This window comes from Stegostoma tigrinum, chromosome 11 (genome assembly GCF_030684315.1).
Source record: "Stegostoma tigrinum isolate sSteTig4 chromosome 11, sSteTig4.hap1, whole genome shotgun sequence".
In the NCBI taxonomy this organism is placed as follows: domain Eukaryota; kingdom Metazoa; phylum Chordata; class Chondrichthyes; order Orectolobiformes; family Stegostomatidae; genus Stegostoma; species Stegostoma tigrinum.
In genome coordinates, this window is record NC_081364.1 from 75,291,042 (window position 1) to 75,435,220 (window position 144,179).

The following is a 144,179-nucleotide window of genomic DNA, read 5'->3' on the forward strand; positions in this document are numbered from 1 at the left end:
TTAACTAACATCCCCTGAAGTGATCCTTTTTGAATAACCAATACCTTTCCCATTCAGTACGCTCACACTGTAAATGATTAATCACTGATTTTCGTGATTAGTTGGTAATACACTGGATTTTCTATGTTCGATGAAGTGCCACACAAGTGTGCAAGCAAAATTGAAGCCTGTGGAATGAAACGGGCAGTGGTGGTATAGACACAAAATTGGGTCAGGATGAGAATACAGAATCATGAAGAACAGTCATTTGCTCAGGCTAACTAAAGTAAATGGGGGAAACTGTTTACTGGTCCTTCTGACACTATGTACCAAGGACAAAATCTAAGGTCATTGGTGGGGATCAAAAGCAAAAAAAAAAGAATTCTGCTTTTTCCAAACCACAATATCCGAATAGGTGGTTAAAGCAGATTAAACTACTTTCATAAGACAACTGAATAATTACATGGAGCAAAATTTGCAGGGCAGGGGTAAAAAGGGCAATGGTGTTTACAGTGGTGGGGGAGGTGGGTGGCGAATTTAGCTACTTATTATTGAGATTTAGCACAGACACAATCAGCCAAAGTTTTTTTTTAAGCTTTGTAATAACATTCCACGATTCTCCAGCTGGCCTCTCATGACTGTGTTTGGTGGCAAAAAATTGTTGCACTTTCATCAGGAGACATTTTCGTCATTTTGGTTGAGAATTTAGTTTTCTGTGTTTCATAGATGTTCAATTTAAATAGCCTGTTTGCCATTTGCTTATCCAAATTCTACCTCAGATCTTAGGCTGGTTCTGCCCCATCTCCAACTCATTTACAAGCTAACAAATATTCTCTTTACCAGAGTAAAGAGGCGCTGTTTGTTTAATAATATTTAAATACCAGAAGCAATTTCCCACACATTACCCTGACATCTGTGGAGCCACAGTGAAACAGTATGACTGATCCTTTGAAGGAAAATAAATGATCAAACAAAACAATCGATGTGCCTTCCAATTTGGCCAACATTCCTTCGGCTTTCCTGAACTAGCCAGTAGGCAATTATTCTATTTTGGATTGCACTCTTCTCTAACCCATTTTTGATGTGCTTTCTTCCATGCACCAGGCTTTTAAATTTCACAAATTTCCAAAGTCAGGAAAGAAATATTCAATGGCTCTGCTAATATTACTCGATTAGTTGACAGATGGACCAAAGTGCCCGTGGTCAGCTAACTGAAGATCTGGTACCTCCTTGCTGATTTATTGTACAGTTAATGGTGCACATTAATTTGTGATATTTCCTCTTCAATAGTTATCAGCCAGTCCCCAAAATGGGGCAACAGAGTGCTGCACCTTGCCATGTACACTTAAAGGAGAAATGCAAGGAAAATGTGTTCAGGCCTAAAACCTAAACATTGCTACTGCATTACAAAACAGGATCAAAATGATGGTCAAAGCACTCCTATTGACCAAAAAAGACTTCAGCAATGTGGAAAATGCACACTGAATATGACTGCATGGCAACAAATAATTGGGATTAAAAAATCCTCTTGCGATACTGGCAGAAAGCAATGGCAATTATTTGGACCGAGCATGACGAGAGCAACCAGTCCAGGGACTTACCAAAATCGTTTTGAATTCTTGTGCTCTGTCCTCCTTTAATCTGACTCGGATGAGGCAGCTTTTCTCATTCTGGCGGTTGTCCCTCTGACGTGTTGCACACCAGCAGCTGCCCAAACCCGCACGCCTACGAGACTGGGCTATGTCGTAATTTGTTTTTGCTGGTGCACCACTGTTGGATAAACCTCCAGAGGAGGCAGTATCCACGGATTTTAATGACTGTGGAATAATTATTTTGTTTAAGAAGACGTTTGTCAATTGTTGCATATTAGAAACTTCCCCCTTTCCAGTTATATTTATTATTACACAAAATATGCTGTCCTGCTGCCCACAAAGGTGAAGGCATTCTGCGCAGGACAGCTTAATTGCAAGAACATGATGTTGTACATGAATTCTGGGTCGTTGCTGTCTTGTGAAATATTTTACTTGCAGTTCTTTCCTCTACCACTCTCGAACACTTCTGAGGAATTATACTCCCGTTTGTGTTTACTAGCTGTTCAGTCAACGTCAACAATTCAGTACTTAGCATGCCCATAAATTACTAATTAGTTTCCTTCAGCACAATAACATTGTGGTCATTTCACTTGACCATGTAAACTGGTGCTTCAATTCGAGGTTTGTCAGATAAACCCTTTGGGGTTTCAGTTTGCACTCAGTATGTGAACATGCCTACATAAATATTTATTTGCCCACTTCACCCTGCTATGCACAGAAATCTTGAATCCAACTACACTGTTTGAAGTTAAAACACATTTATGAAGTGTGGGTGACTGCGAATGGGCCAACCAGTGCATTGTGCAGATCAGAATGTGTGCGGCACAGCACCACTGGCAGAAAGAAAGACAGACAGCAACAGCAAACCACATACAGCAGAGAACTAAAGAAACCAGAAGTGAAATCATCCAAGTCACTGCAGCTCTCAGTTTATGATTAATAGACAGGAAGTCACAACACTAAACAGGAGAATCCATAAAAAGGAAGAGGGTATTTTGAAACAAAAAAATACCACTCCAAAACACCCAAATGTGACCTAATAATACTTAGCCCAATTCTTAGAGAAATACATTATGAAAATATCCCTGGGACAAGTCCTAGACATATTCTATAAACAATAACCATAACACAACTTTGATAATCTCCCAAGATACAATGGTCTTCAGCAGAGAACGCACTAATCAACAGCTCAAAGCCCGAATATTGATGAAAAACAAAACGTGCAGTCACGAGGACTCCATGCAGAGACTTGCATTACTTTGTTGCAATTGCTGGATCAAGACCTGTCCAACATACTCTAAATACTGTTTTTGTGGACTGGGCGCTTCAAGCTGCAACAGATGTACCCCATGCACTAAAATTTACTGTGTAGAAATTAAAGATGCTGTGAACAATTAAAGATGAAATATTTTGGCTATTAGTATAAAATCATATAAAATATCTAAGCAAAACAAAGCCAACAGCACAACTAAAAAAAAACCAAAAAAATCAGCTCTCACTTTGTGAACGAATAATATCTTTTCTGGAATCAAATGCTTCAGTAACCAGCACAAAGGTTGAATTTTGATGGGAGAGGCACAGCTGTCTTGCCTTCGTTCTGAAAGCAAGTGACCCAACTTTGGCAAGTGGGACCTGGGATGGAAAATTGCTGGCAGCAGCCAGTTATGAAGATGCTTGGTGGAACGGCATTCACATTAAGGATTTCAGTCTGGCTGAAACATCAAAATGGCTATTCGGCTAATAGCTCTTAAAAGAAAGGCGAAGGAGATTGGCTAGGCAGCCATCCAGCTCCAGTGGCTGGGACGGTATCACTGAGTACCCTTGTATCCTCTTGACTGCCAAAGTGTAGTCAGGATAATAGACGGCAGGAAGGCAGAAGAAAGGAAGGAAAGAAAGAAGAAAAAAAGTGTCTGGACATTATTAGACAAACCGGAGTCTCCGAGAACAACATATTTTACGTGATGAGTGCCTCACTGTCTCACCTTTTCTGACGCTTTTTGCGAAGTGCTCGGCTCTTCCATTTCCAAGTGGCTGGAATCGGATAAAATGCTGGCTGCGGTAATGCTGTCGTCCGAATCCTCATTCTGAAGGGTTGCTCGCTGCTCAGAGCTTTTAGTTTGAGTGTTGTGTACTTTAACACCACTCCTTGAAAACAGGCTGCACAAGGGAAAGGGGACACAACAAAAATATGGAAATGTCATTGCATTCTAGACAAACTGTTAAAAAAAATTTAACTAGAATGAAGGTATATTGATGATGTGAGTACCAGGAGTTTGATGTGCGCCACATTTGACCTGTGAGAGATTAATAGTGGCACACTCATACCGAGAGCTCGCATTACTAGTATTGAACATTGTTACATTGCCTAATAGTTAGGGAGTATATGAATAGGTTATAATGTTTGCATATTTGAATGGCACAAGAATCTGGGCTTTTTGCAATGTTATTCAACCTGCTATCAACCTCAATCTTATGAAAGGCAAAATGTGGATTTGAATACCCACAGGGTGGAAAATTTCCCCCAACCTGGCCACATGCTAATGTGTATATAATTTCTTCCTGAAAGCTGCAGTTTATTAAAAATAAAACGTAAAACAAAGTAACACCATTGATAATTGATAGAAAACTGTGCACAACACTTTGTAAGGTACGACAGTGAACTCTGAATGTGGCCTTCAGTATATTGGTACTGCAAACGTTAGGATTTCTATCCAGCAATTTGCATTTATATTGCATGATTAACATAGAAAATTTTCCAAAACTCCCAAAAGAAGTACAGCAGATGGCATGATAAAAAATTCCCACACTGAAAATCCTGATTGTTGGTATATTAGGCATTAAATAGTACAGGGAGCAAGAGCAGATGGCTGCTGAAATGTGAGATTGCACACTAATGCTGCAATGTTGAATGCCTGCACTTCGAGAATCACAATTAAGCCACGGAAGCCTAAATCACATCCATGTAACATCCACACTCATGTAAAGAGAAGATATCCCAGGAAGTGAATAAGTGTTTCCCTTCTCTTTCTTGGTTTCTATATAACAATAATCACATGTCACACTCCAGATCACTGCAAGGCACAACACAGCAACAAGGCACGGTTTTTTCTCTGAAACTCTAGATGGGTAGGTGGGGGAAAAATCTGACTTTGCTGAGTTCTGGTCAGTCCTTACCTATTGAACAGAAATATAAGATAATATCCCCAACTCAGGAAAAATTACCAAAAACAACTTTGAAGTCTTTACACATGTATGCACGACAACAAACACATACTTTCATGTCAACTTCCACATGGAAATATATTTGAGTTTTATAGACAATAGACAATAGGTGCTGGAGTCGGCCATTCGGCCCTTTGAGCCAGCACCACCATTCATTATGATCATGGCTGATCATCCACAATCAATATCCTGTTCCTGCCTTATCCCCATAACCCTTGATTCCACTATCTTTAAGAGCTCTGTCTATCTCTTTCTTGAAAGCATCCAGAGAGGTGGCCTCCACTGCCTTCTGGGGCAGGGCATTCCATATATCCACCACTCTCTGGGTGAAGAAGTTTTTCCTCAACTCTGTTCTAAATGGCCTTCCCCTTATTTTTAAACTATGTCCTCTGGTCCTGGAAACACCCATCAGCGGAAACATGCTTCCCGCCTCCACAGTGTCCAATCCCTTAATAATCTTATACGTCTCAATCAGATCCCCTCTCATCCTTCTAAACTCAAGTGTACACAAGTCCAGTCGCTCCAATCTTTCAACGTATGATAGTCCCGCCATTCCGGGAATTGATCTTGTGAACCTACGCTGCACTCCCTCAATAGCCAGAATGTCCTTCCTTAAATTGGGAGACCAAAACTGCACACAATACTCCAGGTGCGGTCTCACCAGGGCCCTGTACAGCTGCAGAAGGACCTCTTTGCTCTTATACTCAATTCCTCTTGTGATGAAGGCCAGCATGCTATTAGCTTTCTTCACTGCCTGCTGTACCTACATGCTTGCTTTCATTGTCTGACGTACAAGAACACCTAGATCTCGTTGTGCTTCCCCTTTACCTAACTTGACTCCACTGAGATAGTAATTTTAAGGTGGAGCTTCAAATGTGAGAAGCATGGCTGATAATTTTTCAACAGAAGATATTTCTGCTGCCTGCTGACCCACAAAGTGGAACACAAATCTGATTTTTCACTCAAAATTGTTAAACATTGCTAGTTTTCATTATGCAGGCCCACAAATATGCAAATTTAATTCACTGTAACACCTTTTTGGCTTACTTGTCTCTCAAACAAATTTATTCCGGCGAAATTTAGCCATGGTGCAGAAACTTCTCAGTGGATAAATGAGAATCGCTAGGCAATACCAAGCTCATCACAGGTCCACATTCTACAATCATGGTCATAGCAAAGAATCTCTATCAATCAGTCTACACGAGACACATGCACAAGGTGAGAATAACAGCACTACTCCTTGCATCGTCTCAAATTACTCAACCAGTTACTAAAAAATCTCACTCCAATGAAGCAATAATGACCACACATCAGATGTCTCTATTTGTCAAGGAACAGATGTACTTATCTTTCTGTCCATTCATCCAGGTAATAAAGGAAATAATGAGATATTTGCGGTGCTTAACATGGGATACTTACCAGCTGAGGCGTTTAAACACACTCTTTTTGGGCTTTGGCGGTTTCTCGAGTTCAGAGGAGCTGCAGGGTGGCAGATAAACATTTTCAGACAAGATTCATTTAAAAAGAATCAGATGCCTTTGTTCAATATTTTTATTATTAATGGCAAAATCAATCATTTACATAGAATTGAAATTGCATGAATGATAATTTTGTTTGCAAAAGGCACGTGTTTTCAGGCAGGAGAACACTGAACATTACTTTGACTAATGAGCGACAAAAGTTCTCACTGTAGGCACATCGATCTTTTCTGCTTTTTGAACAGGAGATCAAGACAATAAGAGTTCTGAAGAAATGTCACCAGACCTGAAAGAAAACTCTGCTTTCTTTTCACAGATGCTGCCAGACCCGCTGAATTTTTTCAGCAATTTCTCTTTGTGTTTTTGATTCCCAGCATCTGCGATTCCTTTGGGTAATTTTTTACCAAGACGATAACCCCCTCTTTTTGCAGAACACGTGGAATTGAACAAAATGCTCGAACTTCTACAGCAGGTACAGAAAAAATTAACAAGGACTGGGCTTGAAAAAAGTCAACTGGAAAACATGAGAATCAAACTTCCAGTGCCGAAGGTGATACAATAGGATGTAAAGTTATACAGGAGTTTCTCCGGGCCTCATCCACACTGTCATGTGAATGTACAGGCAATGTCAAGCAATGAAGGGTGGTCATGAATCAGTCACTTCAGGTGACTAAAACAGCACATGCCACATCTCGGAGATAGTAAAATGAAGGAGTATATCTCTTGACCAGACTTTCTGTTGCTGATATTTTCAGACAATCTGTCCGAAAATCAACCATACTATCCCAGACGTCCAAAAGAACTTTAAATATAACTTATGATCCATGGAAACTGAATTTTGGTAACATTTTGTAATTACTGTTACAATAAATACCATGTTTGAAGTTGGCCCAATACTGACTGTGCCACTGATTGAATTGACGATAATGCCAGGTGCTTGCTGCACATGGTCATCCGTAGCCTGAGGATGGGCTTAATCGTGAGCTTTGTTTTTCAAAGCAGGAATGTAAATTGATACATCAGGTACATTTTAAATAATTACTTCTGCCCACCAATTTATGAAGAAGCCAACTGTTTTCAAAAAATGTAATTATTACAAAGCCTGCTCTGTCAAAACAAAAAATTAGTTTCAGTGATCTATAATCTGGTTCCTTCATCAACTCTGGTCCAGCAATGGCAAAGTGGTTTTTTTTCAGTTGGAGATTATTTTTGGTTGCATTATTAAAAATATACTGTGGCTATTTTGAGATGAGGGAATGATGTTTTTAGGCAACCATTGAAAGATACTTTAAAATGCTGACCAATTGTGTAGGGTTATTGTTAATTTTATGTTAGTAATAGGATTATGTATTTGAAAAGAAATTGGAAGGAAATGAAACATTTCTCAAAACTGGTACAATTTACATCTGGATTTGTAGATGCACTCACAATAGGAGCTCTTGGACATGTTGCTAAAATTGGTCACTCATCAAGTTTTTTGCATTTTCCTGCAATCATTGGCTTAGTGGTAGTATACTCTGCACTATTATATACCAATAAAACGCATTTTGATGCAACACAACAGAATTGATTCATTGAGCAACTGACTTTATCCTCATAGGTCAGAATTCATTGTCAAAACTTTGAAACCAAGGAAAAGGAAGACAATAAACAATCTGGCAGCTCACTAGCATTAAACAGCAATTATAACTAGAGAAGATTTCACACACAACCCTTAACTGTTTTACCTGCACACTCCTACAATACCAGTTACGTACTCGCTATCCTCACTTAAGTATTGTTGCATAAAGAACAAGTCTAGAAAATTCTCGTTTGGACGAAGGGTGTATGATGAGCAAGCAAACTGCAGGGATTTGATACCCAAAATTATTTCATATTCCTGAAAGAACATAAATAAATAATGAGCTGTTAAGGCAAGTTTAAACTGCTATAATTGTTCCTGCTAAATCCGAGTCCATGGTATTTTGAACAGCATCAATAACTTTATTCAAAGTGCACAGTACATCATGTCACAAAAATATTTCTGCTTTGGAAATAAATGACACAAATGTGACTTTTCAAGGATAAATTTCTGTACAGATTATCCTGGATGGTTTCAGGACACTAATTCCCAAAACAGTGCTTCAAAGATGGATTATTTTTAAAAAAGATTCACTTAAGAACCATAAGCTGATTGAGGGTGAAGACAAGAAATGTTATGAAAGATCATTCATCCAAGCAAAAGGAAGTCTGCCAAGTACAAAATAAGTGGCTGATCTATAGTAACTGATACCAAGACAGACGGTGAAAATGTTGAGTTAATTTTTCAAGGTTGCACCACCATGAAATTGAATGGACCATGAGCAGCTCGAAGTTACTGGACTATTTTCTTTCAACCACAGTGGCTTCTTGGTTGAATCTCGTCACAATTTGACATGTAAAAAGGGGCAGACCTTTCTAAGTCAAACGCTGACAACATGTTACTGCCAAGTTGTAAAGTGCCAGCCAGTTTTCAACAGGTCAGTGAAAAGAAACACTTCACTACATCCACATCAGCCACGACAAATGGCGGGCCATTTGACAGATTGCATTCCGAGCTGGTGAATTGGAGTCACACAGCGTTGGATGCCTATTTTGCCACCCAGCTGATTTTACATCACATGGCCCAGTTTGGCAAATTCAGCATCAGCTGCTTCTGATCGGAACCAATTCTATTCATAGGGACCTCAAGTTACAGCTCTGTAAGCAAGAATTCATTGTTTGCCATAAGGTCAAATTCCTCTCAAATTCATATTGTCAGGTTGCCTGCTGAATGTTGCAGTACAAGGTGAAAATACAATCTGAGTGGGTTTCCTCTGGGTGCTCTGGTTTCCTCCCAAGGTCCAAAGATGTTAGGTGGATTGCCCATGCTAAATTGCCCGTAGTGCCCAGGGATATTTAGCTTCAGTGAGTTAGACATGGGGAATGGGTCTGGGTGGGACCCTCTTCATACTGCCCAGTCAGTGAAAATCCAAACAGGTGCACTCCCTCAATTTCTGACATCCCATGACGAAATGATGCCTTTCATATGAAGGAAAATACTAATATGGAGAGATTGTTTATCCAGTGTCTTCAATAATGAAATAACTTCCATGACACTGAGATTATTTGAACAACATCTTCATTCACATAACGCCTAGCAAATCCTGTACATGGCTGTGACTGTTCAAAGGTAAATTGCAGCACATTAGCAGCGCAAAAGCAGGCTATTTGACTGAACTGCTCCATGCTGATCTATACACCTCTCCCACCTTGCTTCAAACTCTAAATATGCCGTTGTGCCCTTTCTGACATCTAACTTTCTCTCAAATACATCTGTGCTCATCCTCTCAACGAGTCCTGGTAGCAGCAGCTTCTGCATTCTGGCTGCTCTGAGCAACAAAGCATCTCCTTAATTCTTTATTGGATTTATTAGTGACCATATACATTTAGGATGCTGTTGGGGACTCCCCCTACACCCCCATCAAGCAAATAAAGCAGCACAAGATTGAAAAGCATGCTTTTCCCCTTTCATACAATTCCAAACATTTTGTACAGTGCAATTTTCAGTACTAACTTTTTGTCTCTTGTCAAAGTTGATCAAGCCATTCTGTAAGAGATAGACAAGGACAAAGAAAATTAATTCAAATGTACAAAGGTCAAACAGTACTACAAGATTATGAAATTTAAAAGATCAGAAGTAAAATACAAGCTCTGTAAACTTGGTTCCATTTTAGTATATCGTCAAAGGCCAATCACAAATGATCTGTCATACCACCAGGTCATATCTTGGACGCTACATAGAGCCCTTTGCTCCAGTCAAGTAGATCAGTACCAAGCTGAAGACATTCTCAGCTGTTCAACTGCTCAATAGGCAGTGACATCCAGGTAACCAATTTACCTGTACAGAATAAAAATGATGTGCAATTTATCCAACCTTTTGAAAAACTAAACCCGTATTCAATTAACTGCAAAGTGATTTGCATGTTCCTTTGTTTACAAGTTGTTTGATTCACAGCACAAAGCATCAAATTATTCTGATTGGGATTATTAATCAAACTCATTCATTTTTTTTATTGCTTTGATTCTCATCTACAAGCAGCTTGCAATGAAACCATAATAATAGCGCTCATCAGCAAATAAGGAATCCAAATCTTGTAAGAGAGACTTACTGAATGGTAATTCGGGAAAGCCGAATCCAGCGCTGAAAATTCTGTCAAGAAAGTTCCCAGGTACGGCACAATTCCCTGAACGATATCCTACAAAAAGAGAGGTGAATTTGTTTAATCCATTGTGAACTCATTGTCCTATTTCTCAAAATTACTACTCCATGTCTTATTTATTACCTTGATCATACAACTAAATCTATTTAGAATCAAAATTTAGGACTCAAAATTTTAGACAGTTATACAGTGGAATGCAAAGTTAGATCTATAAAGGCCAGGCAAGTTCAACGTTTGATCCCTCATCTGTGAACTGGAAACCAAACTCAATATTTGTGTAACCTCATCATTTGGAGATTGGAAATTTTCTACGTAATGTGCAATTTCGCTTGAAGATAAAAACAATTTACCTCACCAGATCTCCAAAACTTTGTCTCAACAAGTTTAAACGTCATTTTTTTCTAAACTCAAGAATATAATTCTTCTCAATGTCTTTTCATTACACACCTCTCTTACCCGAAGAAATAATTTAATGGTCTCAGATGGTGGGTTGGTTCAGAACCTAAGAGCCTAGGAGATACATCGAATTGGCAAATTGGAGCCAAAATTGGGTTTGTGGCAGGAAGTAAATGTGATTTTTGAAGGGCTTTTCGGCAACTTGATGCTTTCATCCAGCAGCATACCACAGGGTACAGTAATAGTTCTTACTGTGCGTACATTAATGTTGAAGACACGAAAGCTCCAAGTATGAACAGCCGGTTCACAGATGACACAAGAATTGGACGGTTGTAAACAGCAAAAAGCCTTAGTCTCTCGGGTTACACATATGGGCTGGTTAGAAGGCTTGAACAGAGGCAAATAGAATTCAATCCAGAAATGTGTGAGGTGAAGCATTTTGGGGGTCTAATAGGTCAGGAGAATATATGTTCAATGAGATAATAAGGTGTGGAGCTGGATGAACACAGCAGGCCAGGCAGCTTCAGAGGAGCAGGAAAGTTGATGTTTTGGGTCTGGATGACAGAGGATCAGAAGGACTTTGGTGTGTGCATAAACATATTCTTGAAGGCAGGAGGACCTGTGGATAAGTTGGTAAAATATTGGATACTTGCCTGAATATAACAGCAAAGGGGTAATGATGGAACTGTAAATAACATTAGTTGAGCCACAGCTGGAACAATGTGTGCCTCAAAACGAAGGCATTTTGCTACTTACTACCGCTCCAATTCTTGTGTCATCTGTGAACCTGCTGTTCACACTTGGAGCTTTTGTGTCTTGAACATTAATGTACACACAGCAAGAACTATTACGGTGCCCTGCACCACTGCCAAAGCACATTTGTGTAAGATGCTGAAAGATTCGCAAACCATGCACTGTAATTCACTGCATAATCTGGGAGAAAGCTTTATGGAAGTTATACAACTGTCCAATCATGAACTCACATTTTCCCCTGTATACTTACAGAATTTTGCACCACAAAAACAATCATCATGCAGAGCACACATTTTTGATTATAAAAGCAAACCTACTTTTAGATTCAATCTAGATCAGAAAAATATGTTGAAATTCTGTACAGTGCACCAATCACAACACACAATAAACAAAGTGTGACAGCAGGGCAGTAGAAATTCTGGGGCAAACATCTGGAAAGCAATGTAAAAAGATCGTTCACTGCAACTAGAACATTGAGCAGTTTGAAAAATGGAGTGTCTGTCAAACTGACAACATGCTAGCATGATTACTGCATTTCTCCCTCTTCAAATACCAGCTTAAAAGTGTTTCAATTCCATCTAAGAATGATTTCGAGAATAAGAAAACGTTGACTATTTTCTGAGCTGGACAACTAGTTTGGTAAAGTGGCACCAAAATATTTATATCTGACCAATTATTTTGTTATTTTGTCAAATTCAGGAGCAAAATGAGTGGACAAAGAGCACGATAAAAGGAGTGAGGAGGAATGGCTAGAAACTTGTCAGTTTTCGTCCAAGCTAGTTGAAACTAGATAGTTGATGTCTGAAATACTGAACAAAGAGATATGAATATCTCTCCATTCCTACGCAGCAAATAGTTCTTACTGCAGAGAACAATAAAAGGAAGACATGGTAATTGAGCAAAAAACACTTATGAGAACCAGTTAAATCTCTTAGTGTTTTGCCTTGGCTTTTATTAATTACAAGGCCCTTGAAGTGTACAAAACAAAAGATAAAGAAATTGGCACATATCGCACTTTAGACATTGCTTCAGTTCAAATTTCCAAGATAATGAACACTGAGAAAGATAATCTATGAAGGCTGCATCACTGCAGTATAACCAAATTAGATGTCGATTAAAATGTTAACTCCAATATCATCAGCAATTATAAGAATCATGACAAAACAATCTTGGAAGACTTGAGCCAAGCCAGACCACCTGGATTGCAATACATATACTCCTGTTGCAGTATTGATTGACAGAATCTGTATGCATTCAGTCACCAACTGAGTTCATTGCAGATATTTTACTAGAAACTATTGATCATGCCCTGAATATAGTCACACTGGGCCAAGTGCAACACCTTACCTCCATCAGCAGCTCTCTACTTGCAATAAAGTTATCTTCTTCATTGTTTGAAAGGTCTTCAAATGTTATCTTACTGCTCCTAGTCAAGAGAATGAGACAAATTACTCTTGACAGAATAGAGTCAAGATAACAAACAGCTGATACGGAATCTGACAAATGAGCAAGTAATACAGAGAGTGAACGGCAGTGAAGCATTTTTACAATAAGTATAGGTATTTTCACCAAATTGTTCAGAAATGTTTTGGCAATCTCTGGGGCAGGTAGAACTTGAACCCTGATTGTTTCAACCCAGGGATGGGGATACTGCCATTGTGCCGCAAAAGCTCTTGAGTGCAGTCGTTTTCGTGAATCTCATTGCAGCAAGAGAGATTTCATTCCCAAGCTGCCTACAAAAAACAACCATGATCAAATGGTCTGAGGCACACGAACATAAACTACAGGTGTGCACTTCAAAGTGTTATAGAGTGCTTTCTTGGGAGATTAAAATAATTGTTGTCTTTGTATTTTAGCATCCCATACAAACCTCCGCCTTATATCACCCCATCACAGCATATCCACAGGAAACTGTGTTACGTTACATCCAACAGCAGATCAGTTTTGGAACACGATAGTTAAATATTTCAAGTTGCCAAACAGTTTTCTTTTTCCACTTAAACAAATTAACTCTTCGCTCCTTCGTGAAAGAATGAAAGATTCTGCCAATTAGCCAATTGTTAGGATTGCACTGTAGTGCCTCTGGTAATCCTGTTAATGCACCGAGCGTGTGAAGATCACTTGTGCAAGTAAACCTGGAGGTCAAACCTGCAATTTCCTACCTCATATTTATTAAATAAATATTAGAAGGCTCTTTCTGAACAATGACTTACTTTGACACGGCTGCCCAAGTCTTCTTCAAATTGAACACACTATTCGATTGCAATGCCGTGGTAATTGCATGCACTGACGAGAAATTCTGCAAAGTCCTACATTCCTGTCAGAGTAAAAAAGCCGTGAGTTCTGTGGAAAAAGCAGTGACTCCCCATTACCCAACGCCTCAGACTTTTTAAAAAGGTTCTATCAGAAAAATGTTAGCTGAGAAAATAACAGCATTAACAAACAAACTTTTTGAGGGAAAGAATTCCATGATTCTTGGCAACTCAAACCTTGATATTAGTTTTGTATCCCTCTGAGACAACCTTTTCAGTTCACTTGCTGGCAGCCTGTGACTGATTAGATATGATTACTGACACCAAAGGGGAGCTTAAAATGAGTAGGATTGACACATGGACATCTGAGTGGTAGAAGTAGCGAAGGTAGGGGGCTGGACGCGGGGTAATCATCTTTGTTATATCCATCACATTTAGCTCATAAATGAATGATAGGTTGTATTATCTGACAGAATAGGAGGGCAGGACCAGTCACGTGAGATACTCATTCGAGGGAAAACAGACAAATCAGGAAATTGGGTCTACTTTTATGAATCACTACGTTATTGATACTGAGTTAACTAATCTTACCTAGATTAGCAGCTGAATGTCCTTCATCTGTTTCCACCCCCCCCCGCCAACCTGTTGGAGGTAGGGAGAAAACTGGATCAAATCAAACCTCCCAAATGTGTACTTTGGGGTGTGGTGGAGATGAGGAGGAAGCCTGCGAGTGTTTGTTATCAGGTCTCAAAGCCACTTCTGCTTGGGGAGGAAGGCCAGGGAGGGGCAGGGTGATCACACCATTTGGGATTTCTTTGAAGGTGCGTCAATTGCCATAATCATAAGAGCCTTATCTGATTAAGGCCAGCAGGTAGGTTCTCCAGCCCAGAGTCTTCCGGCTTCAGGGAAATAAAGCTGCTGCAGTAAAATGGAAGTAACGGAGGGCACTTCAACATGGAAGCCACTCCTTGCCAACTATTGTAAAAACGCAAAATCAGAACTAGAAAAGTCAGCCAAGTGATCAAAGTAAGGTGGTGATTCCTCTTCAGAATAGCCTTTGATAGCACCAGTGTATATGTCAGCAACTCTTTCATCCATGTCTACTACTGGGAGTCAACCTACATTCGGTTGAACTGCTCCATATTGTAAAACTGGAGACAGACTTTCAAATCCCCATCAAGGTCCCATTAATGCCTCAAGACTCTAAACGAGTCAAAACTGATGCAGGCAGTGTTGCCAAGACCCAAACCAGACTTCTCTAAATTAGCTGGCAACAGAATTATTGTGAACTTTCATTTCAAACCTTACGAATGAATGAATATTTTGTTGTCACGTGTATACGGGAAAATACATTGAAAGTACAGTTTTGTTGCAAAATCCAGTGCAATTTTGGATTATAAAATCAGTAAGAATCAATTACTTCCTTTACTTAATTAGTTAATTACTCGGTTCCTATCCTGATCCTTTCCAAATATACGAGTGGGAATGCCACATGTTGGCGACAAGTACAAACCTGGCATCAGATCTGACAGCCCTTCCTCACTCTTGTCCCGATTGCTGACTAACATGCTGAGACAAATTCCTTTGGCAAACACATAAGAAACAGACAACCAGGCAAGTTACTGGAGGGCCATCATGTGGGCACACAGAATGCAGAACATTGGGAATAAAATGTACACTGTTTCGTAAACTGACTACAGCTTGGAAGGGAGGCAAATAACACTATGTAATGCCCAATAACTAACTTCATTTTTGAAGGGCCAGTAAAAATCTGAAATCAGTTTGCCTTTTTTATCCACATAAATATTTTTGATTAGAAAAAATACATTAATATTTCAATGCAACTGTAAACTGAGGCAAGAACTATTAGCAGCCAGCACTACAGAAATTATGAATGCTAGGATTTTCCATGAAGCATTCAACTCTTATTCAGAAAAGTATTCTGCTCGCCAATTCAAGAGGCTTTCAAACCTTGGACATATCAACACATAGTGTTCATGGCTTGCTCTCTTCCACCATGGTTGTTTCATGCACTGTGGACTTTAACATGTCACAAAGGCTAAAAACCAATAATGAATAGTGTACCTGGGCAACATCAACCCATTTCTCAATGATTTTAGCCGTGTGCCGTGGTTTCAGCTGTTGAGGTCTTAATATGGTGCTGGTGACACATTTTGTAACATTATTGAACTGTGTAATGGTGGCCTGGACGGTTGATACCAGATGCTGTTTTGCTTCCTTCCCTCGTTGAGACCAGATGGACCCTAAACATTGGCTGGGCACAAGTTTGCGAAAAAGATCCTGATCAAAAATAAAAAGGAAACAAAGGTTAAAGGTGTCAGTCATGCCATGTTTTAAGCAATGAACGACAAACAAGATTTGTCCATCCATGGGTACATTCGTCCTGCTAGTTTGCAATTGTACATTAAAACTGCATGCTATATTGTCAACGACTGGCTACATAATACTCACATTGATGCACAAGGGCACATTGGCTATTCAGACAGATCAAAACCCTCGAATTTTCAGTCATCTGCTTCCTATTTGTAGGTTAGATTTAAAATCACCAGTTATCTCCACCCAACTCCGACTGTTGGCTCCACGCACACCATCAATGCACGGCTCTGCTGGCAATAGTCACTGCTACAGATGCTCAGCCCTGGTGGCCCACAGGCTAGACAGGCTGGGCATCAGTATAGCGGCCCTGCATCATGTCTACTTCTCGCACCAAGGCAGGTTGACAGAACACAATGGCAGCCTGGCCCTCTGTTGGTTCAACAGATCTCAATGTCGACACTTCCCCACTGTTGGTTTCATGCTGAACACGAATATTGCCAAACGTCCAAGCTTGTCAAGTGGCCATTCAGGTTGCATAATGTCCTTCTGTCTCCCTCTTCAAGATGAGCAACTCCCATCAACAATTATGCCCCAACAGTGAAAGTCAACACAACCGGCAAATAGTTCCTTCAGATCCCCGTAAACTCATTCAGAATGGAGAAATTTGTCAGTCTCATCACTTTCAAAGCCAGAGTTGGCTGTGACAGGTTGGAATAGAATGGAATGCTCAGAAACCATCCAGTGGGAAACTGTTGCATGTTTATGCAAGCATGGTGGGCTCTCACTTTTAACAGTCTGATCACGTCACAATGATGTCATCGATCATTTTCGGCAAGGAATAGCTTAGGCTAACCCTGCTGCCTCGACAGTAAACTACAAAATAAAACTCCTGCTGTTTAATGCTTCAGCCCCCTGGACCTGTGCGGTAAAGGAAAAAAAAAAAGAACTGGCAATGAGGATCAAAAAAACCGCTGATTTGAAAAAAGACTCACAGCCCTCACTGCAGATCTCTATGATTCAACAAAAGAAAAGCAGCTATATTCCTCGACAGACACCCAATGAGGTTGCTGCCCACCAAAAATGGCTGTTGTCATCATTATGTCACATGATTAGACTCTAAGTGCCAGTTGGTATATACATACACATATGCAACAGAAACTGCAGTGAAAACAGACAGTTACCTTTGGAACTCTGTGCAGAAAAGCAGCTGCCCCTTAACAAACTGAGATAACAAAGTGTGGAGCTGGAGGAACACAGCAGGCCAAGCAGCATCTTAGGAGCAACTGTGCTCACCCAGCTCTGCACTTTGTTATCTCGGGTTCTTCAGCATCTGCAGTTCCCATTACCTCTTATCCCATAACCAAAACCTACTTTTGACAAAGTGGTCACTTCCAGATGAGATCGCTGCACCCCTGTTCTGAACACTAACATATGCTTGGGATTTTTGAGACCTAGAGGACTACTTACATTCTAGAGTCACACCCAATGCTGACATACAGACCACTGAACTTCCACTTCAAGCCTAAGCCTATGATCAGACTTTGACATAACTCAAATTTTGATTCAGCAACTACGAGTCTCATTTTTTAGAGGTAGACATCAAGCCACCTTGCAGACGAGACTGGAATACCCCGTGGCTGATTCCACTCCAGAAGATTCTGGGAAAACAACAAAATTGCCATACTGGATACTTCAAACAAAATCAGTGGACTCTTGAAGAAACAGTGACTGTTATGATGAAACAATTAAACTTTTACCCTGAAATACTATTCATTTTGTAAAGGTTCAACACTAAGTTACAAAGGATTTTCAGTGCTCTCTCGGGTCACTTATTTCACATGACGTTCATTCAAAACAAATGACAAGTGCTGAAGTTTTAGTTGGCAGGTATTTCAAGCGAGATACTGAAGTTACACGTCAAACAACACATTTTAACATCTTGGAAGACTGCATTTTGAAGGGAATTCAGTTATAACGACTGGTGGAGCAGTAATAGCATTAAACAATACAGAGAGATTCAGATGCCTACTGCTGACTGAAATATCTTATTCAGAATGACTGGGCCCCAGATTCCTGTTTACTCACAGCATCCATAAAAGTTAGCTGCTCTGCAATGAAGCGTGATGGGTAGGACAGGAGCTTTTCATCAACTTGTTCGATGGTTTGGTCGTGTTCTTCTCCAATATAGAATCTAACTCTTCTACGGTAGCCTTCTGTGCAAGTGAAGATAGACATTTATTTTGTGCCCAAAGTTCACATTGCTCTAAAATATCTCACAAACTTCTGACTAGAAGTCATGCATTGGTTTACAATAGTTATCTAATATTCATACTTCTAAATCTAGATTTGGTGAAATTAAATATTGCACTGAAATCCTCTTGTTGGGTGCATCTCAATTGCAAAAGAAATCGTATTTAATGACAGATTCCCATCCCAATTTCTAGCTTTAGGAAATCTTCCGAATCACAATCTATTGTTTCACAATAACTTGCAAACTTATTACATCAGATTATAAAATAAAATGTCATTGACGGCAACAGTTCAAAAGGAAATTGTCCAGAAAGTCGCATTACATGCTGCTGGGTCTTATCGGACCATATTAAAGTATCAATTCTATGCAGAATTTGGTCTTGTACATCATGTAGTACAGGGGTAATCACTGAGCAATAATTTTAATTAACTTCGTTTACCCAAAAATTTGGAAGTAATTTTGAAGCTTGTCAAAGGAAACCAAAATGAACTAAATCCTGAGACAGAGGGGCAAGCCGCACACAAACTTGTAAGGAGGCACCCTGAATTAAAACCACATTTTTGCAACATAATTATAAATCTTACTGAACATCTCTTTCTCCGCTGTTTCCTCCGCCAAAAACCGACTCAGGAGTTTCTGGGCCCGATGTTCAGCATCTGACCCCGGCACTGTCTGGTTCAAGTAGGAAAGTACCTTCCGGAGAGAAGAGTAAGTTGGAACTTGACGAAAGTCTTCGGCAGACTCCTCCAGCCAGATTTCGAGAATTTCAGGTATAGCACTGGAAATAAAGTCAGAGTTTATATCTGTTCATCGGGGAAGCAAAACATGTGGAAAAAAAGCTTCTAATTCTACAAATGTAAATGCAATAGATTAAAGTTGGAATACGGGGTCATCGTGCTCACACAGGAGATGAGCTGCCATCTTGAACTGCTGCAGTGCACATGACAATGGTGATCCTGCTGTGCCATCAGAGGGTGGCTGTGTGGCACTTTGACCCAATGATGAAGAAATGACTGTCCAAGTTCGAATTACGCTGGCCACGGATGGAAACTGCAAGTTGGCCATGTTTCCAAGTTTTCTTCTATGTAGATTGCACAAGTAAGCTTAAGGCTCACGTATAAAGTGATTTCACATGTGTCTGAGGTTACTTATTACACCAGCAGGACCTCTTGGTGTTTAGAGTTTGCTAGTAAAGAGAAAGTGAGCTTTAACAAAAAATCTTCTTTATAAAAGTCAAATGGGACAAATCAGATGAACAAAGAAAAACACAAGGATAATGATGATTTGTTTGTCTTTGTTCTGGGAGTTGCATTGCCAGTACTTGGATACCTCGGTAACATGGATAAATTGGGTCCAGCTGAGGATGAATAATGAAATACTCCAACATAGTCAGCTTTCAATTCACTTATTTTAACTGCCTGGCTAATACTGAGAGGCCACGTAGCATTATTTCACAGGTAAATCAATGGTTACTTTTTTGCAACAAGATGTCAGAGGCACAGCGAAGTCATCACACCACTGAAATCAAACCCTTTGCACAGAAAAACTCCCCAGGGCACCTCACAGCAGATTAACCAGACAAAAACTGACAAAGGAGGAGATATTCAAACAGGTGTCCAAACATTTGGTCATAGTGACTCTTCATGAGTTTCTTAAAGGCGAGAGATGGTGATGTCTCGAGGAAGGAACTATACATCTGCAGGAAGTAGCACTAACGGTGGTGGGCTGATGAAAAAAATAAGAAGTACACAGCACACTGGACGTGGCAAAACAGAAATGTACCAGGCAAAGTTTGGGACCTAAAATAATTCCAGACAAAAGCAAAATAAGAACATGAAAGGATGTGAACACAAGAATTGAAAGTTTTTTTTGAAAAAAAATCTAAAGTTCAGACATTAGGCAACCGAGAGACAACGTGGGCCAGCAAACATCAGAATGATGAGTCTTGTTGTGAATTGGGAGATGGACTGAGTTGCAGCTATGGTCTATGATGCAATAGGCAGAAGAAACCTTTGACGTTCCAAAGACTCCAAAAAGTAAACAGTTGTTTGATTAGCATCCCCAATTTACATGGAATATTTTACACTGAAAGTGCTGTTCTAGTTTTTAATTTGGAATTTCCTTATCTGCAGCCCTACACTGAAACAGTTGATCACTTATTTGAGTCCGTTCATAATAGATCATTACTGCACAGAAATTATATGATGTGAAACATTACACACAGACATTGGGGCTTCACTCAGACCTTACCAGCTCCATTCCTGTTAAACAGTGGTTGGTGTAGGAAGTGCTAGGCAGCCATAGTGCCATATGCAGCCTCTTGTTGTTTGAGAAAGATATACAACTTAGAAATAGTTTACACTGGAGGGACTATTTTGACTTCATCTGCTTTCAGGTCAGTTGGCACAGGTCATACTCTTTTGCAATGATTCAAAAACACAGCTGGCCCACACTGTTAAGGTGCTGAATGATATTAACTAGTGAACATGGCAAATTATGAAATGAAGTGACTCATTTTTGGAAATGTCAAGAGATTGTTTTTCAGTGAGGTCAGAAGAATTATGAAAAGCTTGATAAAAGGTGAAGTTTTTAATCAGCTTTTTAAAAAATGGAGAAATACTGTGCATTTCAGATTTTAGAGTCTAAACAGCTGAAGCCATAGCTGGTAACAACAGGACAAACATAATCTGGGATAGGCAAAAAAGTGAAACTGGACAGGAAAAAAGAGAAACGTCTGAAGTGGACACAAGGAAATTGCAGAGATGGAGAGACAAGGCTGTGGAAATGTTCTTTGTTATGTCACCTCTCGGAAACAGTGACTAACTGAAACACACTGGTAACGTGACCTAAGGAATTTGCCTGGGCTCATTTGGTCCTGAATCTTTCAGAAATGCTTCGATCACATTACAAACACTCGAACAGTAACCCTCCAAAAATATATAGAAAGAAAAATCAATTCAAAAGATCACAAAACCAAAAAATTCCATATCCTACTGAAAGCCTTCGTGGCTGGGAAATAAGTTGCTGAGCTAAAGAGCCTCCACCCTGCTGACAAGATGGTAGAACTTAATTAGTACTGTGCAGAGTCCAAAATTTGACCCAAAACACTTTTCTGTCGTCCCACTAGAATTAAAGTCTCTGTTTCCAATAGATTCATTAACAAGTTACTACATCCCGACCGAGTAATCTGAAACCTCTAATCAGCTGCAGTGTACAACATCATTTCATTTAATTACTCATTATCATCCTTCCACCATCTAAAAGGATCATTTCCTAAAGCGAGCACAACATAAACTTAGATTGCAATGGCACTGGAGAGAAGTGTATTCTTAAAGTATTAGAGTATTCCAGAATTGAAATAATTATGTACAGGTGCACTTTTGTCTTTCTTTTCAATTCTGGCCACTTGCGCATCTGAGATTAATTGTTTCATCGATGACAACTTCACTGGATATATTCCTGCCTCTTCTGCCCTCACTCAAGATATTCCTTTAAAACCATGTTTTGACCATGCTCTTACTCAACCTCCGAAATATCTGTGTTTTCTTCAATGTCAAACTGACAGGTTGTAAGCTGCTATCCTGTAGAAAACAAAAATGATAATTTTCTACTTTACTCAACCCAAAAAACTTGAATTCAAAAGGAGATTAACATACCAAATAACATGCCAAACCAGCACATTACTTTCATGAGGATTACACTGTCCTCAATCGGGGATCAGGATAATTTAGGTTCCTTCATACACTTCATCCCTATATGTTTCTTCAGACATTAGTACAGGAATATTGTGAAATTAATCAGGACCAATTTGGTATCCACATTTAGCTGTGTTCATCCAAACATGAATAGCTAGGTGTTGGAGAAAAATGTCCAGATAACCACTAATCCCTGTGGCTTAGATTTCTAAAACTTTGTTTCATTTACCCAAAAAGACAACTGGGTGGGTTAGAGTGAATAGCAATGCACAAGGCATCCCAACTGTGTTCTGAGTTAGTAGGTACTGCTGATGCTGGAGTCTGAGATAACAAGGTGTGGAACTGGATGAACACAGCAGGCTAGGGGCTCAGGAAAGCTGGCATTTCAGGTCTGGAACGTTCTTTAGAAAATTTCTGGTGGAGGGCCCAGACCCGAAACATCAGTTTTCCTGCTCCTCTGATGCTGCCTGGCCAACTGTGTCCTATTTGTTTGATTAACAAGAGGGATTTTTCCTTTGCTGCATTTTTCATAAATTGTTTGAGCTTTCTTTCAAACTTCAGTGCAGCCCAGTTGTGAACGCTTGCTATTGCATCTGAAGTAAAAATATTCCCTGAAAATCCTCACTCCCTCAAATTGACCATTTTTCTCAATGCAATACTGCAAAAAATTGCCTTTGTATTTGCTCACAAGTAATTTATCTGTGCTGGGCCCTTCAGGCATTGGCTTTTTTAGATTAGATTACCTACAGTGTGGAAACAGGCCCTTCAGCCCAACAAGCCCACACCGCCGCTTGAAGCATCCCACCCAGACCCATCCCCCTATAACTCACACACCCCTGAACACTACGGACAATTTAGCATGGCCAATCCACCTAACGTGCACATCTTTGGACAGTGGGAGGAAACCGGAGCACCCGGAGGAAACCCACGCAGACACGGGGAGAACGTGCAAACTCCACACAGACAGTCACCCGGGGCTGGAATTGAACCCCAGTCACTGGCGCTGTGAGGCTGCAGTGCTAACCACTGAGCCACCGTGCCGCCCTATCTTGATTATAAAAATGACAAACAATATCAACTCAAGAAAACAAAATAAATGAATAAGCAAACCATGTACAAAAGAAAATAAATCACTGTATATATAAAGATAAGAATTTCAAACTTTAAAGTCCCAAAGTCCAGTCCAGCACTCAAATCTATTGGATAAATGTTCTTTCGTCTTAATCAAAAAGCACAGAGTTTAATCGAATGGCCAGACAAACCAGAATAATCCCATCTTTAACCCCATGCTGCCAAAGTGACATGCAGGGCAGCATGGTGGCTCAGTGGTTAGCACTGCCACCTCACAGCTTCAGGGTCCCGGGTTTGATTCCAGCCTTGGGTGACTGTCTGTGAGGAGTTTGCACATTCTCCCCATGTCTGAGTGAGTTTCCTCCAAGTGATCCAGTTTCTTCCCACAGTCCAAAGATGTGCAGGCTGGGTGGATCAGCCGTGTGCTAAATTGCCCTTCGTGTTCGGGGAATGGGTCTGAGTGGGATGCTTCAAGGGACAGTGTGGACCTGTTGGGCCGAAGGGCCTGTTTACACACTGTAGGTAATCTGATCTTATTCAGAGCAGTAAAACAACCTCAGCAATCTGGTATAGCTCAAAAATAACTAGAATTCCAGCTAGAGATGCATTTATGCGATGCTTTCTACAGTCAAATATCTTTGAAAGCACTTAGTTGACAAACTTCAAACATGAAAAATGATTTCACGAGATTATTTGGATTTCATAGATTCAGGAAGTATTAATTCAAGGTCGATTATGTGCAAAACGTACAACAGCAGCATGGAGTCGGAGGGCTACCAAAGTCAGGACACCACAAACAAACCACTTGCCAAGTATCTTACTGCTCTAGATAGCGGTATAATTCGGTTTCAACTATTCACAGGAAGTTTGCAGGATAACTTCTAATAAAGTGGTGTGAAGAGGAAAACCATTCCTGCAATAATGCATCATTATCACAAACTAGACTAATGACAATCTGAGATAAACAACCACAAAAGCGTGATAATGTAGGACAAACAATTCCAAAAGACAAAGAATTTTGGATGATTTACACTGAAAAATATTTACAAGCCAATCTCTAGGAATAATGCAATCATTGGACATGCAAGACAAGCAGCTTCTTTAATGCAAAAACAGAGTTAACATTTCGGGTCCAGCGACCCTCCCTCAGAACTGGAAGGGTCACCCAGACCTGAAACATTAACTCCGTTCTTACCTTCACAGATGTTGCCAGAAATGCTGAGCTTTTCCAACAACTTTGTTTTTGTCCCTGAACTGCAGTGTCCGTGATTCTTTCAGTAATTGTTTAGCTTCTTGAATGTGATTGTTATGGGTTGGAGTGCTGTTTGCCATCCTGTTCTGGGTGCCTCATATCTTCATGACAAAGGCTCTACATTATTTTACAGGTCTTTCTGGCTCTCCAGCAATTCTTCTCACATTCTTAAATTTCACATTGAAAATACAATTTCACTACATGTCAAATCAAACTTACATTTTCATTAGTGTTTCCTTTTCTGCAGGACTGAAATTATATTCTTCTAGAAAGTTTGATCTGTTGAAGTCTATGCTTCTGCAATTGATCATAAACCACAAAAGAAAAAGCAAATTAAAATGGTGTTTAGGTCTACAATTGGTTGCCAGCCGTAAAATAAAAAAATGAAGTCTCAAAATTCAGCATCCCAAGCTGTGATCAGCTAACTTTATGAAACAAGGTCACACTCTAAATGTAAAACTGCATCAAATAGTGAATACGTTCTTTAAATTTCCTCAGGAAGTTTACCAGAAATGCCCTTGAGGGCCAAAGCAGCTCGCCAGCAGTGGTGGTGGCTGGTGGTAACAGGGGAAAGGAGCAGGTGCAAGGAGTGAAGCCACTTCTTCAATAGCTTACATTTGCTATTAGTCCATAAATTTCAGTCTGAGATAAACTCAACACCTTCACATGCAACTGCTGCTTGTGCTTTGTATTGCTTGTTCCTCAGAATTAGGGAGAGAATAGGCAAAGAACTCAGAAGCTGTTTCTTCATCGATGTGCCATGATCTGGAATGATATCCGTGTTTTTGTTTCTGTGGTATGTCTTACAGAGTCATACAGCATGGAAACATCTCTGCCTTCATGAAGAGATTTCTGATTATCCAACCTATGGCCACCAGCTCTCCAGCCATTCCCTTTACACACTACTGTATTGCAAATGAAGCATAACATGGTCACATTTTGGATCAAATTCACTTCTTGACTGTCGCTCCCTTCTCCGGTGAACTGAAATTCTGAATTTCATCAGAATTCGGAGTGTTCAGACTCGACGCTTTCACAGCTGCAACTGAACATGAAGAACAATTTAAAATACCTCAAGCAAACCCTTTCATCTTCGGTTAAATCCATTAATATACCCATGAAAATTGAAGATTCCTAATTACAAGCCTCCATCAGATGGCTTTATTAAACAGGTTACACACCAGATGGTGAAGATTTCTGAGTCAGCATAAAATGTTAGCCCATATGCTCCCCAAGTATTCTTGCTTGAGACTGGGATTACAGTTCCAGTGATGCTGTCCCACCAATAAAATAAATCTAGTTGCTGGATTTATCCACACACTTTTGAACATAAACATAGTACATGTTGTAATCCTCCAGTCCTCTGATACCACCCCTGCATTCAAACAGCATTAGGTTGTTGTGCAAAGTGCCACTGCAGCCTCAAGCTATTTTTTTCTTTCTCAGTATCCTCAGTTGTCTACAATTCACTTCCTTCTGAGTTACCAGCACCAAGGACAACCAGCCATTCTAATCAAAGCAGAAATTGCTGTAAAAGCTCAGTGGCTCAAATTACTCAAAAATGTTAACTCTGCTTTCTCGCCACAGATGCTGCCAGACTTGCTTAGCTTTTCCAGCAATTTCCATTTTCGTTTCAGTTTTCCAGCATCTGCAGTTGTTTTATTTTCACATTTCTAAAATGCTGTCCAACCTCAGCTCATCCTTGTCTCAACTATTTACTTTTCATCGTGAATTGGACATCAACTTCTTCTGAATAGTATCTCAGCCAGGCCCTTACATCTGTGAAGATTAAACAGTGGATTTATGATCATTAGCCCCACTTTTGCGACCCTTTCACTGCTCACAATGGAGGACGACATTCGGATTCCCTGTTAACATTAGCTGCCAGCATCATTTAGTTCAACACTTCCCTTCTGAACTACTTATAATTAACTCGGTACACATTGGGGTCATCAATAATCCTCATCATTTGTACCATTTGCCACTCTTTCCTGCTTGTGGGAACATTCTGACACTGTCACTAAACAACCTCCTGCTGTAAGACAGACTATTGTTTCATTACAGTTTTGCCTGAACTTGTGTTCAAACTTACTTGCTGCAAACGCCTTCTTGTTCCTTTTGAAGTTGGACCTCCTCCAAATCAAAATTATTCTGGATTGTTCCTTCCTCTCTTCTGGAGCCAAAATAAATACCTTATGATATGGTGCTTCCTGAAATGATCCATGCCTGATATTTGATCGATAGTGTGTGTGTATGTGTGTGCACAATAATTATAGAAGTGGTAGTGCAGGTTGAAGATCTCATCAGGATTCTGAACTTTAAAAATTGAAGCATTGTATGAAAAACAAATATGTTCTGACTAATCATGATTAAACAAAAGCCTCCTGATTTCCCCTCAACTCTGGTATTTACCAATCACACTTCAGGAAGGGATTTGAGAGGGTGCACAAAACATTCACAAAAAATATTACCAGAGATGACAAACTAGACAGCCCTGTGGAGAGGCTGAAGGAGCTTGGGCTGCTCTTGGAGAAGACTAAGAAGTGATTTTAAAAGTGTTCAAAATTATAAGGGATTTGGTTGGAATGGATAAGAACAAAATCGGTTCCTTGTGACAGAAGGTTTAAGAAGAAAAGGACACTGATTTAAGATGATCAGCAAAAAGAACCAATGGTGACAAGGATTTTTTTTAAAAATAGCATCATTAGAAACTGGAAAGCTCTGCCTAATAGTGTGGTGGATGCAGCTTCAAATGAGGTCTTCAAAAGTGAACTACAATTTTCGAAAGGAGAGGTTTCGCAGTATTACACAGTAAAAGGACTTAGGAGTGAACGTAGGCAAGTCGCTCTTTGAGAGCTGGTACAAACATTATCAAATCATTGTCTCTGGGCTATTACCATTTGATGGCTGTACAACACTGCACAAACTGCTAGCTCCCCAGCTATTTCCTACCGCTTTGTCATATTCTGAATAATGATTCACTTTGTCATGCATGCAGTTAAACTTACTTAGCAATTATTTCGCTGGATCCTGAAGAACCACAACTTCCATTTTCCTCACCATTTGCACTGTCAACATTTCCAGAACTGCAATTGATCAAAGAGGACAAATTAAGTCATTTAGAATAGGCAAACTCATCCAGAATTAAATCCAACTCAATTCAACACAAAAAAATCACAGTCTTGAGAGAGGGTTCTTTTGACTTCCACAGGATGCCCACAGGTCTTCATATTGAGGCAGTGCTGGGGTGGGGGTTGGAAGAGACAGAGCAGGGCGATAAGGAGAGAAAACCATTTCTTCAGGATTTCACCCTTGTTGAAAGCCGTTCCTGCGCTGTGCAAGAACTTGATACTGAAAGACAAGGAAAATTCAATCTACCATTGAAAAGCTTTGAAAGCTTTATGCTAATTCAACATTATCCCATCTCTCAAAGTAAGCCAAACATTGCAGAAGCAGTCAAGCAGTTGCTTCATGTGATTGCTATTGTCTGGATTGGTGCTCACTGCACTGCCAATTGGGGTATCTTCCTGAGGCAACCCTGACATAATCTTACAGCAAATCCCAACAGTTTCCTTTCACAGTATTAGATCCCAAATACCATACAACAGGATTAATCTGACGTCACATCAAATTTACTTGTCAATTACTCTTTCAGTTTCTGACAAACTTAGGTTTCTACCCACCACACAGTGTGACATGTCAACATTTTCACAGCTGCAACTGGTCACAAAACACCAAATAAATCATTTTACTTGTGCATATTATCATAATGTTAATTTCTGGCACTCTTATCAACATTGGGATTTTTGGCTGAGAGGGGGAATGAGTCGGTAGATGAGGTGTAAAGATGTCAAATAAAGAACCTCTGCACTGGGACAGACAATAAACATCCCAAAAGAGAGGATTTAAGTTTAACTTCCTCATCTCTGAAAAAGAAACACAAGCTCTTTACAGACTATTGACAATTCAACTCTCACAAGCACAGCTTGTAACTCAAAGTTTGATTCGGAGCACTCATGTAGGAATTTGTCATTGCTCAAATTCACTGAAGCTTAAGGTCAGATTAGTCACCAGTGGCTGTTTTGCTGAAAAAAAAATCATTTTTCTATCCTGCCCCTTTAACAGTTCTGAGTTTAGTTAAAGATCTGGACAGAATAAGCTCAGGATTAATTCCAGGTCTCTGACTTGGGAAAGTGCCTGACTCCATGAATACACATGGCAAATGGCCAAATTAGATAATTCAAAATGCAAATTATTCAATGGCAATATTGTATGGGAGAAATACCAAGGCTCGGACACGGGGAGCAGGTCACATTCTTAATTGACGACATATTTCTTCAAATGTTACGGACATTTGGAGGACACTTCAATGAACTTGGAGGAAGTTTGTGGGGAGGGTGCAGCTGAAGCAGGAAGGAGGAACACAGAGAAGTGCTGAGGTGGGGTAGAGGAGATTAACTCATTTCATTAGCATTTTTACCAGAGCCACATTGTCCAGAAATATAACCTCAATATTGATCTGAAAACAATTTCCCACCTAAGTGTTTTGGATGCTTCAATGGTGATGCTATCATTTCAGACAACTGTCTCTGTTATAAATTTTCGAGGGAGGCAGCCCAGCAGACACTTTATTATGACTGCTATAGTCTGGAGTGGCACTCATCATATTGCACTAAAAATTTTGAAGAAATCAATGGTTCCCCATCATTCTCTTTTCACACTGCTGCATTCCAAATGAAGCAGAATTAAAACACATCAAAATTATTTCCGATCAACCTTGCTTCCTCATGGTTACACAGATGCCTGGCAAACTTTGATTCCCACCCACCCGACAATCTATACGGCCAAAATATCCGCAGCTGCACGTGCTCATGAAGCACAAATTAAGAAAAGGATTTGCATCTACAACTGACTTATAAACACTGAAAATAAATTTTGAAGCCCAAAATGCTCAGTATTTCAAGTCCTCATTCGGTTAAAGTCCAGATGAATGACTACACTGGATGGTTTGCTTTCCAAATTTTCAGAGAAAATATGTAGGTCACTCCAGTTACATAGGCTGGTGCATTTGAGGGGAGGTGGGAGGTTTCGCAGTTTAGCATTGTTGCAAGTTAGACCACCAAGGTCTGGATGTTGAGGGCCAATCAAATTTTCACTGAACATTTTTGAATGTTTTCTATAGATCAAAGGCTGAAATGTGTCATTGATTTAATTACTGGCAATGGCCTCAGAGGGAATAAAGCTGTTTCTTTCATGTGATTTTTATCGTCTCGAATGGCGACATAATCTTTCAAGAGCTACTATATTCACAGCAATTTCTTTTCATGTTATGTATTACAAATGAAGCACAGAAGGATGAAACTTACTTTGAAATTTCTGCAGTCGCTTTCGGTGAACTTGGTTCTCCAACTTTATCAGAGTTTGGGCTGTCAAAGGTTTTGGACCTGCAATTCATTAAGACCATAAGACCATCAGACATTGGAGCAGAAATTAGGCCATTCGGCCCATTGAGTCAGTTCTGCCATTCAGTCATGGGTGATAAGTTCCTCAACACCATTCTCCTGCTTTCTCCCCATAACCCTTAATCCCCTCGATAATCTGTCTCAGTTTTAAGTGTACTCAATGACCTCGCCCCCACAGCCTTCTGTGGCAGTGACTTTCACAGATTCAACACTCTCTGGCTGAAAAAGTTTCTCCAAATCTCCATTTGAAAAGATCTCCTCTTTATTCTAAATGTGGGCCCTTGGGTCCTAGTCTCTCCTAACAATGAAAGCATCTTCCCAACATCCACTCTGTCCAGGCCATTCAGTATTCTGAAAGTTTCAATTAGATACCCCTCATCCATCTAATCTCCAATGAGTGTAGTCTCACAGTCCTCAAACGTTCCTCATATTTTAAGCTTTCCATTCCCTGGACCTTTCTCATGAACCTCCTCTGAACCCGTTCCAGGGACAGTGCATACTTCCTGAGATACGGGGCCCAAGTCTGTACACAGTACTCCAAGTATGGCCTGACCAGAGCCTCATAAAGCCTCAGAGGTACAGCCCTGCTGTTACATTCAAGTCCTTTCAAAATAAATGCCAACATTACATTTGCCTTCCTGACTATATAAGGCAAAAATTAAAGACATTGTAAACAAGCACTTGCACCCAGAAAAGGCTTCCTTACAAAACGAACATTGAAAAATTTCATGTGGAATCCATAAGACCATAAGTTTTGGGGGCAGGAAAAGCTCATTCGGCCTACTGAGTCTGTTTTGCCATTTGATTCTGGCTGAGATCTTTCTCAAGCCCAATTTCCAGCCTTCTTCTCGAAACTTTGATCCTCTTATTAATCAAGAACGCTTCTCTCTCTCTATCTTAAATAGACCTAATGACTTGGCCTCCATGGCTTTCTGCAATGTTTTCCTCAGATTAGCCACTCCTTGACTGAAGAAATTCTTTCTGACCTGAGTTCTAATGGTTGGTCTCTTCACTCCATGACTGTGCCCGCATGTCCTAATCTCTCCTACTCGTGGAAGCATCTTCTCCGTTCCACGTGCAATCCTTCCAGGCCTCTCAGTATGCTGTAAGTTTCAATGAAATTCCCTCCCATCCTTCTAAACTCCATCCTGTACAGAACCAAAACCCTCAACCACTCTTCAAATGAGAAGCCCTCTCAAGTTTTCAAGTACTTATCAACTGGATTTGTTAAACAGGCAACATTTCTGATGTGTATAACTACAATAGATCGTGATTTGTTTTTCCCCTCCAAGCTTTAACTGGTGGTATACAAGTGATTGTGACTGAGTCTGGAAGAGTAGCTGGGGGGAAGCTGCAAGGAAGAAGGAATTTCACCTTTCACACAAGTTTTCAGAACACCACGGTCTGTTTATTTTTGGGCAATGGGGGGAGGTGGGGCATGTAATAACACTGGAAAGCAGAGAGTTAGAGAGTCAAGTTTTTCAATACGTTTACCTGCATTGCATCGTCCAATGTTTGGAAAAGAAACATTCCATTAAAGATCGTGTGTAATGCATGCCCAATTATTCACTGGCAATTAAATTGGAGGTGAGAGGATTAGGAAAATGGCAGGGAGGGGGTTTGCCACCAACACATTGCAAAGCTATATTGACATGGGCCAGTTCTCTTTGACACCTGGACTCTCCTTGACTTCTAAGGACTGCCTCCCTCATTTCCCTGATGGCGCCCACCTACACAACCTCAGTGACAATCAGCATTAACAGTTGGGCTGAGAAAGATGCTGATCTGCCATCCCTTTCTCTGGACCAGCAGCTGTCAAAACTGAGCCAAACCGTCAACTGGTGAGTAACGCCGGCAGCAATCTCTGTATTGGTTCCCGCTGGAATCGGCCAAGGCCTCCAGGTTTCAGATCCAGCAGAAGGCCTGCAGCATGAACCACAAGCTTCCATCTAAAATTTCTTTTTACAACACTAGGAACAGAGCAAATATTAGAACAACAGCCAACTGTTTCTTTAATGTAAAAGAACAAACTACGGACGCAGACAATCTGAAAGAAAGGCAGATGTTTCTGGAGAAAGTCTACAGGTTTTGCAGCATCTGCAGACAGAAAACAGAGTTCAAGTTGAGCCAAGCGACACTTCTTCAGAGATGCAAAGTTCTGAACAGGGGAACCTCAACTCAAAGCGCCCACTCTGCTTTCTCTCCACAGATGCTGCTCAGTTTCGGGAGATAGCCTCTCCGTAATGTTCCTGAAAATGCCAGACCTCCAGCAGTTGCCCTTCACATAGTTGTGTTCTGATTAAAGCATCATTTCCTCACACATTGGATCAATACTTACTTTCTGATCTCTGCAACTGTCTCTGGAGGAATTGGATTTTCAAGCTCCTCACAGCTCGGAATGTTAGCATTGTTCCCACTGCTGAAATTAGTTGTGAAGAATGACATTTTAAATAAATCCTTGTACCCAGTAATTCTTAGCTCATCGGCAGTTTCCTTTGTATTCCTTGTACTCTGAAGAAAGCAAAACCTTAACCACTTATTGTATTCAAATTTACTCTTTCATGACAGATTTTAGAGTGCACGGTCTCCCAACTACCTTGTAGTTTGCACTGTCAGGTGATCTGCAAATGGTCCTAAAAGTGTTTTCAAGTAAATTTGAGCAAACATCCACATCAACAAGAAAATTATCTTCATACACCTGAAAGACATTGAGTCGGCATTTCGTGCCATTGACAGCTAATTTTCGAACAACGGGTCAAGACGCAACTACAGAATATGGTGATTGGTCTCCCCGAAACCCTCAACGATAGTTTGCAGGATAAGACCGTGAGACTGGAGTGTGGAAGTAAAGAGAGAGAGAGAGAGAGAGAGGGATGCAACAAATCCATTTCTTCAACATTTTATATTTGTTGCAAAGTCTAAAAATATCTCAAACAAAGAGCTCCAGGCCCAAATATAGAAAGGCAACCAACTTTCCAGTGAAGAACTTCAGACAGCGTCTCTACATACAGGACTGAATGTCCCAAGTCAACTGGCCTTGGCCTGAGACATGACATTCTTGGCAAAGTGCAGGGGAATTCAGGAGGAAAGCTGAACTCTCTTTTGCACCATTATACTGTATTGTCAGCGGTGGGCAAAGTAGCTGGTTTCATGACTCACTGGGCATGAATCACGTCACCAGCTGACAGCCACTTGTGTCTGTCTGTCTCTCTGGTAAATATTAGAGTTCCTCAGCTCCTGCAGTGGACATTGGCCTGCAAATCTCTTTTGTATAAGCTCGGCAATGCCAACTGTAATGACAGCAAAGAAAAGATTGCAGCTCTGCCTCTATTTCATCCTTTTGTCAACTGTTTTTATGAAAAAGATCACCCTCCAGGTTTAGTGTGTTCATGGACAGCAGTAGGTTTTTCTTCAAAACCTTCACAGGAGATTTGAAAGACAGCACAGGCAGACTGAGGGGAGGGGAGGAGGTCGGAACCTCAATTCTTCGACATGTTGTATCCTTAATTTAGAGTTCAGCTATCTAAATGTTTGGCGACAAATGGAGATCTGAATAGTGAATGGATACGCAATTTTTCACTGAACACTTCTGGATCTTTTCTGTTGATACAACTTTTCTTTTTAAACAAACAAAATCTGTGTAGATTTTTGATACAATCAAACAACTTTGTTCATGTGACTGCTGCTGTCTAGTGTTTGCTGCATTGCTGTGGGAGGAAGGCCCTCCACAGATCTTACAGGAAGTGCCAGCAGGTTTTTTAACATTGTTGTATTTTGGATGAAACTTAATTAAGTCACACATTAGACTAAAGCTTACTTTGTGCTCACTGAATCGATTACTGGAATCTCTTCTGCCTCTGAGGTGTCAAAGCTTCCATATCTGCAATTGGTCAGACAGCACAAACTAAGTGATTTTAAACAAGCTTGAATCTGCAATTTGCATTCAGCCGCTGAAAAACATCTGAACTTTCACGGTTTCGGCATTTGAAGCCTTGATTACCAAGTTTGTTAAAACTTTGCATTGAAACTCCAATTTGGCATTTTACAGCATACCTGCCTCATCCCCTGCCACAGAGAAGAGTAAAACATTCAATGTGGTTTTGTCTCATCTGATCGTAATTTCAAATCTACATTCCTGCCTCTCCTAATGACCTTTCACCCCTTCTCTCTCAACAAGTATCTGTTTATCTTTGCATTTACAATATTCCAGTGCTCTGCTTTTACCATCATTACAGGAAGAAAACTTAAAAGAATATCCACATGTTGAGATTTTTTAAAAATCACTGTTTTAAATTGACAACCACTGAATTTTAGACACTCACCCTTCATTCTAGGCTCTTCTGTAAAAGGAAACATTGTCTCCATATCTACCCTGTACAAATGCTCAGGTTTTTTTCTTTCAATCACATTGTACCTTCCTCCCTAAACATCGACTGATGCAAGACTTGCCTATGCAAATTTTCCTTGTGAGGCAAGTCACTTAGTCTCTTTATTATTCTGATAAACCTGCTCTGAACTGCCTCTCATATATTTACGTCCATCCTTAAAAAAGACTGACCAATACAAAGAATATCATTCACGATATGGGCTCACCAGTGATCCCTACTTTAGTGCTGAAATTCCTTCATGATAACATGAAAACATTTATTTGCTTTCCTAATTACTTAATGTATCTGTACATAAGCAATTTGTGATTCATGCATGAGGATACCCAGAATCCACTCTAAATCAGAGCTATGCAATCTCCTTCAATAATAAAAACTGCTATTCTTCCTTCCAAAATGGACTTCAAATTTCCCCATGTACTATTGTCTTTTGTCAGATCTTTGACTACTTGCTCAACCTCTCTTTCTCTGCAGTATTCCAACCTTCTCTGAGGTTATTTTTTTAATGCATCTTTGTCTCTTCAGCAAATCTGTCAGTCATAAATTCATTCCTTCGTAAGTCATCGACTGTTTGTCAATACTTGGAAAACTTGGGCAGAAACAGATTATTAAAATTATATTGAAATTATGTGATCCAAACAATTTTGAGCTCCAGTTAATTCTCTGTCTCAAATAAACACCTAAGTAAATGAGAACACTCATGCAAAAAGGGATGAATTCCTTGGATCGAATTACAGAAAACCAAAATAACTGTAGCATTGAGTCAGCCTGTTTCTCCCTTTCACTACGGATATAGGAAAATCCTGAAATGTGGGATGTGTGTAAGGTGAATGGATACTATTAGCATCCATTGAATTATGATGATCTTTTAGCCGAATTAAAATGGTTGACTCAAACACTAATCTTAAACACAACATCTGTCCAATTGGTAAAATGGATTTGAACTTTCAAATGGCATGGAAGCCATTTTGTTGTTGACTTTTTAAAAACTCCAAGAATCTCCCTGCAGATGGAGACTTTCACCAAAAGACAATGGACAAGTTAGAGATCTAAGCAGCCAAAGTAATAAACAGCTACACTGTGAAAGGAGGAGTTAGTAAATATAACAGATGATTGTCTTAACCAGAGCTATCTCACAGTTTAATGAGAACCAACCTCCTCAAATTTCAACAAACCACATTTTGCTGAGATTCCTTGGTTTTACAAATTTTTTGCTTGACCTTTAAAAGAATACCATCATCAAAGATGACTACAGGCACAGCACAAAAGCAAATAAGAAAGTAATAACCTGCAAAGAATCTTTATGCACTATTGAACCTCTGAGAGATAATGTGAGACACATGAGTGAGCTGTCATGTTTAAAATTCGAGGGCAAGTATGGGTCATCTTTTTCTTTAAAACTCAAAAGCTTATTGGTGGAATTATTCTGCTGGAACATTTATTTACTTGGGCAAAGAAAGAGAATATTTTGGCCACAGGCAAAAAGAGAAACCCAAATTCCCTTTTGAAAGGTCCAGCTGGATCGATTTCTGGAATCCACTGGGTTCATGAAAGCCAGCTCATTAGCTTACTGCTTTGAAGAAAAATCTAATCACCGCTGGTTATTTGCTGATCTTCTCCAATTTTATAAGCATAGCGCATTTGTGAAACTTTTCATCCCTGGAGTGTTCCTGTAATGTCAGAGGCACATCAATAGAAGGTCAACAGTGGTGAGAATCGCTTTGTTCCTGAACTAAGTTTTGATCAGTTACCCCCAAAAAAATTTGTGAATTGCATAAACTGTTAAATACTCACCAACATTTAGAAAAATAATGTATTAAAAAAAACTGAGGTGACAAGAGGTGACATCTTCTAATGCCATTTGAAAAACATTTCACCCACTATTACAGAATTGCGGTACTCCTGCATATTTCAGTTGTAAACAGACATTCATTTGACCAACATTTCAGTTTTGCAAAAAGGCTCCTCATACTGCATTCAGCTTCCAAACTTTGATTGTTTTGCCCAACACAGACTGACAGAAATTGACAGACTTTTTTCAATGACAATAACAATTTTCCATTCACTGCATGCAGTAACTTATACATCCCAAACATTGTTTCAGGAAGCTCCAAACTACATAAAAAGTATGGAAGGAAGTCAACATCACTGTTTATCTTTAATACCAAAGTCTAGTCGTCATCCTAACTCATTCACCGCATTTTTTAAACTTTGTGTTGTACTGGATCAAAATCACTTCATTATTGCGAAAAATTAATCAGAAATACGTGGCCACCTGCTTCTGCATGATGTTTTGTGAGTATGTTTTATTCACTTCTGTCCCAAACCACTAGAGGGGTGCTCAATCATGATTTGTGCCACCATTTGGGATCAGGGATATTGGAAGGGGATAGGGGCACAAAACAAGAGAACCGAAGGACTGCTTTGCCTTGTCGTAAACAAACAAGTTCATCACAGGATGTTGTCAAGGATTCCTGCAGGAAATGGGGGGGCTCAAAATAGTTAGAAGTTCATCTTCGAGAAAATAAAATCTAATGTAAATGTCGGGGAAGCAGAATGAACGTCACACACTGGGATTTCCACAACTCTTTTTTCATTTTGAAAATTAGAACAGTTGTGTATTGCCCGTGAAATCATTCTGACTGCATTAATATGGCACATTTTTTTGTGGGAACTTTAAATCTCTTACACATGCAAATCCACATTTAGCAAGAGATTACTGAATGCTGCAAGGCACCTGAAAATGTTTGCCAGTCTCCTTTCCTTCCACACTTCCCTTCTGAAGTACCTATATTTAACTCTGTACACATTGGGGTCATCAATAATCCTCATCATTTGTACCATTTGCTACTCTCTCCTGCTTGTGGGAACATTCTGAGACTGTCACTAAACAACCTCCTGCTGTAAGACAGACTGCTGTTTCATGTCAGTAAATGCCTGAACTTGTGTTCAAATTTACTTGCAGCAAACACCTTGCTCCTTTTGAAGTTGGACCTCCTCCAAATCAAAATTATTCTGGATTGTTCCTTCCTCTCTTCTGGAGCCAAAATAAATATCTTATGACATGGTGCTTCCTGAAATGATCCATGTCTGATATTCGATATATAGTGTATGTGTATGTGTGTGCACAATAATTATAGAAGTGGTAGTGCAGGTTGAAGATATCATCAGGATTCTGAACTTTAAAAATTGGAGCATTGTATGAAAAACAAATAAGTTCTGACAAATGTTTATTTAAAAATACTCCCGATATGCCCTCAACTCTGGTATTTACCAACCACACTTCAGGAAGGGATTTGAGAGGGTGCACAAAACATTCACAAAAAATATTACCAGAGATGAAAACTAGACAGCACTGTGGACAGGCTGAAGAAGCTCCGGCTGCTCTTGGAGAAGACTAAAAAGTGGTTTTAAAAGTGTTCAAAATCATGAGGGATTTGGTTAGAATGGATAAGAACAATTGGTTCCTTGTGACAGAAGGCTTAAGAAGAAAAGGACACTGATTTAAGATGATCAGCAAGAAGAACCAATGGTGACAAGGATTTTTTATTAAATAGCCTATTTAGGAACTGGAAAGCTCTACCTAATAGTGTGGTGGATGCAGCTTCAAATGGGGTCTTCAAAAGTGAGCTACAAATTTCGAAAGGAGACGTTTCACAGTGTTACACAGTAAAGGGATTTAGGACTGAACATCGGCAAGTCCCTCTTTGAGAGCTGGTACAAACATTATCAAATCATTGTCTCTGGGCTATAACCATTCGATGGCTGTACAACACTGCACAAACTGCTAGCTCCCCAGCTATTTCCTACCGCTTTGTCATATTCTGAATAATGATTCACTTTGTCATGCATGCAATTAAACTTACTCAGCAATTATTTCACTGGATCCTGAAGAACCACAACTTCCATTTTCCTCACCATTTGCACTGTCAACATTTCCAGAACTGCAATTGATCAAAGAGGACAAATTAAGTCATTTAGAATAGGCAAACTCATCCAGAATTAAATCCAACCCAATTCAACACAAAAAATCACAGTCTTGAGAGATGGATTGTTTTGACTTCCACAGGATGCCCACAGGTCTTCATATTGAGGCAGTGCTGGGGTGGGGGTTGGAAGAGACAGAGCAGGGCAAAAACGAGAGAAAGCCATTTCTTCAGTATTTCACCCTTGTTGAAAGTTGTTTCTGGGCTATGCAAGAACTAAATACTGAAAGACAAGCAAAATTCAATCTACCACTGAAAAGCTTTGAAAGCCTTATGCTAATTCAACATTATCTCACCTCCCAAAATAAGCCAAACATTGCAGAAGCAGTCAAGCAGTTGCTTCATGTGATTGCTATTGTCTGGACTGGTGCTCACTGCACTGCCAATTGGGGTATCTTCCTGAAGCAACCCTGACATAATCTTACAGCAAATCCCAACAGTTTCCTTTCACAGTATTAGATCCCAAATACTGTACAACAGGTTTAATCTGATGTCACATCAAATTTACTTGTCAATTACTCTTTCAGTTTCTGACAAACGTAGGATTCCACCCACTACACAGTGTGACATGTCAACATTTTCACAGCTGCAACTGGTCACAAAACACCAAATAAATCATTTTAATTGTGCATGTGATCACAATTTTAATTTCTGGCACTCTTATCAACATTGGGGTTTTTGGCTGTGAGGGGGAGCCAGTGGGTAGATGAGGTGTAAAGATGTCAAATAAAGAACCTCTGCACTGGGACAGACAATAAACATCCCAAAAGAGAGGATTTAAGTTGAACTTCCTCATCTCTGACAAAGAAACTCAAGCTCTTTACAGACTATTGACAATTCAACCCTCACAAGCACAGCTTGTAACTCAAAGTTTGATTCGGAGCACTGATGTAGGAATTTGTCATTGCTCAAATTCACTGAAGCTTAATGTCAGATTAGTCACCATTGGCTGTTTTGCTGAAAAATTAATTTTATTCATTTTTCTTTCCTGCTCCTTTAATAATTCTGAGTTTAGTTAAAGATTTGGACAGAATAAGCTCAGGATTAATTCCAGGTCTCTGACTTAGGAAAGTGCCTGACTCCATGGATACACATGGCAGATGGCCAGATTAGATAATTAAAAACACAAATTATTCAATGGCAATATTGTATGGGAGAAATACCAAGGCTCGGACACCGGGAGCAGGTCACATTCTTAATTGTAGGAATATTTATTCAAATGTCACGGAAGTTTGGACGACACTTCAATGAACTTGGAGGAAGTTTGTGGGGAGGGTGCAGCTGAAGCAGGACGGAGGAACACAGAGAAGTGCTGAGGTGGGGTAGAGGAGATTAACCCATTTCTTTAGTATTTTTACCAGAGCCACGTTGTCCAGAAATATAACCTCAATATTGATCTGAAAACAATTTCCCATCTCAGTGTTTTGGATGCTTCAGCGGTGATGCTATCATTTAAGGCAACTGTCTCTGTTATACATTTTCCAGGGAGGCAGTCCAGCAGACACTTTATATGACTGCTATAGTCTGCAGTGGCATTCATTACATTGCAACAAAAAATTTGAAATCAATGATTCGCCATCATTCCCTTTTCACACTGCTGCATTCCAAATGAAGCAGAATTAAAACACATCAAAATTATTTCCGATCAACCTTGCTTCCTCATGGTTACACAGATGCCTGGCAAACTTTGATTCCCACCCACCCGACAATCGATATGGCCAAAATATCTGCAGCTGCAAGTGCTCATGAAGCACAAATTAAGGAAAGGATTTGCATCTACAACTGACTTATAAACATTGAAAATAAATACTGAATCCCAAAATGCTCTGTATTTCAAGTCCCCATTTGGTCAAAGTCCAGACGAATGACTACACTAGATGGTTTGCTTTCCAAATTTTCAGAGAAAATATGTAGGTCACTCCAGCTACATAGGCTGGTGCATTTGAGGGGAGGTGGGTGGTTTCACAGTTTAGCATTGTTGCAAGTTAGACCACCAAGATCTGGATGTTGAGGGCCAACCAATTTTTCACTGAACATTTTTGAGTGTTTTCTGTGGATCAAAGGCTGAAATGTGTCATTGATTTAATTACTGGCAATGGCCGCAGAGGGAGTAAAGCTGTTTCTTTAATGTGATTTTTATCATCTCGAATGGTGACATAATCTTTCAGGAGCTACTATATTCACAGCAATTTCTTTTCATATTATGTATTATGAATGAAGCACAGAAGGATGAAACTTACTTTGAGATTTCTGCAGTCGCTTTTGGTGAACTTGGTTCTTCATCTTTCTCAGAGTTTGGGCCATCAAAGGTTTTGGACCTGCAATTCATTAAGACCATAAGACCATCAGACATAGGAGCAGAAATTAGGCCATTCAGCCCATTGAATCTGTTCTGCCATTCAGTCATGGGTGATAAGTTCCTCAACATCATTCTCCTGCTTTCTCCCCATAGCCCTTGATCCCCTTGATAATCAGGAACCTATCTGTCTCAGTTTTAAATGTCCTGGCCTCCACAGCCTTCTGTGGCAGTGAATTTCAGAGATTCAACACTCTCTGGCTGAAGATGTTTCTCCAAATCTCCAATTGAAAAGGTCTCCTCTTTATTCTAAGGCCGTGCCCTCGGGTCTTCGTCTCTCCTATCAATGGAAGCATCTTCCCAACATCCACTCTGTCCAGGCCATTCAGTATTCTGAAAGTTTCAATTAGATCACCCCTCATCCTTCTAAACTCCAATGAATATAGTTCTGGATTCCTCAAACATTGCCTATATGTTTCGCTTTCCATTCCTGGGACAACTGTCGTGAATCTCCTCTGAACCCATTCCAGGGACAGTACATCCTTCCTGAGATATAGGACACAAATCTGCACGCAGCACTCCAAGTATGACCTGACCAGAGCCTTACAAAGCCTCAGAGGTACAGCCCTGTTTTTACATTCAAAATAAATGCCAACATTGCATTTGCCTTCCTGACTATATAAGGCAAAAATTGAAGACATTGTGAACAAGCACTTGCTCCCAGAAATGGCTTACTCCCAAAATGAACATTGAAGTATTTAGTGTGGATCCATAAGACTATAAGATATAGGGGCAGAATTAGCTCATTCGACCTGCTGAGTCTGCGTTGCCATTCAATTCTGACTGTGATGTTTCTCAAGCCCAATTGCCAGCCTTCTTCTGGTACCCTTGATCCTCTTATTAATCAAGAACCCTTCTCTCTAGATATCTTAAATAGACCTAATGACTTGGCCTCGATGGCTTTCTGCAATGTTTTCCACAGATGAGCAACTCCCTGACTGAAGAAATTCTTTCTTACCTTAGTTCTAAAGGTTGGTCTCTTCACTGTGCGACTGCGCCGGCATGTCCTAATCTCTCCTACTAGTGGAAATATCTTCTCCATTCCATATGCAATCCTTCCAGGTCTCTCAGTATTCTGAAAGTTTCAATGACATTCCCTCCCATCCTTCTAAACTCCATCCTAAACTGAACCAAAACCCTCAACCACTCTTCAGATGACAAGCTCTCCCAAGTTTTCAAGTGCTTATCAACTGGGTTTGTTAAACAGGCAACATTTCTGATGTATGTAACTACAACAGATCGAGATTTGTTTTTCACCTCCAAGCATTAAAAGGTGGTTTGCAAGTGACAGGACTTGAGTCTGGAATAGAAGCTGGGGAAGTTGCAAGGAAGAAGGAATTTCAACTTTCACACATGTTTTCAAAATACCACGGTCTGTATTTTTTTGGGCGATGGGGGGAGGTGTTGCATGTAATAACATTGGAAATAGAGTTAGAGAGTCAAATTTGTCAATATATTTACCGGCAGTGCACAGTCCAATGTTTGGAAAAGAAATATTCCATTAAAGACTGTGTGTTAATGCATGCCCAATCATTCGCTGGCATTTAAATGGGAGGCGGGAGGATTAGGAAAATGGCAGGGAGGGAGTTTGCCACCTACACATTGCAAAGCTATGTGACATGGACCAGTTCTCTTTGACACCTGGACTCTCCTTGACTTCGAAGGACTGCCTCCCTCATTTCCCTGATGGCGTCCACATACACAACCTCAGTGAAAATCAGCATTAACAGTTGGGCTGAGAAAGATGCTGATCTGCCATCTCCTTCTCTGGACCAGCAGCTGTCAAAACTGAGCCAAACCGTCAACTGGTGAGTAACGCCAGCAGCAATCTCTGTATTGGTTCCCGCTGGAATCGGCCAAGGCCTCCAGGTTTCAGATCCAGCAGAAGGCCTGCAGCAAGAACCACAAGCTTCCATCTAAAATTTCTTTTTACAACACTAAGAACAGAGCAAGTATTAGAACAACAGCCAACTGTTTCTTTAATGTCAAAAAAAACAAACTACGGACGCAGACAATCTGAAAGAAAGGCAGATGTTTCTGGAGAAAGTCTACAGGTTTTGCAGCATCTGCAGACAGAAAACAGAGTTCAAGTTGAGCCAAGCGACACTTCTTCAGAGATGTGAAGTTCTGATCAGGGGAACCTCAACTCAAAGCGTCCACTCTGCTTTCTCTCCCCAGATGCTGCTAAGTTTCAGGAGAAAGTCTCTAAATAATGCTCCTGAAAATGGTGGCCCTCCAGCAGTTGCCCTTCACATTTTTGTATTCTGATTAAAGCATCATTTCCTCACACATTGGATCAATACTTACTTTCTGATCTCTGTAACTGTCTCTGTAGGCACTGGATTTTCAAGCTCCTCACAGCTCGGAATGTTATCATTGTTTCCGCTGCTGAAATTAGTTGTGAAGAATGTCATTTTAAACAAACATTTGCACCCAGTAATTGTTCACACATCGGCAGTTTCCTTTGTATTCCTTGTACTCTGAATAAAGCAAAACCTTAACTGCTTGTTGTATTCAAATTTATTCTTTCATGATAGATTTTAGAGTGCATGGTTTCCCATCTACCTTGTTGTTTGCACTGTCAGATATTCTGCAAATGGTCATAAAAGCGCTATCAAGTAAATTTAAGCGAACATCTACATCCACAATAAAATTATCGTCATACACCTGAAAGACATTGAGTCCGTAATTTGAGCCATTGACAGCTAATTTTGTAACAACAGGTCTAGACGCAACTACAGAATATGGTGATTTGTCTCCACAAAGCCCTTAACTGCAGTTTGCAGGATAAGACCGTGAGACTGGGGTGTGGCAGTAAAGAAAGAGAGAGAGAGAGAGAGAGAAGGAGAGAGAGACAGACGGATGTATCAGATCCATTTCTTCATCATTTTATATTTGTTGCAAAGTCGAATAATATCTCAAACAAAGAGCTCCAGGCCCAAATATAGAAAGGCAACCAACTTTCCGATGAAATACTTCAGATAGTGTCTCGACATACAGGGCTTCATTTCCCAAGTCAACTGGCCTTGGCCTGAGACATGACATTCTTGGTAAAGTGGAGGGGAGTTCATGTGGAAAGCTGAATTTCTCTTCTGCACCATTATACTGTATTGTCAGCGGTGGGCAAAGTAGCTGGTTTCATGACTCACTGGGCATGAAGTAAGTCACCAGCTAAAAGCCACTTGTGTCTGTCTGTCTTGCAAATATGAGAGTTCCACAACTCCCACAGTGGACATTGGCCTGCAAATCTCTTTTGTGTAAGCTCAGCAATACCAACCTTAATGACAGCAAAGAAAAGATTGCAGCTCTGCCTCTATTTCATTCTTTGGTCAACTGTTTTTATAAAATAGATCACCCTCCAGATGTACTGGGAGTAGGTTTTTCTTCAAAACCTTCACAGGAGATTTGAAAGACAGCACAGGCAGACTGAGGGGAGGGGAGGAGGTAGGAACCTCAATTCTTCAACATGTTGTATCCTTAATTCAGAGTTCAGCTATCTAAATGTTTGGCGACAAATAGAGATCTGAATAGTGAATGGATGAGCAATTTTTCACTGAACACTTTTGGATCTTTTCTGTTGATACAACTTTTCTTTTTAAACAAACAAAATCTGTGTAGATTTTTGATACAATCAAGCAACTTTGTTAGTGTGACTGCTGCTGTCTAGTGTTTGCTGCATTCCTGTGGGAGGAAGGCCCTCCACAGATCTTACAGGAAGTGCCATCAGGTTTTTTAACATTGTTGTATTTTGGATGAAATTTAATTAAGTCACACATTAGACTAAAGCTTACTTTGTGCTCACTGAATCGATTACTGGAATCTCTTCTGCCTCTGAGGTGCCAAAGCTTCCATATCTGCAATTGGTCAGACAGCACAAACTAAGTGATTTTAAACAAGCTTGAATCTACAATTTGCATTCAGCCACTGAAAAACATCTGAAGGGTCAGGATTTCGGCATTTGAAGCCTTGATTACCGAGTTTGTTAATACTTTGCATTGAAACTCCAATTTGGCACTTTACAGCATACCTGCCTCATCCCCTGCCACAGAGAAGAGTAAAGCATTCAATGTGGTTCAATGTTTTTTTAAAAAATCACTGTTTTAAATTAACAACCACTGCCCTTTAGACACTCGCCCTTCATTCTAGTCTCTTCTACAGGAGGAAACATTGTCTCCTTGTCTACCCTGTCCAAATCGTCAGGTTTTTTTTGTTTCAAACACATTGCCTCTTCCTTCCCTAAACACCAACTGATGCAAGCCTTGCCTGTGCAAATTTTCCTTGTAAGACAAGTCACTTAGTCTTGGTGTTATTCTGGGAAACCTGCTCTGAACTGTGTCTAATATATTTACTTCCATCCTTGAAATACACTGACCAGTACAAAGAAAATCATTCAAGATATTGGATAACCAGTGATCCCTAATTCTGTGCTTAAATTCCCTCATGATAATATGAAAACATTTAATTGTTTTCCAAATTACTTAATGTGTCTGTACATGATCATTTTGTGATTCATGCACGAGGATACCCAGATTCCACTCTATCTCAGAGCAATGCAATCTCCCTCAATAAAAACAAAACTGCTATTCTTTCTGCCAAAATGGACTTCAAATTTACCCATATACAACTCTATTTGTCAGATCGTTGACTACTTGCTAAACTTATATTTCTCTGCAGTATTCCAAAGTCCTCTAAGGTTAATTTTTTAGCCCATCTTTGTCACGTCACCAAATCTGTCAGTCATAAATTCATTCCTTCAGAAGTCATGGGCTGGTCGTCAACACTTGGAAAACTTGGGCAGGAACAGATTTTTTAAATTATACTCATACGATACGATCCTAACCATTTTGAACTCAAGTTAATTCTCACGTATAAAAGCACACGTAAAAAGGGATGAATTCCCTGGATCTAATTACAGAACACCAAAATAACTGTAGCAACTAGTCAGACTGTTTCTCCCTTTCACCACGGATAAAGGAAAATTTTGAAATGTAGGGTGCCTGTAAGGTGAACGGATGCTATAAACATCCGTTGAATTATGATGATCTTTTAGCCAAATTAAAATGGTTGGCTCAAACACTGATCTTCAACACAAAATCTGTCCAGTTGGTAAAATGGGTTTGAACTTTTGAATGGCATGGAAGCCACTTTGTTGTTGACTTTTTAAAAACTCCAAGAATCTCCCTGCAGATGGAGACTTTCACCAATAGACAATGGACAAGTTAGAGATCTAAGCAGCCAAAGTAATAAACAGCTACATTGTGAAAGGAGGAGACAGTAAATATAACAGATGATTGTCTTAACCACAGCTACCTTAGAGTTTAATGAGAACCAAACTCCTCAAATTTCAACAAGTTTGCTGAGATTCCTTGGTTTTATGAAATCTTCACTTTACCTTTAAAAGAATACCATCATCTAAGATGACCACCGGCCTAACACAAAAGCAAATAAGAAAGGAATAACCTGCGAAGAATCGTTGTCCACTATCTCACCTCGGAGAGATAACGTGAGACACATAAGTGAGCTGTGATGTTTCAAATTCTACGGCAAGTATGGGTCATCTTTTTTTAAAAACTCAGAAGCTTAATGCTGGAATTATTCTGCTGGAACATTTATTTACTTGGGCAAAGAAAGAGAATATTTTGGCAACAGGCAAAAAGAGAAACCCAAATTCCCTTTTGAAAGGTCCAGCTGGGTCTATTTCTGCAACCCATTGGGTTCATGAAAGCCAGCTCATTAGCTGACTGCTTTGAAGAAAAATCTAATAATCTCTGGTTATTTGCTGATTTTCTCCAATTTTTTAACCACAGCACATTTGGGAAACTTTTCCTACCCAGGGATATCCCTCTAATGTCAGAGGTACATCAATTGAAGGTCAGCAGTGATGAGAATCGCTTTGTCTCCGAACTGAGTTTTTATAAGTTACCCCAAAACACCATTTGTGAAGTACATAAACTGTTCAATCCTCACCCAACATGCAAAAAACTAATGTATAAAAACTGAGGTGACAAGAGAAACCATCACTGATGTCATTTGAAAAACATTTCACCTATTATTACAGAATTGCGGTATTCCTGCATATTTCAGTTGGAAGCAGACATTCATTTGACCAACACTTCAGTTTTGCAATGAAGGTTCCTCACCTTGAACTCAGCTTCCAAACTTTGATTGTTATGCCCAACACAGACTTACAGACAATTGATCAGAGATAATGGGAACTGCAGATGCTGGAGAATCCGAGATAACAAAGTGTGGAGCTGGATGAACACAGCAGGCCAAGCAGCATCTTCGAGCACAAAAGCTGGGTCTAGGCCTGACATGTCAGCGTGTGTGCTCCTAAGATGCTGCTTAGCCTGCTGTGTTCATCCAGCTCCACACTTTGTTATTACAGACAATTGATAGGCTTCTTTCAATTAAAATAACATTTTTCCATTCACTACATGCAGAAACTTAAACATTCCAAACATAGTTGTAGGAAGCTCCAAACTACATAAAAAGCATTGAAGGAAGTCAACGTCACTGTTTATCTTTAATACCAAGGTCTAGACATTGTCCTAACACATTCACCACACTTTTTAATCGTTGTATTGTACTGGTTCTCGATCGCTTCATTATTGCGAAAAAATAATCAAAAATACATTGGCACCTGTCTCAGCATTATGTTTTGTGAGTATGTTTTATTCACTTCTGTCCCAAATCACGAGTGCGGAGCTTAAACATGATTTGTGCCACCATTTGGGATCAGGGATATTGGAAGGGGATGGGGGCACAAAAAAGGAGAACTGAAGGACTGCTTTGCCTTGTTGTAAACAAACAAGCTCATCAGTCCCACTGCAGACTCTCTTTATGAAGGACTTCAAGTCTAATTACTTTTAATCAAGTTATTCAAACTTATTATGACACATGACATAGGAGATAGAATTTGAATCTGGACCTTTTAGGCAGAAGGTGTAGGATAAAACCATCTGTGTGGAGGATAAAATCCTCCAGGACACTTTAAAAAATGTGGACTTTTCTGATGAAACTGGATGAAAGTTGAAGCCCAAATTTGCAGAGCTTAACGTCCAAGGGATTGGGGTGCAGGTAAGTTCGTGTCTTCAATGAACAAAAAATCGTCTCCCTTACTGAGGGTTGGATGGAGATTCTCAGTTTTACTGAGAGTTGTTTCCATATGGCTAGTTTCAGCGATTCATTGCCAGAAGGATTAATAACAAAAATTACTCGCAGAACATACTTTTCTATCATTACCATTAAACAAAGGAGATGCTCATTAGATTTATGCTCACTTGTCCAGGAGGATGTACAACACACTTTCAGCAGTGGTATATGCTTTGTATGTCGAAAAGAATGTGCGGATGTAGAAACGCTCCTTGTTCATGAGAGCGATTACAAAATTTTCGACGAGTCTTTTTGAGGTCTCAGAGTTAAGAATTTGAATGTTGGAGGTATCGACAGTGAGATGGGATGGAAGCTCATCTCCTGATGCCTACAGAGAATACAAATTTAAAAAGTAAATGTGATGCAGGAACAACGTTTATTTGTATCGATCTCTGACATGGTAGAAATATTTCAAAATGCTTCACATTTACATAATCATTTAAAAATCGCTCCAAGATTCATGAAGCTAAAACTAGGGCAGGTCACCAAAAGCTTGGTCAGAAAGATTGGTTTTGAGGACAAAGAGGAGATGTTTTGGAACAGTGTCCCAGAACTGGGTAGCTGAACACACCAATGACAGAATAAAGAAGATCAAGCATGCAGGCAAGATCAAAGTGGCCGGAATTAGAAGTGCAAAGATATGAGCATTGAAGGGTTGGAGGGGAATACCATTGATGAGGAGATACAATATGTTCAATCCAATGATAAAGCAGCTGGTCACTTCATGTATTGCTTGAACCATTCAAAAAAAACACAAAGTTAAAGTCAAAACATCACAGAAACATTGCCAGCTAGATTCATGCAAAACAGCAATTTGAGCCTTGGAGTTATTTTGTATCGATCTCAAGAATATTAAACCATCATTTTAAGTAAATAAACATTTAATATTAAATCCCTTCAGCTGACTACCCACTATTTCTCAATTTCTACTTTAATCCAGTCATCAGACGGGCCAGAAAGTTTCCACAACAGACAAAATGTGGAATTATGTGCAGCAACTTCTGTCTACAGCTCGAGGCCACAGCAAGCAACAGGAAACATGACAGTCTGGCTTCAATCCTGTTTGAATTCTCTGCTAACAATATCACTGACTTCACATTTCTGAACAATATTGTTTTGAGGAATCTAATTACTCTTGAAAGCAAGCTTACATAACTGGAAGGAAAGCAGAGAGGTGTAAAATGTTTGCTGACTTGGCGGAAAATAGAAGGAGGGAGAAACTGAAGAAAAAGGAAATCTCTGTTTTATTTTGTTCCACAACTCGTGCCATGCAAGGTTTCTTCCAATGTGCTGCCTAAGGGTTATCATACTTGATGCTGTGGAGTGTGCAAAAGAAATTAAGAACTCTCACAAAGAACTTCATAGTTCAAATCACATCAAGCACCCCTATATCAAATTCAGTTTCCTTCATGTCAGCAGATGAATATACCTTTGGGATTGGGCAGGGGTCAGGGTGGAGCATGTCAGCAAAGGAGGGAATTGGAGCACTCTTGAAGAAGCCTGATTTGAAATTTGAAATCCAATGTGAACCTCTCAACTTTGCCAGAGTAGCTGGCCGGTTCTGTCAGAATTATGAATCGTCTGTATTCACAGGAAATGTATTTCCAAGACTTGTTCCAAGTAATAGAAAATTGTACAAAATGTGTTTCAATTAAATGAAGTTGCCGTTTTAAGAACTTTACCCCACACAAGTATAAAAAAGTATGACTGCAGAAAAGCATAACCTTCAAACAAAGATAACAAAGTGTGGAACTGGATGAACACAGCAGGCCAGGCAGCATCTTTGGAGCACAAAAGCTGACGTTTCGGGCCTAGACCCTCCATCAGAAAAGGGGGAGGGGGAGAGGGTTCTGAAATAAATGGGGAGAGAGGGGGAGGCGGATCGAAGATGGGTAGATGAGAATATAGGTGGAGAGGAGACAGACAAGTTTCGAGGCAGGAATGGAGCCAGTAGAGGTGATTGTAGGTGGGGAGGTAGGGAGGGGATAGGTCAGGCTGGGGAGGTCGAATAGGTCAAGGGGGTGGGATGAGGTTAGACAGAAGAAAATGGGTGTGTTGCTTGGGGTGGGAGGAGGGGATAGGTGAGAGGAAGAACAGGTTAGGGAGGCGGGGACCAGGTGGGCTGGTATTGGGATGCGGTAGGGGAAGGGGAGATTTTGAAGCTCAAATTGTTTATGTGTCATCATATTTTGATCCAGTAAGACAAATAACATGAAAAATAAATTGATGTTTTATGACCATGATGACAATCTCAGTAAGAGAAATTATGTAATGTCCATCTTTAAATATTAAAAGAGCAAAACTATTGAATGTTTGCAATACATGACTAAAATAAAGGCTACCAGCTGTCAATACATTGCCTTCAGCATTTTTAATGGTGAAATTTCTGTTCCTTTCTCTCACCCGACTACTCATTCCTTCCATCTGTTCTGCTGTTGTGGTAAAAGGCTATCAGCTCCCCGACTCAAATTTACTTCATAATCATTCTTCCCGCTCCTTTCCTTCCCATTCATTGCACGGTGTAACAGAAGAAAGGGCAGGATATCTATGGAAGGATGTGCCCTCCAGTGTTCTAAGTTTTCACAATGCCAGCAAAAAGCAAACAAAAATACTATCGAGCGCAGTAAATCACGGTCCCTCAACGCACAGTTTTTGCGGCAATAAATCAAAACTGGTGTGTTTTCTCAGTATATTGTACACATGCAGTCAGCATGCAATCAACAGGCATGGAGGAAATCTCTCAAGCAGATATTAATATGTCAATAAAAGCAGGATGGAAGAGTTGAAGTTAATTATGCAGCGGAGAGAATCAACTGAAATGTGCACATTCAGGTTTCAAATATTAAGTGGAGTTCCACATGAACATTGTTTTATTTTCCTCTCGTAGTCAAAATGCCACAACACACTAGCTTGCCTGACAGATGACATGTTCTTTTCTTGTTTCGAATTCAGGAATTGGTTTGCAAATCTGGTTCAAATTTGGACTTTGTTCACTGAAGGTTGCCAGGCACAGCATGTGGCAGAGCAGTGGAAAGTGGCCAGTGATTGAAACACCATCTAATGCCCACTCTTAACCCCTATTAACACACTCCAGTTTGTGGCTATAAGTTAGTTCTAGTCATGATGATTGTTAATAATTTATGAAAAACATGACAGTTATTTTCACCACCCCCACTACACTACATCAAGGGACACAATTCCTCTTCATGACTATATCGTTGCTCTATGTTCATCATGGATGTAAATTGGGTGACTATTCTATCTCAGTCTTAAATTGAAAAGAAGAATTTGCACATGTCGCTTCCTTAATTAATACCAATTAGAAAAGTTTGAACAGATCTCTATCCTAGTACACAGCATACTTTTGTTACTCCATTTGTCTTACAGTTTGCTTGCTGAATATCTCAGAACTTAAACTATATTTTTTGAATTCACAGGAATAAGGTCTCTTGAGCTTGCTCCATTGTATCACATCATGATGCATTTCTCTCTTAACTCCATTTATCCATTTACCGTGAATACACTAGCATAACATAAATGGCAGTCTTGAAGTTGTGAATGAACCCAACAGAGTCCAACTTCAGAACCTCCAATGGACAACATTTTTTGGAAAAACGTCTGTCGCCAGATTTCACACCCATCGGACGTAGCTCGGATTTGAAAAGTGCAGCAATAGATATTTCCTGACATAAACAGTCAGTGATTATCACAAAAAAACCCAGCTTGTCTGTTCCAAAGTGACCCACCTTCGAAAAAATAGTCACCATTATCACACCACATCATTGGGCTGTGCTCACATGAGCAAGAGAGAGAGAGACAGCTGGTGATTGTTTAACCAGCATGTCAGGCACGGGGAGAAGTTGATAAGGACAAACCCTCATGGTCAACACAAATGTTTATTTACTCTTTCAATATCACCTTGCTCTTCCTTAGAACAATTGAAACTTTAAAAGGCCAAGTGAGCAGATGAGAGCATCAGCCTTCAAACATTTCAGCTCCCTCAAAATAAAACGGGACAAATCTGTGACCAAATATATAAAACATCTTGCACATCGTGGAAGAATGTGCGAGTGAGTGAGTGTTGGATGGTATATAGGAATATGAAGAATAAGTAATCAGGGGATTGGAATTTGTTGTGTGTGAAAAAGCAAGGATAGTACATACCATTTTTATTCTGAGTAGTATGACGGAAATCTGACTGCTTCGGCAAGCTGACTGACCGGAAACAACAGTCAAATCTATAAGATAAATGAAAACATCATGAGAGACCAAACCAAATTCAACATGTAAAGAGAAAGACTGCCATAAAAAAATTAAATACTGGACCAAAAAAGATAAAATGCTGACTTCAGTGTAGTTACATGTGTCCATGATCTGTTTGATCTTCTGATATCATGTTGCTCTTGCTCAGAAAACACAACTTTAAAATCCTAACTGAGCCAACATGGACGTCAGGATTCAGACTTTTTAGGCCACTCAAAATAAAAATTAACAAAGCTTTCACATCAATTATGAATAAAAATCACTCTACACACCCTGGAAGCACTGTCTCAGAATCTAAAGGGAGTAACCCAGAGTCAAAGCAAGGGAGGCTGCCTTCATGCAGGATAGGTTCACCAAGAGCAGTCTCTGGCATTAATACAGGGTAATGGGCTCTGCCAGATGGACACCCAAGGCAGTCAGCTTCTCAGAGTCCACACTTCTGCAGTCCAGTGAGTGGGACACAGTCAGCCCAGTGGGAGACCGAACCCGGTGTGGGGAGTGGGGAGAAAACAGCTGGGAAACTGTAGAGACATCAGTTAGATGTCGGGTCACCTATTGCTCAGTCTGTCAAGGTCGCAAAAGGGGGCTGCCACATCAGTCCTCATTGTGCTCAGTGATATTACACTGAGAACTGTCTGACTCCAGGGTCAGGCTGCTGTCATTGATGCAAGGCTGACAACTACTACTTTTCACAGGTGTCATGGACCGCTGCTGTTTTAATCTCGTCGGATACGGGAGGCACGGTGGCTCAGCGATTAGCACTGCAGCCTCACAGTGCCAGGAACCCGGGCTCGATTCCAGGCTCAGGCTGACTGTGTGGAGTTTGCATATTCTCCCCGTGTCTGCATGGGTTTCGCCTGGGTGCTCCCACAGTCCAAAGATGTGTCGGCTAGGTGGATTGGCCATGCTAATTTGCCCGTAGTGTTGAGGGGTGTGTGGGTGAATGGAAGATGGGTCTGGGTGGGATGCTTCAAGGGGCGGTTTGGACTTGTTGGGCTGAAGGGCCTGTTTCCACACCGTAGGGAATGTAATCTAATTTAATATGTCACTGATGAATATGAGCAAATGGAACAAAGCAGCAGGAATATTTCCAAGATAACAAAGTGTGGGGCTGGATGAACACAGCAGGCCAAGCTGCTGCAGTTCCCTGCTGTGTTCATCCAGCTCCACACTTTGTTATCTTGGATTCTCCAGCATCTGCAGTTCCCATTGTCTCTAAAGGCAAATTTCCATGTGAGGTCTGGAATAAGTGAGTCGATGCCTGACTGAACACAGGGAGACAAGGAACTGGATTGAAGCTTGTGCTTTGTGAAAAATTAATGATAACTCATACCTTTCAGAATCAAAGTGGGTTGGAGTCTGAGGAATGAGAAAGGTGAAGTATCGTCAAACCTAAAAGACAAATGAAAACACCATAAAAGTAAAAACCAAATTCAACATGAAAAGAGAAAGTACAATCACACTTAAATACTAGACCAAAAAATATGCTGACTTCAGCCTCATTACATATGTCAAATATTCATTTGCGCCTTCACTGTCTACTTGGTCTTCCTTCAACAATTTAACATTTTAACTTGTCAACTGAGCAGCCAGGACATCACCCTTCAGATACTTCAGTTCAAAATGAAACTCAACAAAGCTTTTCTCTAATCCAACACCTTGAACATCTGGAATGATTTCCCAAAGGGCCTTTTTCATCTAAATACTATTTTTTGGCTGCTGTAATGTAGGAAAGGCACTGGTTAATGTGCAGAAAGCACGTTTTCATGAATAACAATTGGTAATGATTAGCTTTTCCATTGAAACAACATTCACTGAGGGATAAATAGTAGATGATTTATACGGGAGAATTCCATTCTTGTTTTTTTTGCGAATTGTTGTGATAATGGGATCTTGTGGTCATCCGAGATGAACATTTTTCCTGCTAATATCACCTTCAGCAAAGACCAGAAGAAACATTTTGCTCCATCAAAGAGCGGACACAAAAATGTGGCCAATATAATTTTGGTTTTGGCAAGTACTGGAACCATTGCGACCCACAACATACACGCATTAATTCAATCGGGTTACCCCAAATTCACATCGTTTTTCCAGTTTTCCCGTCTTTGAAATTCGTACTAAAATCCAATTTCTTTACAAATAGTGCCCAGTATATATTGAATTCAAATTACCTCAAAACTCTTCTCACAACCAACAGTGATACCACGAAGGTATTGCTCCTTTCCCTCCGCTTCAATTAGTGTTAGTTCTAATTACACTGATGAGGGAAAGAAAAGAAATAAGCGATGCGCACTTGAAACTGCAGAGCTACAATACTGCAATGTTCACCTCACGTTGTCTCAACATGAAGTGAGGACACACAGCAGTTACTGTTTATTCTTGTTTGTGTTTATGACATCACAGGCAAACCATTGTGACGTCACTGGGCTTATTCTTTTTTAAAAGAAAACCTTCCTGAGAAAGAACACAAAACCTGTTCGAGCAGTTACCTGCTGTTTTCCACTTCATCTCCATGTGCGCGGTTGTCATGTCGGGAGGGCTTGTTTGTAAACGTGGGCATCATGTCATGGATGCAGTTTCCCATCTCCGCCATCTTCCCTGAACAGCCTTCCTGGTATATTGCCCATGGAGGTGAATGCACCAGGAGGCCTGCCCACATGTGACCAATATGTCTATTAATTTATTTGGTGGCCAGACTGGCTGGTCAGCTGTCAAGAGGATGGATGGTCTCATCTGTCCTGAAAGTCCATGAAAAACATCCCTGAGGTTAATTTAACCTTTATATTCACCTTCGAATCCTTTGCACTCCTCTCATCACAGTCACAACAACACTTACTGTTATGTCCTGCATGTTCACCAACTCTCTATTCATGCTCATACATTACCTTCAGTTCCAGAGCCCTTCTCTTATCTATTAGCCACCAGTGTGACACCCTACAAAATGCCTCTTGGGAATCCAAGTGTTATGCAGCTGTTGGTTTCCTCTTTGCGACCTCACTTGTTTGACTGTCAAAAAGGAATGAAATTGTCAAACATGCCTGGCCCCAGGGTGACCTTGAACTTACCTGCAACTGCCCTGTCTCCATCATGGAATGTCTTCTTCTGGATTGACCATGTTGATTTAATCAGATGATACGATTTTTGTTTTAAAAGCATTGCTGAAACATACTTAATGAAGAGACATTATTAAGCACTTTCCCAACTGATTGAAGTAATGTTAACTGGCTTTATTCCTTATTTTTGTTCCTCCTTCTTTCTTACATAGCAGCGTTACAACTGCTAATTTCTACTGAACTCAGACTTTTCCAGAATCCAGGATGTTTTGGTAAATCAGAAACCAAAATATCTACGATGTCTGAAGCTGGGCTCCAGGGGTATTCAGTTTCTTGGAAGGACTGACAAGGAGGAGGAGGTAGGTCAGCATTGCTGGTTACGGAATAAAATTAATATGGTAATGACAATGGATATCAGTTCTGGTGAAATGGAGTCTGGGTACAGTTTAGAAACATCAAGGGACAGAAATTGACAGTGGTCGATGTATATACACCCCAGTTAACTCGTGTGGTAATTTTAGCAGAAGGCACTAAACAGGAAATTGAAGACACCAGCAGAAAGGGAGAGCTCTAACTATGATGAAAGGTCACTGACTTCAAGAGTCAGGTGACTTCAGTCTGCATAAAGATTGGGCAAAGCAAATCAGTTATCATTGCATACAGGAGGAATTCCTGACGTACTTTTTAAATTCATTCACGGGATGAGGGCATCACTGGCTAGGGTAATATTTATTACACATTCCTAAATGTCCAGAGAGCAGTTAAGAGTCAACCACATTGCTGTGGGTCAGGAGTTACATGTAAGCAAGAATGGCAGTTTACTTCCCTTAAAGGACAACAGATTCATGCTCATCATTAGACGCTTAATTCCAGGTTTGTATTGAATTCAAATTCCGCCGTCTGCTGCAACGGGATTCAAACACAAGTCCCCAAAGTACTATCTGGGTCTCTGGATTAAGTGTCCAGTGATAACAACCTCCATTGTCTCCCCAATGAAGTGTGTGCTGTGCGGGTTTCTGGGTCAACACTTTGAGGAACCAACAAGCAAAACTGAAGTTTGAGGTGGGAAGACTGTGTCCATGCCCCCTCGGGGAAGTGACCCTCATTTTCACCCACAGAAGGAAACTAACAAGGACACCTTCCACCGAGAGTGCCAGAGGCTTTCGGAGAGAGCAACCCCCAGAAAGCAGAACTTCACTCACTTGGCTCTATTGTCCCATTCCAGACTCCAAAACTAGAACCTATTCACAGCAACAAATGGAAGTATTTGATGGATGCCCTGGGTTTGTGCTCCTCCCCCATTGCTCACCTGCAGTTTTCCTGCTTCACCTTGTACTTCCAGCCAAACATCACTGATGTCAGCTGCTTCCTGCCATTCCAAATGCTGCTCCTCAAGTGGAAGGACAAACAGCAATGTGGAAATTCAAACACATTTCCGACCTGTGGAGGAAATGATACTGTTATAATTTCGGATAATTTTTAAAGGGCTCTTTTTGACCATTGAAGCAGGGGATGTACAAACACTATCACAGGCTCGAACTCACAACCACTTGTTTCTGAGACCAGTGCTCTGACCACTGAGCTGTGGAGCCAGCCAAAAAGACATGGAAAGAGGGTCTCATGCATTGGAAATAACAAAAGAATAGATAACTGGAGACTATTATATATCAAGACGTAACAAAACCGAAACAGAGCAGAGGGGCATCATGTGCAGAAGGTTGGGAGAATGCAAGGCCGAATCAGACAGTGTCCTGAGTGCCATAAACTGATCTTTCCTGCTGGTCCAGAGATTACGATTCAGTGCCTTTACTGTCGTAGCCTGTTCATGGTTATCATTTAAAGTAATAAATCTGAAATACTGACTGATCTTGAGAAGGAGAATTATGTCATTGATCAGTCAAAATCGATTCACTCCATGTTACAGTTCCACAGCAGCAATGCCAGCTGAAACTGCCTGGCGTGCAATCAGTTTAAAACAAGAATAGAGGGGAGGTCAGGAAAAGTGAAGTGCCATGGTAGTTTGTGAGAGGTGACTGGAGGCCAAGTGGAGCCAGGTTCAATGTGGGTGTTGAAGACCAGTCTTCACTGTTACCCTGGCATACAGATCACATTGGATCAATCACACAAGGATCCTCCTTTGTGTGTTGTCCTTTGCACATCACAACTCGGGTCAGTGCCTTGAGGGGCTCGGATAATTTTAATTTTGAACATCAGCCGGCAGCAAAATGACATGACAAACTTTCCCTAATATCAGTACACCCGGATAATGAAGGCCATCAGTTTAACTGGGACAACATAACCGTAGTAGTGCAATCCAAACATAGCCACACATGGGAATTCCTAGAGGCATGGTTCTCAATCCATAATGCAGTCGGCAAACAAATAGAATTGGACCCCATATGCAACCCATACAGAACAGAATGCGAAATGACAGAAGTTGCCGGAACAGACCGGGCAGTATAAATTTCAAGTGGAGGAGAACAACATCGCTTCTTCGGAAGTCTCACTCATGACGTTACCTTGCGTGGTGACGAAAAGTCTGAACGAAAACAAGCCAGCTGGGCGAGCAAGTTTACAACTTTACTTGTTATCTTTACCGTTTGATGTGTGGCTCAGTGTCAGTCTTATACACACAGTGTTCTAGCCGCTTCTCCTGCTGTACACAAGGTTTCCCAGCAAAAGGCAGCTTTGTGTGGAACACATGCAGTTTCTCCTGACAATGGGTACTGTTGCCATGAGCTGGGATATGAAATATACAATGAGCTGAAGTAGCCCCACACTCAAGTTACTCATTTACCTTTTAATTTCAATTTTCAATTTCCAAAACCCAGCAATCCATTCACTTAAGCTGCTGGGAACCTGACAAAAACAGCGTTGGCCAGACATTCCTCTTCGGGAGTGTCTGTCAATTTGCAAGGGTAGAAAAGCTGTCAACTTCACTCGAGTGAGAGAGGATACAATATTCCAAACTTCCAATTCAAAATCAGATGCCGTATCAATTACACCACTGGCTCCACACGTCTTGCTGCAGCTTTCATCCTGTCGATTGCGATGTAATCAGGGATACTGGCGGAAAACCCATTTGCAAGGTGAATATCCTGCAAAATAATCACCGTCGCTGCTGCACTTCAACGTTCTCCACTTTGTGAAGTGGTGAATGTCACTGGCAAACGAAACACATTAGCCCTCACATGCCTGCTTCACTGTCACCTGTTTCTTTGCCACCTGTTTCTCTGCTGGAACTTGCCATTGCTTTGTTCACAGCCACTGCAAAGTTCTGCCTTGCATTTTTTTAAATTAAATTATCTCCTCCCAACTTAAAAACATCCCCTAGTCTTGAAATCTCCCATCCTTGGGAAATGACGACCACAATTCATACTATCTACATGTCTCATTATTTTATGAACTTCTAACAGGCCGCCTCTCAACCTCCTAAGCACCAGCAAGAAAAGTCAAAGTCTATCCAACCTTTCTTTATAAATCAAAGATTCCATACCAGGCAACATCCTGGTAAACCTCTTCTTAACGCTCGCCAGCTTCATGATATGCCTCCTGTAATTGTGTGACAGAAACCGCACATTGTATTCCAGAAGAGGTCTCATCAACATCCTGTGCAACCTCAATATGACTTCCCAACTCCTAAACTGAAACAATTGAGCAATGAAGGCTGCCGTGCCAAAAGACTGTTTAACCACTGTCTAAATGGGATGGAAACTTCAAATAATCATGTACCTGGATCCCCTAAGTCCATGAGTAGGCACCTTAACAGTGAGAGAAAGTCTGAGGGAGGATGAGGAATAGTTTTGAATTTCTTTGACCTCACATCTGAAGAAATTTATTGTACACATGCAGCTGAATAAGTTCAACAATTCATACTCCGTGAAGAACTATAAATGAACCTGAAGATTTTTCAATTAAAAAGTAAAGTTAGACCCTCTCGAGTCAGAAGGAAGCCATCGCTGTTCTGTTTCTGAACTTCTCTCACCCAACAGGTTCTGCAACATGTCCATATGAAGATGGATAAGGGAGAACCAGTGGATGTAGTGTACCTGGACTTTCAGAAAGCCTTTGATAAAGTCCCACATAGGAGATTGGTGAATAAAATTAGGGCACATGGTACTGGGGGCAAAATACTGAGTTGGATTGAAAATTGGCTGGCTGACAGGAAGCAAAATGTAGTGATAAACGGGTCCCTTTCAGAATGGCAGGCAGTGACCAGTGGGGTACCACAAGGTTCAGTGCTGGGACCGCAGCTGTTTACGATATATATTAATGATATAGACGAAGGCATTAGAAGTAATATTAGCAAATTTGCTGATGACACAAAATTGGGTGGCAGTGTGAAATGTGAGGAGGATGTTATGAGAATACAGGGTGAGTTGGACAAGCTAGGTGAGTGGACGGATACGTGGCAGATGCAGTTTAATGTGGATAAACGTGTGGTTATACACTTTGGTGGCAAGAACAGGAAGGCAGATTACTATCTCAATGCAGTCAAGTTCGGTAAAAGGGAAGTACAACGAGATCTAGGTGTTCTTGTACATCAGTCAATGAAAGCAAGCATGCACATACAGCAAGCAGTGAAGAAAGCTAATAGCATGCTGGCCTCATAACAAGAGGAATTGAATACAGGAGCAAAGAGGACCTTCTGCAGCTGTACAGGGCCCTGGTGAGACCGCACCTGGAGTATTGTGTGCTGCTTTGGTCTCCAAATTTGAGGAAGGACATTCTGGCTATTCAGGGAGTGCAGCGTAGGTTCACGAGGTCAATTCCTGGAATGGCGTCCGGGACTATCATATGTTGAAAGATTGGAGCGACTGGGCTTGTATACACTTGAGTTTACAAGGATGAGAGGGGATCTGATTGAGGCGTATAAGATTATTAAGGGATTGGACACTCTGGAGGCAGGAAGCATGTTTCCGCTGATGGGTGAGTCCAGAACAGAAGACACAGTTTCAAAATAAGGGGTAGGCTATTTAGAGCAGAGTTGAGGAAAAACTTCTTCACCCAGAGAGCGATGGATATATGGAATGCACTGCCCCAGAAGGCAGTGGAGGCCAACTCTCTGGATACTTTCAAGAAAGAGATAGATAGAGCACTTAAAGATAGTGGAATCAAGGGTTATGAGGATAAGGCAGGAACAGGATACTGATTGTGGATGATCAGCCATGATCGTAATGAATGGTGGTGCTGGCTCGAAGGGTCGAATGGCCTACTCCAGCACCTATTGTCTATTCATTCACCATATCCAGATACACGAACGTTGGATCACTCTCCAAAGGTATCAGTAACTATTGCCAATCCTCAGTTACATCTGGAGAACTTGATGTTTGACCTTTCTGAACCAGTGCAGGTCATGTGGTGAAGTCGCACTTGCAATGCTATTAGGTAAGGAGTTACCAAATGATCGTGAAGGATTAGTGATGTTTTCCAAAAGAACAATTTAAATGTTTTCACATTTTTGATTCAATCCAATGATCTGACATATTACACAAGGTTGTCACAAAACAATATTTGATACCAGGTACTTATTAGGACAAGTGACCCAAAACTGGCCAAAGAAGTAGGTTTCAAGGAATATCCTGAACAAACAAGGGGACTTTGAAAACCAGGGATGTTTAGGGAGTAAATTCAAGAGCTTGTGGCCTTAGGAACTGAAAACATAAAAAAGGTGGGAGTTAAAACCAGATATCCACAGGAGGTTGGAAGTCAGGGAGAACAAATGTCTTGAAGAAAAAAGCAAAAGGACAGTAGATGCTTGAAAGTTGTAACACAAGCAGAAATTGATGTAAAACTCAGCTTATCTGGCAGTGCTTGTGGAGAGAGAGAGCAGCATTACTGTTTTGTGTCCAGTGACCCTTCTTCAGATATATCTCAGAGGGGTTTGCAGCTGGACGGACTATCAAACGAAAAAGTGGTGTGATGCCAAAATTTCAAAATAAGGATATGAATTTCAAAACCTTGGTGCTTTGCCACTGAGAAAATGTTTATGTTAGTGAGCACAGAATGGCAAAACTTGAAGATGTTAAAATCGGTGAAAATAAACACATGGGCAGCAGATTTTTGGATCAGTTCAAGATTTCAGGGAAGTAGTATTAAGAAGCCGGCCGGGAGTGTGTTTGGGGAGTTAAGTCGAGAGGTAGCAAAGGAATGGATGAGAGTTTCAGCAGCAGATGACCTGAGATGCTGTTGAGGTTGAAATTGTATGTGGTCTTTGTGATAATGAGTGTGGGGGTGAGTAATGTGGTTAGAAGCTCATCTTGGGGTGAAATATTGCACCCTGACTGTGACCAGTGTGTTACCTGCCAGTTACCAGGGGCAGGGATGGAGTCAGTGGCGAGGGAGTAGAATTTTGCTCCCAGCCTGGATTGACATTTTTCATTGTCTATTTAAATGTGATCTATACCCCTTTTCAAACAAGAACGGACTTGGCAGCAGAACTAATTGGTGAACCAACTGTCAGCTTTATTGAGACAAAGTGTGGAGTTTATCTGTTATGAAGTAAACTACAGTGACAAACTCAGACAGCTACTTACAGTTGAATGTGGATTATACTGCTTAAGTCAAGCAGTGAAACAAATTATTGGAGTTTCTGCAGCCGCGGTCTTCAAACTTTTTCTTGTGTTGGGCTTTTATCTTCTGATTCTCGTTGCTTTCCATTGCACAGACCTTTCTTGAGAATCTCTTTTCTGCTTGTTCTTTTTTGATTAACCTCCCTCTCTGCCCAATCACAGTTCATATGAACAACACTCACCCCACTTCACCACGTGGTGTTCTTCATATTCATAATTATTCTCTTTACATCTTACCTGAGGACTGCTAGACCTGTATTTATTACCCTTATTTCACCGCTATTTCTCTATTGGCTGACAGAGCGGTATCAAGAGTATCTTTAGCTTTGAGCTGCCGGAAGCCTTTTCAATCGCGACTTGTTAAAAAATAACAAAAGAACTGGGATGTTGTCAATCAGGAACAAAAACAAAGTTGCTCGAAAAGCTCAGCAGGTCTGGCAGCATCTGTGAAGGTAAAAAGACAGATCCAGTTTTCAGTCTCATTCGTCTCAAAATGCAACATTGCGACGACGTTCATTTGCTTCCAACAATAACACAAAGCACTGCGCATGCTCCAGCTCACAGTGAAGTCTGGCTGATTGATGTCAGTGCGCGACCAATAGGAGTACAGGTGTATAGAGATAATGGGAACTGCAGATGCTGGAGATTCCAAGATAATAAAATGTGAGGCTGGATGAACACAGCAGGCCAAGCAGCATCTCAGGAGCACAAAAGCTGACGTTTCGGGCCTAGACCCTTCATCAGAGAGTACAGGTGTGCCGTGCATGACCGGACGGATGTCGCCCAATCGGAATGAAGGGAGGGCGGGATCAGTGAAAACCACGTGATCATCCACGAGTGCGGTGCAGAGTCGCTGAGATAACCGGAACTGCAGATGCTGGAGAATCCGAGATAACACGGTGTGCAGCTGGATGTACACAGCAGGTCAAGCAGCATCAGAGGAGCAGGAAAGCTGACGTTTCGGGCCTAGATCCTTCGCTGAGACCAAGATTTGTGCAATTGAGGTAAGAGCAGGCCACAGTAAAGAAAGCAAAACGGTAGAAAGCTGGAGGGAAGTGATATTCGTATGGGTTTGGAAGTTTTACAAACAGTTAGTGCACGTCGGAAAACACACCCATTTGAAACTCCCAGACTCACGTTTGCAGAAAACAAATCAACGCCTCAGATGGCGATAGGCCCGTGTGACCGTCACCATCTTTATTTGGGGCAGTGATCCGCGGGGCGCATGCGCGACAGCTTTGAAACTTTAAAAGGGCCGGGGGTGAAGCTGGAGGAACACAACAGGACAGGCAGCATCAGAGAAACAGGAAAACTGACGTATTCGGGCCCACACCCTTCAGAAATGGGGGAGGGGAAGGGGATGCTGAAACAAACAGGGAGAGAGTGGGAGACAAGTGGAGAGGAGACAGACAAGTTAAAGAGGTGGGGATGGAGCAGGTAAAGGTGAGTGTAGGTGGGGAGGGGATGGGTCAGTCTATGGAGGACCAACAAGTCAAAGGGGTGGGATGAGGTTAGCAAGTAGGAAATGGGGGTGTGGCTTGAGATGGGAGGAGGGGATAGGTGAGAGGAAGAGCAGGTTAGGGAGGTGGGGATGAGCAATTGTTTATTGCGAACTGAGTGTAGGTGTTCTGTAAAGTGGTCCCCAAGCCTCTGCTTGGTTTCCCTGATGTAGAGGAGGCCAGAACGGGTGCAGCGGTGCAGTATACCACATTAGCACCTGCCTACCCCATACAGATGGCCTCAAAGCCCTACGCTATTTCCTGTCCTGCAGGTCTGACCAGTTCCCCTCCACTGACCCCATTATGTGCTTCGGTGAACTCGTCCCACTGCCTACAGACAAAGGGGGTGGCCATGGGTACCTGCATGGGCCCAAGCTTTGCCTGCCTCTTTGTTGGAACAATCCCTCTTCCGTACCTCTTCCTCCAGTACATGGATGACTGTATCGGCGCTGCCTCGTGCTCCTATGAGGAGCTCGAACAGTTCGCCCACTTCACCAACACCTTCCACCCCAACGTTAAGTTCACCTGGACCATCTCTAACCACCTCTCTCACCTTCCTGGTCCTCTATTTCCATCTTGGGGAACAATCTCAAAACCGATATATATTTCAAGCCCACTGACTCCCACAGCTACCTAGAATACACCTCCTCCCACCTGTCAAGTTTGTTTTCGGAGACCCTCACGGACGTGCTGCAATAACAAGACACTGACCTGTTTAGAAAAACGCCAATCATTTTCTTACCAAGCAAGTACAAGCTGTGAAGAATCACTGTACTCAACCCGGCACACAGTGCAAAGTCTCACAAGGAGTTCTCCCCGGACAGTCCCTGCTTTTTATACTTTACAAAAGACATGATACAGAAAACGATTTCACAACCTCCAATGACATGATACATAAAACAATTACTACAACAGACAAAAACAGGATACCAAGCAATTATTACATCGACAACATAAAAGACCAGGATATAGTATCGATTGCTTGTGAAGTAGCTGCTCATAGCAGGTGGTGATTTTGAGTTGTTGTCCGGGACAGATTGTGATTTCAAGTTGCCAGTGTGTCTGGCTAGGACAAAGTCAGTGCCCTGGCCCCTTAGTCAGCGACAGAAGTTACATGCTTTAGAGGTTTCACACCTTTACAAAATTTCCCCACCTAACCCTATTTGATACAGATTGATTCTAATTTCAGTTCAGTCAGGAAACTTAAGACAGTGTCTGCATGCCGATGTGTGAGAAGATAAGGAGTTACAAAAGCTTTACACTGAATTCCTAGCTGGGCAGGAAGCTTCAGGGCAGTGTCTGCATACCGATGTGAGTAGATAAAAGACTTTACTTCTATAAATCAAAGTCTCTGTATAGGAATCAAATGCAGATGAAAGACTTTGATTTCTATACTTCTTTAAATTAATGGGATGTTATCACATTAACATCTCACACCCACCCACCGTCCTGCAAAAATGCCATCTCCTATTCCCAATTGCTTCACCTCTGCTGCATCTGCTCCCAGGATTCCACTCCCGTACATCTATGATGTCCTTGTTTTTCAAGCACCGCAACTCCACTCCCCACCTCCCCACCGGAGTGGTCAAGAACACCCTTGACCGTGTCTCCTGCATTTTTCTACAACTCCTCCCTCGCACCCTGTCCCTGCAATAACAACTGAAAAAGAATCCCCCTCATCCTCACATACCACTCCACCAATCTCCGGATCGAACACGTCATCCTCTGACACTTCCGCCATCAGCAATCCGACCTCACCATCAAAGACATTTTTCCCTCCCCACCCTTGCTTGCCTTCCGGAGAGACCAGTCTCTCCGTGACTCCCTTGTCCGCTCCACACTGCCCTCCAACCCCACTACTCCCAGCACCTTCCCCTGCAACCAAAGGAAGTGCTACACTTGCCTCCACACCTCCTATCTCTTCTACCCCCGCCCCCCCCATCCCAGGCCCCAAGAAGACTTTCTACATCGAGCAGATGTTCACCTGCACATCTGCTAATGTGGTATACTGCATCCCCTCTACCCGTTGTGGCCTCCTCTACATTGCAGAAACCAAGCGGAGGCTTGGGGACTGCTTTGCAGAACACCTACGCTCAGTTCGCAAGAAACAACTGCACCTCCCGGTCGCGAACCATTTCAACTCCCCATCCCATTCCTCAGATGACATGTCCATCCTGGGCCACCTGCAGTGCCACAATGATGCCACCCAAGGGTTGCAGGAACAGCAACACATATTCTGCCTGGGAACCCTGCAGCCCAATGGTGTCCATGTGGATTTCAGAAGCCTCAAAATCTCCCCTCCCCCCAACTGCATCCCAAAACTAGCCCAGCTTGTCCCTGCCTCCCTAACCTGTTCTTCCTCTCTCCTATCGCCTCCTCCCACCTCAAGCTGCACCCCTATTTCCTGCTTACTAACTTCATCCCACCCCCTTGACCTGTCTGTCCTGCCTGGACTGACCTATCACCTCCCTACCTCCCCACCTCTCCTCATCTTTACCTGCTCCATGCCCGCCTCTTTAACTTGTCTGTCTCCTCTCCAAATATCTTTTCTCTCCATTTTTGATCTGTCTCCCCCTCTCTCCCTATTTCGTTCAGAATCCTCTTCCCCTCCCCCATTTCTGATGAAGTGTCCAGGCCCAAAACGTCAGCTTTCCTGCTCCGAAGATGCTCCTTGGCCTGCTGTGTTCATCCAGCTCCACACCTTGTTATCTTGGATTCTCCAGCATCTGCAGTTCCTATTATCTCTTATCCAAGAGAAATGTTTGTTTCTTATGGATTTTTTTTCCCAGACTGTTGGATCATAGCAGCTCACACTGCTCTTGCTCACTTCTGTGCTCCCTGATCACCTTTGTTGGTGTCTAATCTCTTCAGTCTGTAATGATGGATAGATTTGATCTCTGTAGTATTTTACTGTAATTTCCTTGTACCTTTTTTGTAAATAAATTTTCCACTGCTGCCCACCCCCTGACCATGTGCTGCTCTCTTAGCAGATTAATTTTTGAATGGTATCTTTCACAGTCAGGAAATATTTTCCCAGAAAGAGAGTGTATTTTTCTTCCATTTCAGACCACCAAATTCTACAGCGTTTTTATCTGTGTCATTCATTTTGCACTTCTGCAACATTTACTGTGTTTCTCCTTCCACAGATACCAGCGATCGTTGCCAAAGCCCTGTTACCTGTGGAGAAGGTGATGTTTAACTTTCGTGTGCTGCTGCAGTTTGTATGATAAAGGTGCTCTCACAATGCTCCATTTGAGAAGTTACAGATCATTCATCTAGCGATACTGAAGAGCTAATGGTGTATGTCCAAATCAACAAACTATTTGTATTTTTATCATGTTTTATAATTTCACAAAAATATTATCAACAAACTTTTGACATAAGGCCATATTAGGTCAGGTGACCAAAAAGTTACCAAATCTACAGGTTTTCCTGACTCTCTCAAGGAAAGCAAACCTAAGAGGTTTATCAGGGGAATTCCAGATCACGTTTTCTGGCAACTGTAGAAACAGCCTCCAATAGTGAAGGGATGATTAAACGCATTGTTGGAGTCTGGAACTAAATGAGTTATCGAAGTCTTGAAGGTTGTTTGGTGCAGGGAGATGGGGCTCATCACAGCCAGGAATTAAATCAAGGGTGAGAATTTTAAATTGTTGCTTATAAATAGGAGCCTTTGTGGGCCAGGGAGCACAGCAGTGATGGTGAACAGGTCTTGGTACAAATGAACTTGTGTGCAGCAGAATTTTAGGTATTCTTGAGGTTGCAGGGATGTTGAATGTGGGAGGCCAACTGGCAGTGAATTTGGGTAGTTAAGCCTAGAGATAACACAGGAATAGATGAGAGGTTCAGCAGATGAGCTGATACTAAGGTGTCACTGTCAGATCACTTCCACTGAAGTGAAAATAAGTGGTTTTTGTGCAGGGCTCTGCTGTTTACCCTCACCTCACCTCAGGAATTCAGCTGTTTGTGAATTTGTGGATCAAGTCTGTAATAAGATCAGGAACCGAGTGCCCACCATGGCCCAAACTGGGTGTCACTGAGCAGGTTACTGCTGAGTAAGTGCTGCTTAATACTGCTGTGACAACACCTTCTATCACTTTACTGATGATAGAGAGTAGATTGCTTGAGGGGAAATTGGTCGGGTTCGATTTTCAATGTTTTTGTGCTGATCAGACCTGGGCAGTTTCACAAATTGTCAATAGATGCCAGCGCTGTAGCAGGACTGAAATAGTTTGGCTTGGATGCTAGCAAGCTGTAGAGCACTAGTCATCGCTACTATTGTCAGAGTGTTGCCAGGGCCCATAACCTTTGCACTGTTCATTCATTTCTTTAATATTATGTGAAATGAATCAAATTGGATGAAAACTCACATCTCTGATGTTGAGGACCTCTGGAGAAGGCTGAGATGGATCATCCAGTTGGCACTTCTGGCTGAAGATTGCTGCAGACTTGTCTTTTGCATGGATAGGTTGGGCTCCTGTGTCAGGTAAAGATGGGGATTTTTGGCATTCTTCCTCCAGTGAGTTGTTTAATTGTCCATCACCGTTCACGACTGGGTGTGGCAGAACTGCAGAGCTTGCATCTGATCTATTGGTTATGGGGTGGCTGAGCTCTAACTCTTGCTGCTTATGCTATTTGGCATGCAGATAGTCCTGTTTGGTGGTTTTACCAGGTTGGCACCTTATTTTTTAGGTATGCCTGGTGCTGCCCTTGGTGTGCCCTCCAATACTCTCCGTTTAACCAGTGTTGGTCCCCTGGATCAATGGCAATGGCTGTCTGTAGAATATGCTGGGCCATGAGGTTACAGATTGTGCTAGAGAAGGTCTGCTACTGTTGCAGTCTCTCTCAAAGCCTCATAGATATCTGGTTTTGAGCTCCTGTGTCTGTTCCAAGTCTGTCCCTTTTCGCCGAAGTTAGTGCCACCCAACGCAATGGGGGGGTATTCTCAAGTTTAAGATGAGGCTTTGTCTCCACAGGACTGTGTGTTGGTTGCTGTTAACAATCCTGTCATGGACAGATGCCTCTGCAGCTGGGAAATTGGTGATGATGAGATCAGCTATATTTTCCCCGTTTGGTGCGTCAGCACCTGCTGCAGTCCCAGCCAAGCAGCTTTGTCCTTCAGGACCCGACCAGCCTGATTGGTAATCCTCCTGCAAACTACTCCTGATGTGGACATCGAGTGTGAATAGCACTAAGTGTACTCACAGTGCTTTCTCCAAGTGCTGTTCAACATGATGGAGTTTTTTGTTTCTTAAAATTCCCTCTTGGGATGTGGAAATCGCTGGCTGGACCAGCGTTTATTACCTGGAAGGCAGTTAAGAGTCAAGCACATCACTATGGGTTTGGAGTCACATGTCATCCAGACCAGGTAAGGATGGCACATTTCCGGAAAGGGCATAAGTGAACCAGATGGGTCTTTCCTGATAATTGGCAATGGTTTCATGGTCATCATGAGAATCTTAGTTCCAGATCATTATTTAATTCATGTTTCACCATCTGCCATGGCAGGATGCGAACCCAGGTCCCCAGAATGTTACCTGGGTCTCTGGATTAATAATCTAGTGATAATACTACTGCTGATTTATCAACCAAGGGAGGATGGTACATGGTAATCAGCAGGAGCCGTGAGACTTCCAGGCGTCAGAGTCAAAGTTGAGTACTCCCAGGTCAAATAATCTGGTCAGAATAGCACTGTGCTGTCACGTCTGCTGGGACAGGGCTTCACTAAGGACAATGATAGTGGTGTGTGTCATTGTTTGCCAGGTATGTTTCCATGAGTCTGACACTGTTCCTTGACTCGTCTTTGAAGCGGCTCTCCAAATTTTGCCACTAGCCCCCAGATATTATTAAGCAGGAGTTTGGGGGGCCGATAGGGCTGATTCTGCAGTTGTCTTTCCTAGTTCCCTGGTAGATGCCAAATGGGCCACCCAGCTTCATTCCTTTGTTGAAACTTTGCAGTGATTTGCAACTGAGTGGCTTGCTGAGGTTGGCAAATTTCTTTCCCCGAAGGACATTAGATTTTTTTTTCACTCTGTCATCAGCAATTGTTGCCATGGCAACCAGTTGATTCTTCCAGTTTTTTTATTGAATTCAAATTCCACCATCTGCTGAGATAGGATTTGAACCTGGACTTCTGTTGTACATTTTAACATTCTGGATAAAAGTTAGTCATCAGGTTTGTTCACTCATTTTTAAATATCACTAACACAGGCATTGTTTCTTTGCAAAACACTGTCCATCATCCTGTCTCCTCCATCCTCTGCTCCAACAGCAAGTGAAGGAGACACATGCAGTTTCTATGTCACTAAGATTGAGACAATCCAATCAGCTGCCTCTGCTGCTTCCCTCTCTTCCACAAGCCCACCAAACCAAATTGCCTAGCATGTTGCTCCTCGTTTTAGGCTTAAACTTGCATCTTTGTCCAGTTTCATGTCAAGCCTTATCAGAGCTCATCTTAACCCTTTGCCCTATTCTCACTAAACTACAAATATTCCAACTCTTATTTCTCCTCCTCCTCCTCTTCCCCCATGCCAATTCACAGATATTGTTACTTGTTCTGTCTGTTTCTCTTTTCTGGTTATGTCCTTCTCACCCATTCTGTTTAAAACCAATGTTCGACCTCACCGTCATTGGAAAATCCCACTCCATCTCTCTTTCCTGTCTGAAATCCATGTAGTAAATGTCCCTCAAGGATCTATCCTTGGCCCATGCTGTTTCTCACCAACATACTTCCAGGAGGTGAGATCTTTCACATGTATTCTACAATGTTCAGATCTAACTCGTCTCCATCACTTTGCTCCACTGTTACTCAATTATAAAACTGCTTATCATGCTTCCACTACTTGATTAGCTGAAATTTCCTCCAATAACACTTTGTGATAGTAAAACACATTGCCTTCAGTTATTATTACAAATTATTTTTCCTTACTATTGTACTGAATCCATCCCTCTCATTGGGAACTGTCTGAGGCTGAACTGCACCCTTCTCAATAATGCTCTCATATCTGGTCTCAAGATGAACATCTTACCGTACATTTCAATCACAAATACCAGAAATTTAAATCTCTAAAATGCTCCTTCTCTCCACCTCTCTCCAGCTCATTCGCGACTGAAACCCCTTACCCATGTCTGTGTTGCCTTAAGCTTGACAATTCCAAAAGAGAACCCTCTCTTCTCTGCCTTATCAAGAATCTGCTCCCACGATGAGAAATATTTCCTCAGCATTTATCCTGTTAACTCCCTTGAGAATCCTCTATTTTTAATTAGAACATCTCTCATTCTTCAAAAAAATCTAGTTAGTATATTCCATACCTGTTTAGTCTTAGCTTAAAACATAATCCCTCCAAACCAATGATCATCTTAGTTCATCTTCTTTGAAATGCCTCCAGTGAAGTTATATACTTGCTCGAATAAGTGGACCAAAAAAGCTGCTCGCATTCTTCCAGATGTGGTCTTGCCAGCAAGTTGTACATTTGTCCTAAGACATGTATTCCAAACTCTTCTACTGCAAACACCTTGACATAAGGATAACATCCCATGACCCTTCCCGATTACCTGTTGCAACTGTGTGCTCGCTTCATGCTTCCTGCACAATTATTCCTGAATCCCTTTTGTGTTGCAGTTTTCCACAGTTTTTACATTTTTAAATAACACTGTTCTTTGGTCATGTCCTCAAAAAATAGCAACTTCACGTTTTCCCAAATTATACTCCATTTGCCGACTTATTGCCCATTTATCAATATCTCTCCATAAACTCTAACCCTCATGGAACTTGACTGTTATCCCTTTTTATGAGATCCTCCCTCATTCTTCTCATCTTTTTGTTGGGAGCACTGGGCAACATGACACATATGTAATTGCTGCCTTTTTAAGGGGCGTTTTTTCAAATGACTAGGAGAAGCTGACTGCCCATTTCTCAGAATCGAGACAACTTGTTCATCAAGTTGCATTGGGCCGGAAAAGCTGATGTCTCATTGTGGCAGTGCAGCAGCACAGAAGGAAAGAAAAGGAAGCAAATCCTGCTGCCTGCATCTCACTAAATCTTGGCCATTCTTTGCCTTGTGTCAAACACCTGTTGTTCTGTTCAGTGACATGAAGCCCCAATGTGGAAATTCCTAGAAACCCAAATAGAAATCCCTCGAATCAGCTGCTGACTCCCACAAGGAATAATGTGCAGCAGGAACAATGCACAGTTACCCTCGGCCAGGAGGAGGGGATGTTGTGGATTTCTACTCTGACAGTGATGGATTTTCTGAATTTGTGTTACAGGATATTACAAGTGGACTTTCAGGTAGGAAGCTCAATTGTAACACCAAACTCTGACAGAATTACTCAATTCATCAGGACCTGGATATTCCCATTGTGTGTGAGTATTGTGTTCCTGCTCATTCCCATTTGCCATGTAAAATTTCTCTCTCATTACTCCATTCTCTCAATAGATCTTTCCTACAACTTTCAATATATGTCCTGTAGTCCTTTTTTATGGCCAGTTGAGTGTACGTTTTACCATTCTAATGTTTATCTTTTGTAAACACCTCCTATCAAAGGTCCCCTCAAAATCCTTTGTTACAAGGAGATCAATCTCAGTTTCCCCAAGCACCTGATTACCGAATGACAGTTTGCTTCTTGTGTGTAAGGCACTCATCCACTTTTCACTTCCACTTACCTGCATGAGTACAGCCCCAACAATATTAAAGGAAGTTAACATCCTCCAGATGAAGCAGTGTCGGAGTGGTGTCCCATCCACCACATTCAACATTCCCCTCTACACCACTGAGGCAAAGTGGCATCACTGTGTGCCTAAGGTGAAGTCACCATTATCCTACCTGACCATAGGGCTGGTTTAACCTGAAGATTACCACACCCCAGGCAAGGGGAGAGGTTGTGAAGGAGAGTCCATCTATTGTCGATGGATATTCTCAATATGTACCAGCAATGCCTAAGTCACATGAAATTAAACTTTAAAAAAAAACCCTATCCATGCAACTAAAAACCCTCTTCGTACAAACCATTCTGTTAAATCTCCTCTCTCCCCTATCAGGGACCCTCCCATCCTTCACAGTGTGTGGGGGATCTTTGGTTTGCACAGACTCAGCTCGTCTCTGTTCCTGTCTGTGATGTCATCATGCTGTGACAATGGCACTGAGCCTCACTGTCTGTGAGGGTGGTAGGCACCGAGATCCTCATAGCGTTTAAGGCATATTTAGATGCACACTTGTGATGCCAACACAGACAAGTGTATGGGCCAAGTGCTGGAAAATTAGATTAGAATAGTTAGGGTGTGGTTTTTAACCAGCCCAGGCTGTATGGGCCACAAAGCCTTTTTCTGTACTGTAGACCTCCGAGACTCTTCACATAGGAAGATGCCCAGCAATATTTCAAGTTATTTCAGAAAATGAGATATTAGACTAAATGACTGACTGATTGGTCAGTGTTTTCGGGAGAAAAGTGAGGTATAGAGGTAAAGCGGTTGACTTCAATTCTGGGGCCTGAAGCCCAGGAAATTGAAAGTGCCGCCATCATGTGGATGAATAAAAATAAGGATTGTATTAGAGGAAAGAAATATCGTTCTTGTGTCACTGATCTGTGAGGCTGGATGATATGAGAGACAGGAAGGGTTCTGAGACTGGAGAAGACTACAAAAATAGAGAAAAGTGAGCTTGGAGGAGATTACAGAAATGGGGAAGATTGTGAGGCTGGAGGAGACCAGACAGAGGGAGTTTGTGACGGTAAAGACAATTAGAGAGCTAAAGAAGTTTGTGGGCTGGAGCAGATGACAGATAAGGTGGTCTGTGAGACTGGAGGAATCTAGATAGATGGTGTGAGTTGAGGCTGGAGGGGGATTCCAACGATAGGCAGGTCATGAGGCTGGAGAGGGATTCCACAGATGTGAAGGGTGTTGAGACTCGAGAATGATGCCTGCAACAATGCAGGTAGTGAGGCTTGAGGGCATGATCTGGAGGGTGGTGAGGTCTGAGGTATGATTCCTGCAGTAGGGAGGGTAGTGAGGCTCCAGGGTGGATTATCATCATAACAGCACAGTGGTGTACTTCCAGGAGATGGAGTGCAGCAGTAATAGAAAGTACCACTTTCTCCAAATCGAATAAAAGTGGAAATCAATATTAGCCTGTGCAGCAAAGGCCACATCCCATAAGTCAATTAAAATTGATGGGTAAAATAGTATCAGAGATAATGGGAACTGCAGATGCTGGAGATTCCAAGATAATAAAATGTGAGGCTGGATGAACACAGCAGGCCAAGCAGCATCTCAGGAGCACAAAAGCTGACGTTTCGGGCCTAGACCCTTCATCAGAGAGCTCTCTGATGAAGGGTCTAGGCCCGAAACGTCAGCTTTTGTGCTCCTGAGATGCTGCTTGGCCTGCTGTGTTCATCCAGCCTCACATTTTATTATCTTAAAATTGATGGGTCTCTGGTTTGGAGAGAGTGAACAGAAGCTCGGGTAATTCTCCATGGAGAACCGTGGAGTACAACATTCAGATAATTGGCAAAAAATGCAGGGTGAAAATGTGAAGAGTGTTTGACTCAGCAAGTTCCCAGGATCTGGAACAGTCTGAATGGCAGCTGGATGCAGATTTAGCAGTTATTCTCAAAAAAGAGTTGGGATTTAACTTTTCAAGGAATGATGGGCAAATGGTGGGGGAATTGTTTCAGTTTTGCAGCACCTCCCAGAGTGAGAGTAAAGCCTTTGACATGATTCCACATGGTAGACTGATGCATAAAGTTGGATCACATGTGATTCAGGAAGAGCTTGCTAATTGGAAGCGGAATTGGCTCAGTTGGAGGAGAGACGGTGGTGCTGGAGGATTTTTCAGAGTGGAGTTCTGTGACCAGCATGTTCCACAGCATTTGGCACAGGGTCCACTTTTGTTTCTCATTTATATTAATGATTTGGATGAGAATTTAAGGGACAAGATTAGTAAGTTTGCAGATGATACTAGAATTAGTGGTATGAAATGTTGGTATAGTGGTCAGTGAAGGTTATCGAAGATGACAGCAAGATCTTGATCAATTATGTCAATGGGTTGAGGAGTGGAGGATCAAGTTCAATTTGAATAAATGTGAGACATTGTATTTTGGTGAAATGAACAGGGTAGGACTTGCACAATTGATGGTTGCACCCAGGGTAGTGTTGTGGAACAGAGAAATGCTGAGATTCAAGTGCATAATTCTTTGAAGTTTATGTAGACAAGTAGACAGAGTGATTAATAAGTTGTTTAGCTCACTTGCTTTCATTGCTCAGACCTTAGAGTCTCAGAGTTGGGATGTTATGTTGAGGTTGTACAGGACATTGTTTTGGCTTCATTTGAGGTATTGTGTGCAGCTCTGGTCGCCCTGTTACAGGAAGGACATTATTATTAAACTGGAGACAATTCAGAATAGACTTGCTGGGATGTTGCCAGGAATGGAGGGCTTGATTATCAAATAGATGGCCAAAGCTGGCACTTTTCTCACTGCAGCATAATGGGTTAACGAGTGGCCTTGGAGGTTCATAAAATCATGAGGGCACAGATTATGCAAATAGCAAGGGTTTATTCACAAGGTTGGCTGATTTCAAGACAAGCGGACATGTGTGTAAGGTGAGAGGAGAAAGACATATTTAAAAAGACATGAGGGAAACTTTTATTTTTACGGAGTTGTCCATGTGTGGAACAAACTTTCAGAGGAAGTGGCAGATACAGGTACAGCCACGTTGTTTAAAAGACATTTGAATTAGGACATAGACAAGAGAGGTTTAGAGGAGTATATGCCAGATGCAGGCAGATGTGATCAGTTTAAAATAAAACTTATTTATTTAATATACATTTCAAAATTCTAAATTGGAGTAAGGCCAACTTTGACATTGTTGGGCAAGAACTTGCAAAAGATGATCCAGAGAGGTAATATGCAGGTCAAGGAATGCTTGGAACGTGGGAGGTCTTCAAAACTAAAATAAGGAGAGCCCAGACACAATATGTTCCTGTTCATGTGAAGGGCAAGGCTGGTAAATGTAGGGGATACTGGCTGACTGGAGAAATTGAGGCTGTGGTCAAGAAAAAGGCGGCAGCACATGTCGGGTATTGACAGCAGGAATTAGGTCAATCCCTCGAAGTACAAGGGCAGTAGGAGTATACTTGAGAAATCAGGACGGCAAAAAGGAGACATGAGCTATCTTTGGCAAATCAAGTTAAGGGGAGTCCCAAGAGATTCTGAAACTTCATTTGGGACAAAAAAGCAACTAGGGAGAAAATAGGGCCCCTTTAAAGATCAACAAGGCTGTCTGTGTGGAACTGCAGGCTGAGATCGTGAATGAGTATTTCGCATTAGTATTTACTGCAGAGAAGGATATGGAAGTGAGAGAGCTTGGAAACATTAAATAGTGAGTCGTGAGAAGTGTCTATATTACAGAGATCTAGGTGCCGGATGTCTTAAAATGCATAAAGGTGGATAGGTTCCTGGCACCTGATCAGGTGTTACCCACAAACTCTGGGAGAAGCTGGGGAAGTAATTGCTGGCCCCTTGCTGAGGTATTTGTATCACTGACACTAGTGAAGTGCCAGAAGGCCGGGTGGCTAATGTGGTGTCATTCTTTAAGGAAAAGCCATGGGACCATCGACCGTTGAGCCTGATGTCAGTGGTGGGTAAGTTGCTGGTGGGGATTCTGAGGGACAGGATTTGCATGTGTTTAGAGAAGCAAAGACTGATTAGGGGTAGTCAACATAGCTTTGTGAGTAGGAAATCTTGTCTCACTAACTTGATTGAGTTTTTTGAAGAAGTGACAAAGAAGATTGAAGAAGGCAAAGCAGTGGACATTGTCTATTATGGACTTCAGCAAGGCATTCACCAAAGCTCCACATGACGGATTGGTTAGCAAGATTAGATCAAATGGAACCCAGGGAGAGTTAGCTATTTGAAACAAAATTGGCTTGAAGGTAGGAGACAAGATCATGGTCAGCTGGGGGAGAGTGGATTCAGTCTAGATGACTATGAACAGCAGTGTGCTGCAAGGATCGGTGCTGGGTCCACTGCTTTTTTTTAATCATTGATGCAAATCATGCGGAATGAATATTGGAGGAATGGTTAGTAAGTTTGCAGATGACACTAAAATTGTTGTTGTAGTAGACAGCAAAGGCGTTTACTTTCCAAGCACAATGGGAACATAATCACATGGGTTGATGTGCCAAGGCGTGATAGAAATAAGTTTAGTTCAGATAAATGTGAGCGATTTGCATTATGGTAATGCAAATCAGCGCAGGACTTAAACAGTTAATGATGAGGCCCTGGGGACTGTTATGCAACACGGACTCCTTGGGGTGCATGTGCACAGTTCCTTGAAGGTGGATTGCAGGTACAGAAGGTAGTGAAGATGATATTTGCTATGCTTGCATTTATAGGTCAGTGCGTTGAGCGTAGGAGTTGGGAGGTCAATGTTATAGGCTGAACAAGGCATTGATTATGCTGCTTTTGGAATACTGTGTTCAGTTCTGGTCTCCCTGCTATAGGAATGATGCTGTTAAACTTGGCAGGGTGCAGAAAAGATTTACAAGGATGTTGCAAGAGGTGGAATTTTGAGCTGTAGGGAGAAGTTGAATATGCTGGGTCTATTTTCCCTGGAGCATTGAAGGCTGAGGGGAGACCTTATTAGAGGTTGTTAAAATTATGGTGGGCGTAGGGTGAATGGCCAAGATTGTTTTCCCAGGTTAGGGGAGACTAGAGCTAATAACATTGGCTTAAGCTGAGAGGGAAAGTCTTAAAAGGGAACCAAAAGAACTGCAGATGCCTTAAATCTGGAAAAAAAAAAACAAATTTGCTGGAAAAGCCTAGCAGGTTTGGCAGCATCTGTGGAGGAGAGAAGAGTTTTGGGTTCTGAGGAAGGGTCACCGGTCCTGAAATGTTAACTTTTTTTCCTCCTTAACAGATGCTACAGGCCTGCTGAGCTTTTCCAGCGAATTTGTTTTTTTTTTAAAAGGGAAAGTGGGTGGCGCCTGTGTAGAATGAGCTGCCAGAGGAACTGGTGGAAGCTGGTACAGTTATCCATCCAGATACCTTTTAAATGTTGTATGTGAATAGGAAGGGTGTAGCAGAATATAGGTCAAATGCTTGCAAATGGGATTAGATTAATTTGGGATATCTAGTCAGCGTGGACAACTGGGACCAAAGGGATTGTTTTGTGCTGTAGAATGCTGATGAAGCATTTTTTGTTTTCATTTCAGATTTCCACAATTTTACTTCTGCACTATTCTTCGTCTTTCAGAGGGATCGAAAGGTTGAGTTACAGATCTATACAATGACTGTCCTTCCTCGCTGGCTCCCCCACCTCTCTCTTTTGGTAGTTTTATGCAAACACTGACTGGATCCCTTACCTGGAGGATATTTATGAATGAATTTGTTCTAATGGTGATCCAGCATTTTCCCCAAGTATCGCTCCACACATGCCCAGAGAATTTCTCAGTTTCACAATCTGTGTCCTTCTGGTTTCTTACTCGCTACACTTAACTTTCTGTTTGAAAGTATAGTCTGCAGTTGGAGAATTTAAACAGGTCCACATCCAGGTCTGACGGTCACTTTGTTTATCACAACCCAATTATCTCAGGATTTTGAACATTGAAGGAAAACGCAGCACTCACATTGGGGAGAAATGCACATGGTGTGTGTGTTGAAGAGTCTGTGAAGATTCATCTGAAATGTCCGAACACCAGTGCAGTGACACTGGGAGACAGTGTGGAAATGTGCAGATTGCAGGAAGGAATTTCTTCATCCATCCCAGCTAGAAACTGACCACCAGAGTCACACTGGAGAGAGACCATTGACGTGTTCTGCATGAGGGAAAGGCTTTGCTGATTCGAATTCCCCGCTGATACACCAGCGAGTTCACTCTGGGGAGAGACCTTTCATGAGCTCTGAGTGTGGGAAGGGATTCATTGTCATCCAAACTGTTAACACACCAGCGAGTTCACAGACAACCACAGTTGAAGAACTTTGCTGTCACTCTCACTATCAAATGAACCATGGTTTTGGGCTGTTTGTACAGATGTTACCGATCCCTGCTCAATTAAAGGTGCTGGTATTGTGAATAAAATGTCACACTAACAGTTGTGTAAGGTAGAGCTTGGAAATAGTCACGTTGTCACAACACGTCGACACATTCGCACTGACTAAAGACTATCCACCTGCACGATATGTGAAAAGGGACTTGCTGGTTCATCAGGACTGGTTAACTACCAGCAAATTTCTGAATAAGTTGATTGGTTTGAATATAGCTAACAGTAGAATCAAAAATATCATCAGTGATAATGGGAACTGCAGATGCTGGAGAATCCAAGACAACGAAGTGTGGAGCTGGATGAACGCAGCAGGCCAAGCAGCATCTCGGGAGCATAAAAGCTGACTTTTCGGGCCTAGAGAAGGGTCAAGGCCTGAAACGTCAGCTTTTGTGCTCCTGAGATGCTGCTTGACCTGTTGTGTTCATCCAGCTCCACACATTGTTATAGTAGATTCAAAAACCATGTGTTTTGGGCTTGTTGCTGGAGATCATAGAATCCCTCCAGTGTGGGAGCAGACCATTTAGCCCATCATGTCCGCACTGACCTGTCAAAGAGTGTCTTACCCAGACACTGTCTGCGTGAGTTTCCTCCAGATGCTCTGGTTTCCTCCCACTGTCCAAAACTGTGCAAATTATGTAGATTGACTATGCTAAATTGCCCATAGTATCTTGTGTGCAAAATGCAGGCATAGGGTAGGGTGTGAGACTGGGTGGGATGCTCTTTGCAGGGTTGATATTGACTGAATGGCCATCTTCCACACTGTGTAGGAATTCTGTGATGATCTCGATGGCCCTTTATTTGTTGGATAGGTCTGCACACCTTTACAATGACGGATTCTGTTGCTCTCCACAGACATTTGTTTATTGGAAACAATGTAATCTTTCATTTTGTGGATAAAAATCAAAGGAAAGTTTTAAATCCAAACATAGGATTGGGCTGAGTCATGTCCTATAATCCCTGATTGCATTTTCCCAGTCGGCTATGAAGCCTGGTGTCCGCTGTGACTCTGCCTGGGGGCATTGCAGTCTCTTCAGCTCTTTACCTGGTGTCCATAGCAGCGATGGATCTCATGATGGAAACATAAACCAAGACATTGTATGATTTCTAGTACATATTTTCTATTTAGTCTTCTGGCCTTCACTTCCCTAGAGGCTGAGATACTGTTCTGGGGACCTAGGTGTGAATCCATCTGGAAATAAGAATTTGATGATGACTGTGAATCCATTGTCTTTGTTGGAAAAAACCCATCTGTTCACCAACGGCCTTCAGGGAAGGAAACTGCCATTCCTATCCAGTGATGTGATCATCCCATGAATGAATTTTTTTTAAAAAATGTAAAAAAAACACCTGCAAATACGTTTAACTCTGTCTGAATTTATTTGACAGCTGATGGTTCAAACTGCTTGATGGTCACTTTCTCTTTTGATCAAGTTGTGGCCATTTCGTGGTTGAAACCATAGTAATTCTCGTACAAATAGTGCATGCTCTGACATGCCACTTATGAACCAGACATCCACGTTGACCATATCCTGAGGCTGTGTACCATGAAAGCGAAATTTTTCACCATGTTATCTACTTCTGCTGCTGTTTCAGGGAGCTATGGACTTGAACCTCCCAAACTCCCGAAAACCTTGAGCATTTCATCAAACTGACTTCCAATGGCAGGAATGGACAGGGTCAGTTTGGATTGATGAACATAATTCAGGCTCAACAAGTCTATTGTAGCATTTTGAGAATGTAATTAGTAGTGAGTGTGGCCACCTCTCTGTACTGTAGTGATACAGATTCCCTGATCCTGATTGCCCCAATGGCTGACTGACACTGTCAAAGTCCCTGGGCTGATATCAAATGATTCCTTGGACATGCTGTGTCAGGATCCCCTGACTGAATCCTGTCTCCCTTGCCCTGACTGAGAACTGTTTCCCTGAGACTTGTAGACGTGACCATTTGGTTGAAAAAAATGCATTAGTTGCCACAGCTGCTGACCAGCCCTTGACTGAGTGCTGGTAATAACGATGCTAAGCTGCCTGACTTATGCCTGTGATAAGCAACCAGGCAAGACAGGAGCACTGTGGGACATTAGGTTCTAGTTGAGACATCAAAGTGCAAAAATGCCAGGGAAAGGCAGAGATATTGTGCCAGGCCCTGAGCAGAACATGCCTCAGGTGCTGAAAAGCATGTAGAGTTCTGACAGCAACAATGTACTTTGTGGGCAGGCAATTCTGCATCTTGACGTAGCATTTTTATTTCACTCTGGCTCATTTTGCTAGATCTGCAAATATCTATTGGTCTGGCTAATGTGAGAAATGGCTTTCGGCGTAATATGCCACTGACTTGGTCATTCACAGTTGTGCCCCACATCAGTGAGTCAGTAATCTGATTAAACTCACAGGCCTCGACTTGCGAAAAATAAAGCAGCCACATGCACATCTGTTTGATTGGTTGCTTTTGCACTCAAATGAAAAATGTGCATTGTATACACCATATCCTTTCCTGGCTCACAGTGTTCCCAAAATCTCTCATTCAATACATCCAAGTCATCATCATCAATTTCAAAATTAGAGAATACTTCGATAGCATTTTTTTCTGAAATGCTATTTGTAATGAGGTAGTGTTGGCAGGTGATTTTCTTTTACTTCTGATGCCATGTATGAATATTCAGGGATGGTGTTGGTGGGAAGGTGCAGCGTGTACCAGGGATGAGGCAATAATATTCAGAGCAAGTGCTGAACATGCAGAAAAGGAGAGATTAACGTTTACCTTGGAACAAGCATATTTAGAAAAAGTTGGGTGAAAGTACTGAGAGAAAGCATTTTAGTGGCACGGTGGCTCAGGGGTTAGCACTGCTGCCTCACAGCACTCGGACCCGGGTTCGATTCCAGCCTTGGGCGACTGCCTGTGTAGAGTTTGCACATTCTCCCCATGTCTGTGTGAGTTTACTCCCACAGTCCAAAGATGTGCAGGTTAGGTGGATTGGCTGTGCTAAATTGCCTGTTGTATTCAGGGAGGGGTACATTAGGAGGGTTATAGATCTGGCTGGGATGCTGTGAGGTTTGGTGTGGACTTGTTGGGCTGAAGGGCCTGTTTCCACACTGTAGGAATTCCATGATTATGGTTCCAGAGCATAGAGCATTGAGCATATCCCAGCATATCAAGGATAGTAGGAACTTCAAATGCTGGAGAATCTGAGATAACAAGGTGTTTAGACCTAGGATTTTTCAAGTTTTGATCAGTCTGCTTTTAAAATTGGTTTAATAAGACTTCATCATTCCTGGGAACACTGCAATACCACAATAATGCATGGAGAAAGTTCGTATTCCAACTCCCTGCTCCAAAAATCAGTTTAATATAGGGTCCTTAGGCAAAGGACATATCAGATATTAAAGCTGATAGGGACAAATGCTTTTTCTGTGGTGTTGTCTTCACACCAAAACCACTAAAAGCAAGGCCATGTTTCCACACATGAGATAGCCACCAACTGTGAACACTTGGTATAATAAACACTTGATCCTATTTTCCACCAGCCTGACTGTGTGCAAAGACTTGCAAATCACTGCTGACAGTTTTTACTGTTGTTCCCAAACTCCTGGGTTTCTTAACCAGGGCAAAGAAGTCAGTTTGCACCAGTGCTTTTTCATCACTTTTCTAGAAAACATCTTCGTAGTGAATGTAGATCATCGAAAATGTACCAATCAGATGAGGTAGGGCAGAGCTGACGTCACCAACAAGCCTCATCAACCAGCTCCATGACTAGCAGCGGGTCAGTGAGATTGTAGCAACAATCGGCAGAGAACGGCACGCTCAGAGAATGTCCCAGCACAGAGGAAGGTGCTTCAGCCTGTCACTCTCTGCATCAGCTGTCTGTACGGGTAACTTCACCAGTCCTTCCCAATGCCCTGTAAATCTCTCATCATTCAACTCTCTCCTGAGGGCCATGAATAATTCTGCTTCCAGCGCCCTCTCAGGCAGTGCACAGCCCGCAGGAACCACTCGCTGAAGATGGTGGGTCCACCTCCCTTGATAAATGTGACTCTTTGTTACAAAAAAAAGGCGAATCACTATCCCCTCCCTCCAAATCCATCCCACCCCGTCTGTTTCTTTGGAATGTGTAACTGCCTGCAGTGTCAATGTGCCTGCAGTTGCTAAAAGGGTCTGATTTTTGTGCCATTCTATTCTGTGCACTAAGCAAACTGAACTGTTAGCAATGCATAAAAATGCCTGCCTCTTCCCAAATCAAATCAAATACTTGAAACAAATTCTAATTCTGATCAAGTAATATCCCTGTCAGGAAGTACTGGGTCACAGTTACAAACAGAATTTCTTAGACTAATCCATCTGACCTGGAATATATGAACTCTGGTCCCCAAACCACTCCAACATCCCTAACGTCACTCCCCGCCCTTCATGGAAATGAGCAGCGTGATGCTGCTGGATATTAAGTTCAGTACATTGAAAAGTCACAAATGGTTTGGCTTCGACTCCAAACATTCCAATTACAATCTGGTAATTTAGAATTGCAAATTAAGATCCAAGAGCTGCAGAGATATAAAGGATGGAAACAGACTGATTGCTGCAACTTGTCTATTCGAACCAGATATCCTAAGTTATTTTAGTCCCATTTGCCAACATTTGGCCCCTATCCCTCTGTCCCCTTCCTATTCATTTACCAATCCTGATGCTGTTTAAGAGCTGGGATTGTACCACCTCCTCCATACATGCAGCATTCTCTACATGTAAAACTGTCCCTCAGGTCCCTTTTAAACCTTTCGCCTGTCAACTTAAACCATGCTCTCAGGTTTGGATTCCTTTCCTTGAGAAAAAGATATTGACAATTCACCCCATCCAAGCCCCTCATGATTTTATAAACCTCTGTAAGGTCACGCCTCAGCCTATGACGTTACAGGGAATCAGCTCCGGCCTATTCAGCCACCTCTTCCTGTCGCTCAAACTATTCAATCCAAGCACCACTCTTGTAAATGTTTTTTTTTTCCTGAAACCTTTCAGTTAAACAATTTTCCTGTAGCAGGGATATTATAACTGAATGCAGTATTCAAAAAGTGGCAATGTTCTGTACACCTGCATTATAACGTCCAAACTCCGATACTCAATACATTGATCAATAACAGCAAGCATGCCAAATGCCTTCTTCACCACCCTGTCTAACTGTGGCTCCGCTTTCAAGGAATTTTGCATCCGCACCCCAATGTCTCTGTTTGGTGACACTCCCCAAGGCCTTACCATTAACTTGTAAGTCCTGCCCTAGTTTGCCTTGCCAAATCGCATCACATCACATTTATCTGAACTCTATCTGTCACTCATAGGCCCATCTGATCAAGGTCCCGTTGTACTCTGAGATAACATTCTTCACTATCCACAACAACATGAATTTTGGGGCCATCGGCAAACTTACTAACCATCCCTCCTATGCTTCCATCTAAATCATTTATATAAAGTTATGGCTAAGCAGTGTCCCAGCACTGATTCTTGTGACATACCACAGGTCACAAGTCTCCAGTCTGAAATATAATACTCCGCCATCACTCTGTGCCTCCTGCCTTCAAGCCAGTCTTGGATCCAAACCATTAGCTTCCACTGGATTCCATGTGATCTAACCAGTCTACCATGAGGAACCTTTTCAAACACCTTTCCAAAGTGCATCCAAACAATTTTTACCCGCTCTGTCTTCACCAACCTTCTTTGTCACCTCTGCAAAATCCTCATGTAAGTGGGACATGATTTACATCACACCAACACCAGAGTCAGATGACTGGGAACAGTATGTGAAGCAAAATGTGTACATGAGATAACAAAATGTGGAGCTGGATGAATACAGCAGGCCAAACAGCCCACAGCCTCCACAGCCAGCAGCCCCAGAGGAGACAGCCACGCTGAGCCCTGCCGAATTTTCACCATCCCCCAGACCTCCCACTGACTGAGGTCAAACGGTTAGTCCTCAGTAAGGGGCTCACCTTTGTCCTCATTCACCCACACATCCACGAATGACAGTCACGTTAGGACATTGAGCAGTTTTTCTGCCACCTTTGCCTCTCCAGCTATCTTCTCCTCAATCCATCTTTGATCCGCCTCTCCCTCACTCCCTATTTATATCAGAACCCTCTCCCCATTCCGCTTTTCTGATGAAGGGTCCAAGCCCGAAACGTCAGCTTTTGTGCTCCTAAGATGTTGCTTCGCCTGCTGTGTTCATCCAGCTCCACACTTTGTTATCTCGGATTCTCCAGCATCTGCAGTTCCTATTATCTCTGATACAAAATGTGTACATGACTGGTTGAAAATAATGAAATAATTTCATTGTCTTCAACTTTAAAATCAAATGCTGGAGTCTGCAGCTCAAAAGATATCAGAGCCACTGGGATCAGAGGAAACCCACAGTTCATGAAATGCCCAGGATTCAGGGTGATGTCACTGAGCAATTGCCCGTGTGTGATAACATCACCCACTTGAACACAGAGCATTCGGGTCTGCACAAACAGGTGGTGTGCACCAAGGAAGTGAGGGTCTGTGGAGTGATTGAAAGGAGATTGATCAGAATGATTCAGGAACTGAGGGATATTAATTGTAAGGTCAGGTTGGTGAAACTGAAGATGTTCTGCACAAAGCGAAGGAGACTGATGATCTTTGACAAAGATGTCTCGTTCTATGATACTCCCAAACATCCCAGATGTCCTCTTTTTTCAAAAACCGCAACTTCCCCTCCACAGTGATCAAAAATACCCTCGACCATGTCTCCCGCATTTCCCGCAACTCATCCCTCACACCCCCTATTCGCAATAATAACCAAAATTGAATACCCATTATCCTTACATACCACATGACCAACCTCCAAATCCAACGCATCTTCGTCTGACATTTCTGCCATCTGCAATCCGACCCCACCACCAAAGACCGAAGCAAGTGCCATGCCTGCCCCTATATCTCCCCCTTCACCCCCATCCCAGGCCCGAGGAAGACTTTTCACATCAAACAGATGTTCACCTGCACATCTGTCAATGTTATACACTGTATCCGCTGTTCCCGTTGTGGCCTCCTCTACATTGAGGAAACTATACGGAGGCTTGGGGACCGCTTTGTGGAACACCTATCCTCTGTTCGCAGCAAACAACTACACCTCCCAGTTGCGAACCATTTCAATTTCCAACCCCCCCAACTCCTCGGATGGCATGTCCATCCTGGGCCTCCTGCATTGCCACAATGATGCCACCCGAAAGATGCAGGAACAGCATCTCATATTTCGCTTGGGAACCCTGCAGCCCAAGGGTATCAATGTGGATTTCACAAGCTTCAAAATCTCCCTTCCCTCGACCACATGCCAAAACCAGCCCAGCTAGTCTCTGCCTCCCTAACCATTCCTCCCTTCTCAAGCCCCACCCCCATCCCCTATCCACTATCCTCACGCAACACCCTCCCAACCTATCCATCCTCCCTGGACTGACCTATCTCCCCTTAACTCCACACCTACAGTCACCTTCACTGGTTTGAACCCCAACTCTTTGACCTGTCTGTCTCCTTTCACCCTATCTTCTCCTTTATCCATCTTCTATCCGCCTCCCTGTCTCCCTATTTATTTCAGAATCCCTTTCCTCTCACCCATTTTTGAATAAGGGTCCCGACCTGAAACGTCAAAATTTCCTGCTCCCCTGAATCTGCTTGGCCTGCTGTGTTCATCCAGCTTCACACCGTGTTATCTCGGATGCTTGGAGACTGCTTTGTGGAGCACCTACACTACCCACTCACCGACCAACCCCCACGCCCTCTTCCCACCTACACTAACCTCACCTCTACTAGTCTCATTCCTGCCTCCTCGACCTGTCCGTCTTCCCTCCCACTACTCGCCCCTCCCTCCTCACTGACCAACCCCCGTCAAATCTCCCTACCTGCCTCACCTTTACTGGCTTTATCCCCAACTCCTTGACCTGTCCATCCTCTCTCCACCTATCTGCTCCACTATCTACCTTCTGTCACTGCCTCCCCCTCTCTCTATTTCAGAGCTCTGTTCTCCTACTTCTTTTCTGAAGGAGGGTTCAGACCTGAAACATCAGCTTTCCTGCTCCTCTGATGCTGCCTGGCCTGCTGTGTTCATCCAACTCCACAGCTTGTTATCTCAGCCTTCAGCATCAGCAGTTCCTTTTGCCCCCGTCACCATTCATGACTGGTTGTAGCAGGATAGTTGCAATCCTTCCACTCTGTCTGTAATGCGTTAGTTCTGCTGTTTGTAATGCAAGCAGTTGAATGCAGTAGCAATAATGGGTTGGCATCAGTTTCAGGTACGCATGGTTCTGACCCCGGCATGTTTGCCTGCACTCGTCACTGAACCATTGATCAGCTTCATGGGAATCATAGACTGAGGGATTATCCGGGACAAAGAGTCACAGATTCTGGTGGAATACAATTCTGCTTCTGCTGCTGCTGCTGTGGTTTCCATCACGACATGGATGCCCATTTTTGAGCTGCAATAAGTGCAATGTAATGTTCCCCAGTTCAGACTGAGTCCCCATTGCCCTTGTACGCAGTGACCTACTCTATTTTCTGATGTGGTAACACTTACATTTTAATATTCTCATTCTACTGACAGTCTCTCCATGGTGTCACATCTCCAACTTGTCACATTGCTCAAAACCCTTTAACATATTCATCTGAACCTTTTCCTTTCCAGTAAGGACATCTTTGGGTGGCACAGTGGCTCAGTGGTTAACACTGCTGCCTCACAGCCCCTGTGATGTCGGCTCAATTCTACCCTCAGATGACTGTGTGGAGTTTGCATGTTCTCCCGTGTTTGTGTGGGTTTCCTCCAGGTGGTCCACTTTCCACCCACAGACCTAAGCTGTGCAGGCTCAGTGAATTGCCCATGCTAAAGTGCCCATTGTGTGGATTAGGTGAGTAATAGGGGGCTGGATCTGGATGGCATGCTGTGAGGGTCGGTGTGGATTTGTTAGGCTGGAGGGCTTGTTTCCACACTGTAGGAAGGTTTTTAAAGTGAATGTTTCTCACCCTGACCATGATTAAGAGCTCTGTACTGTCAGTGAGGCTAGAGTTGTGTAGTTTCAGAACCAAGTAATTTTTTCACCTTGCACTGTCACTCACTTCTCAGTGTTTGGTGATCCATGTTGGACAGGGTGTTTGAGCAACTTTGACACACGTTTTTGGGATTTATTCAAAAACACAAATTGCTGAAGAAACTCAGCAGGTCTGGCAGCGTCTGTAGAGTGAAAGCAAAGTTCAGCTGTTGGACCCAGTGATGCCTTTTCAAAGCTTCCAGTTCTGCAGCAATTTTTCATTTTTCAGATTTCCAGCATGCACGGTTCTTTGTTTTGTTGAAAATTCAGTCAGTGCCGATTCATTTCTGGAGAAATTCAGCAGGTCGAGATGCATCTGTGGAGACAGAGAAACAGGGTTCAGGCTTTAAGTCCAGCAAGACCCTTCTTCAGAACTGAACAGGTTCGGGAAATGGCCTTTTTAATACCTTACAAGAGGTGGAGGAGGGCTAACAGAAAACAGAGGGTGTTGGGGTGCGGTGCAAAATACAAATCGGCTTTTAATTGTGTTGAAAGAGAAGCAGATGTACAATGGGAGGAAATAAAGTTATGAATGGGGGAGATGGGTTCCCTCAACTGAATGCAATGTTAACAAGACACAAACAAGACAAGGTCACATCGTCTGTGCCATATTGTGTTCATCATATCTTCATTAATAACCCTGAGTGTGTTGAGCATATGTGAACAATCTTATATGTCTCCACACATACGCTGATTAAACAGTGTATATAAAATCATTTCTCCTCCGTTCCGTTGCAACCTATCGTGTTTTGTTCACCTTGTCAGTCACCATTCCTTCAGCCAAATTTATTCTGTCTCTTTCTCTGCATTTTATTTTATTCCATCTTAGAAGAAGAAATTGCCTACTGGGCTATATCAAGTTCATCCTGTCCAGGCTGCACAGCCACTGTCCCCTCTTCCTTACTGTTTCTTAATCAATCACATAGATATTGTCTCTGACCCTTTACTCCCAATAAGCAAAGCTATTGGAAATGTAATGTTTACTTTTGGGCTCAGGCTAAAAAAAATTGGTCAGGAAAGGCTGTATAAACTGCAAAAAAATTGTTTGCAACTTTAGAAGCAAATTATTGAAAATATTGTGTTAAAGATAAAATGTTGCCTTATTAGGGCAGTGAGAGGAAAGTTCAGTGAAACCCACATTTCCTGTCTTTCTCCAGGTTGTTGTGGCCAGAGACAGTGTTTAGATTGGCAGTTGTTGTGATGGAGGAGATTTCGGTGAAATAACAACCTCTCATTTGGCTCTCAGGAAAATGGTTACATACGTCATCACATGTGGATAACACGGCAGAATCATCGAGCCTGTGCAGAGAAAGTATCAACTTTCTCCTCTGTCTCTATCATTGTGAGAGGAATTGGAGATGGGCATTGAGTCCAATAGCAGGCAATGTCACCCAAACCAGGTAGTGTTGTTACATTAAAAGTGTCAGAGTGGAAGGGGTTAATGGGAGCTGTTTGTTCAGTGACTTGAATTAATGTCAGTCTCCATGGATACTAACTGTGTCACTGGAGGGTTTCCCTCTTCTATTAATAAGGGGTTTCTCCCAATGCGTTATCCCACAGTATCTGTGGCTGTGTCATCCTCAACACAATTGGGATCAGCAGCTCCAGAGATGTGGAGAGATCAGAATCTGTGACCAGCAGATTGGGATGTTCCAAATTATGGACCAGAATCTCAGAACCACAGCCGGGAATGTGACAATAATGTGCCAGCATCTGAGAGGAATAGATTGGAATGTTCCAACAATGGACAGGGGTTTATCCTCTGGCCTTTACTATCTTTCTATCAATTGGGCACCATTAACATTGTGGATAGAAGCTGTACTGATGGTTATTCAAGCGGGTTACTATCCCATCCTCGCTATTGTTGGTGTTCCCGGTAAGTCTCTCTATCTCTGTCCATTCATTTATTCTGTAAGCCTTTGTGACCAGCGACTCAATTTCTGAGCTCTGTAGTTGGCAAAGAAGGAAACTATTGTATTCACTTTCAATTACAAACTCAATTCTTATTCGAGGGTTTTTTTCACCTTCACTTACAAACCCCCAAGGAAGAATAAAAGTGTTCATAACCACCGTTGGCCCATTTTGTCCTGAGCTGATTTATATCACAGTATTCCCTTTATCACCAATAATATTCCCAGTCTTCACTTCTGCCTCAGTGCTGTTTATGATTAAATCATAATCTGCTCCTTTCCAGTCGCATTTCTCTTCTGGCCACACTTGCAGTTACTAAAATTTTGATTGTGTACTTATTCTTATCTCTCCCTCGACCTATGCCAGTTGTAAAGTGTGGAGCGAGTTTGATTCTAAAATGAGGTGGTCACAGCTTTGTGTCAGTGGTTTCAGCATAACCCGTCGATGGCCATCAAATGACAGTTTCATTGAACTGTTTAGATTCTAGAACTTTCCAAGTAGCAGTGGTGCCATGTCCATCATCTCCTAAGTGCAGTGCTCTGATGTGTTCACTTGTTGACAGAGGCCGTCTCTCTTCACCCCAACCCCCACTGACCCATTGCTGAGTGAATACATTAATTCTGTCTCCACAGAATAAGATATAGGAAATCTTCCAGAAATTCTACAGGACAGTGACTGTGAAAATGAGAAACTGTGGGAGATTAGAATTAATAAAGAGGAATTGCTCAAAACTAATTGAACTGAAGTTTGGTACTTTGCTCTGGTATGTCCCAGAGAATACATGGAGGTGGGAATAAAGCTTGTGAAAGAGTTACAGGGTCAGACAGCTCTTCAGTCCAACCAGTCCATGTCAAACATAATCCCAAACTATCCTAGTCCCATCTGCCTGGGCTTGGCCCATATCTCTCCGACTGTTTCCTGTTCATGAACTTGTCCAAATGTCATTTAAAACTTGTAACTACGAGAAAGAATTATTGATTACCATTCAAAATTCTTCAGATTCTGGAATTGCCAGTTGGAAGTAACTGTTGTAACGCACATAAAAAAAACTGGACTGAGAGGGAAATCAAAATAAAAATACATTTTGGACAGCTTGATATCTGTTATGAGGAAAATATGGAACCTTTTTTGAGGGCTTTAAAAACTAGACACTTGGGAAATCATGATATGACTTGGCAGAGTCAACTTAGATTCAGGAAATGGAAGTTATCTTTGGTAAACCTGTGCAGTTTATGTTAATTGAAACATCCAAAAATTTCAGATGTGTGTCCAAATTATCCCCGGAAATGTCTTCCATTGCTACTCCACCATCTTCCCTAAGATTCTATTCCTATTAACTCTAGCCAGTTCCTTCCTCATGATGTTTTTTTTAGTTTCATTACTCAATTGTCATCATGTCACATCCAAATGCACACAATACATTTAAACTGAAAGAGGGAGCTTTGAGAGATAAAACATGGAGAAAGATTGGAGTATTCATTCACTTTATTTATGTCATGTATGTATGAGATAGCGAGAAAGAGAGAGAGAGAATATGGGTGATGAGATGTAAAAATAGAGAAAACTAGATTATCGACTGAAGTTGATGTACTTTCCTATTTGTTTTGGCAATTCCTGTGTGTTGTGATCCTTTGTCCACTGCATGTACGACTGAGTAATATGTATATAATAGTTGAAGCATCCACACATGAGAACCAGTGGGAGTGGTGTATTTGAATTTACAGAATACTTTTGATATGGTTGCACAGAGGTGAGTGAATAAAATTAGAGTTGAGAGGTAAGGTGGAACATACTACATGGATTGAGAATTGTTTAGTTGAGACATTACAGAGAATGGAGCCCTTTTCCAGGCTGAATGCTGCTACATTTGGGGTATCACATGAATCAGTGTTTGGACCACAGTAATTTTAAAGGCATACAAACAATTTGAATGTGGCCAGCAACAGCATACATCTCATTTTGTAATGATTAGATGATGTGAGGTTGGGATGTGTTGTGGTCATGAAAGGGCCTGTATGTCCTTGATCATAGGTCACCAAAATTAGTACATGCAGGGGTATCAGTCATGTGGGAAGTAAATGGTATGTTGTCCTTCATTGTAAGATGATTCATGTACATGAATAGAACCATATGTCTGCACATGTACAGCCTTGATGAAAGAGTATTTATGGGCACTGTGCACAGGCTTGATCTCTTTTGTAATGAAAGAACTCCTTGCCACAGACACGGTACAAATGGTCATCACCAGTCTAATCCCTGAGATGATGGTACCATGAGGAGCGAGTGAAGAAAGTGAGTGTTTAATATGTTGTGCTGTGAGAGAATCAGAGATTACTGCATTAAAACTACAAAGTTGGTGATGAACTCTTATATCCACAAAAGAAATTGATAGGGTGAGAAATCCCATACGTGACCCATGTAAATACATGTGGATTTTACATGTAAAATGACATAGAGCCCCACAGTGATTCAGAGAGAAGCGCAGGCTCTGAATGAACTCTCCCCACATTAATCTGTGACCCTACACTGAACGCCATGTTGTTCACAATCCTGACAGCAGCCATAATACCCTCTTTGTGACATTACCCAGACCAACCAGATTCTGATCTCCATAGAGAATGCAAGCATGTCTTTTCAGAGGATGCCACTTGTGATTTTGCACAAAGCATTAGGCTTCCCACCACACAACTGTAAAGCTGCATTAAAGTACTGCATGTGTACCATGAACAATGGAGGCACGTTGAACAGCGTGAAGCACACTATCTGTACAGCCTAGCTCCATTTGCTTGTCATGTTACCTCAGTCTGTTTTCATGTAAGTGACTGTAGGGTCTCAATGGCCTTCTCCTTTCAATATGTAGGGGCTCAAGGGGCTGTAGAGCAGGGCCAAATGCTGAATTGATCCACCCTGGGTTCCTAAGGAACAGTTGGATGTGTGAACTCATGTGACATTGCTGTAACTGTGAGAGATTATTTTATTTTGGTTTCTTTTAAGAGAAGGATTGAACGAGAGGCACAAAGCTGTCCAGTTAAGACCATTGAGTAAACAGTCTTGAGAGGCCTTGGGTTTTTGTTTTAATGCAGCCTGAATGAGTGTGACGAGCTCGCACGGATCAGAATTTCTGAGTTTTGCTTTTCAGTTGCATCAGAAGCTACTGGTGTCTCAATGGAGTTGGAAGCTTCAGTGAATGTCTCCTGGCTGCAGAATTTTCTTTGGATGATTGGTTCCTCATCCTGAATTGGAGAACTGCATGTGAGAACCTGTGAATGAATTTTATTTCTTACCAAAGTGTCTGTTTATGGGCTGTTACTATGCTGGAACAGCTAATTCGTAATATTTGCTGTAGCTATTATACTATTAGGTTATCCACCAGAGCGAGGTTATTCTAAATTCCTCTTTTTTGGTTCTACTTTGACTACAGTGTTTAAATAAATCATGTTTTGTTTAACATCTGTCAACTATTTCATTAACGTATCTCTGAATAAATGTCAACAGAAATGCACCACAGGCCTCTGGGGAAGAGATTTCCCACTCCAAATGCCCTTTTAGAATTTCTTCTCGTCCACCTGATGGAATCAGAAAGTCACACAACGCAGAAACTGATTATTTTCCCCCACTGACTTGATATGTAATCTGATCTATTCCCAATTGCAAATATTTGGTCCATATCCCCCTCAACTTTTCCTATTCATGTACCAATCCAGATACTTTTTTAGCTGTGTAATTGCACACACCTTCACCACTTCTGACAGCACTTTCTGATCACACATCTCTCTCTGCGTGAAAACTTTGCCCTAAGTTCCCTTCTAGGTCGTTCCCCTTTCACATTCAACCTTAGCACTTTAATTTTGGCCTCCCCTCTCCTGGGAAACAGACCTTGGTTATTCAGACTATTCATGTCCCTCATGATCTTATAAACATCTGTCATGTCACCCTTCAGCCTCCAGCACTCCAGGGGAAAACATTTCAAACTGTTCAGCCTCTCCTGACAGTTCAAACCCTCCTGTCCTTGAACATCCTTGTAAATCTGTTTTTTCTGTGCCTCTCAAGGTTAACAATATCCTTCCTTTAGCAGAGCCAACCGATATGTGCACAGTATTCTTAAAGTGGCCTCATCAATGTCCTGTACAGGAGCAACATGCCATCCCAACCCCTATACCCAATGCTCTGACTGATTAGGGCAGTCATGACAAATGTGTCCTTCCCTACCCTGTCTCACATGCTACTCCACATTCAAGGAACTATGTGTGTGCACTAAAGGTCTCTTTATTCAGCAACAGTCCCCAGGGCCCCAGCATTGACTGTATAATGATAGAAAGCAGTGAACTCAGAGCTGATACTTGCGGCACACCGCTGGTCACTGGTCTCCAGTCTGTAAAACAATCCTCTGCATTCAAGCCAATTTTGAATTCAATTGGCTAGCTACTCGTCTGGATCCCACGTGAGCCACCATTACTAATCTGTTTACAATTCCGAACGTTACCGAACACCTTCCTGAAGCCCATATAGAAAATGTCTACCACACAGCCTTCATCAACCTTCTTTATCACCTCTTCAAAATAATCAAGTTAGTGAGACACGATTTTCACTGCACAAAGCCATGCTTACTATCCCTAATCAATACTTACTTTTCCAACTGCTTGTAAACCCTATCCCTCAGAATCCCCTCCAACAACTTACCCAGCACTCATGTCAGCCTCTCTGGTCTATGGTTCCCTGGCTTGGCTGGTCACTGTTTCCTTTTCCAGTCCCACTCCTCCACTGGTCACAGCAAATTTTATCTGTAACCAGGTTGGTGATGTGGCCGATGATATAGGGCTCAGACTGCGTCAGGGTCGGTGTAAGGAGCAAGTCAGGCAGTTTTCTTTAATCTGCGAAAACAACATATTTATGATCAAAACAAATTTACTCAAACTATGATGGAATGAAGAATGACATATGCAGTTCACACACACACACACACACACACACACACACACACACACACGTATATTTGATGACAAGCTGAAATATTAATTTGAAAGAACTTTGTCCATGTAACAGTTGAACTCATGATAAAAGGAAGAATGTGAGAGATTGTCCCAACTATTATTCTGCTTTCAAAATTTATTCTGCTCGCACAGGTTGTTGGCAATGGGATTATTTCCTGGAACTGTTAGATTTGGCTGAATTCCCTTTGCTACAGGCAGTGGGAGATTCCAATTAATCCTCATCATGAGTCCTCCATGAGTGGTAAAGATGATTGGTGCATTTTCAGCTCTCATACATTGATGTGATGAGGAACAAGGAAATAGAGAGGGAGCGATAGGCTGTTGCTTTTCAGGCAGGTTACTTTTTCCCCTCTGAGTTGAATCGCACAATAACGCTAGCCAACCCCCAAACTGGAACGTGTGAGGTCTCCTTGAACATTGTCTCCATTATATGCTTACATCACATTCCCTGCTCCATGTAGTTGTATCATTGCTGCTGTAATACACAGAGCAACATATGATCGCACTCGTTATAAAGGTATGTTTATATGTGCCTGCATAATTTAAAAATATCATGTTTAATATATGTTTAATACATATATAATTTGTGTTAACAAGAATGTGTCTTATTCCGAAAGAAATACAAAAATTACTGGGAAAGCTCAGCAGCCTGGCGGCATCCATGAAGAGAAATGAGAATTAATGTTTTGGGTTCAGTGGTCCTTCCTCAGAACCTGTTTTATTTTTAAAATTATTTCCCCAGTTTTATTCTCCCGTACAAGAGGAAATATCAGTCAGGTCTTCACCATTTACACTCACCTCAAGTTCTTGCATAGTCAAGAGCATTTCTCGTTGTCAGGCCTAAACTGTTAATCCTCCAGAAACTGAATGTCTTCATCACAGGACGGTATATACAAGTTAGCCAGGAAGGAGCTGAAGAAAAGGCTTAGGAGAGCTATGATGGGGCATGAGAAACGTTTGGTGGATAGCATCAAGGAAAACCCCAAGGCTTTTTTACACGTATGTGCAGAACAAGAGAATGAACAGAGAAAGGGTAGGGCCAATCAAGAATTGTAAAGGGAATTTGTGCACAGATCCTAAAGAGATAGGAGGGGTCCTTAATGAATACTTTTCTTCAGTATTCACACCTGAGAGGGACCTCGTTGTAGAGGAGGACGTTGTGAAATAGGTAGGCTAGAGGGGGTGGATGTTAGTAAAGAAGATGTACTACGAATTCTGAGGAAGTTGAAGGTAGATACTTCATCCAGCCCTGATGGGATTTATCCAAGGATTCTGTGGGAAGTGAAGGACAAGATCGCAGGGCCTGTGGCGATGATCTTTTCATCCTCACTCTCCACGGTTATATTGCTGGAAGATTGGAAAGAGGCAAACATCATTCCTTTGTTCAAAAAAGGCAACAGGAATAACCCCAGAAATTATAGAACGCTCAGTCTTACTTCAGTGCTGGGCAAATTATTGGAAAGGGCTCTGAGAGATAGAATTTATGATCACTTGGACAGGCACAGTTTGATTCGTGATGTGCAGCATGGATTTGTAATGGTTAGATCATTCCTCACAAACCTTACTGAATTCTTTGAAGAGGTGACCAAACACGTGGATGAAGGTGGAGCAGTGGATGTGGTATATGCGGATTTGACCCAGGCCTTTGATAAGGTTCCCCAGGGTAGGCTCATGCAGAAGGTAAGGAGACATGGGATATGGGGAAATGTGGCAGATTGGCTGACCCTTCTAGGACAAACGGTGGTAGTGGACGGGAAATATTCAACATGGTGCTCTGTTATGAGTGGTGTACCACAAGGATCTGTTCAGGGTCCTCTTCTATTTGTGATTTTTGTAAATGATTTGGATGAACGAGTGGAATGATGGATTAGTAAGTTTGTGGATGATATAAAGGTGGGTAACTGTGGACTGTGTGGACGGCTGCTCTAGGTTACAAAGGGACATTGATAGAATGCAGAGTTGGGCTGAGAAGTGGTAAATGGAGTTTAACCCTAAAACGTGTGAGGTGATTCATTTCTGAAGGACAAACTTGAAAGCAGAATACAGGGTTAATGGAAAGATTCTTGGCAGTGCAGACGAGCAGAGGTTCATGCTCAAAGTTCCCTGAAAGCAGGTGGATAGAGTTGTTAAGAAGACTTATGGTATTTTAGCTTTCATCAAGTGGAGATGGTTTAAGGAACAGTTGTTGGGAGTGATGAGTAAATATGTCCCTCTGAGACAGGCAAGACGGGGTAAGATAAAGGAACCTTGGATGACGAGAGCGGTGGAGCTTCTAGTGAAAAGGAAGAAGGTAGCTTACATAAGGTGGAGGAAGCTAGGGTCAAGTTCAGCTAGAGGGGATTACATGCAGGCAAGGAAGGAGCTCAAAAATGGTCTCAGGAGAGCCAGGAGGGGGCACGAGAAAGGCTTGGCAGAAGGAATCCGGGAAAACACAAAGGCATTTTACACTTACGTGAGGAATAAGAGAATGGTCAAAGAAAGAGTAGGGCCGATCAGGGATAGCATAGGGAACTTGTGTGTGGAGCCTGAGGAGGTAGGGGAAGCCCTAAATGAGTTTTTTGCTTCTGTCTTTACGAAAGAAACGACCTGTGTAGTGAATGAAACCTTTGAAGAGCAGGTGTGCATGCTGGAATGGATAGAGATAGAGGAAGCTGATGTACTGAAAATTTTGTCAAACATTAAGATTGACAAGTCGCCAGGCCCGGATCAGATTTGTCCTCGGCTGCTTTGGGAAGCGAGAAATGCAATTGCTTCGCCACTTGCGAAGATCTTTGCATCCTCGCTCTCCACTGGAGTCGTACCTGAGGACTGGAGAGAGGCAAATGTAATTCCTCTCTTCAAGAAAGGAAATAGGGAAATCCCCGGCAATTATAGACCGGTAAGTCTCACGTCTGTCGTCTGCAAGGTGTTAGAAAGGATTCTGAGGGATAAGATTTATGACCATCTGGAAGAGCATGGCTTGATCAAATACAGTCAACACGGCTTTGTGAGGGGTAGGTCATGCCTTACAAACCTTATCGAGTTTTTTGAGGATGTGACTAGTAAGGTTGATGAGGGTCAAGCTGTGGATGTGGTGTATATGGACTTCAGTAAGGCATTTGATAAGGTTCCCCATGGAAGGCTCATTCAGAAGGTCAGGAGGAATGGGATACAGGGGAACTTAGCTGCTTGGATACAGAATTGGCTGGCCAACAGAAGACAGCGAGTGGTAGTAGAAGGAAAATATTCTGCCTGGAAGTCAGTGGTGAGTGGGGTTCCACAGGGCTCTGTCCTTGGGCCTCTACTGTTTGTAATTTTTATTAATGACTTGGACGAGGGAATTGAAGGATGGGTCAGCAAGTTTGCAGACGACACAAAGGTCGGAGGTGTCGTTGACAGTGTAGAGGGCTGTTGTAGGCTGCAGCGGGACATTGACAGGATGCAGAGATGGGCTGAGAGGTGGCAGATGGAGTTCAACCTGGATAAATGCGAGGTGATGCATTTTGGAAGGTCGAATTTGAAAGCTGAGTACAGGATTAAGGATAGGATTCTTGGCAGCGTGGAGGAACAGAGGGATCTTGGTGTGCAGATACATAGATCCCTTAAAATGGCCACCCAAGTGGACAGGGTTGTTAAGAAAGCATATGGTGTTTTGGCTTTCATTAACAGGGGGATTGAGTTTAAGAGTCGTGAGATCTTGTTGCAGCTCTATAAAACTTTGGTTAGGCCGCACTTGGAATACTGCGTCCAGTTCTGGGCGCCCTATTATAGGAAAGATGTGGATGCTTTGGAGAGGGTTCAGAGGAGGTTTACCAGGATGCTACCTGGACTGGAGGGCTTATCTTATGAAGAGAGGTTGACTGAGCTCGGTCTCTTTTCATTGGAGAAAAGGAGGAGGAGAGGGGACCTAATTGAGGTATACAAGATAATGAGAGGCATAGATAGAGTCGATAGCCAGAGACTATTTCCCAGGGCAGAAATGGCTAGCACGAGGGGTCATAGTTTTAAGCTGGTTGGTGGAAAGTATAGAGGGGATGTCAGAGGCAGGTTCTTTACGCAGAGAGTTGTGAGAGCATGGAATGCGTTGCCAGCAGCAGTTGTGGAAGCAAGGTCATTGGGGTCATTTAAGAGACTGCTGGACATGCATATGGTCACAGAAATTTGAGGGTGCATCCATGAGGATCAATGGTCGGCACAACATTGTGGGCTGAAGGGCCTGTTCTGTGCTGTACTGTTCTATGTTCTATGTTCTATTAATAGAGGGATTGAGTTCAAGAGCCGTGAAGTTATGCTCGAGCTGTACCAAAGCTTGGTTCAGCCACATCTGGAGTATTGTGTTCAATTCTGATCACCTCATTACAGGAAAGATCTGGAAGCATTGTAAAAGGTGCAGAGGAAATTTTCCAGGATGTTGCCTGGAATGGAGGGAAGCTCTTCTGAGGAAAGGTTGAGAGATCTAGGGCTTTCCTCTCTAGAATGACAAAGGATGAGAGGTGACTTGATAGAAGTGTACAAAACGATCGGAGGTATAGATAGAGTGGAGAGCCAGAGACTTTTCCTGGGGTGGAGGTAGCTTTAATGAGGGGACAAATTTTTAATGTGAGTGGAAGTAGATATAGTGGAGACGTCAGAGGTAGGTTCTTTACTCAGAGAGTGGTAGAGGTGTGGAATGCATTGCCGGAGAGGGTAGTGGAGTCAGCCTCATTAGGGACATTTAAGTGGCGATGAGGCATGTAACAATGTGATAGTATAAGGTAGAGGTGGAGGTTAGATAGACCTTAGGTTTAGGGTAAAGGTCTGGCACAACATTGTGGGCCTAAGACCCGGAACTGTGCTGTACTGTTCTGTTCTATATAGAGACCCATCTTTGAAAAGTTTCAAAGGCCATCGTTTTTTTTTTATTAGTTTAGGGCATGATACCTACAGACAGTGCATTGGGTAGAATCTCAGCAATGTCCTGTAGAAATGCAGGGAAATATGCCTAAGATCATACCCAGCACCCTTTGCAGGAAACAGCACCATTCCATTTCCTTTCCAAATCACTTGTGACATCTCCAGATTAACTTTATCTGATTTATGTACCAGGACCCACAACTCCCTCTTTCACACGCAAGCTCTGTGTTCTCCCTCCAGTTAAATAATTTACCGCCGTTTTACCCTTTCCCCAAAACACAAACTTCCCATAACCCACACTGTACTGTTTTATTTGCAATGCTGAAAGTTTGCTCATTATCATCCCCTGTCTACAGCCCGTTATAGATGCTCCGCCTCCACTTGACATCTTATTGAATGACTGTCCTGGTGTACTAGCAAATTGAGCTCCAATCTTGTCAGACCTTCGTCCAAATCGTTAACCTAGATTGTGAACTGGTGATGACCTCACACATCCCCGAGGAATTCCAGTCATTGCAGCTTTCCAAACTGAAAATAAATAATTATCTCTACTCTGCATTTCCTGTTAGCAAACCAGGGCTCGCTGTGTAGCAGCCGAGAAAGGTTGCAGGGCCTCTACTGCAGTGTTTAACTGGTAGACGAGGTGTATTTGAGCTCAGCAACACACCATTAGGGCTATTTGTTGTCGGATCATCATGTAGAGGTTGTGCTGTCAATGATTCCGATTCTTGAGTGTTTAAAGAACAAGCACAGAACATAGACTGACATTTGAGTAGAATGCTACACGGTCAAGAATGCTGTCTTTCAGATGCAGCAATAAATCTTGTCTGCACTCTCAGTCAGGTGCTCAATTTTCCCCGGACACATATTGAGGAAGAGGGAAGATTTCCTATCAGTTTGGTTAACATTCGCCCCTTTACAAACACCACAAATACAGATAATCTTAATAATTAATTTCATTTCTGGCTGTAGGTGCTGTGTGAAAAATTTGCCACAATAAAATAGAACAAAGTCTTTGATGAGTGACCTTACAGACGTTTGCAAAGTCATAAGGGGCACAGATGTAAACAGCCAAAGTCTTTTCCCCGGGATGGGGGAGTCCAAAACGAGGGGGCCCAGCTTTAAGAGGAGAGAGGGGAAATCTTTAAAAGGGACTTATGGGGCAACATTTTCATGCAGAGGGTGGTGTGTTTATGGCATGAACTGCCAGAGGAAGTGGTGGAGGCTTTTACAATTACAACATTTAAAATTATCAGGATGGGTATATGTTTTGGAACAGTTTAAAGATGTATGAACCAAATGCTGCCAAAGGGGCCTGGATTTCTTTGGGATATCTGTACGGCATGGACGAGTTGGACCAAACAGTCTGTTTGGATGCTGTATATCTCGATGTCTCTCTGAATCCATGTTTGAGTGCTCCATTTGTGTAGCTCCTGAGAGGGAAAGAATGATCCCCTAGCTCATTATAACTTCCTTTCCCCCTGCAACAGCTTTGAGGGCTGGAGTGAGAGAACAACACACAGGATAGGAACTGCAGTTGGCCGTTCAGACCCTCGAGCCTGCTGCTCAATTTAGAAAGCTCATGGCTGATCTGTTTGTGGCTGAACACCTCTTTCCTGTTTACTCCCAATAATAGACCCTCTTGTCCATTAAATGTCGGTTGAGCTCTGCCTTGAATATCTTCACTAACCCAGTCTTCACTGTTCCCCGAGGATGAGAACACCACAGACAACACAATATTAAAGAGAAAGATAAATTCTTATCTCAATCTTAATCGGGAGAACCCTTAAAGTGGGTTACATCACAGCAAGTTACCTCCTCTTTAAAGAGCAGAACACTTGGGAGCAGATGTAGGCCATTCATCCCCTCAAACCTATTCCATATTCCAATTGACTCTGTTCAGTAAAGTGTTTATCAATCTCAGCCATCACTGTTCTCTTGGGAAAACATTTCCGATACCTTCAGACCAGACAGCATAAGACGTTGGAGCAGAATTAGCCATATGGCCATCAAGTTTGCACTGCTGTTTGATTATGCTTGACAGGTTTCTCAAAAAAATAGTTATCTCGCCTTCTCACCATAACCCTTCATCTGCTTATTAATTGAAGGGCATCTGTCTCTCTCTTAAAGACCTGGCTGTGTGTGTGTGTGTGTGTGTGTGTGTGTGTGTGTGTGTGTGTGTGTGTGTGTGTGTGTTTCTGCTTTATGGCAGGAGACAGGGTGTTCATGGAGGATTGTCCTTCATACTGGAAGCCTGTGATTAGCGGTGATCCACAGGGATTGGTGTTGGATTTGCATGTGTTTTTCATTTAAATAAATGATTTAGATGAAAATTATAGAAGGTATGGTTAGCAAGTTTATGGATGACAGTGAGACTATTTGAGCCGTAGACAGGGAAGGTTATCCAAGATTACAAAGAGATCCTGATCATGTGGATGAATGAATCATAAAAATGTACAGTATGGGAACAAATCATTTGGCCCAACATGTCCATGCTGACCAGATATCTGAAATTAATCTTGTCCCATTTCCCAGTGTTTGGCCTATATTCCTCTGAACCCTTCCAATGTATATAACCATCCACGTACCTTTAAAATGGTGTTTTCACAAGCCTCCAGCATGTGATCTGGCATTCATTCTTATGTTTCTTAAATCTTTCCCCTTGCAACTTAAACCTGTCCCTTCTAATGTTTGACTCCCCATACTCTGGGAAAAAGACCCTGACTATTCATTCTATCCATGCCCTTCATGATTTTATAAACATATATAAGGTGCACATTTTGCTCCAATCAACACGAATGGCTGTGCTTTCTGTTATCCCGGGCCTGAATTCTGAAATTCAACACTGATACCGCTTCCTTCTCCATCAAGTCACATTTCTGGAAAAAGCATAACCAACTTTTTCAGACATTTTATGAAAAACATCTGTGGGATTTGATTCTAGACCTTTGGGCCCAAAGGTGGAGACATTACCACCACACTGCGATGGCCCCTGAATCTGCAACCTTACTCTCCTGTATATTTGCTCATCAACCTGTTCTGACAGGCTGTGACACACCTCTGCGACTGGCAGGAGTTGGATCCAGAACTTCTGGCCCAGAGCTAGTGACATTGCCACAGGTTCAAGGATGGAAATCGAATCCAGAGCTCTGGCACAGAGGCATTTTATCCATTACACAAGACCTAAGTCATGCCCAGATTTTGAGTCACATTTTGCCTGCCAACTGAGTTTGAGTTTATCAAATTCTGGTTAACTTTACTGAAGTACACAGGGAAGATTTTTCAGTGTTGACCAAATGCAAAGTACTTGCCTCAACTATAGCATGTTGGGTGCATGTGCTGTGCCATTGAGATAAACTAATAACATCTTGAATTGCTTGGCTGTGATTTCCAACCTTAATGGTTATTATCTGAAACCCTCCCTCGACTGACACCTTCTCTCCCTCCTCCTGGACACCACCCCAAGGCGTCTTACTCTCCCTGACCTCTTAATTTCCAACTGCCATTGAGACATCAAACACCTCAACCTCTCCAGCCTCTCACCCACTCCAACCTCTCCCCCACAGAGCATGCAGCCCTTTGCTCCCTCCGCTCCAAGTCTGACCTCGGTATAAAACACACGGACAAGGGAGGTGCAGTTGTAATATGGTGCACTGACCTCTCCATCGCTGACGCCAGGACCAGCTCTCTGAAACCTCATCCTACCATCCCCAGGATCATGACCCCACCCCGACCACCAAAACATCATCCCCAAGACCATCCAAAACCTCATCACTTCAGGTGGCCTGCCACCCACAGTCTCCAACTTCATCGTTCCCCAACCCCACACCACCCGCTTCTATCTCCTTCCCAAAATCCACAAACCTGACTGACCTAGTCGACCAATTGTCTCTGCCTGCTCCAGCCCCACCGAAGTTGTCTCCACCCTTGTAGACTCAACTTTCTCCCCCTTGGTCTGGGAACTCCCTACCAACGTCTGTGACACCACCCACGCCTTCCACTGCCTCCAAAACATCCGAATCCCTGGTCCCCAACACCTCATCTTCAGAATGGATGCCCAATCCCTACATACTTGCAGTCCCCATGCAGACGGCCTGCAGACCCTCTGCTCCGTCATGTCCCGCAGGCCCGACCAGCCCCCCGCCACTGACAACCTTGTCCATTTAGTTGAACTCATCCTCAACCTTAACAACTTCTCCTTCAATTCTCCCACTTCTGACAGACAAAGGGGGTGGCCATGGGTAGCCGCATGGGCCCAAGCTATGCCTGCCTCTTTGTAGGGTACGTGGAACAGTCCCTCTTCTGAAGCTACACTGGCCCCAAACCCCATCTCTTCCTCCGTTACATTGATGACTGTATCGGCGCAGCCTCATGCTCCCACGAAGAACTTGAACAGTTCATCCACTTCACCAACTCCATCCGCTCCAACCTTAAGTTTATCTGGACCATCTCTGACAACTTTCTCTCCATCCAGGACCTCTCTGTTTCCATCTCTGGCAACCACCTGGAAACCAATATCCATTTCAAGCCTACTGACTCCTACAGCTACCTAGAATACACCTCCTCCCACCCACCTTCGTTGCAAAAATGCCATCCCCTATTCCCAATTCCTTCGCCTCCGCCGCATCTGCTCCCGAGATGAGGCATTCCACTCCCGTACATCTCAGATATCCTCGTTTTTCAAGGGCTGCAACTTCCCCTCCAAGTGGTCGAAAACCCCGTCGACAGGACCTCCCGTGTTTCCCACAACTCATCCCTCACACCCCCTCCCCGCAATAACAACAAAAACAGAATCCCCCTTCTCCTCACATTCCACACCACGAACATCCAGACCCATTGCATCATCCTCCGGCACTTCCGCCACCTGCCATCAGACCCCGCTACCAAATCTGCTTTCCGGAGGGACCACGCTCCCCATGACTCCCTTGTCCGCTTCACACTCCCCACCAGCCAAACCATCCCTGGCACTTTTCCCTGCAACCGCAGGAAGTGCTACAGATGCCCCCACACCTCCCCACTCACCCCCATCCTAGGCCCCAAGAAGACTTTTCACATCAAGCAGATGTTCACCTGCACATCTGCCAATGTGGTATATGGTATCCCCTGTTCCTGATGGGGCCTCCTCTACGTTGGGAAACCAAGCAGAGGCTCAGAGACCACTTTGTGGAACACCTACGCTCGGTCTGCAACAAACGATAGCACCTCCCAGTCGCAAACCACTTCAACTCCCCCTCCCACTCTTTGGATGACATGTCCATCCTGGGCCTCCTCCAGTGCCACAGTGATGCCACCTGAAGGCTGCAGGAACAGCACCTCATATTTCGCTTGGGAACCCTGCAGCCTAATGGTATCAATGTGGACTTCATAAGCTTCAAAATCTCCCCTCACGCTATTGCATCCCAAAGCCAGCCCAGCTCATCCCTGCCCCCATAACCTGTCTGCCCTTTCTCCCACCTATCAACTACTCCCACCTCAAATCCTAACCCCACCTCATACCTACCGGCCTCATCTCCGTCTCCTTGAACTGTCCTTCTCCTCTCCACCTATCTGATCCTTTATCTATCTTCCATCTGACTTCCCCTCTTGCTCTATTTATTCGAGAATCGCCTTCACCTCTCCCATTTCTGAAGAAGGGCCCAGACCTGAAACATCAGCTTTCCTGCTCTTCTGATGCTGCTTGGCCTGCTGTGTCCATCCAGCTCTAAACCTTATTATCTCCGATTCTCCAGTATTGGCAGTTCCGACTATGTCTGTAAACTGCAATATTAGCGAAATAAATTCTGCGCTATGAAGAATCTCGATTAGACATTACTGAACACCAGACACGACAAAAGAGCATAATTTCCAACCCCAAAAGATCATATTGCAGATCACTATTTCCCACCACTAAGGTGTGACTGCCCTCCCCTAAAACCATTAAATGTTACACAGCAACAAGTTATATTCTAGGATCAAAAACAAAGTTGCTGGAAAAGCTCAGCAGGTCTGGCAGCATCTGTGAAGGAAAAAAAAACAGAGTTAATGTTTGGGGTCCAGTGACCCTTCCTCAGAAGTTATGGCCACTGGGAAAATGTCAGTTTGTCTGCTGAAAATAGGGAGGTTGGTGGGGTAGAGAGTAAACGTGATGCTGGGGCCCAGAGAGAGAGAAAGAAGTTGGACAGACAAAAGAGTTAATAAATATCAGGCTGGAAGGGTGAGTACTTGTTAATAGGGACTGTTCGTGACTAACAACAGGGAGTGTGTAATGGCAGTCTGTGTGGTAACAAGACCTGGTGTGTGCGGTGGGGTCTGGGACATGGGAGAGTTTAGGCCCTAAAATTATTGAACTCAATATTGAGTCTGGAGGGCTGTAGGGTCCCAAGCAGAAAATGAGGTGTTGTTCCTCGCAGCTTGTGTTGGACTTCGCTGGAACACTGCAGCAAGCCAGAGACAGAGGTGTTGGCCAGGGAGCAGGATGGTGCATTAAAGTGGCAGGCAACAGGAAGATCAGGGTCTTTTCTTGGGAGCAAAATGTAGATGTTCTACAAAGCGGTCGCCAAGTCTATGTTTCATTTCCCCAATGTAGAGGAGACCACATTGTGAGCAGCAAATGCAGCAGACAAGATTCTGGGAAGTGCAGGTGAAGTGTTGCTTCACCTGGAAGGTATGTTTGTGCCCTTGGATACTGGAGACGGAGGGAGTAAATGGGCAGGTGTTGCATCTTCATTGGTTCCAGGGGAAGGTGCCCTAGGGCTGTGGGGAAGTTGGGGGTTTGGACCAGGGTGTCGCAGAGGTAACGGCCCTGCAGAAGGCATACAAGTGAGGGGAGGGGAATATGTGTCTGGTGGTGGCATCTCACTGAAAGTGGCAGAAATGGTGTCTGATGATCTTCTGGATGTGGATGCTGTTGGGATGGTCGTTGAGGAGAGGGGGAACCCTATCGCTGTTGTGGGAGGAAGGAGAAGGAGTGAGGGCAGAAGTGTGGGAGATGGGTCGGACCTGGTTGAGGGCCCTGTCCACAAAGGAGCTGAGGAATCCTCGATTGAGGAAGGAGGTAGACATGTTGGAGGCTCCCTTGTTGAAGCTGGCCTCATCTGAACATATCCGACGGAGACGGGGGCCCTGAGAGAATGGGATGGTGTCTTTACAGGAAGTGGGATTGAGGATGTATAGTCCAGGTAGCTGTGGGAGTCTGTCGGTTTGTAATGGACATTAGTGCCCAGTCTATCCCCAGGAATGGAAACAGAAGTGTTAAAGAAGGGAAGGGAAGGGACAGAGGTAGACCAGATGAAAGTGAAGGCAGGGTGGAAATTGGAAGCAAAATATTTGAAGTTTTCTAATTCCAGATGAGAGAGTGAAGCAGTACCGATCATATCATTGATGCATTGGAGAAAGATTAGTGGGTGGAGGCTAGAATAGGACTGGAAAAAGTTCCACATACCCCATGAAGAGGCAGGTATAGCTTTGGCCCATCTGAGTACCCATGGCAACCCCTCTTTCCTGAAGAAAAAGAGTGTCCTCATTTGATCTGCAGTCCATCCCCCATCTGGATCCTCCTGCCCGCACAAGGCAAACCAAGCACAGAGGCTTTGTGAAAATAAAGACCGGAGTTTTTAGGCCTTCTGGAGATGGGAGGGCCTTTCAAAACATGTCAGGGTTGTTGAGGGCTGGGAATGACACTCACTGGGCTGTGGTGGGGCAGATTGTGTTTAATTTGCATAAATGTGAGACATTGCCTTTGGTGAAACAAACAAGGGCAGGGCTTATCCAATTTAAATTAGGGCCTTTGGTAGTGTTGCAGAAAGAGACTCGGCCGTCAGATATAATTCTTCGAAGTTTGAGTCACACATAGACAGTCTGGTTAAGAAGGTGTTCAGTTTGCGACCTGCTATGCTCAGACCTTTGAGTTTGGGAGGTGGGGTGTCATTTTCATGTTGTACTGGATGTAGGTGAGGCATCTTCTGGAGTACTGTGTCCAGTTCTGGTCGCGCTGTTATAGGAAGGATAATATTAATCTGGAGAGGGTTTAGCAGAGATTTACCGGGATGTCGCTGGGAATTGATAGTTTGAGTTATAAGGAGAGGCTGGACAGGCTGGGACTTTTCTCAGTTGTGCATCGGAGATTGAGGATTTTCCTGATTGAGGTTTACAAAGCTTGAGGGGCACAGATAATTTGAAAGTCAGTAATCTTTTCTTGGGGGTGGAGGATTTCAAGATGATGGGGATATTTAAATTTTTGCGGAACAAATATCTTAAAAGACATGAGGAAAAATTATTTTACAGAGAGTTGTTTGTGTATGGAACAAACTTCAAGACAAAATGCTGAATGTGCCGACAGTTACAACATTTAAAAGACATTTAGACAAGTACATGAAGAAGAAATCAGTTTGGATGGTATTGCGAGCAGCTGCCCTCCCAGGCCCACTCCGAATAAATCCCTGATGGTTCCCATCATCTGCCGCTGCCTGTGCAGTGGCGTGTGGAGACCAGCAGAGGGGGGCATTGCATCACATCAAACAGCACAGAGACTGTCAAACCTGTGCCACACAGAGACACACAGAAACACACACAAATACACCGATACTTACACAAATAAGGGGAAACTATCAAAATTTATCTGTCTCTGTGGTTTGTCAATATTTCATTCACTCCATCTGGTGTGTGTCAGGATTTCTGTTATTCTGTGGACAGCATTTCATTGTTTGAGTCACTCGATGAGAGTACATCAGTATTTGCTCACTCCAGTGAGTGTGACAGTATTTCAGTTGTTCCATGGGGACTGTGACTCTGTGAGATTTTTAATGCTTGATTATTGATGATGTAAGGACAAGTTGTGTGTGAGTATGTTGTGAGCCCACCCTCCTGCCCACCGAGACCGTGGGGATTCCATTTGTACCGGCTCGATATCAAAGGGAGATGGCACCAGGGGCACGGTTTCTAAGCTGTGCCAGGTGGAAATGGAACTGACAGTGGGGTTAAAGTGAGAATTACCCTTCACCGAATATTGCTCCTTACTCGGTCGGTGGGACGTGTATATTTTGGAATCTCCACATGGGTCGTGCTGGTTCTCTCCAGCTCATTCCAGGGTTCTCCCCATGCGGTGGAGGAAGGTGGGCGAGGGAACTGATGTTGGGTACACCAACTCCCTCCTTGGCCCTTTCTGTCCTATTCCAGGCTGTTTCTCCTGGAATGAGGGAAAGGGAGGGAGGGAATGAAAGTGAATGTTCGTGGCCCTGCTGCTAGTGATGGTGTAGGTGAGGGGGAAATGGTGAGGTGTCCGGATTGAATCAGTCCACAGTGTTGGATCCATGCAGTGTTTTCAGTGTAGGGGAGTAGCGGAGGTGTGTGTGTGTGTGTGTGTGTGTGTGTGTGTGTGTGCGTGAGAGAGAGAGAGAGAGAGAGAGAGAGAGAGAGACAGTGTGTGATGGAGCAGAGAGTATACGGTGATACTTATCCTGACAGAGCGAGAAAAGTTATTATTGCCTGTCCTGGACATTTCTTCAGACTGCAGGTACTGCACTGAGCTGGGTGTGAGCTCAGGCCATGCTGGTGTGGACTCGTCTGGGAAGAGAATGGTCCTCCTTTGTACTAGGCCACCAACGAGCACTTCTGTGTCCCTTTCAACAAATCTTGGTGCAATTGCCCCTTATCTGTCAGGCTCGGGGTAAACTGCAGGCTGGCTCCGAACTGAGAAAGGTCAACTGTGTGCCCATTGGCTTTTTAAAGTTGGCACCTGCGCCAGGGGTTAATGGGATACCTGGGCCATCCAGGCGATGGGAACTATTACCAGCCATGATGGTTGGGACAATCAGACTGGCATTGAATAGGAGGAATGGCATGTGCTGGGGTAGGTAGATAATGAGGGGAGTTTGATGAGATAACATCAGAAAACTAGCTCAGCCTCCTGCAGACTGTCCCTCTGTCAGACTCAATTAAAATGTCACTGAGACAAATTATTGTTAGATTCAGCCCAATGAGCCAAAGACTGTGCTCACCACACTCTCAGTCACAAATGCAGAACAAATGTTCATTAAAAACTCTCCATCATATGAAATCACAGCAATATCCTGTTTACACATCTTTCCTGAAAAGCTGACCCATGTTGCAAGATGCGATCAAAATGTCCACATGCCAGCATTCAAAAACTTGTGAACGCATCCTTCCGTGACATAATTTCTCCATCGCCCCCTCTCTGTCTTTTTATCCAATCCATCCCATCTGTACCTGACATTATTTGTGAACAGTTGGATGTCAGTTAATTGAACAAAAGATAAGATCCCGATGGAAGAGGTCTCATTCCAGGGAGAGGGAGACACCGTTTCAAAATCCCCTCAGGCAGTTAAAGGGGTGAGTACATTTTCCCTGTGTTCATGTTTCTTCACAACCGAAAATTGACCACAATTTAGACTAAAAGGCAGAAATTTCCTCTGTTTGTCTTCAAGGAACTGGGATAGAATCCATCAGGAAGGCAGCATCTTCACACTCCGTATCAGGAACTGTAAAGAAGTGGCTTCTGCCTGCTCTCGAGCGATCGAGTGTGTAGGAGTGTTCCAGAAACCATCTGTTCTCATGGATGTGCGTTGGTGTCTTTCGGGAGGGAGAGTTTCTTGTCTTTTATGTTACATTTATTGTTAAAAAAATGAGACATTACTATTTGTTATTTCAACTTCAATTTTTTGTATAAATCAGTGATAAGTTTGAAAATGTCACTGGGCCCGCAATCAAACTGGTAACCTTGCCTCCAGGCTGATGTATAATTCATTTGTTTTCCTTCCTCACAGTTAACGTTGTGACGATCTATGTCCTGCTTTATAAAGATTGTGGATTGTCTCCATGTGTCAGACGTTACCTGGGGGCCATGGCAGTGGCGGATCTACTGGTCATTATCCTCGACCTGATATTGAGACACATTCCCATTGTTTATCCGGAACAGTTTTATTTCCTGCGGTACATCCCCATGTGTAATATCCACGCCGTCCTGCTTTATGCAGCCACTGACTGTTCTGTCTGGTTCACCGTCACTTTCACCTTAGATCGATTTGTGGCCATTTGTTGCCAGAAGCTGAAAAGTAAATATTGCAGTGAGAAAACGGCGGCTGTGGTTCTGGGAACAGTGACTGTGCTGAGCTGTTTAAAGAACATTTTCTGGAATTTTATGCTCACAGCTCGCTATCGGCTAAAGAACGCCCCCTGGTTTTGTGATGTAACAGACGGTGTTTATGAGTCTCTTGCCTGGGTCCCAATCGAGTTCCTCCACCACATTCTAACCCCGACTCTCCCATTTCTCCTGATTCTGCTGCTCAATGTTTTCACCGTCAGACACATTTTAGTGACCAGCAGAGCCCGCAGGAGACTCCGGGCTCAGACCAATGGGGACGGTCAGTGTGACACAGAAATGAGGAAACGAAAAAAATCCATCATTTTACTGTTTGTGATCTCGGCCAATTTCATCCTGTTATGGTCAATCTTAATGGTGTATTCCATATGGTACCGGATGTGGTGGATTGGGTATAAATCTCTGTTTTTAGGTGAGTTTGTGCAGGAATTGGGCTTCATGCTGCAGCTCCTCGGTTGCTGCACAAACACCGTGATTTATGCCGTGACCCAGACTAAGTTCAGGCAGCAGCTGAAGAATGTGCTGAAATATCCCTTTACCCAAATTCATCAATCAATCAAATTCACTCATTAATCAATCCATCCAGGATTTTCTCATTTCAGTTCCATGTTTCAGCAATGAAGCAGCCTGTCGCTATGGTAACAGACTGAGGGTAGTGGTGGTTTATCCAACCTTATCCCACAGGGGGTCACAGGGAAACATGTCAATGTTTCTCTCAACTCACAGGCCAAAGTGAAAAGGCACCATTCCACTGACTGCATCCATAGCTTCAATATGTAATTAACCTTCATTAAAAAGTGCCAAGCAGCTCAGCAAACTATATTGTTGCTTGTCTCTGTGTTGAAGAAGCTCAGCTGGAGAGACGCAGACTCAACCCAAAGGGAACGAGAGGATTTCGGTACTGAGCTCAGGAGTTGGGTTTAACTCACTCTGACCTTGCATTCACCTCTGGGATATCTCTGTCTCTTTCTCTCCAGTCCCTTCTCACTCTCTCTTCCTCTCTAGCCCACATTTCTCTATGGTTTCCATCCTTCTCTCAATTCCCTTCATTCTCTCTTTCCACCCAGCCTCTCCAAACCACTCCCTCCCTCTCTCCCTGCATCCTGTTCTCGCTCGCTCCCCCTCGAATGAGCACAACCCTTTTTCTCACCCTCTGCCTGTGTGAACCCCATCGCAGACTCTGTATTTTTCCCTTTGACCCCACCTCTCCCTCATCCCCGATCACACTCTTTCCCTCACTCCAACCCCCTGCCCCTCTCTATCTCTCTCCCCATCCCCCTCTGTACACTTGTCTCTCTCCTACACGCCCCCACTGACTCTCACCTCTCCCTCTGCCTCTGTTTCCTTGCCTCTAACTCTCTATCACTGAGCCACTTTCTCTGTCTCTGTCTCTCTCTGTCTCTGTCTCTGTCTCTGTCTCTCTCTCTCTCCCTCTCTCTGCCCCCTCCCTCTTATCCTCCACTCTCCTTTCAAGTCCCTCACTTTTCTCTGTCACCCTCTGACTCCATGTCCCCTTGTCCTCCTATCCGCCAGACCTGTCTCTGGCTCCCTGACCCCCGTCCCCCTGAACCCCAGCCCCTGCCCCTGTCGCTCTCTCTCTCCCTCTCTCCCTGTCGCTCACTCCCTTCCTCCCTGTCACTCAGTGCATCACTCCCTCACCATTGCTCCTTCCCAATCTCACACTCCCTCCTCTTCCATCGATCCCTCGCTCCTTCCCTCCTCATTCCACAGCCCCTCACTCCCTGTCCATCCCTCCCCATCCCTCCCACTCTCCCTCCCCAATTCCCTTGCTTCATCTCCTCCCCGCCCCTCCCTGCCTTGTTTCCTTTCTCGCTCCCTCCCTCCCCATCCATCGCTCCCTCATGCCCTCTGTCCCCCTGTCACTCGGTCCATTCCTCACCATTTCTCTGTCCCTCCCTCCCCTGCCCCGTGCAGCCTCCCTCTCATTCACTCCCTATCTCCCTCCCCATCCCTCACTCCCCAAATCCACATCCTTCGCTCCCCGGCCCTTGCTCCCTTGCTCCCTCTCCGTCTCGTCCCATCCCTAGCCCCCACACTCCCCGTCCATTCCTTCCACTCCATCCCCAGCTCCCTCCATCCCTATCCCTTGCTCTGTCCCTTGCTCACTTGCTCCCTTGCTCCCTCCCCGTCCATCGCTCCCTCACAGTCATTCGTTCCCTCCCCATCTCTCACTCCCTCACTCAATCCCTCTCTGCATCTCACTCCCCATCCCTCACTGCCTCGATGCCCGACTCTCCCTCCCTGTCCCTTACACCCTCGCTTGATCCCTACCCCCCCGACCCTGTCCTTCGCTCCCTCACTCCCTGTCCCTCCTCTCTGTTCCTCACTGACTCAATTCCCGTCCCTCGCTCCCTCGCTTCCCATGCATCCAACCCCATCCATTGTGCCCTGCATCCCCATCCAACCCTCGCTAACTACCTGCCTCCCCCATCAGTCACTCCCTCCCTCACTGTCCCTCACCCCCGTGCTCTCCATCCCTCGCTACCTCCCCAACCCCCATTCCGAACCCATCTGTCACTCACTCCCTTTCCCTTCTCACTCCCTGGCTGTTGATCCATCCCATCCCCCACTCCCTCCCTGTCCCTCGCTCCCTTGTTCACTCCCTCCTTCCCTTGCACCGTGCCCTCCCCGTCCCTCTCGCCCTTGCTTCCTTTCTCACTCCCTCCTTCATCTCCATCCCTCCCTGTCCCTTGCTCTGTCCCTTGCTCACTTGCTTCCTCGTTCCCTCCCCATCCATCACTCCCTCCCCATCTCTCACTCTCTCTCTGTCTCTTGCTCACTCCCTCCCTGTACCTCATTCCCCAAGCCTCGCTGACTCGCTCGCCGACTCTCCCTCCCATCCCTTGCCCCCTCCCTCACTCTCTGCCGAGGTCACATTCTGTCACTTGCCCCCCGACCTTTCTCCCTTGCTCCTTCCCACCCTGTCCCTTCCATCCCTCACTCCCTCCCCGTCCATCGGTCCCTCATCATCTGTCGTTCACTCCCTGTCCCTCATACCCTCTCTGTCCCTCACTCCCTTCCAGTCCCTTGCTCAGTCCCTCCCCATCCCTCACTCTCTCACTACCTTTCCCTCACCGCCTCCCCATGCCTTGCTCCCTCGTGTCCTCCCTGTCCCTCACTCCCTCCCTGCTGCTCTCCCCATCTCTCCCGCCCCATTTCTCCCGACTTCGCTCCCTCCTGTCCCTCACTCCCATCCCTCAATCCCTTGTTCCTTTCCCTCCCTCCCGATCCCTTCCCACATCCCCTCTCCCATCCCTCACTCACTATTTCCACCCATCCCTTGATCCCTCGGTTGCTGCCTCCCTGTCTCTCACTCCATGTCCCACAATCTCCTTCCCTAGTGCCATCGCTCCTCAACTGTCCGTCCCCATCCCTCACGCCCACTTCCCTCGCTCCTCCTCTGTACTTCGCTCCCTCCATTGCATACCTCTCTGTGTCTTTGTCCCTCCCACCCATCCTTCCCTCCTACCTCCCACCCTGTTCCTCGCACCCTCCCTGTCCCTCGCTCCCTAATCCTTCCCATGCTTCCTCGCTGTCCCTCACTCCCTCACTGTCCCTTGCTCCCTTTCCATCCCCCGTTCACTCCCTGTCTGTCCTTCCCGACACAACCCTCACTCCCTCCCCATCACTCGCTCCCTCGATGCCCATTGCTACTTCCCCATCCCTCGCTCCCGCCCCTTCCCTTGTTTCCTCTACTTCCCTTGCTTCCTTCCCGTCCCTTGTTCTCCAGCCGCCCATTGCTCCCTCCCTAGCTCCCTCTCAGTCCCTTGCTCCCTACCTGACTCCCACTCCATCCCTTGCTCCTTCCCACCCCGTCCCTCACTCTCTCACTCCCTCCCCATCCATCATTCCCTCGCCTGCTCCCTGTTCTTCATTCCTTCCATGTCCATCTCTCCACTCCCATCCCTTGCTCCCACCCATCCCTCCCTCCATGCTCCCTCTCTCCGTTTTCCCTCGTTCCCTTGTTCCCCATCTATCCCTCCATGTCCCTCACTACCTCCCCATCCCTCACTTCCTCAATGTCCTTCACTCCCTCCCTGTCCCTCGCTCCCTCACTGTACTTTGCTCCATCCCTCCCCGTCCCTCGTTCCATCGCCATCACTTGCTTCCTCACTTTTTCTCATTCACTCCCAGTCTGTTGCTCCCTACCCTTCCTTCACCGATTCCCCGTCCCTCGCTCCGTGCATGTCCATCGTTACCTTCCTGTCCCTTGCTCCCACCTCGTCTGTCACTCCTTCCGTGTCCCTTGCTCCCTCCCTATCCCTTGATCCCTCGCCTTCCCTTGCTCCCTACCTGTCTCCCAGTCTCCCACCACCCCTCGCTCCATCCCTCTCTCTGACCCCGTCCCTTGCTCCCTCTCTGTCTCTTGCTCCCTGCCTCAATCCCACTCAATCCCTTGCTCCCTCCCACCATGCCCCTCTCTCGCTCACTCCCTCCCTGGCCATCATCCCTCGCTCACTCCCGGTCTCTCACTCCTTCCATGTCCATCCCTCCCACCCCATCCCTCACTCCCTCCCTATTCCTCACTCAGTCACCTGTCCTTGCTGCCTCTCAGTCCCTCTCTCCCTTGCCATCCCTTGCTCCCTCCCTGTCCCTCACTGCCTCCAACCATCTCCCTCACTCCATCCCTGTTGCTCCCTCAATCGGTCCCTTCCCATTGCTCCCTCCCTCGCTGCCTCCCCATCTGCATCTCCCTCCCAATACCTAGTTCCACACCCTATGCATCCCTCACTCCCTATCACTCACTTCCCAGCCCTCCATCGCTCATTCCCCATCCCTCCCTTGCTTTGTCTACCCGTCTCTTGCTCTCTCCCTCTCCCTGTACCTCCCCATTTCTCGCTCGCTCCCTCGCTCCCTCCTTGTCACTTGCTCCCTCACTCCTTGTCTCTCGCTCGCTCCCTCCCTTCCCCATCACTCGCTCACTCTTCCCCATCCCTCGCTACCTCGCTCCCTCCTCTTTCCTTCATTCCCTCTCTCACTCCCCATCTCTCCCTTCATGTTCCTCGCTACCTCCCCATCCCTCACTCCCTCCCCATCTTCTGCTCTCTCTATGTCCCTCGCTCCCTCCCTATCCATCGCTCCCTCCCTGCTCCCCTCTCCCTCCATGTCCATCGTTCCCTACCCATCCCTCGCTTCCTCCCTCGCTCCCTCACCATCCCTCTTTCGCTCACGCTCTCCCCCTGCCCCCTTGTCCCTCGCTCACTCCCTCCCTGTGCCATGCTACCTCCCTCCCCATCACTCCCTACCTCCTTCCCAATCCTCCATCTTGTGCTCCCGTCCTGTCTTTCACTCCCTCACTCCCCAACTCGCTTCCTCCCTCCTTGTGCTGTGCTCCCTCCCTCCTTGTCTCTCAATCGCTTCCTCCCCATCCATTACTAACCTCCCCTTCCCTCACTCCTTTCCTGTCCCTCACTCCCTTGCTATCACTCGCTCCCTCCCTCCTTGTCCCTTGCTCTCTTCCTTCTTGTCTCTCACGCAGTCCCTCTCTGTCCATCACTCCCTCACTCCCTCCTCCTTCCCTTTCCCCATAACTTGCTCACTTCTTCTGCATCCGTTCCCACTCACTCCCTCCCCTTTCCTACATTCCCGCCCTTGTTCGCTCACTCCACGTCTCTCCCTCCACTTCCCTTGCTTCCTCGACGTCCCTCGTTCACTCACGGTCCATCAATCCCTACACATCCCGCACTCCATCCCCGTTCCTCGCTCTCTCCATGTCCATCACTACCTCCCCATCCCTCACTCCCTCTATGTCCATCACTCCCTCCCTGTCTCTCGCTCCCTAACTCTTCCTATACTCCCTCCCTGTCCTTTGCTCCCTTGCAGGCCTCGCTGCCTCGCCATCCCTCATTCACTCCCTGTCCGTTGCTCCCCACCCAACCATTACTCTCTCCATCGCTCCCGCGATGCCCATTGCTACCTCCCCATCCCTCAGTCCCTCCCCTCCCCTCTTTCCTTCCACTTCCCTAGCTCCCTTCCTGTCCCCTGCTCCCCAGCTGCCCATCTCTCCCTCCCTCGCTCCCTCTCCATCCATTGCTCCCTACATCACTCCCACTCCATCCCTTGCTCCCTCCCACCCCGTCCCTCACTTTCTCACTCCCTCCCCATCCATCTCTCCCTCGCCCACTCCCTGTCCTTCACTCCTTCAATGCCCATCTCTCCATCCCCATCCCTTGCTCCCTCCCCGTCCCTCCCTCAATGTTTGTCGCTACACCCTCATCCTTCGCTCCCTCCCCTTCCCTTGATCCCACCCTCTAACTAACTTCCTCATGCTCTCCCCGTCCTTCACACCCTCCCTGTCCCTTGTTCCCTCCCTGTCCCTTGCTCCCTGGCCGTCCCTTGCTCCTCGCCGACCCTCGTTCACTCCTCATCCGTCACTCCCTAACCATCCCGCACTTCCTCCCCGTCCCGCGCTCCCTCCCTGCCCCTCACACCACAATTCCCCATACGTCACTCCCCATCCTTGCTCCCTCACTTCCTGTCTCACCCTTTACGTCCCTCGCACTCTTCCCATCACTCATTGTTCCCCTGCTCCCCATCGCTCCCTCCCCGGCTCCTCGCCCCTCCCTCCCTATCCCTCCGCCCCTTCCCTCCCCAACCCGCCCAGCCCCTTGCTCCCTCGCTCCCTCCCTGTCGCTCCCTGTCACTCTCTCTCTCCAAATCCCTCACTCCTTCAATCGTTCCATGCCTGTCCATCACTCCCTCGCTCCATCCACGTTCTTCCCTCCCTCTCCATCCCTCACTCCCTCACTGTCCCTCCCTGTCCCACGATCCCTGCCCCCATCCCTCTCCCTGTCCCCTTCCGCTCCGTCCCTCACTGCCTATCCTTGCTTGTCTCCCTCCCAGTCCCTTGCTTCCTCCCTCTCCTTCCCACCCTGTCCCCCTCCCTGACGCTTCCTGCCCCCCTCCTGCCCCTACACCCCGCCCTATCCCTTTCACTCAATCACTTTAACTGTCCCTCACTCACTCCCTGCCCATCCTTGTCCCTGCCCCGCTTCAACGATTTTCATCCCCACCTCCCTGACCTGTCTATCTTCTCTCCACCTATCCGCTCCTCTATCCATCTTCTATCAGAGCCTCCCAATCTCTCTATTTACTTCGGAGAATCCTTCCTTTCTCCAATTTCTGTCGAAGGGTCCAGACCTGAAACATCAGCTTTCCAGCTCCTCTGATGCTGCCCGGCCTTCTGTGTTCATCCAGCTCCACAACTTGTTACCCCACACCCTGTTACCCCACACCCTGTTATCCCACACCCAGTTATCCCACACCTTGTTACCCCACACCCTGTTACCACACACCCTGTTATCCCACACCCAGTTATCCCACACCTTGTTATCCCACACCCTGTTATCCCACACCCTGTAATCCCACACCTTGTTATCCCACACCCAGCAATCCCACACCTTGTTATCCCCCACCCGGTTATCCCACACCCTGTTATCCAACATCCTGTTATTCCACACCCTGTAATCCCAAACCCTGTTATCCCACACACTGTTATCCAAAACCTTGTTATCCCACACCTTGTTATCCCACAATTTGTTATACCGCACCCTTGTTATCCCACACCTTGTAATCCCACACCCTGCTATCCCACACTCTGTTATTCACATCTTCTTATCCCACATCTTGTTATCCAACACCCTGTTATCCCACACCTTGATATCCCACACCTTGTTATGCCAAACCGTGTTATCTCACACCCTGTTATCCCACACCTTGTTATCCAAAACCTTGTTATCCCACACCTTGTTATCCCACATCCTGTTATCCCACACCCTGTAATCCCAGACCCTATTATCCCACACCTTGTTTTCCCACACCTTGTTATCCCACACCCTGTTATCCTTCACCTTGTTATCCCACACCTTGTTATCCCACACACTGCTATCCCACACCCTATTATCCCACACCTTGTTATCCCACACCTTGTTATCCCACACCCTGTTATCCCACACCCTGTTATCCCACACCTTGTTATCTCAGGCCCCAGCATCAGCAGTTCCTACTAACCCCAAAGGGTACCATCTCTCTTTTGTGTCCTCTCTCTGGACAGGGAGCTTGTTGAGCCCACCACTGGGCTGGGTACTTCCCAACACACGTTGGTACCTCAGGGTATACAATGCCTCATAGACTCCTGGAACAACATCCTGATTTATTCAGAAATGTTGCTTTTGCTTTTGGGACTGATTTTCACATCTTTTAGTGTGGGTCATATGTTTTTGGGTGTGTGCAATAAATGAAAAATGTCTCTCAGAAAATAAATTTGTTGGTTCTGAGATTGTACCCATTACAGACAGTGATGATGTTTGTAAATAGTAATTGAAAGAAAGACATTGAAGATGGGTGAGTCAAATCAAACGCCATGTCAACAACCAACAGATTTATTCAATTCATCAGGACCAGAAGGTCTCTCTCCCTCTCTCCCTCCCCATCCCTCGCTCCTTCAATTGGTCCCTTGGGAAAAAAAGCTCCGGAGTGGAGAAACTGTACACATAGTGTACTGATGGACAAGGATTCAACAGATCATCCAATCTGGAGAGATGCCAGGAGATCAGCATCATGGAATAACCGTGGAAATGTGTGGATAGTGCGAAGGGATACAGATACCCAGGGCAGCTGGAAGCTCACCGTCACAGTCACTCCAGGGAGAGACCATTCACCTGCTAAATGTGTGGGAAGGGATTTGCTCAGTCACCCAGCCTCGTGTCACACCAGTGGGCTCACACTGACAAGAGACCTTTTAAATGCTCTGACTGTGGGAAAAGCTTTAGGAGCTCTAAACTTCTGATTCAATATAGACCTGTTCACACGGGGGAGAACTCTTTAAAAACTCTTTAACTCATAATAATGAACTTTCCAACCAACTTCCTTGCAGATTAGGAACTGTTTCTGCTGTTGATATCACTCAAGGATCAGGAAAATAAATGTTCAGTCACAAATCTTACAGGAACTCTGGTTGTAATCTCCAAGAAAGACTGAACAGCTTAAAGCTCAGGAAAACAGGAGGCTGCAAATTAAGCTGATACAAACAGGGAGCTTTGACCCTGTACAATCAAATCATTGAACCTTAAAGGAAAATAAATGGATCAGCTATGAAGAAGAGTGACTCAACCCAAAACGCTGATTTCTCTCCACAGACAGTGTCAGACCTGTTGACCTTTTCCGGTAATTTCTCATATACAGTTTCTGCAGTCCTTTCAATTTCTGTTAATTGAATCCAAAGGATTTTTCATTGCCCCAAGGCACTTTAAAAATGTTCACCTCTCTTTCTGTCTGTCTATGTGAGTTAACAATCAGATAGAGATGACGCCGACTGAGCGTCTTCACGAATTTCCAATTGAACCTGTCTCCCTCACATTCTCAAACACCTCATTACTCACTGGTTCATGCAGAAGCTCTGTCAGAAATGAGAACTTCCTTAGATGCGAACTCTCCTTATGCTTCTGACCACTTCCCTGTTCCCTGCATTACTTTCAGCTGCCCCTACTTTGCCCTCACGGGGTTGTTGAAGAGCTCAAAAGGAGAGGGAGCTTAAACTGAGAAATTCAAGAGTCAAAATGAAAGAGGAAGAGGAAAATAAATAAACCTGTTTTGTGGATCACAGGGGAGTGAGAGTCCAGGATCCGCCTGTTGTAACGTTTCACACAGTAACAAGAAACAACATTCTCTTATGAGAGTTAAACCCAGGCAGCAAGAGACACAGCCCTGAATATTAACAGATTTTATTCAAACACAGGAGATTTGTTCAGCCAATAATAGCATGCAGTGTAATATAAATGGATGTGAAGTGAGTAGTGAGAGGAAATAATGCCACAAGCTGCAGATGGACAGGTTTTATTGGAACAAGAGAAGACCATTCAGCCCCTCAAGCCTGTTCTTTCATTCAATGAGATCAGTGCCTGATCTGTTGCCCGACTTTCAATTTCCAAAACCCACCAGGCCTATCAATGAGGCTCCTCTGAAACAGACGAGGTACATTCAATATTCACACAATAATATTGAAAAACCTAAAAAAAACCTGCAGATGCAGGGGAATCAGAAATAAAAACAGAAATTGCTGGAAAAATTCAGCAGGGCTGTAAAAATCTATGCATAGAAACCAGAGTTAACCTTTTGGGTCCAGTAACACTTCACGTGACCAGATGCAGCTGACCATTTCCTCTTTTCTATAAAATGCTGTGTACAATTTTTGGTGCGAGAACAATGAGATTGTCAATAACAACAGAGAAAACTGCAGGTCATGCTCAATCAGAATAAAACCGATTCTGGTTTTTTACTTTTAAATCAATTGTAATACTTTATTCATTATCATTTCAGGAACAGGGTAAGAGACCAGAAAATCAACTCAGTGCCATTGGGTCTGGGAAACATTGTTAATTCTGACCTGGCCTGACCTACATGTGAATCCATACCACATAAACGAGCTTGATTCTTAGCCATCCTCTAGGCAGTTGGAATGGATGATAAGTGCTTGCTGAGCTCTTGATACCACGTACCCATGAACAAACAAACAAAAAAACAATTACTGCAGTTACTTGAAAACCAGCTCGTGTTTCATTTAGCTAAAAGACTGGGGGATTTTTGTTCCCCACATTCAGAGCAGGTGGATGGCCGCTCCCCAATGTGTATTTATCAATGTACAGTGAGGGTTGATGATGCCCTGAACCCAAGCCCAATGTGAGAGCACCTGAACAGTCTCTCTTCAGTGTAATCACGTGGCTGGCACATCTGTCCATTTGAACTTTCATAGCATTTCCCACATTGTGCACATTTAAAGGGTTTCTCTTCAGAGCGAACCTGTTCGTGTTTCAGCAGGCTGGATGACAGGGACAAATCCTTCCCACACTCGGAGCAGGTGAATGGTCTCTCCCCAGTGTGGACCCATTGGTGAGTCAGCAGGTGGGATGACTGAATGAATTCCTTGCCACACCCACAGCAGGGAAACAGCCCCTGTCCAGTGTGGAACCGCTGTGAATGCCTTCTCACACACGAAGCAGGTGAACAGTTCCTTCCTGGTGTTATTGTGCCGATGTGTTTGCAGTTTGGATGGGTAATTGTAACTCCTCCCACAGAACCCACGGATCCATGGTTTCCTGTTGGTGTGGCATTGCTTCAGTTTCAAAAAAGTAAGTTGATCACCCGAAGCCTTGTCCACACACAGAATCTGTGCACAGTTTCTCTTCGCTGTGAATGGCTCATCTATCTCCACATTCAAAATCTGATGATATTCAGCTTACATTAAAGTGAAGCAATTCTGTCAGATCTTGTCTTTTGACTGCACAGCCGCAAATTCCAAAACAATGTGGAATTGGCCAGAAATAAAAGAAAAGGAGCATAAAATGACACAGAAAAATGAAAGGCAGCTTGTGAAATCCAGGCAAATGATCTGGTAATTTACAGGGCTGGCACAGGGGAAAAGTGACCATAGAAGCTACTGTCTTGTCATTATATCATCAACTAATTCACTCGTTCATCAGGGATGGGAACCTGTCATCCAATCAGGACCTATGGAATACTCCGACCTCAAAGGGAAAAAGAGAGCCCTGGACAGGGTCTAAGAGCAGTCTATACTTTCAGAGGGAGAGGCTGTAGCCTCTGTATAGCGACCTGAAGGGGTTCCTTCCTTGGTCTTTTGTTCAGAGCAATTAAATAAAAGCCTGCTTTAAGGGATTATGCATATCAGCAGCTTGCTAGCTTCTGTGGTGTGAGTGTTCAGTGTTTGCAGCTCGTAAGTGTGAAGTTATTGTTTCAAGGCCACAAAGGCAGGAGGAGGCGCTGTTCCCACTCTACCAGTTCTGGTTTTGCGATTCAGTTCAGTGTTTTTGATGCTGTCAGGAAAATGCTCCCCAAATGGAAATCTTATCCAGTGTGTAACCACAAAGGCATTTGGATGTTGCTATAATGCCTAATATAAAGACCTACAGATGCCGGGTATCTGAAACAAAAAACAGAAACTGGTGAAGAAACCGAACAGGTTTGGAAGTACCTGTGGGGGAACACAGTTCTGAAGAAGTACTGAAACGTTAATTCTGATTCTCTGCCCACAGATGCTGCCAAATCTGCTGAGGTTTTCTAGCAATTTATGCCATTATTTTTAAATGAATGTGTGTTCCAACTATTTGGATGAAACAACCAGTCCCACCATGGACTGAAGTTAACCCTTTGGAAATATGTGAACTGATTGGATTCAAATAAACCTAGTAATGAGTCCCTCTTCCTCAGCTCCGCTTGGAGGGATGAGTGAGTGGGTAGTGCCCTGCTGTGATCATTGCCAGGTGGTTAAGGAGATGGAGTTTGAAACCCATTGGGGTGTCCCTGGGCAGTTTCAAATCCTGCCGACTGTGGTTGAGCACTGAATGCAAATCAGAAGGGAATTTGCTACCCACCTCCCTGTTTGCAACAGCAATCACAGGAGGGGTGGGGAACAAAGCATTTCACCCATGTCGCCAATGGTGAGAATATGCAACTCAATGCCTGTCGGAGTGGAACCACATTGGAGTTGAGACACATTTAGATATACACTTGATGCTGTGAGCGAAGTGCTGGGGAATGAGTCTAGAATACTCAGGATCTTGAGTTCCACTGCTGCAGACCTTGAAGTCCTTGAGATGTCAGTTTGTGAAGTGACAGGACTGTGCCTGCAAAATACACTCCTGTCTTTGAGGCACATTATTTATTGAGACTGGGGGTAACAGTCACTGTGCATATTCCTGGAATCAGTATCTGGGAGAATTAGGAAAACGTGATACTGGTGTCTCTTTACCCAAACTCACTGTTTCTCAATGTCCTGTCTGACAATCCCTGGCCCTGCCTTCCAGGTCAAGATTGGCTTCATGATCCGCCTGCATTTGTTTCTAGCAGCTCATTGAGCTGGGAGCTGGAGGTGAGGCAGGGACAGAAACTGAAAGATGTGACATGAAAGTGTTTATAATTTGCCTTATGCTATGAATTTGGATACAGTAATTGTGAAGTGGAAGGCAGGAAGCTAAAATGTATGGTCCCTTTGATATTTATGCTTTGTCTGCACTCAGAAACTTAAACAAAAGTCTGTCTGTGAGGTGCAGCTGAAGTTGCCACGACAGGGAACCTCAAAACGTGAAGCAAATGTACCGAAGTCTGACAGGGGACAGGCAACACATGCGCCCTGTTTGCATTTGGCCAATGAATGTAAACGAAGCCCCTTGATACAGGAAGCCAATTGGATTTAAATCTGATGGTGTTTACAACCTGTAACCAATCACATGGTAAGAATATGATGAAGTCATATGCGTATATAAGACGAGGGCATTTGGACAATCGGAAAGAGTCGACTGTCATCTGCCAGAGTTGGCACCATTCAGCTCCCAGAGAAAGCACATCATATTCATCAAACGTACCACTGCATTTTAGCTCAAAGTCCTCACTGAAGAAATTATCGAGGTAAAACATTCCTGACAGCAGAATTAATGGAAGAAAAGCTGTGAAGAGAGCGGAGACAACAAAATATTCCAGAAGACAGTCTGCGAATTTGGAGAGATTATGTTATAGTTTATTGCTTCATATGAATTGAGTAAAGATTAGTGGGACTTGTTTTCACTTAAAAAGCATTCCAGAAAAAAAAGACCATTTGGGGAGCAGTTAGGATTCAAAGGGTGAATTGTTGGTTTGTTTGTAATTTTGTTAATTTATTTATTGTTTTCTAAATAAATAAATAAATTTTATTTATTACTGTTGAAGTGGAGATCAAGGATTTTTCTTCTATTAAATACCTTTTTCAATCGATTACATGGGGAAGGGCGAGCTTCTCTGGATGTTTAGGGGGTAATTATTAGACAAGAACCACTAGTCCTGTCATAAGAGGTGGGGGCTTGTGTTTTAGTTTAATTATCAGAGGGGTTTGCCCATTCTCTGTCGTAACACTTTATGTCAGTTGTCTTCAGTGAGGGATGCCTGCCGGGCGCTGTCCTGTCTGATTCCCAGGAGCTGCAGTGATTGGGACAGTGAACTGTCGAAATTGAAATTTCAACATAAGCAGTTTGTGGGTCTATTGCAGCCCAAATGTCCATTTCATGTCCCAGCTCACAGTAACGGTTGTCGTTGTCTGACGAAGTCGCTTGTGATCCAACTAAAGCTGCCTTTGGTAGATCAACTTGTGTGGGGGACAGAGAGCAGACGTGAGGCACACGGAACGGGTACAATGCTGAGGCCTCTGTTATTCTCGGAGATGTGTCTGGTATCTCCGTCTGTGGATGGAAATCACGAGGAGTTCCCCAAGCAGGTATTAACACAGTCTTGCAGCCTCAAACTTCAGTTCCATTTGTGGTCATTTGAGGTTCCAGGGATAAACTCATTGCCATTTGCCCTCGAAACGTCAACACGCAAGTCTACGGGCCAAATGCTAAAAACTAGGAATAGATTAGATGGAGGTTTGATAATCTGCACTGACACAATGGGCCGAATGGTCGTCTTCCATGCTGTACAAACTCGAGGATGGACAAACTGATCTGCAGTGAAAATAGTCATGAATGAAAATGCAAAACAGTGACAATGTGAAAATGTACCACACCTTCTATCCCTTTCACAGGTTGTCCAGTGGCTAAGATTTGGCCCTCTCCCCTCCCCAGCCCAGCTTTGATTCCTAGTCAGGGAATAGACTCTTGGTTGTGTTATTTTATCGTGGTGACAGCACTTCTAACTGGTCCTTCAGGGGATGGAACGTGAACTGTATAGTTCTATACGTTATTCAGATTAAAATAAAACAAAGAGCTGTGGAAATATGACACAAAAAAGGAGTTAATATGGAAGCTCAGCAGGTCTGGCAGCATCTGTGTAGAGAAAGAGAGTTACCGTATCAGGTCCTGTGACTGTTCTTCAGAACCAGGTTAGTTACGCATTTCTGAATTATAATGTCGGGGAAATTATCGGCTTTATCTGTCAAATCAGCGTATTAATCAAAATTGCTCGCTATCATCAGCTTACAACTGTCAAGTTTACAGCTCTAAAGGGATTTCATCAGCCCTGACGCTGCTTCCGTTCCCATCAGTGATGAAAGTCTCTGCTTAAATTGTTCCTTTTTCTTTTCCTTGTGTCAATTAGCAGCCATATCGAATGGAAAGTGATTATTTCAGTGTCTACCTCAATTTGTGTCTCCTGTTTTTCTCTCTGTGTATCCACTTCATCCCCTTTCACATTCTCAGTCTCTCCTTCTCCCAATATCGCTCATTTCCTATTCCTGCTCTGTGCAAAGTCAGGAATTTGAAGATAATTTGAGAGCGGACGTGCTGGAAGGCTTTTTCCTCCTGGCTGGAGTGTTCAGAACAGCGCTCACATTCCCTAGTTATTGTGTCTGTCACTTAGGACGAAATGACAGGACATTTCATCTTTTAAAAGATTGTGAATCTTTAGAATTCTAAATAAAATTCTGAATCTGCCAGGCAAACAAAAAGTCCACCACAATGATAGGATTATAGTGATGTATTTCCTGTTGGTGTAAACTGAATGGTGACAGCAGAGAATGAGGGCGATCAGCTCGTTCTGTCTGTGCCATTGCCACAACATTCCCCGCTAAATCTGCAGTTTATCCCGTCTCACCTCGTTATGCCTGCCAAACTGGGAATTAAGGGATGAGAAGAGAAGAAAAGGTGAAGCAGACGTGCTTGTGGAACAGTGGAACAGAACTTCATGATGAATCCAGCAGGAAAAGAGGAGACACTATAGCAGCCTCCTGACGACAAATGCATTTTCTTTGCCGGTAAAATTCACCGGTTTACTCAGCGCAAGCATTGAACTGAAGCAATGACCGTGATTATTTTTGTTGTTTGTTCATCTTGTGCCCATCAGACTATTACTGCTCATGCCCCTGTCAGCGCCACAACCCTGCCACATGTAAGCATTGTGCTTAAATGGGCCCAGAGTCACAATGGATAACATGTCTGACTATGAATCAGGTGATTGTAAGTTTGACTCCTACTTAACTTGTGTCATTCACAAGTCCTTTACACTTCCAAATTAATCTTCCTCATTACCCTGGAAATTGAGATTCGTTTTGAATTCCTACCTGCAGGAAGGAGAATCCTCTCTGTGTCTCACATCAGAAAATGTGACCATTAGAGGAGGGGAAGCTGAAGCCATCCCCCAAGCATCAGTTCAATTTCCCACACCCATTGACCCAATCACTGCATTTCCCAGGAATGGGAATGAAACCAGTCTCTGCTTTGTGACTCTTTGGGAAGCGCAATTAGAGGAGAATCAAGGTGTTTTTTTTTCCAATCAGCAGAGACAGCAGAGGAAGCTTCCCCTTCTTTAAGAGGCTGGGACATTGACTCTGATGTTCTCAGGCACATTAAGTGACATGAAACACTGAAAGGATTCCCATCAGAGACTGCTCTGTGTTTGATTTTGTTCCTGTCAAGAACAATAAACCCTGATTCCCTGACCGGAAACTGAGCCCGGGCCACAGCAATGAGAGCGCTAAGCCACAAGTACTAGATCACCAGGAATGACAGTGGAAAAACATGCTTATGTTCTTACTGACACAGCTTTTGGCCTTTTCTTGTTCACTGAAGATAAGCTTCTCCTTCAAAATAATCGAGTTACTGAGTTTGTACAGAATGGAAAGAGGCCTGACATCCCAGTTTCCAGCACTTAGCCTGTAGCCCTGTGTGCTCTGATGTTTTAAGCGTTCATCTCAACCATATTTTCCCTGTGATGGTTTAATCTCAAGCGACACAAAAAATGGGACTGAAGCCTGAGATGGTAAAACCGTGTCCACGCCCACTCAGGAGACTGCACCTCATTCTCACTCACAGAGAGAAACACACAGACACATTGACCCACGAGTGATAGCGACCTCAGGAGAGAACAACCCCCAGAAAGCAAATATTTCACACATCTAGCTTAGATTGCCCTAATTTATACTTCAAAACCATTGTCTGGTTACAGCAAAGAAAGAAAAAAAATCGACCGCTCCGCTGCCCATATTACTCCCCAATTGTTTCCCCGCTACTCTGAAGTTTATTCTGCCGAACTGGAACATTGCTCACATCAGCTGCTTTCCATCCTTCAGAAAGATCGTTCTCAAGTACCTGATAGGACAAACAGAAATGTGGTGTTTCAAATGCATTTCTGGCTGGGTGAGGAAATGACGGGGTGGTGTTAATACTATTTAATGAGAAGTAATTTCAAACGACTTTAAAGACCTCCTTCGGATGTTGCTTGCAGAATGTGATGAAAAATCTCTCACTCCCCAGTAAGAATGCAACTCAAGAGCACTAGGTGAACCACTAAACTGCAAAGTCGTTCATTGGAAACTGCAATGCAATAGGTTACGGAATAGCCTGTGCATCATACACGAAGACATTGTGACAAATCCGATACAGAGCCGAGGCTATCATGTGCAGAAGAATGGGAGGTTGTAATGCCAAATCAAACAGTGTCCATGGTGATATGAACAGAGCTCTACTCTGGTAGTCTAGTGATGAGGATTCAGTGCCTTCACTGGCATGGCCTTTTAATGTTTAACATTTACATCAATAAATACAAAATACTGACGAATCTTTAGAAACAGAATTATGCCACGGACTAGTTAGAATCACTTCACTGCATATCACAGGTTCATATCAGCAAAGCCAGATGCAATTGTCTGAAGTGCAAATGGATGAAAACAATCCATTGTGGGGACGTCAGGGCAAGTGATGGTTTGTGAGAGCTGACCGTAGGTCTAATGCAGCCAGGCCCAATGTAGGTTCTGAGGGCAGGAAAGCTGATGCTTCAGGTTCCAGAATGGAAACATTAGTTTTCCTGCTCGCCTGATGCTGTTTGGCCTGTTGTGTTCATCCAACTCTGCACCTTGTTATCTCAGATTCCCAGCATCGGCAGTTCCTACTATCTTGGGATTCTGAAGGCTGGTTTTCACTCTTTACCCTGATATATCATCACTCTGGATCGATCACCCACTATGACTCTCCTTTGCGTGCTGTCCTTTGCACGTCTCACATTGGTTCAGAGCCCAGAGGGCATCCATGCATGTTAACTTGGCAAATTTCACTCAGCTCAGCCTAACAGTCTCGTATTAAGACCATAAACTTTAGAAGTAGAAAGGAACCATCCAAACGATTCAGCCTACTCCACCATTTACTGATATTGTGTCTGATATGATAATCCTGAACTGCACTTTCTTGCCTTTCCTCATAACCCGTGATACCTTCACTGAATAAAAATCTGTCGAACTCACCGTTGAATACACTTAATGACCAAGATGTGACAACCCTCTGCTGTAAAGAATTCCATGGATTCACGACCATCTGAGAGAATAAATGTTTCCCCACCTGTCTTAAATGTGCAAGACCCCATTCTGATATTAGGCACTCTGGTGCAAGATTGCCCAGAAGGAAAACCATTTTTTGTGTCCAACATATGAAATCTCCAAGGAACCGGTAAGCTTTAATAAGGACGACGTGTTGTTATTGTAGTACTGTGTCTGAGCACGTGGAGTCATAGAACATAGAACAGTACAGCACAGAACAGGCCCTTCAGCCCACAATGTTGTGCCGATCATTGATCCTCATGTATGCACCCTCAAATTTCTGTGACCATATGCATGTCCAGCAGTCTCTTAAATGACCCCAATGACCTTGCTTCCACAAGTGCTGCTGGCAACGCATTCCATGCTCTCACAACTCTCTGCGTAAAGAACCCGCCTCTGACATCCCCTCTATACTTTCCACCAACCAGCTTAAAACTATGACCCCTCATTGGGTTTCATGACTTCCTCATCTTTGGTTTCATGCCTGATGTAAAACTTTCACTGACACTTACAGAGCCATCCCCTTTTTGTCTTTTAATGTCAGGAATTTGTGTTCATTTTAAGAGTTTTGACAGGAGCAATAAAATCTTCATTCCTATTTCAGAATCAAACCGAGAACACAGCAGTTGCAATGGTGACTCCCAAAAAGGAAGGTGCGCACAATAGTTGCAACTTTTTGTCTTGACACTGCTTTTGGCCTCTCGTTTCATTTGCAAAATGTTTGAGATTTGGGAAGTCAGCCAGTGATAGGATCTCATTTGTTTCTCTGCTGTATTGCGGTTGGGTGTGGAAGCCTCAGAGTGTGGAAGGCAGTGTGTGGTGGGATCTTGCTGTGCTGCTGGGTGACTGTGTCGGATTCCAGAAACATTCAGCCCTTGGATCCTGCTCCACCATTCATCGTGATCCTGGCTGATCATCCAACTCAAGAACTTTATCCTGCTTTCTCCCCATCACCTTTAACCCCATTCACCCCACGTGCTGTATCTGGTCGCCTCTTGAACACATTCAATGTTTTGCCACCAACTCCTTCCTGTGGTAATGAATCCCACATCCTCAACACTATATGGGTGAAGAAATGTCTCCGCACCTCCATCCTAAATGGCCTACCCCGAACCCTCAGACTGTGACCCCTGGCTCTGGACACACTCACCATCGGGAATATCTTCCCTGCATCTACCCTGTCCAGTCTTATCAGAATTTTATGTGTCTATGCGATCCCTCCTCGTTTATCTGAACTCTATGGAAAACAATCCTAACCTGTTCAATCTCTCCCCATATGCCAGACCTGCCATCCCTGGAACCAGCCTGGTAAACCCTCGTTGCACTCCCTCGAGAGCAAGAGCATCCTTCCTCAGAAAAGGAGACCAAAACTGCACACAGTATTCTGGGTGTAGCCTCACCAAGGCCCTGTCTAACCCTGTACTCAAAACCTCTCACAATGAAGGACAACGTACCGTTTGCCTTCTTTACCACCTGCTGCAGCTGCATGTTTACCTTCAGCATCTGGTGCACAGGGGCACCCAGGTCCCACTGCACACTCCCCCCTCCCAATTTACAGCCATTCAGGTAGTAATCTGCATTTTGTTTTTGCTTCCAAACTGAATAACCTCACTTTTACCCAAATTAGACTGCATCTGGATGTGCGTTTGCTCGCTGAGCTGGAAGGTTAGTTTTCAGACGTTTCGTCAACCTCAACCTGAGCTACAAATCTTCTCAGAACTCGCTAGACTGCATATGCCATAAATTTGCGCACCCACACAAACTGTCCAAATATTCTGCATCCATCTCTGCATCCTCATCACAGCTCACCCTCTCATCCAAATGGGTTCGTCTGCAAACTTTGAGGTGTTCCACTTTGTTCTGGAGTGAGGGGGGATCTTGCTGTCGGGGGGGACAGGTTGTCAGATTGTGAAATGTAGCCAGGGTTGGGATCTTGCTGTGCTTTTGATGCTTTTTGTACAGTTTTATTCAAATTTTATTTCAGTCTCCGTCTTTATCACACCCGCCATCCCTGAGGAGATTTAATCCAGGAGCTGAAACTCGGGACGGTACAGAGACAGAGAAAGAATCAAATTGTTCTGCCATGACGAATCCTCAGACGGGAGCTGGAACCAGAGAGAGAGATTGATAGAGAGCGACAATAAACCATTCCATCTTCTTGTGGTTCATTTCCAAACTCGTGCTCACGAGGGAAACTAACTGTGGGGTTCAGGCTGTCTCAGGGGTTTGTACCACATCGGGATGAGCTCTGGGCTGGGGACTGGTGTGGCAGAAAGGCAAAGGGGGGTTGCTGAACAGTCCGATCCCATCGTCTCCCTCTCTCTCCATATTCCCAGCCGCCGGCCGCTCCCACATTCTTCACATCAACCCCCCCATTCACTCTCCCCACACGCCATTCACTCTCCCCATCGCTCCCCCCGTTCACTCTCCCCCTCCCGCCTCATTCACCCTCCCCTCCTCACCCCATTCACTCTCCCCACACCCCGTTCATTCTCCCCCTCCATTCCCCCCGCTCACTACCCCCTCCCTTCACCCCCGCTCACTCTCCCCCTCCTGCTCATTCTCCTCTTCCCTTCCCCCAATCACTCCCCCACTACTTCCCACCCCGCTCACTCTCGCCCTCCCTTCCCCCCGCTCACTCTCCCCCTCCCTTTCCCCCGCTCACTATCCCCCTCCCTTCCTCTCGCTCACTCTCCCACTTCCTTCCCCCCCCGCTCACTCTCCCCTTCACTTCCCCCCGGCTCACTCTCCCGCTTATCTTTCTTTGTCAGTCCTACACTAACTTTCTCTCTCTTTATCCCTCTGTCTCTCTCCCTGGGGGTGTCACTCTGCCTGCCTGTGTCTTTCTATCACTGTCCCTTTCTCTGGGAGCAGGGTTTGGACTCAATGTCGGAATTGCGGGTGCTGAATAGTTATTGGAGTGCCTTCCTCACTCTCTCCCTCTCTCCCGGTGGCTTTTCTCTCCACAGTCAATGCCCCTTTTTATCCTCTCAAATTCTCTTTCTGTCTGCCTGCCTGCCTTTCTCTCTCCCTCCCTCTCCAGCTGTCAGTCTCCCTCTCTCCCTGCCTCCCTCTTTCTGTTCCTCTCCCTCTGTCGGTCCCTGTCCCTCTGTCCTATCCCTGTCTCCCTCTCTTTCTGTTTGTTCCTGGCTCTGTCTGTCCCTCTGCCTCTGTCAGGCCCAAACCTGTGTTGGGGGGAGGGGGAGAGCAACATTTGTGAGGGCACAAAGTGGGGGCGGGGGCAGTTCCAAAATAGGGATGGAGGGCACACTTAAGGGGCAATATCTGCAGTGAATAAAAACCGGAAGAACGGCGGATGCTGTAAATCAGGAACAGAAACAAAGTTACTGGAAAAGCCCACAGGTCTGGCAGCATCTGTGAAGGAGAAAACAGAGGTAACGTTTCGGGTGCTTCCTCAGAACTGGGTCCCGGGACCCGAAACGTTTTCCTTCTCAGATGCTGCCAGGCCGGTTGGGCTTTTCCAGCAACTTTGTTTTTGTTCGGTATTTGGAGGGAACGGAAATGTGGGAAATGCAATATTCGGAGCGCAATTTTGGCAGGTGGGGGCTAAATATTTGTGCGGGGGCAGTGCAGTATCTAAGGGGGCAATAGAGTTTTGGTGGGCACAAAATGTGTAGATGGGGTACAATACTGTGAAGGGGTGGCAACATTTGAAGATGCACCTCGGAGGGTCGCGAGAGGGGCAAAACCAGGAGTCAATGAAACGTGTTGAGGGAAATATCGGGGGAAATGGAGGAGGGGAGAATGTGAAATGAAAAGAGTATCGGGGCTCAAAACTGGAATACACAAAAATCTAAACGTCACGTTTTGGGGTGGGAGGTGGGGAAAGAGAGAGGCAGAGAAAAATGCAGAAAAAAATGCAGAGAGAAAAGACAAATAAAAGTGGAGGGAAAAGACATGGGAATGGAAGGGACAAAGCGTGAGGGAGGGGCCCAAAAGAGAAGTTGCCAGTGAGAGAGGGGGAGAATGAAATAAAGAGTTGACTCTGTGAGAGACAGAGACACAGGCAAGAGAAAGAGACAGAGAGAGAAAGAGCGAAAGGGAGACAAGAGGAGAGACTTTGAGAGAAAGAGACAGGAATTCAAAGAGAAAGAAAAAGAGAGTGAGATACACGGACACATACACACACACACACACACACAAACACACACACACACGCACACACACACACACACATACACTCGCCTCAGACCTGAAATACACACAGAGACAAAGCTGGAGGTTCAAACCAGCTGCCAAACACTTTTATTCAGACATGGGAACAGAATCTTCTACAACCAGGGAACACAGATTTATCCCACAGCGAAACATAGTATTTTCACACAAACCAACACGAGGTGTGAATGGTGTTGAACGTGATCAGTAAAGTCCGTGAGTTTACTTTTAATGAGCTTCTGGGAATGAACGTAAATCCACTTCAGCGACGTACATCAAATGGTGACATGGATCTGTTGTACGAGTGGACATTTGTTCATTGCACAAATTATCCCTAGTTTATTTCTCTCGGTCTGTGTATATTTGTGACTGTGTATGAATATGTCCGTGTGTCTCTGTAACTGTGTGCATGAGTGTGAGTTAGTGTTTATGAGTGTGTGCATTAGTGTCTGTCTCTCTGTTTGTGTGTGTCTCTGTGCCTGTGTCTCGGTGCAGTGGGGTCTCTCTTGTCTTGGTGGTGAATACATTGAAATGTGTTTTACCTCCTCTCCTCTTTCATTCTGTCTCTACCTCTTTTGTTTAAAGTGATACACCTGTCCTGTTAATGTGTGTCTCCATATGTGTGTCTCTGTGTGTATGTATCTGTATTTCTATCTCTGGCTGCAGGGGTACTCCCTGGAGGGATGTTTGAATGAGTGAATCATGAATGAATTAAAAAGTTAGGAATTAAAAACTCATTTTCTCGCTCCCTCTTGTGTTTAAAGTGATACTTTATCGTCGGCCTCCCGACGACTCTACACAAACCGCTGATTTTTTGTTCCTTGGAAGGCATCGCAGTGTTTTAACATCTCCGGACACACAGTTGCTTCGCTCTTGAAACAATGTCTTTGGAGACACAGAGAAGTTTTGTCCAATAGATGTTGTCCCTGAGATATTAGCAGAACGAGACATGAATAAGCCCACTGCTGATCTCACTCCCTTCACATTTGATTTCTTTTCCAGCTTAGGATCTGGGAGAGTAGATTCCAAAACATGACAAATTGCAGAAAGTGTAATAAGATTCCCCATGCCTCCTCACAAAACGGTTTACTCGAAGGTACCTGAGTACATTCGCAAAGCGAATACTCTATTAAATGTATATAATGTCAGGAAAATGCCCAAAGGCAAACCATTTCCACATTTGCAGGGGGAACACAACATTTCTGAACATGAACATATTTACTCTGACGAGCATCAGTACATTTTCAATCCTCTCTGTACCAGCACATTTTGTGTGTGTGTTGCTGTTGCTGTGATCGAGCCCCTCTCTCTTTCTCTCTGATTGAACCCCTGATGCTTTTCACCCTTCACCATCCCCTGTGCAGTGGCAGGGGAGGCCAGCAGATAGTGGCGTGTTACCACTTTAACACAAGGGACAAGTCAGTGGTGAGACAGGGGAGCCTTTCTCTTTCCTTCTCTCTTACCCTGCGCTCGCACATTCTCTCTCTCCCCTCTCTGTCCCTCCCTCCTTCTCTATGTCCCTTTCGCTCCTTCTTTCTCACCCCCTCCGTTTATCTCCAACCATCTCCCCCCTCGAACAATCTCTCACCATCTCTCCCATTTCTTCCTTCCTCTCTCTCTCTACATTTTCTCTCTTGCTCTCTCTCTCTGGCCCACCATTCGGAAAGCTCATGTTTGATGTGATTCTGTTTGAATGCCAACTCCCTGCCAGAAAGAAGGTGTCTAAAATCTAAAACGACAAGCAAATTGAGACTATGAACAAAGACAGCGAACATTAGAAGATATAGAGTGTCAGTGAGAAGCTAATTGTTGAGAATGTGATGCTTGCGAGTCCTGTCCACTTCCCTTCCATCACTTCATTGAACATTGGGAGATAACTGATTGGCTGCCAATCAACTCAATTTTTTTTCTGCCTTTTGCGCTCAGGAAATTGCTGGGCAATTGCCCGTATTTCTGGGTAGATGCCAGTGCTGTGAATATACTGGCACAGATTGGCTTGGGTCCATGCCAGTTCTGGAACATGACCCTTCAGTGTTATTGCTGAAAGTCTGTCAGTGCCTACAGCTTTTGTAATGTCCAGTTCCTTCAGCTGTTTCCCGATATTCCATGGAGGGAGTCAATTAGTTCAAGATTGACATCAGGGACATTGACGTTCTCAGGAGGGGCAACAATAAGAAGATACAAAAGGCATACCTGTGTGATATGGCTGTACTGCATGCAAAACAAAACTTCTCACTGTATCTCGGTACATGTGACAGTAATAACTCAAACCAAATCGAACCGAGGGGTCATCAGATCGACACTTCTTATTGAAGATGGAAGCAAACAGTTCTGCCGTGTCAGTGGAACGATGTCCTGTGTTCCCTCAGCATTGACTCTGGGAATATTTACGGAGATGTCTCTTCCTGTTATGGCTCGAGTTGCCCACCTCCATTCACAGCTCCCCTCGGCAGGTCTGCACAGCTCAGACCTGATCTGCTGTTTAGGTGGTCCCTTAGCTGTGTCAATCACAAGCTGCTTTCACTGTTTGTCCTTCAGTTACGCCTATGTTTAATAGCACCAGATTGACACACTCAGTCCTGGCCCATGGCAATGGCATGTGTACCCACACCGAGATGTTTGCCACAGCAGTGTCCATTGCTCCCAACACACACAGGGATGACCTTCAGCCCCACCACAACACTGTTCTCCTGAAAAATGCCAGGGATCCTACACCCACTTTGTTCCCCTCCCACTGACCTGCTGCACCCCCACTACACTAATCCTTTAACAACAGGCGTGGCCTTCACCCATACGATGGTCCCCAGCACCATCCTATAACCAACCCACACTGTTCCCCCAGCCATGGGAGGTGAGAGAGGATGAGATGAAGTGAGCCATGGGGGCTGTCAAAAACCAGAAAGAGACGGAGGTTGGAAAGTAGAGAGTGTGAACGAGAATGTGGGAGAGAGGGTCTGCAAATAAAAGAGGGGAGTAAAAAGAATGAGGAGAGAGAGGGACATGATGAGATTCGGAGGGAGATATGGAGGGAGATGTAACGGAGGGAGAGATGAATTCTGTCGAGGCCGGGTCAGAATGGGTGACACACAGGTGACTGCAAGGACAGACTGACTTAAACCCATATCCTGTGCTTGTCCCCAGTCCCCTCCCCTTCCCTGAGGACAGGACCTGGGGCCGCGTCTGTCTCTCCACAGCTCAGCTTCTTCAACACAAAGACAAACAACAACATTTTTGCTCTGCAGCCTGGCTCCTTTTTATTTAATTACACAGTGAAGTAATAGTTACAGTCAGTGGAATGGTGCCTTTTCTCTTTGGCCTGTGAGTTGAGAGAAACATTGACATGTTTCCCTGTAACCCCCTGTGGGATAAGGTTGGATAAAACAGCACTACCCTCAGTCTGTTACCATAGCGACAGGCTGCTTCATTGCTGAAACATTGAACTGAAATGAGAAAATCCTGGATGGATTGATTAATGAGTGAATTTGATTGATTGATGAATTTGGGTAAAGGGATATTTCAGCACATTCTTCAGCTGCTGCCTGAACTTAGTCTGGGTCACGGCATAAATCACGGTGTTTGTGCAGCAACTGAGGAGCTGCAGCGTGAAGCCCAATTCCTGCACAAAGTCATGTAAATACACAGAGTAATACAACAGAAACCACATCCGGTACCATATAGAATACACCATTAAGATCGACCATAACAGGATGAAATTGGCCGAGATCACAAACAGTAAAATGATGGATTTTTTGCGATTTCTCATTTCTGTGTCACACTGACCGTCCCCATTGGTGTGAGCCCGGAGTCTCCTGCGGGCTCTGCTGGTCTCTAAAATGTGTCTGACGGTGAAAACATTGAGCAGCAGAATCAGGAGAAATGGGAGAGTCGGGGTTAGAATGTGGTGGAGGAACTCGATTGTGACCCAGGCACGAGAGGAATAAACACCGTCTGTTACATCACAAAACCAGGGGGTGTTCACCAGCCAATAGCGAGCTGTGAGCATAAAATACCAGAAAATGTTCTTTAAACAGCTCAGCACAGTCACTGTTCCCAGAACCACAGCCGCCGTTTTCTCACTGCAATATTTACTTTTCAGCTTCTGGCAACAAATGGCCACAAATCGATCAAAGGTGAAAGTGACGGTGAACCAGACAGAACAGTCAGTGGCTGCATAAAGCAGGACGGCGTGGATATTACACACGGGGATGGACAACAGGAAATAAAACTGTTCCCGATAAACAATGGGAATGTGCCTCAGGATCAGGTCGAGGATAATGACCAGTAGATCCGCCACTGCCATGGCCCCCAGGTAACGTCTGACACATGGAGACAATCCACAATCTTTATGAAGCAGGACGAAGATCGTCACTATGTTAACTGTGAGGAAGGAAAACAAATAAAATATACATCAGCCTGGAGGCAAAGTTACCAGTTTGATTGAGGACCCAGTGACATTTTCAAATGTATCACTGATTTATTGAAAATAAATGAGGCTGAAGTAAAAAATAGTAATGGATCTTTTATTTTGAAATGTAACAGAAAACACAACAATCTGTCCCTCCCTAAAGATACGAACGCACATCCAGAAGAACAGATGGTTTCTGGAACATTCCTACACACTCGAACTCTCGAGAGCAGGCACAGGTCACTTCTTCACAGTTCCTGATACAGAGGATGAAGACGTTGCCGTCCTGAAGGATTCTCTCCCAGTTTCTTGAAGACAAACGGAGGTTGTAAATTTCTGTCATTGAGTCTAAATTGCGGTCAATTTTCCATTGAAGAAACATGAACACAGGGAAAACGTATTCACCTCTTTAACTGCCTGAGACGATTTTGAAACAGTGTCTCCTTCTCTCTGGAATGGGATCTTTTTCCTCGGGATCTTATCTTTTATTCAATTAACTGACATCCAACCATTCACCAATAATGTCAGTTACAGAATGTTCCGAGGAATGTCAGTTCCAGAATGTTCCAGGGAATGTCGGTTACAGAATGTGATGGAGTCAACACTAAGGTCCTTCTGTCCATCAGTTTTTGTGAGACCCACTCAGCCTCGTGGTGGGAATCTCTCCCCAAACTCAACACAACTGGCAAACACAAATTAAAGGCATTGCCAGATCAGCTGAAGTGGTCAGTTATGTCACATTCTCAATCCACCTCACAGAACCAACCCAGACACCACAAACCCAGATGAAATATCTGTTCAGCATGGAACACTGTGCAGACCAGGCTCGTGTCCTGCTCAATACAACCCGTCAATCTGTCCAGAGTGGGACACTGTGCAGGCCACACCAGCCAAATAGATATCAGTCCAGCACGGGGAGCTGTGCAGACCACACCAGTGCATTGTTCTATAAACCCGGATCAGGTATCTCTCCAGCACGGGGGGCTGTGAAGTGAACACCACTGAACTGATCTGTAAACCTGGAGCAGCTAGCCTCCCAGTGTGTAGATCTGTACAGACCACCCCAGTGCAGTGCTCGGTAACGCTGTGTTAAATCGCTGCCCAGCCTGGGGAAACTTGCAGCCCATGCTGGAAGTGACAGGATGTGGAGCTCCCATCCATTTACAGCTCCATATCTCCAATGTGCCTTGACAAGGGGTGCCATGAGTGTGAAAATCACAGCCAGAGGGAGATGGTGGGGCATCCTTTTAAATACAAACAAATGGGATGGTTGGACAAAGAGACAGAGAGGGAGGATTGGAGATACTGTGCCATGGAAGGATGTGTTCACAAGTTATAGAATGCTGACATGTAGACATTTTGATGGCATCTTGCAACATGGGTCAGTTTTTCAGGAATGATGTGTGAATAGGATATTACTGTGAGTTCAGATGATGGAGAGTTTTGAATGAGCATTTGCTCTGCATTTGTGACTGAGAGTAAGGTGAGCACACTCTTTGGCTCATTGGGCTGAATTTAACAATAATTTGTCTCAGTGATATTTTAATTGAGTGTGACAGAGGGATAGTCTGCAGGAGGCCGAGCTAGTTTTCGGATGCTATCTTATCAAAGTCCCCTCATTATCTACCTACCCCAGACCATGCCATTCCTCCCATTCAATGCCAGCCCGATTCTCCCAACCATTATGGCTGGTAATAGTTCCCATCGCCTGGATGGCCCGGGTATTCCATGATCCCTGGTGCAGATACCATCTTTAAAAGGCCAATGGGCACACATTTGCACTTTCTCAGTTCGGAGCCAGCCTGCACAGTTTACCTCGAGCCTGGCAGATAAGGGGCAATTGCACCAAGATTTATCGAAACGGACACAGAGTTTCTGGTGTATGGGCTAGTACAAAGGAGGACCATTCTTTTCGCAGAGGAAACCACACCACCAGACCCACCGAGCATGGCCTGAGCTCAGCACCCAGCTCAGTGCAGTGCCTGCAGTCTGAAGAAATGTCCAGCAACACAGGACAAGCAACAATAACCTTCCCCGCTGTGTCAGGGTAGGTATCACCGTATTCTCTCTGCTCCATCTCTCTCTCTCTCTCTCTCTCACTCTCTCTCTCACCTCCGCTACTCCCCTACACTGAAAACACTGCATGGATCCAACACTGTGGACTGATTCAATCCGGATTCCTCACCACTTCCCCCTCACCTACACCATCACTAACACCAGGGCCATGCACATTCACCTTCATTCCAACCCTCCCTTTCCCTCATTCCAGGAGAAACAGCCTGGAATAGGACAGAAAAGGCCAAGCAGGGAGGTGGTGTTTCCCACATCCGTTCCCTCACCCACCTTACCCCACCGCATGGGGAGGGCCCTGGAATGAGCCGGAGAGAACCAGGACGGCCCGTGTGGAGATTCCAAAATATCCACGTCCCACCGAGACCGAGCAAGGAGCAATGTTCAGTGAAGGGCAATTCTCACTTTAACCCCACTGTCAGTTCCATTTCCACCTGGCACAGCTTAGAAACCGTGCCCCTGATGCCATCTCCCTTTCATATCGAGCTGGTACAAATGGAATCCCCACGGTCTCGGTGGGCAGGAGGGTGGGCTCACAACACATCGTCCCCACCAGCTCCCAGGAAGGGAGCACGGAGTCTCCCTCCGACACCTCGTCCTTCAGACAGCTCAGATACTGTAACTAACCTGTAATATTTACTAGTCTCCCAACTTGTCCTTACATCTTCAATAATCAAGCATTGAAAATCTCACAGAGTCACAGTCCCCATGGAACAACTGAAATACTGTCACACTCACTGGAGAGAGCAAATACTGATGTACTCTCATGGAGTGACTCAAATAATGAAATGCTGTCCACGGAATAACAGGAATCCTGACACACACCAGATGGAATGAATGAAATATTGACAAACCACAGAGACAGAGACATTCTGATAGGCTCCCCTTATTTGTGTCAGTTCCGGTGTATTTGCACGTGTTTCTGTGGGTCTCTGTGTGGGGCAGGTCTGACGGTCTCTGTACTGTTTGATGTGATGCAATGCCACCCTCTGCTGGTCTCCACATGACACTACACAGGCAGCAGCAGATGATGGGGACCATCAGGGATTTATAGAGAGAGGGACTGGGAGGGCAGCAGCTCACAGCACCATCCAAACTGATTTCTTCTTCATGTGCTTGCCTAAATGTCTTTTAAACGTTGTAACTGTCTGCACATTCACCATTTTGTCTGGAAGTTTGTTCCATACACGAACAACTCTCTGTAAAATAATTGTTCCTCATGTCTTTTAAGATATTTGTTCCTCAAAAATTTAAACATCCCCATTGTCTTGAAAACCTCCACCCCCAAGAAAAGATTACTGACTTTCAAATTATCTGTGCCCCTCAAGCTTTGTAAACCTTAATCAGGTCACTCCTCAATCTCCGATGCACAACTGAGAAAAGTCCCAGCCTGTCCAGCCTCTCCTTATAACTCAAACTATCAATTCCCAGCGACATCCCGGTAAATCTCTGCTGTTCCCTCTCCAGATTAATATTATCCTTCCTATAACAGTGCGACCAGAAGTGGACACAGTACTTCAGAAGATGCCTCCCCTACATCCTGTACAACATGAAAATGACACCCCAACTCCTAAACTCAAAGGTCTGAGCAAAGCAGGTCACGAACTAAATACCTTCTTAACCAGCCTGTCTATGTGTGACTCACACTTCAAAGAATTATACCTGATGGCCTCGTCTCTGTTCTGCAACATGACCAAAGGCCCTAATTTAAATTGTGTAAGTCCTGCCCTTGTTTGTTTTACCAAAGGCAATGTCTCATATTTATGCAAATTAAACAAAATCTGCCACACCACAGCCCAGTGAGGGATATTCCCACACCACACCCACCCCCCAAACAACCCTGACATGTTTTGAAAGGCCCTCCCGTCTCCAGAAGGCCTACAAACTCCGGTCTTTATTTTTACAAAGTCTCTGTGCTTGTGCGGGCAGGAGGAGCCAGATGGGGGATGGACTGCAGACCAAATGAGGACACTCATTTTCTTCGGGAAAGAGGGGTTGCCATGGGTACTCAGATGGGCCCAAGCTATGCCTGCCTCTTCATGGGGTACGTGGAACTTTTTCTAGTCCTATTCTAGCCTCCACTCACTAATCTTTCTCCAATGCATCATTAATATCATCGGTACTGCTTCTCTCTCTCATTTGGAATTAGAAAACTTCAAATATTTTGCTTCCAATTTTCACCCTGCCCTCACTTTCATCTGGTCTACCTCTGTCCCTTCCCTTCCCTTCTTTAACATTTCTGTTTCCATTCCTGGGGATAGACTGGCCACTAATGTCCATGACAAACCCACAGCTACCTGGACTATACATCCTCAATCCCACTTCCTGTAAAGACTCCATCCCATTCTCTCAGGGCCCCCGTCTCTGTCGCACATGTTCAGATGAGGCCAACTTCAACAAGGGAGCCTCCGACATGTCCACCTCCTTCCTCAATCAAGGATCCCCCAGCTCCGTAGTCGACAGGGCCCTCAACTAGGTCTGACCCATCTCCCACACTTCTGTCCTCACTCCTTCTCTTCCCTCCCACAACAGCGATAGGGTTCCCCTTCTCCTCAACGACCATCCCGCCAGCATCCACATCCAGTAGATCATCAGAAACCATTTCCGCCACTTTCTGCGAGCTGTCAGCATCAAACTCATATTCCTCTCCCTTTCCTTGTCTGCCTTCTGCAGGGCCGTTCCCTCTGGGACACCCTGGTCCAAACCCCCAACAATTCCCCACAGCCCTACGGCACCTTCCCCTGGAACCAGTGGAGATGCAACACCTGCCCATTTACTCCCTCCCTCCCCAGTATCCAAGGGCACAAACATCCCTTCCAGGCGAAGCAACACTTCACCCACACTTCCCAGAATCCAGTCCGCTGCATTTGCTGCTCACAATGTGGTCTCCTCTACATTGGGGAAACAAAACGTAGACGTGGCGACCGCTTTGTAGAACATCTACATTTTGCTCCCAAGAAAAGACCCTGATCTTCCTGTTGCCTGCCACTTTAATGCACCACCCTGCTCCCTGGCCAACAGCTCTGTCTCTGGCTTGCTGCAGTGTTACAGTGAAGCCCAACACAAGCTGGAGGAACAACACCTCATTTTCTGCTTGAGGCCCTACAGCCCTCCGGACTCAATATTGAGTTCAATAATTTTAGGGCCTAAACTCTCCCATGTCCCACACCCCACTGCACACACCAGGCCTTGTTACTACATACCCTGCCATTACACACTCCCTGTTGTTAGTCACTAACAGTCCCTGTTAGCAACTACTCACCCTCCCAGGCTGATTATTAGCAACTCCTTTGTCTGTCCAACTTCTTTCTCGCTCTTTGGGCCCGAGCATCTCGGTCACTCTCTACCCCACCCACCTCCCTATTTTCAGCATATAAACTGACATTTTCCCAGTGACCATAACTTCTGAGGAAGGGTCACTGGACCCCAGACATTAACTCTGTTTTTTTTTCCTTCACAGATACTGCCAGACCTGCTGAGCTTTTCCAGCAACTTTGCTTTTATTCCTCGAATATAGTTTGTTGCCTTGTAACATTTAATGGTTTTAGGGGAGGGCAGTCACACATTAGAGGCAGGAAATAGTGATCTGCAATATGATCTTTTGGGGTTCGAAATTATGTTCTTTGGTCATGTCTGGTGTTCAGTAATGTCTAATTGAGATTCTTCATAGCGCAGAATATGTCTGCAGAATTTCTTTCGCTAACATTGCAGTTTACAGACATAGTTGGAACTGCCAATGCTGGAGAATTGGAGATAATAAGGTTTAGAGCTGGATGGACACAGCAGGCCAAGCAGCATCAGAGGAGCAAGAAAGCTGACGTTTCAGGTCTGGGCCCTTCTTCAGAAATGGGAGAGGTGAAGGGGATTCTAGAATAAATAGACAGAGAGGGGAAGTCAGATAGAAGGTAGATAAAGGATCAGATAGGTGGAGAGGAGAAGAACAGTTCAAGGAAACAGGGATGATGCTGGGAGGTATGAGGTGGGGGTAGGATTTGAGGTGGGAGGAGTGGATAGGTGGGAGAAAGGGCAGACAGTTTACGGGGGCAGGGACGAGCTGGGCTGGTTTTGGGATGCAGTAGCGTGAGGGGAGATTTTGAAGCTAATGAAGTCCACATTGATACCATTAGGCTGCAGGGTTCCCAAGCGAAATATGAGGTGCTGTTCCTGCAGCCTTCAGGTGGTATCACTGTGGCACTGGAGGAGGCCCAGGATGGACGTGTCGTCCAAAGCATGGGAGGGGGAGTTGAAGTGGTTTGCGGCTGGGAGGTGCTATCGTTTGTTGCAGACCGAGCGTAGGTGTTCCACAAAGTGGTCTCCAAGCCTCCGCTTGGTTTCCCAACGTAGAGGAGGCCCCATCAGGAACAGAGGATACAATATACCACATTAGCAGATGCGCAGTTGAACATCTGCTTGATGTGAAAAGTCTTCTTGAGGCCTGGGATGGGTTTGAGGGGGGAGGTGTCAGGGCAGCTGTAGCACTTCCTGCGGTTGCAGGGAAAAGTGCCGGGGATGGTGGGGCTGGTGGGGAGTGTGGAGCGGACAAGGGAGTCACGAGGAACGTGGTCCCTCCGGAAAGCAGATTTGGTAGCGGGGTCCGATTGCAGGTGGCGGAAGTGCCGGTGGATGTTGCAATGGGTCCGGATGTTCATGGTGTGGAACGTGAGGAGAAGGGGGATTCTGTTTTTGTTGTTATTTGCGGGGAGGGGTTGTGAGGGATGAGTTGTGGGAAACACGGGAGGTCCTGTCGATGGGGTTTTCGACCACTTGAAGGGGAAGTTGCAGCCCTTGAAGAACTTGGACATCTGAGATGTACGGGAGTGGAATGCCTCATCTCGGGAGCAGATGCGGCGGAGGCGAAGGAATTGGGAATAGCAGATGGCATTTTTGCAAGGAAGGTGGGTGGGAGGAGGTGTATTCTAGGCAGCTGTGGGAGTCAGTAGGCTTGAAATGGATATTGGTTTCCAGGTGGTTGCCAGAGATGGAAACAGAGAGGTCCTGGATGGAGAGAGAGGTG

At 43.9% G+C, this 144,179-nt stretch overlaps 1 protein-coding gene, 2 long non-coding RNA genes and 1 other non-coding gene across 5 annotated transcripts; 1 reads left to right on the forward strand and 3 right to left on the reverse strand.

Moving 5' to 3' along the window:
- Positions 1-3,673: 3,673 nt before the first annotated feature.
- On the reverse strand, positions 3,674-51,723 carry LOC132210199 (ral guanine nucleotide dissociation stimulator-like 1). Its single transcript, XM_059649624.1, has 21 exons — positions 51,718-51,723; positions 47,971-48,170; positions 44,479-44,541; positions 42,995-43,075; positions 40,572-40,649; positions 38,212-38,289; positions 33,778-33,840; positions 32,299-32,379; positions 29,865-29,942; positions 27,507-27,584; positions 26,591-26,671; positions 24,718-24,795; positions 19,065-19,258; positions 18,315-18,442; positions 15,978-16,193; positions 13,854-13,957; positions 12,988-13,066; positions 10,441-10,527; positions 9,846-9,878; positions 6,213-6,272; positions 3,674-3,728 (listed from the first exon to the last, which is right to left on the reverse strand). The coding sequence occupies exons 1-20, from the start codon at positions 51,721-51,723 to the stop codon at positions 6,264-6,266; spliced, it is 1,815 nt and encodes a 604-aa protein (XP_059505607.1). The 3' UTR covers positions 3,674-3,728; positions 6,213-6,263.
- Positions 51,724-54,274: 2,551 nt separating this feature from the next.
- On the reverse strand, positions 54,275-56,212 carry LOC132210137 (uncharacterized). Its single transcript, XR_009446353.1, has 3 exons — positions 55,171-56,212; positions 54,595-54,843; positions 54,275-54,362 (listed from the first exon to the last, which is right to left on the reverse strand). It is a non-coding gene; the product is annotated as an uncharacterized LOC132210137 (long non-coding RNA).
- Positions 56,213-62,345: 6,133 nt separating this feature from the next.
- On the forward strand, positions 62,346-78,316 carry LOC132210136 (uncharacterized). 2 transcript variants are annotated; one of them, XR_009446352.1, is made up of 5 exons: positions 62,346-62,734; positions 64,419-64,540; positions 66,376-66,529; positions 71,498-71,594; positions 77,440-78,316. It is a non-coding gene; the product is annotated as an uncharacterized LOC132210136 (long non-coding RNA). The 2 variants fall into 2 exon arrangements; XR_009446351.1 differs by lacking the exon at positions 64,419-64,540 and having other exon boundaries at positions 62,467-62,734.
- Positions 78,317-81,525: 3,209 nt separating this feature from the next.
- LOC132210287 (U2 spliceosomal RNA) lies at positions 81,526-81,717 on the reverse strand. The gene has a single exon (XR_009446514.1). It is a non-coding gene; the product is annotated as a U2 spliceosomal RNA (small nuclear RNA).
- Positions 81,718-144,179: the final 62,462 nt, after the last annotated feature.

Bases quoted from the DNA above. Each gene is read 5' to 3' on its own strand.
- LOC132210199 (XM_059649624.1), bottom strand. The intron at 13,958-15,977 runs GTACACTATTCA...TTACTCTGACAG, and splicing joins AATGGGTTGATGTTGCCCAG to GAATGTAGGACTTTGCAGAA. The intron at 9,879-10,440 runs GTAAGTCTCTCT...TATCTCTTACAG, and splicing joins CTTTCCCGAATTACCATTCA to AATGGCTTGATCAACTTTGA.